This window comes from Periplaneta americana, chromosome 17 (genome assembly GCF_040183065.1).
Source record: "Periplaneta americana isolate PAMFEO1 chromosome 17, P.americana_PAMFEO1_priV1, whole genome shotgun sequence".
NCBI lineage: Eukaryota > Metazoa > Arthropoda > Insecta > Blattodea > Blattidae > Periplaneta > Periplaneta americana.
Window position 1 is genome coordinate 74,298,425 of NC_091133.1, and position 144,179 is coordinate 74,442,603.

General features: G+C 35.9%; 2 protein-coding genes and 1 long non-coding RNA gene across 3 annotated transcripts in view; all 3 read left to right on the forward strand.

The window, feature by feature from the left end:
• The first annotated feature begins 10,666 nt into the window (after positions 1–10,666).
• Positions 10,667–80,854, forward strand: SPARC (secreted protein, acidic, cysteine-rich). The gene is made up of 8 exons (XM_069816188.1): positions 10,667–10,868; positions 62,154–62,239; positions 68,800–69,025; positions 71,027–71,142; positions 73,768–73,914; positions 77,263–77,465; positions 78,337–78,484; positions 80,417–80,854. Exons 2-8 carry the CDS (start codon positions 62,168–62,170, stop codon positions 80,459–80,461), a joined length of 957 nt encoding a protein of 318 aa, XP_069672289.1. The 5' UTR covers positions 10,667–10,868; positions 62,154–62,167; the 3' UTR covers positions 80,462–80,854.
• Positions 80,855–93,488: 12,634 nt separating this feature from the next.
• Positions 93,489–95,974, forward strand: His2Av (Histone H2A variant). Its single transcript, XM_069816336.1, has 5 exons — positions 93,489–93,627; positions 93,772–93,849; positions 94,059–94,172; positions 94,516–94,645; positions 95,321–95,974. Exons 1-5 carry the CDS (start codon positions 93,625–93,627, stop codon positions 95,380–95,382), a joined length of 387 nt encoding a protein of 128 aa, XP_069672437.1. The 5' UTR covers positions 93,489–93,624; the 3' UTR covers positions 95,383–95,974.
• Positions 95,975–142,343: 46,369 nt separating this feature from the next.
• Positions 142,344–144,179, forward strand: part of LOC138693068 (uncharacterized) — an 880,072-nt gene continuing 878,236 nt past the window's right edge. The window contains exon 1 of the long non-coding RNA XR_011330218.1: positions 142,344–142,773. This is a non-coding gene — a long non-coding RNA (uncharacterized lncRNA). The remainder of the gene's footprint in view (positions 142,774–144,179) is intronic.

The window sequence follows — 144,179 nt, forward strand, 5'->3', positions numbered from 1 at the left end:
ATTGCTGTCCAAAAATATCTTCTTAGAAAAATAGAAGACTTACGATATTACGAAAGATCTATGCCTGTGACTGATAGTGCTTCAGAATTTACTGCTAGCAACTGTGGAAGAAACATCAGGCAGTATTTTACCCACCAGAGGGTATCTTCATTACCATCAGTAAGATTTTCAGCATTATACTTAATGCAAAATGGTATTCTCAATACCTGGTGCAAGTGTGTCTGAAGGTGAACCAAATAATGAAAATAAATATTTGAAATCGTTTCTGAGAAGTGATTGACAATTTTTATTGCAGGTTTTCTAGTATCCAATCATTTCATTGCCTCAACTTATTTTATGTTGAAATTACAATTTCTTTTTTCAAGTCATCTTTAGTGTGTACTGAACTGTGACTCGATATACTCACAAATAAAATGGTGTGCAACATTGAGCAAATATCGAAACATATATTCGGTTCATTTCAAGTCTACTAAATAGTGCACTGTTCTTAGTTATTCCTTCCAGACTCGAAAAATAGATAAGAGAATTAGGTAATAGAGACTGCTATATAGTACAATTACAATTTTGTTATTAAACTGTAACTTATTTTCAAAATGTGTAAATACCGTAAAATGGACTAATACCGATCACTTTTAATACTTTTTTTTTTTTTTAAGTTTTTTCTTTAATATGTGCGTAAGAAAGCAATTAACTATCTCGAAATCTTTAGGAACCTGTAGATACATCTATACTAATAATAAATCTGTAGCCGAAATTTTTCTCGTAATTTTCGATTTTCCAAAAATAATTGGTCCTAACATATATAATTAACCGCCCTGAAACCGAAAATAGCTTTTTTGAAATTTTTGTATGTCTGTCTGTCTAGATGTTTGTTACCTTTTCACGCGATAATGGCTGAACCAATTTATATGAAAATTGGAATATAAATTAAGTTCGTTGTAACTTAGAATTTAGGCTATATGGTATTCAAAATATTTCATTTAAAGGGGGGGGGGTTGTAAGGGGGTTTGAATTAAATCGAAATATCTCCCTTATTATTAATTTTCATGGAAAATATTACATAACAAAAGTTCCTTTAAAAATAATTTCTGATAAGTTTTATTCTATGCAAAATTTTGATAGGACTGATATTTAATGAGGTAAATGAGTTTCAAAAGTACAATATCATCTAAGGCGGTGTAATGAAATAAAAAAAAAATGACTTCGTCTATAAGGGCCCTTGGACAACAACAATCGAAAGCTATGAAACATAGCGTACAGAGAATGTTTCTGCATTTGTATGAAGTAGTATCAGAAGCTAAATTAACCAATTTGTATAATTAATTATTAATTCACCATTGGAAAGTGTAGTTTCTCTAGATGGACATAATGCTATAATGTTATTACAGTAACTTCTGAGTGAATCGAGGACAGGTAGGATTAAAATAACTTCTTATGCACAGAAAACTTGATAGGCTATTCTGTACATTCGTTTCCTGTATTTCCTAAAATAATTTTTATGCCCAAATGAGTGGTCTCTGGATCAAAATGATCGCATTTTAATTTTTTTAATTCAATTTAAATTAAGTAACATATTAAACGATTTATCTTGTATCAAACACGAATGTTCCCTGGATCAAATGTCCTATTTTAATTATGTAATTACTTTATATTTATTTTTAACGGGTGCAGCAGAGCGCACGGGTACAGCTAGTTTTTCATAATTTGACTAATTTTAATTATTTTATTTTAAAAAATCAGTGATCAGTGTTACCTCATATGATGGGGTAATACTGATCACCTGTTTAATTTCCCCTATGATCACTATTTATCAAAGCTGTTATACTGATCAGTATCCTAAGTTTTAAAAAATATTTTAAACTTAAGGCTTACAAAGAACAATGTACCAGGCTATATTTCACCAACATACTGATACACAAAAATTATATTTTAATAATTACTCAAGTAATACTTACAAAAAGACATTCTGAAAAATTATAACCTTACAATATAGGATATCACAACACTGAAAAATATAGAAGTGTGTTTACTTTAGGTGTCTGAGATTATATCTGGCGGATGTGCTTGGAAGAGAGAGTTAGGGTCTATGTCAGAGTGTGTTGAGCTTGAATCGGTTTCAGAGTGTTGAACTAGAACCTGAGTCTGACAATGTGGAACCTTTTTCTAATGATTTGTTTTCTGTAACTTGAGTTCTAAAATCCCTGGCAACTATTGCTTTGCCAGGTGCAACATCCAGACGTTTGGATTTGCATACCGAGCCTCCTTAAGATGCTTTTGAAACGAATCTGTCCATGATCTCTCTCTTTCATCAGACTCATTGTCAGTTTGGCTGTCTGGAATTTGTGACAGTACTTTCTCAGGACTACTTTCCTAAAACCTGCTTTAACATCAGTAGCATCTGTAATTCCAATTTTCAAGAATGCATCTTTAGCAATCGTGGAAAATTCGATTTTGATATTATTCCTCTGAATGTTTTCTTCCACTGCTGCAACATATGTCTCCATGCCATCTTTAGTGAATGAAAAAATGCCTCATCAAGTGACTGACATAAGTGAGTTGTATGTATTTGGTGGCAACAACACAAATCTTACATTGTTTTTTTTCACATAGTTTGAGTACATTTACAGACAGATGATTAAGTAAATTATCGCCGATCATTACTTTAGGCCCTTGTAATTTCTTTGCATAGGGAAGGAGATTCTTACAAAACCATTCCTCAAAAGTTTCTAGGTAAAACCAGCCGCTTTTATTGACCAAACCTGCACCATTAATTCCACCTTCTCCCCAGGTATCGTAGAGATTTGTGCTTCTGTACACATCTGCAGCTGCGACCACCATAACACTAATACTTGTTTGTAGAACTGTCCAAAATTTTCACTGGATGTTTCGCACCTCGCATAACTATGACCTTATTCTGTCCCAGGCATCGCAAAAATTTGTTTCGTTGTAGTTGATCACATTAATTATTGAAGGCTGAACTCCATTCAAGGTCTCTTCTAAATTATGAAAGAATTGATTCATTGTGTGTCTCGTTATGGCCCTCAGGATTGCTTTGTGTTTTCCTTGAGAGCTCCTTATTTCTAGTCAGGAATTCATGAAGCCACTCATTTCTAGGACGATTTTCGTAAATCTTCTCTCCACTTTGTTTAAATATTGTAGATATGTACATAATATTTCAGAGAGATGTATTTTACATTTTTCTACTAATAGCGATGTACTTCGAAATATAATCATGTTTTCCACACGATATAAGTATGAATTCCAACTGGCAGTTCGTCAGGAATATTGATAATTGTCTTAAAGCTTCATTGCTGTGAGTGCTTACTTCTGTGTGGGAACTGGTTTGTCGACTGATTACTCTTCATCTCCTTCCCTAACTACAGCATGATTTTTTATATCTACATCGAGAATTTCTGAAGTCACTATCCGATTGCATACTGACAAAATTTGCCTTAAATGAAGTCTCCCAACTTTTCACGTACATCAGCCCAATCCTTATCGTAAATTATATCAGAAATGGAATTCATTTCAGAGACTGAATGACCGGACTCTAGGTATTATAATTCGGAGAATAGAAAGGTATATAATATGCATTAAAAAAAGGTAAAGGTATCCCCGTAACATGCCATGAAGGAACTTGGGGGGGGGGGGCATTGAGGTAGAGATCCGGTACTCAATTTTATAGGAGGCTGAGTGAACCTCGGGGCCGTTCTGGAAGATTGGCAACGAGAAAAAATCTTGTCACCACCTGGGATCGAACCCCGGACCTTCCAGTCCGTAGCCAGCTGCTCTACCAACTGAGCTACCTTGCCGCCATATATCATATATATTAACTTCAATAAAATTATTGAGTTTCTTACTCTATTAAATCCATATATTATTGCTATGTTCCGAAGTACATATTATATTTCCATGCAGGAATTCTGCGTTACCATATGAAGAAGGCTCCGCTCCATCTATCCTTCTTCATAAATATATGATATGCGTAAATAATCACTTAGTGATTTAAGACTGCGTTCATTCTGTCAGATCCCGGCCACTTAGTCACTCGTAATGAGTGCACCTCTGCACATTAGTATGTTGTGCCACTGTCATACATCTGTGACACAGTGCATGAGGGTTAGCCACTAAAGGGAAACTAAGAGGTGGAACTTAAACTGAGAAGATTCAATCCAGCATCGGAATTGGAATCTGATGTGGCTTAGTGGATAGAGCGTCAGCACGTAGAGCTGAAAACCCGGGTTCAAATCCCAGTGCCAGAGAGAATTTTCCTCTGCTCCACCTATCCTCCTCCTATTAAATCCAGTTTTTCTGAAGCAGTTTGCAATGGTGAGACAATGGATTCCTTCCCAAGCAATACTGACATAATTTACAGCATCCAGAAAAATGACACGTTTTGATTCCACACTGTCGATGTCTTGCTGTTAGTGCAGGATTATTTGCTTGAGATAAAAAATAATGCTTGAACATCTTTAATATCCCTTGATCCATAGGCTGAAGCTTGCTAGTTTTACATGGAAGCAAAAGGATAAGCTCCATATTTTTGAGGTCCACATAGGGTGGGTGGGGCAGTTGTCTATAACAGCAGAAACTTTTGTTTAGCTTTCATCATTTTGTTGTCCAAATTCTTTAACTACGTACAAACCAATTGCTGCTTATCCATGTATATGGTTGGCTCTTGTAAACACATGACAAATTCTTTACATGCTTAAAGCACTGAGGTTTAGCTGATCTTCCCACCATGATTAAGACAGTTGTCAAAACAATGAGATATTGCCGTATTGGATGCTGTAACTCCCTTAATTTTTGTCTTTGGTACTTTTCGTCTTATATATAAGATTTGTCTAGCGTAAGCTCAAAGAACAAATAACATTTGTTCTCATTGAAAATATCACAGGGTTTATATCTCGAAATCCGATCTGACAGCACTTCATTTTGGCACTCGCTAAAGTCACTTTCACTGATAGGTTCTGGCTCTCAAGAAATCTGGAATAATAGGGTATCTTATCTTTGCTTAAATCTGTGCAACCAACCATTCAAGATTATTCATGAAGTCAGTCTACCAAAATGTTCACGAAGTTCTCGTGTTTCCCTAATTTCACCTTCTTCCACTTACATTCTCCTGATGTCGCAACTGCAGTGATTGAATCGAGATTTCTTTACTATTTTGAGGCAGCCGAAATTATTTCTGTACTTTAATTGAGTCTAAACACGCTGTCTTACTAATTTATTGTATTTTAAGCGATATGAAATACTTTTTATGAAAAAAAAATATTATTTCTACAATTTCAAGCCATTGCCATTTAATTACACTACCAATAAAAAAAATTGTCATACCTTCGCGATAAAAATAGGTGATTCTTAACGAAAAAGTTGCACTGATTTTGAAAATCGCCATATAAATCTCCTATCACGTCAGGTTAGAAAGATATAAACACATTTAGGATTTCACATACGCGGTTTCAGATAAAATATGTTAGATTAATTCTTATGATGCTATACTATGCTTGCGAGCACGTTTTGTGCACATATCTCACTTGTCACGTGATAGAGTAGATATTTACTCTAGAAAATGACTCGGATACTTTCTCCGAGTACATAACATTCATTTAATTAATTCAGTGTTCTGCCCAAGGGCAGGTCTTTCACTGCAGACCCAGCATTCTCCAATTTTTTCTATTTTCTGACTTCCTCTTCGTCTCCGTATATGATCCAAATATCTTAATGTCGTCTATCACTTGATATCTTCTGTCCCGAACTCTTCTGCCATTCACCATTCCTTCCAATGCAGTTTCTTCTCAGCCAGTGACACAGCCAATTCCTTTTCCTCTTCCTGATTAGTTTCAGCATCATCTTTCTTCAACTACTCTTTCCAACACAGCTTCATTTCTTATTCTGTCTGTCCACTTCACATGTTCCAATCTTCTGCATATCCACATTTGAAATGTTCTAATCGCTTCTTTTCACTTTCTCGTAATGTCCCTGTTTCTGACACCATACAATGCCACACTCCACACAAAGCACTTCACTAGTCTCTTCCTTAGTTCTTTTTCCAGAAATCCGCAGAAGGTGCTCCGTTTTCTATTAAAAACTTATTTTGCCATTGCTTTCCTCCTTTTGACTTCCTGGCTGCAGCTCATGTTACTGCATGATAGTATACCCCAAGTATTTGAAGCTGTCCACTTACTCTACTGCTTCATTTAGAATTCGCAAGTTTACCTTATTTATTTTTCTTCCTATGACCATGGTCTTCGTCTTATTTGCACATTTATCTTCATCCCATACTGCTCACAGCTGTCATTTAGCTTCAGTAGCACATCCCTTAATATCATCTCCTCTTCTGCTAACAACGCCATATCATCAGCAAACCTTATGCACTTTATTCTTCTTCCTCCTACTATCACTCCTCCCATGTTCCGAAAACAGTTCTTCACTAAATCTTCCAAGTAGATGTTGAACAGAGTAGGCGATAAAGGGCATCCTTGACGTACTCCTCTCGCTATTTCACTTTCTTCTGACATCTCTTCTCCTATCCTGACTTTGACTCGTTTCATATAAAGATTACTGAACAGTCTTTTCTCTTTTCAGTCCACACTAATTTTCTTTAGAATCCCCATCAGTTTATTCCAATCCACTCTGTCAAACGCCTTTTCTACGTCCACAAATACTTTATTCTTCTCCAGGTATCTTTCGTCGATTGTTCTTAGCAGTCCATCTCTCGTACCTTTCCCCTTCCTGAAGGCAAATTGCTCTTCTTCCATCTTAGAATATGAATGTCGATTCAGTATTCGCAGGAGAATCTTTGCCGAGAGTGATATTAGGCTAATAGTCCTGAACTCGTTACATTTCTTGGTATTATTTTTCTTCAGTATTAGCAGTAACTCTGTCTCCGTAAAATCTTCAGGTCATTCGCCTCTCTGATATATTCCGTTGCATAAGGTAGAATTTCTTTCTTGTCTTCACTAAGCATTTCACCAAGTCAATGGGGAGTCCATCAAGTCCTGTTGATTTCCCATTAATTTCCTTGAGCGCTAGTTCAACCTTTTTCGTTTTCTGTTATGGCTGCTTCGTCTTCTATAGCTAACTCATCTGGACGATTCCGTTTTATATAACTCTTCTACATATTTCGTCCATGTGTTCAGTATTCCTTCTTTGTTATTTCATTTCCGATTTCGTCCTCAACCATATGGATTTCCTGTTCTTATTTGTGAAGTCCAAACAATTTACTTCTTCGTACGTTAAATCATAGATCCTCTATTTCTTTACGTTTCTCTTACATCCAGTCTTCCTTCGCCTTATCAGTTTCTCTTCTTAGTTCGTTGTCAAGTTTCATGTAGTTTCTTCTACTCGTACCTTCTTCTGTGTTGATGTTTTTCCATTTTCTCCTTTCCTCCATCTTCTCCAACATTTTCCCTGTGACCCAAGGTTTTTTTATTCTCACACCTTATCTGTATCCAATTGTTTCTTCTGCTGTTTTCTGTATACAGCTTTTTAGATGAGTCCAGTACTCATTACTATTCTCACGTGTGGATTCTAATGTAGCAGCTTTTTCTTTAAAATTTGCTTCAAATTATCCTCTTTCCTCTTCGTTCTTGTCGACATCTGTGGAGTAACGGTTAGCGCGTCTGGCCGCGAAACCACGTGGCCCGGGTTCGATTCCCGGTCGGGGCAAGTTACCTGGTTGAGGTTTTTCTCCGGGGTTTTTCACTCAATCCAATATGAGCAAATGTTGGATAACTTTCGGTGCTGGACCCCGGACTAATTTCACTGGCATTATCACCTTCATCTCATTCAGAGGCTAAATAACCTAAGATGTTGATAAAGCGTCGTAAAAACCTACTAAAAAAACTTCGTTCTCAAGTTTTTCCATGTTCCAGTACACGATATTGTTTCTTAATGTAGCATTCCAATAGGCGCGTAGTTTAAGGGGAAGTGTGGGCAAGAGTTCATTAGCAGTTTTCACGCAAGGAAAACAACTTCAGCAACTAAGGTACGAAAACCGGAAAACGTGATACATGAATGAAATTAAAATTTTAATAGATAGACTGACGAAACAACTGTGGTCGATCGTATAGCAAAGAATCGAAGCGCTGGTAATCTAAAAATATGCGTGAATCAGTTTCCTGCACCAGAACAGCTGGAGTAACGTTTTACCCACAGCTCTACAAGATTGCTGTCCCTCTTTCTCATCAGGGCAAGCCGTCCGCCTCTGCTTTCCGCTGTAGCTGCATTCTTCCCACTTCTTTCTCCTATTCCACTCTACCCGAGGCTTCCTTCACACACGTTTGTCTCAACGCCGCATTTTCCATTTTTTAAATGTTGCATAACGGTGTTATATCAACTTCGAAGTTACCTAGTGTCTTGGAAGTTGTGATGGCGAATTGAGGCCGAGGATTCGCTATGGATTATCTGGCACTCTTCTTACTGTTGGTGAAAACCTCGGAGAAACCCAATTAGATAATAATTGGCCCAAACAATAGAGGCTTCCTATAAGGGTTATTTACACGGTGCTAGTTTTGACACTAGTCGCTAGCTTCTTCTGTCGCCACCTCGTCGTTTTACCGGAGCGAATATCTTGCTATAAAATTCGCTAGCTGATAAACGTATTCGCGGTACTGGTAAAAAGTAGGAAGTTAAGTGTCATGGCGTCAGAGGAGGATGTTATTCAAGCCCCTATTACGTTTTGTGCAGGAGTTATTCAACTCCATTTCTATAAGTGGGTCAGTTAGAACTCTCCGAGCTGAGATGTTTGGTATGTATAACCCTAGATCATATATGTAACAGATAGGTCGGCCTTATAGGCTTTGACGTTAACAACTTTCGTCAGGTTTACTACGCTGCCATCTAGTTGTTACATAAGGAGTCACGTCATAATTACCATTTGAATTGCATTAGCGACTATGCTGCCATCTCGTGTTCGTTTACGGCGGACGGGTGGCGATCTGGCGGTTGTTCCCTTCAAAGTGCTGCCGATTTTAACAGCGATGAGTTATCTGTTACATATATGATCTAGGGTATAACTCAATATTAATTTTTCTCACAGCTGCTGCGTTTTTGCTTAGGAGAACAGAAGTGTGCTGGGAATAAAAAACAAAATTGAACTAACTTTAAGAGCTTAGGTTGATTTTTAGTACTGTTGTCCACACTGAAATATCTCGCTCATTTTTCATGAGAGATAACAAAAATAATCAAAATATTCTGTATTCAGGCTGCACAAAGTAACTTGTTAATTATGAGGAAATGTTTTCACGTCGAACATTCTTTTTGTGTTTCGTAGTTGCAACACCTGTTTCTAACACCAAGGTTCATTTTTTTTTAAGACCGAGGCAAATGTACCGGCAACGCAAACCCTGCACTCAGCTTCAAAATCATTCTGTCCGTTTCGAAAAGAACTAAACTTCTTCATTTCGTTCTTAAATTTACATTTCCGTTTTGACATACTTGTGAACTTCGAACCGACTACGGTATAAAAAACTTCCATTCAGAGTAACTCACTCAGTTCAACCCAGAACAGCACGCAGACCAGACTACTCACTTCCATTCCAGACAAAAGACAATCAACAATGTCTCTCAAGTTTACTATAAATCTATATGATCAACATTTTCATGTTGGCACTACCGGAGCAGTGATATTATTATTATTATTATTATTATTATTATTATTATTATTATTATTATTATTATTATTATTATTATTTACAATATATCGGACGAAATACGTCCAGTTTCAAAGAACCCGCCCGGACGGATTTTCTGTAGGCAAAAAAGAGGACGTGTCCGGGGAAAAGAGGACGTATGGTAACCCTGATGATAATTGGTTTGAGCATGGACAAGATGGGATCATGCCTATGTACTGTAACCAAGCACGCTTTTTGTGCACCGCTATGGAATGAGTTGCGTGCCGATTGTTTTGCCCTGCTAAGCCGGCCACACCAACCGTTATACTACCGGTACGCATTCCTCTCCAGCCTTTATGTCCGTGATTTCTGTCGTACCTACCTCACAAATCTACATGAGTCGTTACGTGGATGGAAGAACCTGGGGGCTTCGGTGTCTCTTATACAAATCTATTAGTAATCTATTTTTTTTATTTTTTATTTTAATATATTATTTTACGACGCTTTATCAACATCTAGGTTATTTAGCGTCTGAGTGAAATGAGTCCGGGGTCCAACACCGAAAGTTACTCAGCATTTGTCATATTGGGTTGAGGGAAAACCCCGGAAGAAACCTCAACCAGGTAACTTGCCCCGACCGGGAATCGAGCCCGGGCCACCTGGTTTCGCGGCCAGACGCGCTGACCGTTACTCCACAGGTGTGGACTTAGTCATCTAGAATCTACCACTATCACTATCATACTTCAATCTTTGGACAAACAGCGAGGGACAGCCGCCATGGCGGACAGCTGAATCGGCGTCACGCAAACACAGGAGATGTCCTATTTTACGAAGCGAAAACAATCATGTAAGGCGAGTTGTGAAGAGTGTTGGTGGAATGGGAAAAATGGAAAAATCCGAGGAAAACCTCACAACCTTGGCTTTGTCCACCATAGATACAACTCCGCCATATTCGAGGTTTGAACTCGGATCCGAGGTCGTCTTAACCCAGCGCTGTGTGAACATTCTACAAAGACGGAAATTCTGCATGGTAATGCGGTGTGAACTGGGCCTCGCTCGAGCTCTGTAACCGCGCTGGAGGAGGGGGCCAGCAGATAGCAGCGGGCGGGAGCAACTCCAGGCGGCTCATCACCACAAGATCGCTGGTCGTGGTGCTGCAAGCTCGTGGTCGGCGGTTGGAGCGATTTGGCGAGACTCCTGGAACCGAGGCAGCAGGCAGGTGGTGCGGGCACCACTTCGTGGCGAGCTGACGTACGTAACTCCACATACAGAAGCTGCCCCGTTTGGGGTTTGCGTGTTCTATTTGTTTTTTGTATATTGTATACAAATTGCTCCACTCATGTATTGGACATGAAGCTATCAAGGACGGCTTTGCATGCGTGTTACTTAATATTTGGGAACTTCGTTTAAGATGTCTGTTGCAACGAAGTGTATAGATATTTAGATAGGTTGGCCTACTAATATAGCTGATTTTTTCTTTGAAAGAGACGTATATCTAACGCGTAAGAGTTTCCAAACACAAATTGTATCCAGTGAGAGGAAGACGAAAATAACGCCAACATTACCTTAAACTTTTACCTTTATAGAGTCTAGATTTGTAAGCAAAACGTTCGTTTTGTTTAACTTTGTGGCACAGCAATGAATGCAAGGCGTGGCCGGGGAGGAGATTCCCCTTCAAGAGATTTCAGGTGTATATTTCACTTCGGTGAAATGGTTAAGTTTTTCTGCGAAATGATTTGGTTTTGTAGAAACATACGTTTAGGAGTGGTAGGTTCCCCTTTTCATGTCTTTCCAGAATGAATACATAGCGAAAAAATAGTAGCTTTCACAGATAAGAATCTCTCTACTTCAAAAATTTGTTTATTAACGTAAATTATATTATGCTAACTGCTACTTTGCTTAGGCATTTAACTTTAAAACAAGTCAGAGTCAAAAATTTACATTTCAATTGTTTATACACTGTAGGAAAATAGTGACAGGGGATATGAGGAAATCATTACGTTTGCGTGTAATGTCTACTGCAAGATTTTAGTGTGTCTAATGAACAGAATGAAGTAAGATATGAATATTAGTCAATTTTGCAATGAATAATAATAATAATAATAATAATAATAATAATAATAATAATAATAATAATAATAATAATAATAAAATGGTTGTATTAAAGCTCTGTTTTTACCTACACACAATTATTATTATTATTATTATTATTATTATTATTATTATTATTATTATTATTATTATAATAATTATTATTATTATTATTATTATTATTATTATTATTATTATTATTATTATACTTTTTTACCGGATTATTTTACATCGTCAACATCTCAGGTTCTTTAACGTCTGAACGTAATGGAGGTGATAATGCCGTTAAAATGAGTCCGGGGTCCAGCACCGATAGTTACCCAGCATTTGCTCATATTGGATTGAGGGAAAACTCCGGAAAAAACCTCAGCTATGTAACTTGCCCCAACCGGGATTCGAACTGTTATCTTTATAATCTAGATTTGTATGCAAAACCCGGACCATCTGGTTTCGCGGTCAGACGCGCTAACCGTTACTCCACAGGTGTAGACTAACTGGTATACTGTGTAAGTTATGAGTACATGAGAATGTCCACTAAATTTTATTTATCCATCTGTATATAACTTTCTATAGTTAACGCAAGTAGGCCTATTGTGCATGAGTCTGTATCGCTTCCATGTTAAAGCACAACTGAATAACATTATTTTAAAAATATATTTCCACCTCCAAATGGATTATATTAGGCTTCGTATTCCAACTACTTAAAGACTGAAGTTACAGACACATTGGTAGGCCTATACAGTACGCCTAACACAGGTAATGCAATGGATAAGTACGGTATATGAACAAAAAAGTCGTCGCTGCGTGTTCGCGGAGTACAGTCAACTCTTGCAGTGAATGATAGCGTGCATTCGTAAGTTACAGAACTTGAACATATGCGGATGTCACTTGAAATGATTTTATATTGCAATAAATTCTTTCAGTAACACAAGGCATTATTGGTGAATGTTGTATAGCAGTACAAGATATTCCTATTGTCTGATATTTTTTCGTGTTTCATTAGGGTATTGCATGTTTGTTCATCACTGAAAACCCACTAACTTTCGATGTAGGTTCTTTTTTTTTTTACTTCGTTATTTAACGACGCTGTGTCAAACGAGGTTATTTAGCGTCGATGGGATTGGTGATAGCGAGATGGTGTTTGGCGAGATGAGACCGAGGATTCGCCATAGTTTACCTGACATTTGCCTTACTGTTGGGAAAAAACTCGGAAAAAACCTAACCAGGTAATCAGCCCAAGCGGGAAACGAACCCGCGCCCGAACGCAACTCCGGATCGGCAGGTAAGCGCCTTAGCCGACAGAGCTACGCCTCTGGCTTGTAGGTACTTCCCTAAAAATTCTCTAAAAATGTAGATTATTTAATTTATTAATTGGGATGTTGGCACTGAACATCATGGTAGCCACCGACGTGGCTCAGTCGATTAAGGCGCTTGTCTGCTGGTTTGAAGTTGCGCTTGGGCACGAGTTCGATCCCCGCTTGGGCTGAACATCCTGGTTGGGTTTTTTCCGAGGTTTTCCCCAACCCTAAGGTGAATGCCAGGTAATCTATGGCGAATCCTCGGCCTCATCTCGCCAAGTACCTTCTCGCTATCGCCAATCTTATTGACGCTAAATAACCTAATAGGTGATACAGCGTCGTTAAATAACCAACTTAAAAATAAAAAAAAATTGAAAAACGTCATGATAGGCTACACAAATCCATACTAAGCGTCGAGTTAATATCTTCATAATTTTCAGATTTTGATGGTAGGCTACTATGTAGTTCTTTTGGATTACGTTCAACACAGTTTCTGTGCCTTTTGGTATTGCAGTGTCTTTCAGTGCACTGTTTTTGTCACTTTTACGTTTATTTTACACAATTTATATGTAATGTTGTCTATATTGACAGTGAAAATATTAGTTCAAATATCGTCAGTTATGCCCTGCAATATTACACTCTTGAGCGTCTTACCTAAGGCATTTTACCTTTGCAATGAACCTTCAATCAGCCACAAAGATGTAGTTATTTAAATAATACGACTAGTAAGAGCAGTGATCTATAAGACTACTCACTATGACTGCGTCCCGATTTTGACTTTCTAGAGGAAGAGGGCAGAGGATGCGTAACTATTTTGTATACCTGTACCTGCGCTGTGACGTCACATATACTTAGAATCGGGCAACTTCATTCTAGTTTACAGATAGCTCAAATACGGAGCCTAATTATAATAAACTGTTCCCAAGAAGGTTAAGTACGAACATGCTTATGCTGACTTTCCCTCTTCTCTTGTGTATAGAAATGGACTCGTTCATATTGTTCAGTTTATCGGATATGACGTAAGCATTTTCATGACAACAGAGGTCGAACATCCGTTCCACAAAGTCATTTCATTTTTTTCTAGGAACTATTAATGTAGGTCGAATATTGACGTTACATGTCAAAATAATATATTTCTTGTGACTTAATCATTAACGATGTTAATCCATCGTATTGCAAGCTGTGAACAACTCCATACTAAGTACAGTCTGATCCGTTTGGGTATGGATAATATGAATTTATTATTATACTATTATACCTATAATAGTAGGACAAATTTCTTGCTGGTTATATTATGATTAAAAGATGGGAGTTTCCATTCAACAATGCATAATCTGAAAGGACAAATGAAAATCGTAGATGATTAAAATGGCTACTACAAATCAACAGTGGGCACAATGTGTTCTTTGGTACGCTAAATTTGAGAGTGTTAAAAGAGTTCAAAGGGAATTTAGACGTGAGTATGGTGTGCGTAATGTACCTAAATATGATTCCATAATGTTGTGGTATCGGACATTTGTAGAAACAGGTTCTGTGTTAAAAAAAAACATGTAGGAGGTCGCAGGCGAAACCCAGTACGAGAAGCAGCTATCTCTTGGCTTGGTCCCCAAATTCCTCAGATCTAACCCCTCCTGACTTCTTCGTGTAGGGTTTTGTTAAAGACATTGTCTATTCACAGAAACCCAGGAACATTGATAATCTGAGTAAAAATTACTCAAGCTTTTCAACAAATCACCCCTCTTATGTTACAACGGACATGGGCTGAATTGCATCACCGTTATGAGTTGTGCAGGGTGCGAAATGGGAGTCATGTTGAGCTCTGAAAAATCTCCCATCTTTCAATGTTGTATGCACAAAGTTTCAACAAATAGGGCCGTATTCATAGACATTCTTAGCGCGGGCTTCCGGTGGATGATCAGCGAACTAACGTTTTTCGTATTCATATACCACTGTTAGCGATATATGATATGATATGAATTCCATACAGGTAACCAGTCGATAGCCGGGGCTGGTTTAGCACGCTCGTAGCGCTGGCTAGCGAAATGTCTATGAATAGTACCCTTAAAGTTCAGTGGTAAATGTTTTACGGTGTTTTTATTTTATCCATATCCAAACGGATCACCCTGTACTTTCTTCACGTAAGAAATGGGACATTTTGAGTAGACCCTAATGGTTTTCTTAAAGATGCATCATTCTTCGCAAGCTGATCGGCTCACTTATTTCTTGTTACTTGAGCATTCCTTATAACCGAAAAAAAATGATTGTAACATGTTTAATTCATCTTCGTCTGTGTTTCTCCGACCGAATACCGACTTTTCTCATAAATATTGCTCGATGATTTATTATTCTGAATCTATGAACCACTTCATTCAAGAGCTGTGCAGCTATTATGTGCATGAAATATGACGACTTGATTAAAATAATTACATTATTTGCATTTCTTAGGTCAAATTGTCACAGTAAGATTTTGTCAAAACACTTCTAACGAATTATTCTTGTTTTTCATTGCGTACGTGTGATTCAGTGTCAAATGGAGTAGAATGACATAATGTACCGAAAACCTAATAATAGTAATAATCATTAGTCATTAGCTACATACAATACATCACGCAGCAGCTACAACGTACAGATACCGCACAACAGAGAATTAGAGAGCGATGGGATTCTTATGGCCGCTCTCGTGCAGGGTTTTACCAAGCCAGCATGGAGAAGTGGGTGTTGTTTGAGTAAGGGACACCGTGTTTGTAGTGAGTCAACAAGGGAAGGTAACGCAAGAGCATAATAGTATTATAAAAATACGACAGTGTACGAGTAGAAAGGCGTAGGTTTTTTTCCTGAAGCCTAACTTCAGAAAGAATTTTCTGACCGAAGTTTTCCGTTGGAAACGCGTGCATTAGTGAAACACAGAGGGAAGGAATTAAAGGCTGGTTTTTGCCGCACCTCTGGCTCTAATGCTAGCGTGCTATTCTTCCATCCAGGTCGTGTTGGAGTTTGTGGTGAACAAATCTGACATTAGAGGATTTGTCTCGGGATATTCTCATTTTCCTCGATCATTCCGTGAACACACTCCACATTTCCCTCATTTCATCTACTGCAATAATTAAGAATGCGCTGACAAGCAAACATTCTCATGGAGCAGATAAAAAAGTTTTTTTTTTCTTCCACCATGTTAATAATGACAAAACAAATGTTGGTACAAATTTTGGCCACTTGAATGCAATTACGAGAGCCGTAAAAAAAGTTTTCCTGGGGCCGTTTACAGAAAGAAAACAATTTCACTGAAAAAATTGTTGGAACAGATACAACAACTGTTGAGCTATTTTTCAACATACAGTAGAACCTCTGTTATCCGTGGTAATGAAGGGGGTGGACCGGACGGTTAATCGAAAAAATCGGATAATCCCATAACATATTTTCATGAATTAAGTACATACTACAGTTTTGTAATTTCCTCCGTAATGTTGTCTTTGACATGCTAGATAGTGGACCAGAAGTTTATTAATTTGTTAACGATGGGTTTATAAGGGCCAAGGAAATTTCTTGTGATGTTTTTTTCGCGGAAACGTTGGAATTGTAGAGGTCTCCTGTTGTAAATTTACATACTTTACACGCTTTATCCTTGTTTTTCATTAAATCGCGCACAGAATTAACGCCAATTTCGTATTCTGATGCGAAATGAACCACGATTTCTCTTTTCCCAAAGCTCTCAATTTTTTTAATTTTTATTTCGACATTTAGCAGAATACTTTTGACACCCGTGGAAGATATTTTACATAGAAGATATAAAGTACGGGCACTCGAACAGTAGGGCAAGGACTGAATGCAGAACGGGTTTGCTATAAGTTGTGCGGAAGTGGGACCATTTCTTTGAAAGCAAGTAACTTGGGGACTATTTTACAAGTTGGGAAAAACACCTTCAGGTAACTGTTCTTAATGTGTAAGGATAAAGGCTTTTAATAATACACTCTAGAAAAATAGCTAATAATATAAAGTATAGTACATTTTTCTGCAGCAAAGAAAGAGCGAGAGAAAAGCAGTCGGATAATCTTCCGATCGGTTAATAGGATGCCGGATGATCGGGGTTATACTGCATTCCCCACTGGAACTGAGACATATGTCATACTATGGGATCGACAGAAAGGTGTAGACAGCTGTCACACACTGGCCGCATGGCATTTGCACACAACTAACGAAATAAAATCAACATTATTTAAAAAATAAAATAAAATCAATCGAAACTTTGAGATTGAGGCTTTATTCTTTGAAGATGAACTAGCTCTTGTAGCCTTTATTGAAGATAATTTTCAGTATTCAGTACACAATTTAAAAATTGTTGGTGAAAAATAATATCAATATGGAAATAAGTGCGGAAAAAACAGTTATGACCAGGCTTCGGCCTAGGGACACAGAGTAACCAGGATGAGGTTTAGAATACACGGAGTGTAAATGACGTCATGACGCGTGTGGAGTGACTGCAACAGCACAGGTGGGTCCGTAATTTGCATTACCGTTGGCTGCGGTACATGTAACAGGTTTCGGCGTAAGGACACCTGATTGAAGATTACAACTCACGTTAATACTTTAATGGTAGGGTGAAATATATTTTGTACCGTACTGTGACGGATTGTTTACATGTTGAGACACGAAGTAACGACGCGCTCCATCTCCCAATCCACTCGACCAACACAAAACTATCGTCCGTGCATTCTGAACTTCATGCGTTCCTGTGCCCAGGACCGAAGCTTGTGTATGATATTTTGTGTGAAATATCCTGTTTTAAGCCACCAGTGTAGCTCAGTCGACTGAGGTACTTGCTTGCCGATCCGGAGTTGTGCTCGAGCGTGTGTTCGATTCCCGCTTGGATTTATTTTGTGATTGGATTTTTTCCGAGGTTTTTCTTAATCGTTAGGTGGATGTCAGATAATCTATGGCGAATCCTCGGCCTCATCTCGCCAAATACCATCTCGCTATCACCAATCCCCTCAACGCTAAATGATTCAATAGTTGATAAAGCGTTGTTAAATAAAAAAACTAAAAATCCTATTGTAAATAATATTTTCAGAAAAAGGAAGTTAATCGGGATAAATAATTTTATATATTTCTGATAAATTCTAATGTTTTTTGAATGAGATATTTCTCATAAAATTTGTAAATAGGTACAGTAAAACAGTGGGTATAATTAACATAACATTGAAACCTCATATCAACTTCTGTATTGGCTTATAACAAATCTGGGACAAAATCAGCTGAAGACAAAAGCTTCATTTCTGGAACATCTGGCCACTTTACTGTGCATACACTGGAAGTAGTATGACCGAACCTTTTGAATCATTCTGTATATATGCAGGCGTTACGTCATTTTCTTCTGCTTACACAGCACACACAGCGCTCGAACATCTGGTTTTCTGTACGCAGTCACTGACACTTCTAGGAGGGACTCCGTGTTCCGGTCGCCGTTTGCACGATGCGTGTTTGCGGTGTAGACGATCTGAATACCATCACGGAGCTTGGATATGAACCGAGGAACCCACAACAATGCAGCTAGTGATCCAGGTGTTTGCGTGCGTTCGGTCTTGATGACATCATATGCTCCGGCGCGTGCAGAAGAAAGTAAACTTCTCTAGCTATAGAACCACACAACACAGTTAATTCATTTTCCTGTAGTAATTTAATAAAATATGAAGACTTTAGCGTCACAATAGCTCTCGCGCAGGACTTATTAGAAGGATTCTAAATTTTCAACATTTCTTAATTCAATCGCTTTTGTACTTTTTCAAAGTGTGAGTACAGGAACATCATTTTATTTTTACTAACATTTTTAATATTAACCTGGCTATACCTTTGGATTGACGGTTGAGAACCGGAAACACCGTTTGCTATCCCCTTCCACGACTGGAATTCGATGATACTGGCGTAAAATACAAACAAATCACTATACTAGGTATAGGAGGGAAGAAAAGTAGTTCATCCATTTACGTAAACTAGGAAATATCGTGATTTTGAGTTTGATAATTTTTATTAGGTTGTTTAATCGAAACACAGTACAATATTAACAATAAGTGTTTTTACTCATGAACCGAGTTATCCATGCGAACGTTCCATTATGCGGTGTATATTATACTGTCTGCAGCATATTAGCGTACAATATATAGGAATGAAGTTAAATTGAAAAATAATCATAATATGGATATTTAAACAAATTTTTTAAAATGGTGACCGTTCATTTCGATACAGGCTTCAGTTCTTTTGTGCATATTATCGCACTATAGACTATTGCATCTAATTCCAATTACAAGTTTCGTCCTTCGTACTAGTAACTCATGTTGAAATAATTCTGTACCTACTCTATAAAAGAGCATCTTACGTACTGTAAATTCAATCTTCACTTCTTCCCGACCCGCACAGATAAAATTGCTCAAACATGCTAACTACTGTCCGTCCAAGTGGTTATGTCGCAGGATCGTAGAAAGGGAGGAAATCACGTGACAGTTAATTACTTAACGAGGCCCTTTTATTTAAGTTATTTTAAATAGTTGTATAATATTACGTACGTAATAATTGTATAATATTACTAGTCTTTACAGAGGGGCGAGCAGAAGCAGGTGAGGGAAATCGGGATGGAACGTAGGCAAACGGAAGACAGTACCTGCGCGAAAGTATGATTCAATATTGAAAGCTCTTTCGTCACTGGAAAACGCGAACATTTTTCTGGAGCGTACTATACTCACTAACTCAGTACTGCTTACTATATGCGGCCTTGGTTCTGTGAGGAGAACAGTTGGAACTTCATTAGTAGAAGGGGTGGGAGTGAAGTACATTCAAAAACTCAGGTACAATAAAAATTGAAGTAAAAATAAAATGATGTCCCTGTACTTTCTCAAAGTGTAAATAGAAAGTAGCCTACCTTTTGTAATGCTGCGAGGAAATAAATTTCGTGATTTGTACAGAATTACACGTTTTCAGTGTCCCTGATACTGGAAAAATGGTTTCTTACGAGCAGTCTATCCATACAGCGATTTCTCCTAAACTGTAGAGCGGATTTTCTTCATAAGTTATTTAGTGTCAGGGATTAGCAACCGATAGTTCAGACGGTAGACGCGTTTGCCTGCTGATCCAGAGCTCCGCTCGGCCACAAGTTCTTTTCCCTCCCGCTCGAACGGATTACATGGTTGAGCTTTTTCAGAATTTTCACCAACTGTAAGGCGAATGTCAGGTAATCATATGGCGAGTCCTCGGCATCACTTCGACAAATACCATCTCGCTGTCACCAATTCCATTCACGCTAAATAGCCCAGTACCATAGTTGATAGTGTCTTAAATTACACACTGATAAGAATCAGCGATTCTATTTATCTGGAAATTATGCATGTGAAGTGTAATAATTTCAATGACAAATCATTGAGCCTGTGTTTGAAACGATAAACACAGAAGGGCTATATCGTTTAATATAAAAAAAAAATACGAGAAACGATTTCGATTATTTGTTTGTAAAGTTTTTTCATTCACAGCTTTCTGCTCAAAGGAAGATCTTTCACTGCAAAACCAGCATTCTCCAATCTTTCCTATTTTCCGCCATCTTTTTAGTTTAAATATACATCCGTAAATCTTAATTTTTTCTGTCATCTGATATTTCTTCTGCCCCGAACTTTTCTCCAGTTTACCATTCTTTCCAGTGCATCTTTCAGTACACAGTTTCATCTTAAGGCTGGTTCACTATAAACCGGGAACTGAAATGAGAACGAGAACGGAAATGTTGTTAAGATACATGTTTTTAAATGTGAGCATTCACAATTACTGTAACTATTGTGAATGCTCACATTTAAATACATTATTTTAATATTATTTTCGTTCTCGTTGTCGTTTCCGGTTTATTGTGAACCGGCCTTAAGCCAATGACCCAGTCAATTTATTTTTCTCTTTCTGATAAGTTTCAGCATTATTCCATTAAATGGGAACGGGCCTTTAATTTAAAGTATGTATAGCCTACCATTTAACTGTACCTTACAACACATTATAATCTGAGTACTACGTCATGAAAGGTGATCTCCATTTCTCTGCACACATTTTTCAAGCCTAGATTCTATTTGACATTACATAACGCAACATGTCTACACGAATTTCAAAAACTTCATTGCGAACTCTTTTTTTTTGAGTTCTTCAATGTTTAATGGGGGCGGATCACTGAAAACCTTAATCTTCATTATCCCCACAAGAAAGAAGAAATCGAATGCTTTGGAGGCCATGGAATATCGTCATGTCTATTTTTTTCTAGAGATAATGTGGTCTGGACACAAACGTTTAAATGAATAAATTGATTGTCTAGCCGTGTGACTAGTCGCCCCATTCTGTTGGGGTCACTTATCTGGATTGATTTCAGGTTTCTCCACAGTTTGACGGAGACAAAATTCTTCAATCATTTGGACATGTCGCTTTTTTTTTTTTAATTTATTGAGTATGCCCCAACGAGTAAAAACTCATATGTAGGAACTATACAAGAACAGATAGGTCTACTGTTGTACAATAGGCCTATAATTTAACAAAAAGTCGTTTAACTACAGTCTGTGAAAAACACATAATATGACAAGAATTAAAGAAAGAAAATATATAAGAACAGTAACGTAACATTAGTTCACCGCTGTGGAGTAATAGTTAGCACGTTTGACTGTGAAACGAGCGGGTCCGGGTTCAAATCCTGGTTGAGACAAGTTACCTGGTTTGGGTTTTTCCGAGGTTTTTCCTCAACGAAATGAAACTGAATTGCTGGGTAACTTTCGGCATTGGACCTCGGTCTCATTTCGCCATCATTAATTCACATATAATAATAATAATAATAATAATAATAATAATAATAATAATAATCCTCCATACAATAGCTTGGGTTAAGTTCATGGTGCAGCGTGCTGTACTTTGTAAGTCTGAGAAAAAAGTTTTGCCGCACAGATACTTTGTAAGTCCCAGAAAGGAGGCAGTGTGCATGATCAGCAGGCTTCGAGACTTCGGACCCAATAGAGCAGTTCAGTGTGAAATCCGCATAACGGCGAACTGAGTATAGTGGTAAAGCGCAGTGGGTAGGGGTCCTGTGGAATGAATGCCAACAAATACGCAAAGGAAAACGCTCTGGATTTGAAGTTATGACGAATAATTTGGTTTTCATACAAACCTATTTTCAAACTGTGTCTGAAACTATTACACGGTTAGAAAAGTCAGAGCAAGAGATGCCGGAAGCCTCAAATTAATTTAGAAAATGATGTAGAGAATTAATGAGACATCAAGTACTCCGGTTGCTGAACGTGTAAAATAGAAGTTGAAATCAAGTTTATGTAAAAATAACGGATATGGAACATTGTGTAACATAAACAGCAAATTAGTGGACATAGAGTCACCCGAGAATAAAGGACTGCCTCTTAGAGACTGCAATGATGTTAGGTTTTTTCGTTTTGCTCCTATCACGTCATGCGGTGTAGAGAGCAGCTTTCTACAGTACAAACTTTGGTAGATAACCGAAAAAAAGATTTACGTTTGAGACACTGAGAATGTATCTTGTAGTAGGTACATTGCAATTCGGTACTGTAACTGCACTTCCTAAAGACGACCAATAGGATAAATGAAAAAAATTAAAATTGATACATGCTTATTTCCACCATTAACACTGTGTATAATTAAACACAAATGCTTATAAAAGACAGGAGAATAAATGCTTTTCATATTCTTTTGACATTATCATTGTGTAATGTATATTTACTTTCAGAATGTACATATGTGTGTTTCCCCATACTACCGTACTCTACTCTAAATAGCAACGTTGTTACCTCAACACATCTCTATCTACCTGCAGCGAGTCAACAACCTATAGTGCATGCACAGTAAACTTATTGTATTGGGTCCAAAGTCTCGAAGCCTGATGATCAGACATACAATAAAACAAAACTAATTTTATTACCTCAACTAGTCCCTCTCTTGTGAGCCAGGTCGCTCGTCCTCTGATCATGCGCACTGCCTCCTTTCTGATCTGTGCGACAAAACTTTTTTCTAAGAGTGTACAAGAGCGCGGCCGTTCGGGTACCCAATCTTTCACAGAATAGGAGTGGTAAGCACAATAAGCTTCAGGTTGCAGTGCAAGCCTTCTGGTTCTCCTACAAGAGAAGAAAAAAAAATGTAACATTAAAGTTTCAGGGAGAAAGAAGAAAAGTTTGGAACCATCAAATAAACAAACCAAACGAGAATTAAAATAAATAATCTTCCCAATGACGACAACAGAACTCCCACTATCGCCCTCTAAGCAGGGGCGGCCCGTCCTTATGTGCTACAGTGCTACAGCACAATGATAATTTTTGCTCAAATAATGTATTTGCAATACCATAGTATTTAATGTCATTTGACAATTTCCCGTGGTTATGTTCGTGATGCGTTATAGAGTGTTTAGTCTTTGCTCTTCGATCTTTGGTGCCTCAGGGGGTTCGTTGTGCTACTCAGAATCTACATGAGAATGTAGACAATTAATGCGCATGTCCGAAGCTGAAATCACTGCTCTGATTGGCTATTTTTACGCGGGGAAGTGCTGTAGTCAGCTTCAGCACAACAAAGCTTGGAGATTGCAAAAGTAAAGCGTAACGAAAGAATGCTTGTTTGTGGAAGAACTCGGAACTATGTATAATGTATTTGGTAATTCAAGTGTCCGACTGCTGCTGCCATCTTACCAGTTTTTTTAGGTTCCCCCTGAATCAGTCAGCAAGCGACGGATAATGGGATCCCAGAAAATTGAAGCCAAGGAAGTATGTGACCGTATAATTCAGGAAACTACTAATAGTTTCCAGTCTTTAAGCTGCCTAGACGCAACAAAATTGTTAAACACCGAATTTTTTGACAATTTTCCGCATAATTTTCCTGAATGCGAACTTGAAGTTTCTGTCAACAGCTATACTGTATTGAACAAAAGAATGTTAAAGACACAACTTTGAGTTCTATTCGGAAGACTAGACTTCCGAAATATAGATGGAGCTGTTCAATTGTTACAATACATACCCTCCAATAATTCACAGGATCCATTCTGTGAAGTAACGAAGTTGTTAAATATTTTGGTTACAAAACTAATGACCACTGCTGAGCCAGAAAGATGTTTTTCTTGCTTGAAACGCATAAAAACGTTTGTAAGGAACACTATGTCCCAGGATCGCCTCACTGCTCTTGCAATACTGTCAATAGAAAAGAGTATAATGTCCAAGAGGGAGGGGTTTAACGTTTAACACCAGAGTAATTGACAAGTTCTGCAGTAGGAAGGAACGTCGTATGGACTGCATATTTCGTCATTAGGCGAGTCTAAAATTAAGATAAATACATATAAGTGTATACAGTAGGCCGATATAGAGATTGTAGCACACTCATTATTTTGACCACCAGCCGCTACTGCCTCAAAGTAATAAGGGCCGATGATTGCAAAGGACGCTGTTACACACCATACAGTGACTTGGCTCTGTGGTATGCAGTGGTTCCTGATGCATTTCATGAGCGTTGGTTGCTGCCCCGTACCGGAAATTTTGTTTATTAGCATATCAGACAGAAGGAAGTGTGCTTCATCGCTCATTAACATATTGCGAATAGGTTCTTCGTTAACGTTTATGAGATACAAGACTTGGCGGCAAAAAGACATAAGATTGACTTAATCAGCTTCCTTTATGCTTGCACTTAGGCTGTATGGATGCATGTAAGAGTAAGAAGAATCCTGACACTGCGATCAGAACGTGTTTCCGACCACACCACCTCAATTTAGTGCCGAGGCCACGAAAGCGTGAAATTCTACTTCCATGCTCTCTATCAATCTTTATGATCCTAAAGGGAACACCTTTATCTTATATTAAGTAATGAAAACTCAAGACTATTGATCAGATTTTTTGTATTCGACAGATATTGGATAAAAAATGGGAGTATAAGGGTACAGTACACCAGTTATTCATAGATTTCAAAAATACATATGACTCTATTAAGAGATAATATTTATATAACATTCTTATTGAATTTGGTATTCCCAAGAAACTAGTTCGATTAATTAAAATGTGTCTCCGTGAAACGTACAACAGAGTTAGTATAGGCCAATTTTTGTCTGATGCTTTTCCAATTCACTGCGGGCTAAAGCAAGGAGATGCACCATCACCTTTACTGCTTAACTTTGCTCTAGAATATGCCATTAGGAAAATTCAGGATAACAGAAGGGGTTTAGAATTGAATGGGTTACATCAGCTTTTTGTCTATGCGGATGACGCGAGTAAGTTAGGAGAAAATCCATAAACGATTAGGGAAAACACGGAAATTTTACTTGAAGCAAGTAAAGCGATAGGTTTGGAAGTAAATCCCGAAAAGACAAAGTATGTGATTATGTCTCGTGACCAGAATATTGTAAGAAATGGAAATATAAAAATTGGAGATTTATCCTTCGAAGAGGTAGAAAAATTCAAATATCTTGGAGCAACAGTAACAAATATAAATGATACTCGGGAGGAAATTAAACGCAGAATAAATATGGGAAATACCTGTTATTATTCGGTTGAGAAGCTTTTGTCATCTAGTCTGCTGTCAAAAAATCTGGAAGTTAGAATTTATAAAATAGTTATATTACCGGTTGTTCTGTATGGTTATGAAGCTTGAACTCTCACTTTGAGAGAGGAACAGAGATTAAGGGTGTTTGAGAATAAGGTTCTCAGGAAAATATTTGGGGCTAAGATGGTTGAAGTTACAGGAGAATGGAGAAAGTTACGTAACGCAGAACTGCACACATTGTATTCTTCACCTGACATAATTAGGAACATTAAATCCAGACGTTCGAAATGGGCAGGGCATGTAGCACGTATGAGCGAATCCAGAAATGCATATATAGAGTATTAGTTGGGAGGCTGGAGGAAAAAAGACCTTTGGGGAGGCTGAGACGTAGATGGGAAGATAATATTAAAATGGATTTGAGGGAGGTGGGATATGATGATAGAGACTGGATTAATATTGCACAGGATAGGGACCGATGGCGGGCTTATGTGAGGGCGGCAATGAACCTCCGAGTTCCTTAAAAGCGACTCACCTATTTTGTTCGTTTATAAAAAGCAAAGGTAACAGCAATTAGGGAGCGGTGCGGTGTGGTCGCACCTCTTGTGGAACGGCCTTGACGATGCCCAACATGGTTACTTAAAACGTATTGCATGTTCTAAAAAGCACGAGTCATTGGTTCATAAAACGCTTGATGGAACTTTCACCACACACCCTAGCCATAACAGAAACGATCGACCGCTGCCGATTGTAGTGTTCGAACGTGTGAAGGTACAACCACAGTCAAGTATATACAGCCACGAAGCTCAATATATAGTAAATATGCATTCATATATACAGGGATATCGTTTTATTTTTACCAACATTTTTAATATTAACCTGGCTATACCTTTCTATTAACGATTGAAACAGGAAACACAGTTTGCTACCCCTTCCACGACTGGAGTTCGATGATACTGGCGTAATATACAAATCACTTTACTAGGTATAGGAGGGAAGAAAAGTAGTTCATCTATTTATGTAAACTAGGAAATATTGCAATTTTGAGTTCGATAATTTTCATTAGATTTTTGTTTAATCAAAATACAGTACATTATTAACAATGAGTGTTTTTACTGACGAATTGAGCTATCCATTCGGACGTATTAATTATGCAGTGTATATTGTACTGTTACAGCACATTAGCGTACAATATAGAGAGTGAAGTTAAATTGAAAAATAATCATAATATGGATATTTAAACACATTTTTGAAAATGGTGGCCGTTCATTTCGATACAGGCTTCAGTTCTTTTGTGCATATTATCGCACTATAGACTATTGTACCTAATTCCAATTACGAATTTCGTCCTTCGTACGAGTAACTCATGTTGAAATAATTCTGTACCTACTTTATAAAAGAGTACCTTACTTACTTACTGGCTTTTAAGGAACCCGAAAGTTCATTGCCGCCCTCACATAAGCCCGCCATTGGTCCCTATCCTGAGCAAGATTAATCCAGTCCCTATCATCATATCCCACCTCCCCCAAATCCATTTTAATATTATCTTCCCATCTGCGTCTCGGCCTCCCCAAAGGTCTTTTCCCATCTGACCTCCCAACTAACACTTTACCTTACCTTACCTTACCTTACCTTACGTACTGTAAATTCAATCTTCACTTCTGCCAGATCCGAAAAGATAAAATTACTCAGAAATGCTATCTACTGTCCGTTCAAGTGGTTTTGTCGCAGGGTCTTAGAAAGGGGGGGGGTCACATGACAGTTAATTATTTAACGAGGTCCTTTTATTTAAGTTATTTTAAACAGTTGTATAATATTACGTAGACGTCCAATTCCTAATAGAAATTAATGTTTTCAGAAAAGAGCTAAGACAGCCCAGCTACTAGACTTTACAGAGGGGCGAACAGAAGCAGGTGGGGGAAACCGGGATGCGACGTAGGCAAACGGACGACAGTACCTGTGCGAAAATATGATTCAATATTGAAAGCTCTTTCGTCACTGGAAAACGCGAAAATATTTCTGGAACGTACTGTACTCAATAACTCAGTACTGCATACGCGCCCTCGGCTCTGTGTCGTGAACGGTTGGAAGTTTACTAGTAGAAGGGGTGGGAGTGAAGTACATTCAAAAACTCAGGCACAATAAAAATTGAAGTAAAAATAAAATGATGCCCCTGTAGTTGCTAAGCACTAGGATCGCTACTATCGCTTCATTACAGATAATGCGAAATAGTACCTAACAGTTTATTGTTTCTAGTACCGTCATAAACTCAACCTTCGTGACTGTATATACTAGACTGTGGTACAACTCTAATGCTGTATGGAAGACGAAGTCCTGAGTTCGACGTTCGCTCTAGGCAATGTGTGTTGTCCGTTATATAAACATGGTCATGAGCTGTTAATTTGTTACTTGTCCGTTAACCAGCTCCGGGTGTATTACAACATATTGATAGTCTCTGTTCGAGGAACAATGAACCCTCGTGTACAGTCAACAAAACTAACTTTATTATAAAAGATAAATGACAAACACAGGAATGCAATGACATAGTGACGTAGCGCTTATAAGCACTTAAAGCTCTCATATAACCTAGAACAGACATGTCAATTGATGCCCATAGGAGCAAGCGCGCGCTTTAGAGCTCAGGAGAGCCTGAGCGCTTTACAGCGGAAAGGAAAGATACAGACGAAAGAGGTAGTATATGCCGCTTGGTCGAGCTATATTCAGAGGTAGCCAGCACTGATTCAATAGATTAAGGGAAGAGAACTTATTAAAACTGTGTCCATGTTAATTTTTAGATTTGTCTGAGAAGTATAAGTGCATTATAAGAATGTAAGTTTTAATTTTAATGCTCATTTTTCACAAGTTTGATTTTTTTTATTCAAAAGAAATATTTTCTCAACTTTTCGTATAGAAAAGTGAAATTTTCAGGTATAGGCCTATTTATTTAGTAGCCTTACATAATGTTTTCGTAAATCTAATATACCGTATATACGTATTACTGAAGATAATGTATTGAAAATTTTGAAAATATTCGCATGGAAATTGTTTGTAAGGAAATGAATTAACAAAGCAACTACTGTTACATCATAAACAAAAGATACGTGCCCATGTGTTGTAAAAATGTCAGCTTTATAGCTTCAGCAGATTTCGAGAAAATAATTTAATATTCTGATGATAGGAAGTTGTTCACAAATATCACCTTAAAAGCATAATGTGATAAGAGTTTTGTTATGTAATATTAGTTACACTTAAAACAGATACAGTACCTAGGTAACTTTGCTTTGTACTGTAATATTGTTTTGATTAGTTTATTGATTACTTCTGTAAGGCTAAAGATACCATCAATATAAATTCCAACTTATCATGTCATACTCAATCTCTTTCTTTGGAATATCACTTTCTTTATGAATGATGTGTTTCATCCAATTAATACAGTATAATATTATACTACTATGGAATTTAAGTGAATATTCCTTCTTAACTCTCTATTATGTTATTAAAATTTAAAACACAAGTGTAATATTAAGAAATCAGTGTTAGTACTTTTGTTTTACAGACAATATAGATAATATTAAACAGAAAGAAGCCATATAAAAATAACGACATAAAATTTCACGATCCGTTTGAAGTTTGTGCACCACTGTTTTCTTAATCCAACAGGTTGCTTATTCATATATACAACCCTTCCATACTTAGCGCTTACTGCCCGCGCACGACGTCAAGGTCAGAAAAATGCGCTTGCTTTGACATCACTGACCTAGAAAATGAAAGAGCACATTTAAAAACATGATGTGAGCCCTGTGGTAGCTATAATCCCATCCACCCGTCCGCCCCAAATTGATACCTTCCCAATATACGAATATTTAAGGAAACAGACAGATTCCTATTTCTTTATTACAAAACTTGAGCGCTGTGACGTAAGTTTTCAGCACTACCAACGTATATAGAGGATGTCACAGAAACAGTACGCATGGAATAGCTCCAGTGAGCCACGGTAATGTGTACTCAGTTTAGCGCGAATATCGAGATGAAAATACTCCACTTGAATTATTTTGTTTCATGGTAAAATGCTAATTTTTATTCAATTTGTATTGTATAATGCGTGTTTTACGAAAATACTACCGTGGCTCACTTAAAAGGATAGGTTTTTATGTCTTTAAGATGTGGGCGTTACTGTTTCTTCGATTACGACGAATCCTACCGAGAGATTTTACAACTCATAAGGAAGATGGAAGATTATGAAGCGTTCAAAACGCATAATAATTAGTATGTAATATTTATGTTGTGATGAACATTTAAAATTAAAGAAGGAATTTTCATCTCGCCAAAAAATTGTAGAAAATTGCGAAATTGTAAAAATTGCAAAAAATTTGTAAAAATTGTAATTGTAATCTTGTAAAATTTTTCCGAACGAAATAGAAAATAATTGACCACCTGTTAAAATTGTTCAACAATTCAAGTGACAACACTGTGTATTTTTTTTATTTTATTGGGTTATTTTACGACGCTGTATCAACATCTCAAGTTATTTAGCGTCTGAATGAAATGAAGGTGATAATGCCGGTGAAATGAGTCCAGGGTCCAGCACCGAAAGTTACCCAGCATTTGCTCGTATTGGGTTGAGGGAAAACCGCGGAAAAAAACCTCAACCAGGTAACTTGCCCCGGCCGGGATTCGAACTCGGGCCACCTGGTTTCGCATCCAGACGCGCTGACCGTTACTCCACAGGTGTGGACAACACTGTGTATGTCGTCTTTGTTTTTGTTTGTTTGATTTCTAAGTCTGCTTGTCTATTGTATGAAGTCAAAGTGCGTTAAATAAATAAAAGTAGAAGTGAAACTCGTTTTTTTTTTTTTTTTTTGCTAAATTACCAAAAACGGACCCCGACTCTGTTAACTGCCTAGGGCAGTGGTCGTCAGCACTCGCTGAAATGTGCAAAGGGTACGCGGTGCTGTCCCGTGTGCACTGTCGTGCAACAGGGAGAGATAGAGAGCATACCCGCTAGTAGCTACGGAGTGCACCCTAGTGCACTGCGTTTTCCGCGGGTAAGGAGACTAGCCTCAGCGTGCTCTGTGCTGACGACCCCTGGCCTAGGGACTCTGGGTCTCTATGACCGGGCCTGCTAAAAATGTCCACCTTTGAAAGAAGCCACGTATGTCAAATATCTGGGTATCATTATTGATCAAAATTTAAAATGGCCTCATCACATTACTTATCTTTGTAAGAGGCTTCGTAAAACAATTTATAAATTCGTTAATCTTCGATGCTACTTACCTATTAGAGTTCTACGAAATGTTTATTTGACCATTATTCAGTCCATCATTCAATATGGTATAATTGTTTGAGGTGGAAGTACAAGAAATTAATCTTAGTCCGTTAAATTTACTACAAAAACGAATAATTAAAATTTGTTTGAAGAAACGTTTCGATTATCCAACTAAATTAATTTATTCTGAATTTAATGTATTTAATATTGAACAAATTTATAAGTATACGCTGTTAAAATTTTATCATAAAAATCGTAATAAGTTTGTATTACAGACACACAATTATGACACAAGACGAAATATTAATTCAACATTAGTAGAACCTAAATGTCTCACATCTGCTGGTCTAAAGCATAGCATAAATTTTGGCCCTCGGTTGTACAATGCTTTAACTAAATTACACCCAGAACTTCTAACATGTAACCCACTAACATATAACAAGAAAATTAGAAACGTGTTAATATCTTCAATTTGATTAAATAAATTTATAGCATATGTTATGAATTAATCAACCTATATTATATTTGTATTCTATAATTTTGAAATATATATTAGTCCTACTTTTCACGTGCGATATTATTCTTCTCTAGTGTTAATATTATATTATATAATTCCATTGCCACTGTAATTATATTTTAGTTCCTATTTTATTTTACTTATTTATTTTTATTATTATTATTTTTTATTTTAATATTATATCTGAACTGCGACCGAGCACGGGCGCTGCTCATTCGGTCTCAAATTTTGTTAATACTACTGTATCGTCTTTTTATATTGATTGTATTATTTTATTTCTCTTGTTTGTTTTGTAATTGTATTCTTTATTCTGTATATTTAAATTTAAATAAATAAAAATAAATAATTTATTATCCGAAATGAGATCAGCCCCCTTCATTTCAGTTAACAAAGGTTTTACTGTATAAGTAGATAGCGAGATAGCTGCCGAATTCTAAGAATTTAATTGCTGGTGGGACAAGCACAATACTTACATAATCTACATGTACGCTTGGCCGGTAAATTTTTCATGCAGCTTTCTCATTGGAGGACATGACTATGGTTCTTTTAACTTGCAGTAAATCCACAAACCGGAACCTGCAGCTTTTCTTTTTTCCTTTGTATTTTTCCTCCCCCCCCCCCCCCGAAGGAAGCAATGCTATGAAATTGTACAAGCCTTAAAAATCCATCGCTCTAGACCGGACTTGAACTCGCAAACCTCTGATTCAATGACGAACATATGGTAACCATTAGACCCGTGAGGGCGACAACCTAGGGGATGCATTTGATATGTAGAACGGCTGCGACTCGCACAGTTTGCCGACCCCTCTCTCATGCCTGCTGTTGCACAGTTGCGGTGCATTGCCTTATTAAGGCAAGGCGAGGCTGTCTTCCCGGAAGGGAGAGTGGGCGTTGAACCAAGGAGCACGTGACCCATGATGATAACTAGCGAAACTAGTCCATGAAGAAAAACGAATTGCAGTAAAACAAATAGTTACAAAGTTCCACTCCTCTTGGTCTGAAGTAGGCCTACACGTCACCACCACGAGCATCCGCTGACTTTTTCTTCAGAGGATCAAGGATGTTGCGTAATTTTACTTCATTAAACATGTAAACAGACTTATAATGTGTCTCTTTTTTTTTCCAAGTGCCTTCTTAACATTAGATGCATTTATGCTCAAGTTTGACGCAAAATAATTGTCCGTGGCACACACACATGCTCGCACGCACACACGTCTTGCCCTATGACGTAAGTGGTAATATGGCCGGCTACAAATCTGGCGAACCCGTGCTCGATTTACAGTAAAGAGTTTTATTTACTTATTTTTATTTATTTATCATTTATTATTTATTTATTTTTACTTTAAGTGAAATATCTTGTGCACTCCGAGTCTTGTAGTCTTGTCTTGGCGGTAACCTTGTCGAATATTGTCCACATACTGTTCTCCAACCAGGAGATTAATCGTGAAAGGAATGTGCTTACTATTGCGTCGTCTATTGGAGCGAAGTATATAGATAATATTACCGTTATAACGTCAGTTTAAAATACATGTGCTCTCCTGCATATGTTATTTCCTGTATGGAGGGATTAAAAGACCAGGAGATTAACCGTGATCTAATTTTGTAACTAGAGTAGTATGAGTATGTGTGTATTAATGTTATCGTTTGTGCTTTGAGAGAGCCAATGGAGATGCGTCTACCCACGTGTGTGACCTTATGACATCTTATGACATAAACATTCATTCATAGCATTACCCCGCTGCGTTCTCATTCCCCTGAGACTTTCTCGTGGTTGGAGTACAGTAATAGATGAAGTACATTTGCTATCATAGTGTGCAGTTCGGTGGCTCCTATGAACACCCACTTAACAGATTTACGACTTCCTACACAAACACCTCTGACCATCCCATCCCGTCCCCCATTCCTATGCTCACAGTTTCCACATTTAATAGTATTCTCATGCTAACTGACGGGATTGTTGGAATTCGGAAAAGATGTGGCAACTCTCCCTCCACGTGGATATAAAGGGGAGCCTGTCAATTTTTCTAAACAAGGGTTGTGATTGGTTACTGACAGGCGAAGACAATATTTCCGTCACAGTAAGGAATAGATTTATTTATGACAACTAATTAGTAGGGTGCAGTAGAAGGTTCGTCGGCAAAGTCCTTCCAGTGAAAATGCACTCCATGATATAAAATGAACTTTAGTTCCTAAATTTGCACCCAATGTTCATAATAGCTGCAAAATAGCGCTTACAACCGGTTTAGATTGATCGGTTAGAGATCATCTATCAAGGTCGGCCATTCGACCGAATATTCGATTTTCAACCGGTTACCCCTTATGTTTTGCAGACTAGACAGAACAACAGGCGCATTTCGTCATACATGAAACCAATATTTTCTGAGTACATAAACGGAGTAACGATTGAAGAAAATTTACTTTGTCTTATTAAAAATTTGTTTGCTAGACATAGGTCTACAATGTTATTGATTGGACACTATAATACACGTATAAATATGAAATCTGGTGCGTAAAGAAATGCAATAAAATAAATTGCAATTGCTTACTAAAGAGAAGAGCAAATAAGTACATAAGCCGACATTGTAATATTTAAATTTTAAACTCAAAACGCATACCTCTGAAACAGTATTTGTTAATATATAATGCCTTTTAATTACTCTAAACAGCTTCTTTACTATTTTATTAATAAATCGTTTTTAAGAAGATAGTGTTATTAACAAAAAGAAAAGTACTTGAAACTCAAATGCTTGCTATTTTCACGAAGCATATTGTTGCCCTTGAAGATACCAAACTGTAATACCTGGACAGGATGAATCAATGAATCTATGAATGAATCAAGTAATAAATCAATGAATGAATTAATCAGTCAGTGAATCAATGAATCGATGTATGAATGAATCATTGAGTCAATGGATGGATGAATGGATGATTGGTGGATCGATGGATGATTGATTGATTGGTTGATTGAATGTACTGAGAGAGGAAGAATTAAGTGGTAGACCTGCACGATAATAAACGAGTCCTTGCAAGGGCTCTTGTATCTCCTGCATGACTCAATGTGGTCTGCCTTTGCCGTCACCCCACAAAGAGTGAGAAACAACTCGAATATTCGATAAACCAAACCTGAGACACTCCGCGAGACGAGAGAGCTTTGCATACTGACTATAGCACCGGCCAGGAAATATCTAATGGTGGTGGTGGTGGTGGTGGTGGTGGTGGTGGTGGTGGTGAAGTAGTAGTAGTAGTAGTAGTAGTAGTAGTAGTAGTAGTAGTAGTAGTAGTTATTAGTATTTTATTAACGACCCTGGTCACCGGCGTGGCTCAGTCGGTTAAGACGTTTGCCTACCGGTCTGAAGTTGCGCTCGGGCGCGGGTTCGATCCTCGCTTGGGTTGATTACCTGGTGGGTTTTTTCCGAGGTTTTCCCCAACCGCAAGGTGAATGTCAGGTAATCTATGGCAAATCCTCGGCCTCATCTCGCCAAATACCATCTCACTATCACCAGTCTCATCGACGCTAAATAACCTAGTAGTTGATACAGCGTCGTTAAATAACCAACTGAAAAAATTAACGACCCTTTCGACTGCAGAGCTTGAACGTTTTGTCTGGTGCCCTCTTTGAGGGACAAGGACCTTTCACATACCGTAAATAGACGACATGAGAGGACGACGACATGCTAAGGACTTTATTGCACATCAAAATCAATTGCCCTCGGCCGCATTTGAACCAGCGGACTTCGAATGCAACGCCTGACATGGTGACCACTGTATCACCGAGAAAGGCAAACACGAGACACCGACTATAGAGACAGCCACATTATAATGGAAGTAAATTTTCGACCCGTTTTTATGGCATAGATGTTTTTTTAGGGTAACGTGACATAGTTTTGCCCCTCCTGCTCTTTGACTTCCGACGCGATAACTGGTAGAGGCGTAGGAAATGGCCGCGATAGTATGTGACGTCTCCTCCCACAGCGACATTCTAACAATGTTTCACCGTCCCAATATTAAATGATTGAGCTGAATTTTATTATTATTCAAATTTCCTGGTTCTTAACATTTCAACTGAGTCACCGGCGTGGCTCAGTCGGTTAAGGCGCTTGCCTGCCAGTCTGAAGTTGCGCTCGGGCGCGGGTTCGATCCTCGCTTGGGCTGATTACCTGGTTGGTTTTTTCCGAGGTTTTACCCAACCGTAAGGTGAATTCCAGGTACTCTATGGCGAATCCTCGGTCTCATCTCGCCAAATACCATCTCGCTATTACCACTCTCATCGACGCTAAATAACCTCGTAGTTGATACAGCGTCGTTAAATAACCAACTTAAAAAAACATTTCAACTGTCTTATTTTAATGTCTAAAGGTTGCTGTGTGTGTCCAATACTGACGCACCGAAATTCCTCAAAGCTGGGATCCAAATTCAGTGTCATATTCATATGTCATAGCTTATTCAGTGTCACCTCTGAATTGAATTGAATTTAAGAGGGGGAGGACTTTAACAGCCCTAGCACTGCGACCTAAAAGATCTATTGCGCATCCCCGTCATAATATGCAATCAGCCCAATAGTTTGATGTTCTTAATGAACTGAATCAAACTACGGACTGGGGCAATATTGATAGCTCATCAAGCGTCGGAAAATGTTTTCCAAAGATGGGAGCTCTTTGAAGAGCGAGTGCATTGCATTCGCATAATAGATGCGTTAGAGACTCATCTCCCTGTGAACAACGAGTACAGGCTGGATTGATATTATGTACCATCCTATACAAGTTGTTCTTGAGGGCGCACTGTCCTGTAAGGAATCCAACTGCCCAGAGGAGCTGTTTTTTTTGCTCAGTTTTAACAAGTCATTTGACCCGTTATTATTAAAATCTCTTATGAGGGCCTTTGAGTGTCTACAGCCCTCACTTGAGTTCCAGCGTTGTCACCTCTAGAATATTATGAAAGACTTAGATTCCGGAAAAAGATGTCTAGGAATTTTCATAGATTTAGAAAAGACATTTGATACAGTTAAATTTAAGCAGGGGCGTATTTTGCGGGCTACCGGCGGTAGCCCAAGGAAATTACAAAAGAAAAAGTTTATAATATAACATAATGTAATAATTTTGTATTATTAGTTTTACCATAGTAATTAAAATTAAAGTAATTGTTAGATATATTTTGTGTAATAATAGGGTCAGCGGTAGCCCAAACCCTTTAACCAGTATACGCCTCTGAATTTAAGTAGCTGAACATAAGTTGTTAAAATTGATGATAAATTTAGTGAAATTTAAAAAGTAAATATATACGTTTCTCAAGGCACAGTGCTAGGACCTACTTTATTTTTAATGTACTGTGTCACCACTTTCCTGATGCTTGATATATAAAAAAATAGCAACAATATGTATTCTTGCGCAGTTGATACCGTTGATATTTCTAGTGGAATGAAACTTATTAGTTACAGAGTAAACCATGGTATGCGTCTAATAAAAAGATGGCATGGTTCAAACTCACTCTCTTTAAATACGTATTTCTAAAACAATTATTGTACTCTTTTAACATCATTCAATGCCATACATATAGACCAGCGGTCATCAGCACACTGCACCCTATGTCTAGCATCTCTTACCCGCAGAGAAGAGACTGCACTATGGTATCCGTGGCTGCTGGCGGGTATGCTCTCTACCTCCTCCCGTTCCACGACGGGGCATATCACGTTGCTCCGCTCGCCTTTACCCATTTCAGCGAGTGCTGACGACCACTGATATAGACTATAATCAGTTAGTCACAATATTAGGCCTAATATAAAAAGGTGGCATGATTCAAACTTAGTCTCTTTAAATATTTCTGAACAACGATTCTACTCTTTTCTTCAAACATCATGCTATGCTATACATCTGACAATATTAGCATTAAAAAATATAAAAATCTAATTACATATTTTCTCTAACCATTGTTTAACCAATTCTACTGGAGTCAAATATCTAGAAATACTAATTGACCATACCTTAGATGGTACAAATATATTGTATTATTATGTAATAAATTATGCAAAATTATACAGGATGTTGATGAACTCATGTTACAATGTTTCAGAATAGGAAGGAATATAATTTGCTAATAAACCTGTGTTCGGAAATCTCTTTCTCCGCTGGAGCATGCGAAAGATTGCTCCTAATTGGTAGCCATCCATCATGCGCAACATTCAAAAGATGTCATTTGACGTCACAAGGAGGGTTGACTTTGCGTTAGGCCAATCGTTGCTCCATTTCAGAATGTTCGGAAAGTAAACATTGTCGGCACTGGTAAGTGGGGTTGTGGAGGGAGTACATGTGGATTCATCAGCTCTTACTTGCATGTGGAGTGGACAGTACATCAATCTGCAGTGAAGCTCATAGCATCCGTAATTTTCTCATTGCAATCAAAATGAAATGAAGTGCAAGTTCACTGAATACACGGACATGCTTCTGATTTAATGGGAAGTGGAAGAAATGGGATGGCTGCTTACCGGTTGTGCAAAGAGAAGTAACCTGGTTGATGTATTGCAGCACACATAATGTTCGCTAATGTACATTCCATACAAGGTGACTCCGCATGTAAACAAATGCACTTGACTGAATCCTATCCTACTTATTAGCTCTAGGACAGTGATACGTTCCACGTACCACGTATTCAAAATTAATTCTCAAAACCATATCAAACGCTTCACAGTATATTGGTTCGACTACTGGGTCAGATGTAAAAGGTGATTTGGATTTGACCAAAGTAGCGCATTTGAAGCAAATAAATAAACAGGGCTGAATATTGAACAATGTTATAATTAAATATAAATAAATGAAAGAATACAAATACATAAGTTACTATATAATTAACTGAAGTAAGAACAGATAGTAACAATGACGAAAAATGTAACAATATGAAAGGTATAAAAAGTAATTAAGGATGGCAATTGAAAAGTCTATAATCAGGGAAATACTCTGAATTACATTGACCCGTGGCCAATACAATATTTAAAGTTAACTCGGCTTATTAAAAAGAAATATACACACATCTGTACAATATTGCATAATTTGAAATATAAGGTAGACAGATGAGAGGATAAATGTTTCAAAGAATTTACTAAATACAAAAGCCAATACTTTACCACCAAGCGAATCTCAAAACAATCGTTTATCTGTAATCCGGATCTTTCAGGAATTTTAAGTCGCTCCTACCATGTATCTGCCGCGATCTCGAAACTTCTTTCCCTATCTCGGCGTCAGCAATCTTCCGCATCTCTTGTCTATACTACGCGAGAGCAAGCTTCCAAGTCTCTCGCCCACACCAAGCAGGATCGAATTTCCGAGTGACGATGTATGATCATTCGCCTGTCCAAGAAAACTCCTTTCCTCCTTTCTCGTCTACTCACAATTCCTCGCTGCTATGAATTATGGAGCTCTCGGGAATGCCGAGTGAAAAGATGACGCTGGCGATGGAGAGCAACTTCGTCGATTGAGACGTCGTTCTCGGCTCAACAGAGAAACTTTTTATGACGTCTAGAACGCTATGTTAATTAGTAACCAGTCTGAAAACTGAACTGAACATTCTATAAGACTTAATAGGAAAAGTGTGTCCACACCTGTGGAGTAACGGTCAGTGCGTCTGGCTGCGAAACCAGGTGGCCCGGGTTCGAATCCCGGTCGGGGCAAGTTACCTGGTTGAGGTTTTTTCCGGGGTTTTCCCTCAACCCAATACGAGCAAATGCTGGGTAACTTTCGGTGCTGGACCCCGGACTCATTTCACCGGCATTATCACCTTCATTTCATTGAGACGCTAAATAACCTAGATGTTGATACAGCGTCGTAAAATAACCCAATAAAAAAATAGGAAAAGTGTTGTTGTTTAAACAAGAAAAGGAAATAGCATATATGGAGCAGTTGAGAAACTAATTACAAAAACACTGAAGATCCGCAGTTTCATGTTTGTTTCAGTGTTGAGGCGAGATTCACCCAAAATTGTATTTGCAATACAAGACACAGCCATTGCGGGAGAAGGAGAATTCCCACACGACAGTTTCTAGAGTATGCCAGGACCATTTCTCTGCAAATTTGTGGACTGGGATTGTGGGGGATATGCTCGTTGGCCCTGACATGCTCTCTCCCCGTCTCAGTGATGGAATTTACATCACCTTCCTACAACAAACACTAACTGGACTCGTCGAGGAGGTGCCTCTCAATGTTAGGCGTCAGATGTGGCTCCAGCATGACGGAGCGCCTCCTCACATCACACATGCTGTACGCGATCACCTCACCCAAATATTCCGAAGTCGTTGGATCTGTAGAAGTGGCCTGTGCTTTGGCCACCACGTTCACCTGACGTCAGCTCTCTTCTTCTGAGACTTCTTTCTGTGGACGTAGCCTATATGAAGTCTCTCGTGTAGAGATCCCCCGTGGAGTCCGAGGAAGATCTGATCGTCAAGATTCACGTCGCTATCGTGCCGATGAAAAAAGCTCAAAGCTTTCACAAGGGTTCAAAAACATGTTATTGTCAACCTTACATCGAGGTTGGTGGCCGCCACTTTGAATAACTAATGTAAAAAATGTATTACCCAAGTATAAAATCACATGTAAAAAAGAAACTGTCATGAAAGACCTATAAAATGAAAGAAGGCATAATACCTAAGGCCTAATATTAGGTAAACAATATACGGTATTAGTACCTTTTGTACCCATTGTGATCTTATCTTCTACAAGCATATATTATTTCTCTCATTCTTTTTGCGTTTGTGTTTGTATATTTGTATCTGCAATTTTACTACTATTTCTTATTTCCTTCTTCTCTCTCTATTTATTTCTTGTATATGTCTATTTGTATTCTGGCGGTGTGGTAGAGAAGGTTTGATTGCCTTAACTCCGCCAGAATAAATAAATAAATAAATAAATAATAACTAAATACATAAGTAAATAAATAAAATAAAATAAAATAAATAATACCTGCAAAATAATAACAAATCCATACCAAAAATCAAATAACACATGAAAACAGGGGAGCAACAAGCAAACATCGTGTTATGCGTATTACGTGCACGATGGGTGGTCTATCCATCGGGGGTAATCTTTCGCATGGTCAAGCGCGTGGTGGGAATATATTCCCACCACGGTCAAGCGGTGAAAGAGGAATTTCTGACCACCAGCTTATTAGCAAAATATGTTTTATAGCGCCTACGCCCTATCCTGAAACGTTGCAACATGAGTTCATTTACTCTGTGTATACACGTAATCTGTTATTTTGTATCTTCCCATTAATATTTTAAGATTGATTAATTAATTTATTTATTTAGTTATTTATCCTTGGTTCTATATATATTACGTTGTAGTATTGTCGGTTGAGGCATTGTTTCTGAACCCATAAGAAAAACGCTGAAATCCCTACAAATGAGAATAATAAGAATTTGTCTAAAATTAATTAATTACCTTTCTAAATTTCTTTATTCGGAATTTAATGTGTTCAAGTAATTGCAGATAAACAAATATACATTATTAATTTTCTTTCATAAAAGCAAGAAACGTTTAAACACATATTAGCATAATTATAATACCAGAAAAAAAAACACATTTTTCACCGAGTCGAAAATTTTAACATGGGGTAACCAGACGTCCCGTTTTTAACAGGATTGTCCCTTTTTTCAGCCTCTTGTCCGCTGTCCTGAGAAAAATGCTAACGGGACGCTAAATGTCTCGTTTTTTTTTTTAAATGTCATAACTTTTCCTAATTTTCTTCTAAAAAATATTTGTTTTAAGTTTTCGTAAATCTCGCGATTAGTTCTAAAATTACTTTGAGAAGTATAAAAACTATTGAGAAGTAATGAAGACATTAGTTTTAAGAACATTGTCCAGATTGTGAGTTTTATATTAGCAATCCCTGATACCAACATATATCCTCAGAAAGGGTGTTTTCGATAATGAACTCTCCTTGGACTTTCAGTAAAAACTATAAAGACAATATATTGATTGCAAAATGTCATTTTAAGGATATTTCTTGTATGTAGTTCTACAGTTTTCTCACGTAATTGCCTCAACTTTTAGACGAAATACAGTCTTCACAAAAGTACGGCACTTCTGGTGCAGATAATATTGTCCTGAGCCTGGAATATGTTAAAAAGTATGCAAGCCTGACAGTTTACTATAATTAATTGCTGGCTGGCATGGAAAAGGCCGCGTAGTGAAAGCACCTCGATAAAATGTCCAATAATGCCAGCTTGTAATGAGTGTCTCGTTTTTTATTTTTGAAATAAGGTCACCCTAGTTTAACAGCTACTGGTATGAAAATTTCGGGCTATTTCCCGTGATATGAGCTACTGACTATTGCGATGGCGTACAAAGAATTTTGTCACAATTATTAAAATTGTTTACAATTTATATTAATCGGCATTTTAAATTTTGTGTATTACTGCTGCTATCATCAGCTGAGTTTTCACAGAGGGATGTGAAACTAGTTCTGGGAAAAACGTTCGCGACAACATCGTCACGCTACGGTTGCGAAGAAACATTTGCCAATGTGAAATTTTCACTAACCTCATGAAAATCACTACGCGACGTTTTGCTTGAAAAAAATTGTAAAATTGAGCTTTTGCGGTTGTTTAAACATATCAAAGCAAAATATGAACTGTCAAATGCACATAACGTTAAACGAACGTTTTACAATAAAGTCAGAATTCAAACTAACGAACGGGTGAATGCCGTTCTTAAAATGAGTTTAAAATCGACAATGCACAATATTTAACATCTGCGCTGGAGAACTATCAAAACAACCTTTTCAATATGTTTCACAAGTTAAATTTTCATGTCAGCTTGAAGCTTCATTTTAATACAAGGTCGATACTAGGCGGTAGGTATCTCTGTAATAAAGATAGCATTGTTATAATTCGAACGTTCAGCGGCACCAAGCATAGGGATTGTATTGAAGGAGGGGTTGGAGGACTAAGCTTTATGTCGATAACGGTGAACAATTAGAGAAGAGAAAACGATTATGGATTAAAAATACTCAAATCTAAATATGTAATTTTTTCAAAAAGTTCAAGGGGGGATTCAAAACCCGGTACCCCTCCCCCTTGCGTATACGCCTCTGAGCAGTGTGGTAATGTAATCTTACTCCTGGTACATCTACTAACAAAAAGCTCTGAACCACGGTTGTTTTGTATGGTAGAAGATTTTTCTTAGTAAACGTAAAAGCGAATCCACAAATGCATATAGAGTGCCAGTTGGGAGGCTGGAGGGAAATAGTAATATACGTTACAAGAGCGGTATGTTGTAGTTTCCATGGTCGAGGAAAAGATTGAAAAAGCGAAACGTAGTTGAGCTTTTTTAATTTCCGAGAACATGAAAACAAACATACCGCTCGTGTATCGTACATTATTTTGTGCGAAGATCGTTTATTACATACCTGAAAGACGAATTTCTATTTAGTTGTAATGAAATCTCCATGTTGATTTCTGTTTAATGACGGCAACTTCGGAAAACCAAAATATCTTTCTTCAACATTGTTGCTATAAAATGTTTTCTGTGTTTACTATGCTCCAGCAGGCCGTGATATACGTCTGTCTTTTTTTTTTCCCAGTCTATAAATGCGAACTTAAAACAAACGGAAAGGTTATGTAATGATTTATTTTTCATTTTAATATTTTAACAATATTATTTATATAACATATTGCAGTAATAACATCGGCATCTGGAATCTTGTTGATTTTTTCACGGCTTCCTTAATGTTACTTGTATCAGGAATGCAATAAGTTTCGTGGAGTAGTAGATTTTACTTAATTTTTGCAAATATTTAAAAACAATAATTAACATTGCAATTTAGGTGAAATTGCAGTGGCAAGTTTCCAATTTATAATTATTACTATGTTAAACGTCTCTAAAAATAATATGTTAAAAGCCTAAAGCAGTAAAATGAATGTCGCGCTTAAGCAGTAAGAAGAGGGAAATTATTATGTGTGTTACGTTGGGAATACTGAATGTGGTATTTCACACTTACCGCGTATTGGTTCTGTGCGGAAAACAAGCAAATACGCACGATCTCGCACAAAAGATCTTTGGGGAGGCCGAGACGTAGATGGGATGATAATATTAAAATGGATTTGAGGGAGGTGGAGTATGATAGAGACTGGATTAATCTTGCACAGAATAGGGACCGATGGCAGGCTTATGTGAGGGCGGAAATGAATCTGTGGGTTCCTTAAAAGCCATTTGTAAGTAAGTAAACGTTCTAGTTATTTGTTTACAATTAAGTATTATGTAGAATACAGTGGTCTGACGTGAAATCTTCTGCATTGTGCTTTTTTTTTTGTAAATTATGCTTCATTATGATTTGAAATAACTCTCATAATCAGAGTTATGAAGTACAAGCGTAAGTTGAAGTTATGCGTTATGCTTTTAATGCTTTGTGGTTGTATCATCATCATCATCATCATCATCATCATCATCATCATCATCAATATATTTAATGACGATTCGTTTCTCCACATTTTTCATTGAGGTAGTAAAATCATATTTGCACGCCATTGAGCCAATCTTAATTGAAGCAATTAAGAAGAGCACAGTGATATGCAGATTGTAATGTGTCCTGGCAGTTAGTTCCCGCCCCGTCCATGTCTGGAGCAGTGCAATGTGTTTAAGCAATTACTCTTCTCTCCCATGTCGACGTGGCTGAAAGTGACGTCATTTGCCAGCGTGTCAGCTCTTCCTGTCGCGTGGATTATGAGTCTGCAGTCCTTGCGGGCTCATAAGATTCGCATATGTTTTAATTCATGTGAGGTCAAAAACTTGATGCCTGTGTCTCGATTCTAGCGCAGAGTGTTCAGGTCAGACATGGTTGTCGGACTTTTAATTCGCCTGTGATTGTCTCTCTTTGTACAACAGACTCAATCCAGAGAACAGGGTGCGAATTGAATATTTTCTGGAGAGGGAGTTAATTAAAATTTTAATAATTGTCTATAAAATTTCTGTCCATAATAATTAACAATGTTGCCAGCTCGTATTCTTGTCGCGACCAACTTATATTAAAAGAAGAAAGGAGAATCGTTATTATGAATAAAAAACCAAAACACCAAATAAATGAATAAACACAAAACGAAACAGCATGCTGAGCGCCCAACTTTCACAATGTTGAAATTGCTTCTGAATTCATTGTTGTGATGTTTAGAACAACATACAGCACAAAAATAATGAAATAATGTTAGTTTCGTGTAATATGTCGCAATGATTCGAATATTGTTAGGCCTATTATTTTTATTATTATTAGCATTATTATTATTATTATTATTATTATTATTATTATTATTATTATTATTATTATTGTCAGTCCGGTAATTTCGATGCCTATTATTGCAGTAATAAAATTTGTTTCCATTGTTTTTAGTGTCTTGTTTTTTTAATGTTCTTATTACCCCATTCATTGCCTAAATTTGTTCAATTTTATATTTAAATTTTCTTCAGCACAGTACGACAAATTAAAACCTAGATAATTTGACCTTTATGACATAAAATATTCCGTGCCGGAAAATAGTCGCAGACCTGTGTAATTGTATAAAATATAATATCCATATAAAGTGCTGAACTTGTTTCTTTCATGCCTTCACTGTGAATACAAAACACATTGTGTTTGGAGTGAGAAAAAATATTGTGTTATGTCTAGGGATTCACTGAACCACCCTACAGTATGGCGAGAATAAAAAAGCAAACACTATTTTTTATTAACCATTAATTCATCCCAGCAGGAATTTTTAGTGTGCAGTAATAAAACAAATTTTGTGTAGTAATAAAAAAGTGCATTAGAACAATTGAAAGTAATACTCTAACATCCATGAAAATGTACATTGTTTAAGATACTTCATACAATTACAAAGCAAAAGTAATATACTGTAAATAATTATAGCAGAGTTACGTAGAAGTTATGTGAAAAATTATCTTATATGAGTCATCACTCGTAAATATCTTAGTTAGACTGAATTTTCTTTGTTGTGGCATTACTCATATCCTTCTGCAAACTGTCTTCTTGACATTTCTCTGCACGGCTGAATATGTCACTGAAATACTTTAAAAATTAAGCTATCTATTAATACTGGGTGTTCATTTCAAAGTGTGTCATGACGTCACTGTTGTGAGTCAGCGATTTGAAGCGTTTCAGCTTTTATGTCAGAAAAGTTTCCTATTAATCAAGGCGTTCAATCTGAACTTGAGAACGTGTACGGTATAACTTGAACGTCGTAGCAACAGATGGCGGTCTGTACGGTCTGTGTGCTACCATAACATCTTTCGAACTGTGTTTTGCGCGGGCAAGTCGTCGCAGGGTATTTGTTATCATCGATTGCGTACGGCAACATTCCACAATACAAATCAAATGCTCCGTGTCCATGTTGACCGTCGAAGTTAATGTCAACAAATACGTAAGTAATCGTCTTAACCCTCTCCCCATATCCCGACAGTAAGAAAAAAACTCACCTCAGTACATGTTTCCAAACAGTTCACATTCCTGCCACTACCGGCGTTACCGTACTTATCGGTAAGTACTCTTCAGAATGAACGCCGTACTTGCTAGGCAACTTCTCTGGCATATAGGTAATACGCCTCTGCGGAAGTGTAGGAAGATTGGATTTTCTAGCCTCATCGGCTAGCCACATGACGGCATACAGCGAGCCATGACACATTTTGAACTGAACACCCAGTAGAAACTCACCAAGTTGGCAACCCTGACCATTGTTAATGCGCTCGCTAGCCATTTGATTTTTAAACGTCACATGCAGATCAAATCTACATTATTACTGTTACCGTTATATTTTTTTTCGGAATCTGTTGTTTCATCTAACGAGTCCCATATAATATTTGAAATAATAATAATAATAATAATAATAATAATAATAATAATAATAGTAATAATAATAATAATAATAATAGTAATAATGTCATTCCTGTAACTTCGGTGCTTATTTGTCATGCAGTAATAAAATTTTCTTAAAAAACCTGTGCATTCCAGTGTTCCCTATCAGTTTCAATTTTATTATGTAAATGATTTGAACTGTCATCTACAACAATATCTTTATATTTCAATCGTTAGCAGGATTTACAACCAATTTGCTGATTCTTTTAGCAACATCCAAGAAAATATGGAAAACTTAGTTACCATACCAAGAACTTGAATATTTAACTATAGCATCACAAAATAATTTGAAGAGTCCACTGCAAGAATGATGGATGTCATTTGGAATACATTTTTCAGGAGAAGCAATTGAAAGTTTGAAATGCTTAGCGCTGAAAGCTTAACTGTGATTTTCCGATCATTACTGGACAATGACTATCAGTGTTAATGCCATGTAACTCTCTATGTACATTCTATTTGTCTTAAGCTATAGCCTACATTGACAGTCTTGGTTCATTTTCGACAAGAAAGTGACATCCATCATTCTTGCAGTGGACTCTTAATTTATTGTTCAAAGTTGCAGTGCTATAGTAAAACTATAACTTAGTCAGGCGTTCCCTTGCCGGAAAAAATTCGTTCTGTGCGTTCGGATTTTTATTATACATAGTATCGATCACTTTCCGCATTTCCGAATTAATCATCAAATAGTGTTGTAATTTACCGCTAAAGCGCATTATTTCATTGTAGTGTTCTGAACTGAACCTAGAAATAAAATGAATAGCTCTGTAACTTATACTATGAAAAACATATTTGGTTGATTCAATATTTTCCAAATCCCATCCCATAATTATGTTCTTTTTGCTATAATTCTAATATGATAAATTGTAACGCTCTTTATACTGTTGAGCTAACAAAATAATTTAATTTACATCTTCAATATTACCGCGATTGGAGACCTTGTAATCGATATAATTGACATAACACTCTTTATTTCGATCTTGGACCGTACGGAAATCCGTTTTGAGCGCCTACTTAAAAGTTTTTTTTTTTTTTTTTTTTTTTTTTTACATGTCGTTATTAAAAATCGGAACAAAAAGCGATTTTCTAAAAATGAAATTGGAACAAATATTTGTGTCCTCAAAACAGGACAATACTGATTAATTAATCTGGACGTGTGGTCACCCCACCCGCGGCATAATTCTTGCACTCGATTAATCCGAAAATAGCGTAATTAATATTGTAGTTGTGACTGCATGAAAATTCTTTGCGACTTACAACTGTGCTGTGGTCCCAGTAATTCTAGATCCCACGCATCAGCTCATAGAACTGATTGAGTTGAGCAGACGTTGCTATTGTAACAGTTCAAAGGGCGACGAGTTCTGCCGACGTAAACAAGTGGATCTGTAACAGCAGCACATCGCTACCATTGTGGGCTGACTCGAGAGCCGCGTTCTTACAATATCCTTGAGTGGGAAGTTGTATGTGTAGAGAAATCAGAGCATAAACGCATTATAATACCACAGTCTAGTATATTATACAGTCACGAATCTTGAGTTGTGAGGGTGCTAGGAACATTAGACTGTGCCGGAATTATTTCGCATTGTCTATAATGAGGCGATAGTAGCGATCCTAGTGGTTAGCAACTATCTATGGATGCATATTTACTACGTATTGAGCTTCGTGACTGTATATACTAGACTGTGATAATACTATATATAATCAGTGGCTCCAACTTACTCGTATAAGGTCTAGTGGGGCTCGAGTCCACCCAATAATTTGTCCTACCTCATTCTAGTGCCGAGGTCATGGAAAGCATGGGGCTCTACCTCCATGCCCCCCAAGTGCCTTCATGGCATGTTACGGGGATACCTTTACCTTTACCTTTTATTATTATTATTATTATTATTATTATTATTATTATTATTATTATTATTATTATCAGGGCTGAACTGTAACAGGAAGGTACTGAAAATTTCACGCTATCAGCATTGAAAGCAGAGCTGTGATAACGTAATAAACAGCAGTGGATTACAAATGTATGCCGCGCGAGTACTGGAGGGTTAATATGTTCTGGACAAAAAGGAAGATTTTCATAGAAGACAGATTCGCTATAAATTTTCTACCCGAGGCTGTAGGAATTTTTGATGCTACTTCACTTTCTAGCACATAAAAAGCATGTTTCTGCTCATGCGTTTATTTTATTCCCTTCTCTGGCTTCTGGTACACATTAACTGTTGATGTGCTCCGCTTTGTTTATGTGGTTGTTTTACGATGCTTTTAATAGAGATGGGTAGAAAAAGCTGGAACAGTTTTTTTTACGAAACAGTTTCGCGAAACAACCTGCTCCAACTGTTCCAAAGAGTGTTACACTGCTCCAGTGATGCCATCGACGTTCCACATGGTTCCAAGAACAGTTCAATTTCTAGACAGAGATGGCCGATATTTCACAAACCGATATTTTGTCACAGGTATTTTTTGTCACGGATAAACCTGTGACTGATGACACGAAATATCTGTGACAAAATATCGCTATCGAAATCTGCTCCGTATTCAGTACTCTGTGACTGATATTTTCTCCTCTACATCGTAGATTTGCGCGTATGCATGATACAATAACGGCAATCTGGCGGTAGTTTCTCCATCTTATTATAGATGATGTAGTTATTACACGATTTAAATAATAACACCACTGGTTACGTGCCAGTACTTAATCTTGTGTAAAATCCTGTCTGAACAATTGTTGTAATTATTTTCCAAAGTTTTTCCGAATACTTATGTTTCATTAATTTTTATTCTATGACTCAATATTATAATGTTAATGCATGACTTAAAATAATTTATCCATTATATTATATACAATAAAAAGGATCAATTTTTAAAACGATGAGGATAATCATATAACCTCAATTTCTCCATACCCAACTACATTTAAAAATGATCAACTGGTTCAATATCTATAATATAACCTCTTGGTACATGTTACTGTTCAGTTAGGTAAGTATTTATTTGTTAATGGTACATGTACATTATTTCTTTGTTGGATTTTCCCATATAAATCACTGATGAGTGGCGTGTATAGAGAAATCGTATTCACATTTCACTGCTCTTACATATTTCCTGTTAATTTTTATCGGTGTGACAAAATATCGGTGCAATTCATGCATATTGTGCTTACGTATCGATATAAAATATCGGTGTGACAAAATCACCGATAAAAGTCACAGATATTTAATTGTCACAGTCACAGTTGTCACAGATACTTGAAAATATCGTTTAAGCTCATCTCTATTCTAGTCTGTTTCTCTCCTCTTTGCTCTCTGCAGAGGCCACGTGTAGCGCTATCATCGACCTCCAATCGAAAGTAGATATATCGATTTTTCACATGGCCTTCCCAGAACAGTACGTAGGACCGTGCAATTTAATTGTACGAATCAGTCAATTTCTCTAATAAATCTGATATTAATAAATATATCGAGAAAAAATTATCAGCCAATGAATTTAGACAAAGACATTACCGGCAATATTGTCTATGCTGATGCAGTTAATTCACTGCTTTGGAGTAGTGTTGGAAAGAGTTGACTGCTTTTGTTGTATTTTCATTAATCTTATTACACTATTATATTGTTCCGTATTATAAGTTACTTATATTTTATAGATTATTATGAAGCACTTTATTAAATGTTCAGTACATCTCCACCACTTCGTAACAACTCCATATTGCATTTTTGGTCCAGGGAAAATGCTAGTCTTTTACAAAAATACGAGTGTTTTCGTAAACGACTACTATTTTCCCTGGACAAAAAATATAATAAGCCTACAGCGTTGCTATAAAGTGGCAGGGGTAAGTGTTTTCGTAAGATATGAGTATTTTCCCTGGACCAAAAATACAATATGGCTCTACCACGAAGTAGGGGTGATGTGCTCAACATTTACCAGTTTTAAGTTTTGATGAAGTTCTTTAACATAAAACGAGTGAAAGAGGCAAGAAAACAAAATATGCCCAGTGTGATCTTTTTTCACTGTGGTAAACGATGCAGCAAAATTTGCTTTGCTATTTTATGTGATATTTGTAGGCAGAAAATATGTTATATTTAATGATTATAGAAAGTTTCCATTTTATGTATAACGAATATTAGGCCTATATTAATTCTGATTTTGTTTTACAGGTCTACTCTAGACCTAAATGTATATTCATCATTTAAGAATGTAGGAATTATAGTAATGTTACCGTACCAGTTAGTCTGAAGTGAATAAGTTTCAAGTGTTAATGTAAAGACATTTGATACAATGATAGTGAATAAATTAGGCCTATTTTATTGTCTTGTCCACCAATTGAAGAATGTGCCAATGAAAATTGAGAAATTTCATAGTCTGACATTACTAATTTCAAGAACTAATCTTAGATAGGCCTAGTAATACGTATAACCTTAAATTTATATTTCAATTGTTTTGGATTTGTAGAATGCAAGTTAAAGTGTGTATTTAATTAAACCTCTACTAATTAATTCATGTTATTGGGCACTTCACCTAACAAGAAACAAAATTTGGGCACCTGGATTTTTCAAGTTCCAAATTTTGTTTCTGTGTCTGTACAATCAATTGTAATATTGTACGGTACAAAAAGTAATGTACAGTAAGTCGTAAACTGTGATCCATGGAGGAGAATCGCTGTTTAAAAACGTAAAACCTCAAAACTAAAAAAAAATCCAACTGAATTATAGTGAAGTCCTATATGTAAATCATATTGTAGTAAGCCTACATATTCATAATATATCACTTATAATAATAATAATAATAATAATAATAATAATAATAATAATAAAATATAATTACTGTTATATTAAAGGTACCGTAATAACTATTAAGGTTTAAAAATATTAAAAGAAAGCCTATTTTGATATTAACTACATAACCTAAAAAAGATGGCATTTTATTTTATTAAAGCATTTTATTAAATTTTTAATAATCATAGGCCTACATGTAATGTCTTATCGTTATTAAATGTTCATAGTGTTTTATGCGATATTTTTACTAAAATCAATTCTTCATTTTGAATTGCAGTTGTGTACTATATTTCTTTTCCAAGAAATTGACATTGAATATACAGAACAATTGATTTACAGACGATTCAACGGCTCTTAAAACGTATTTTTGAAACAGGATAGAAGTTGAAACACTTGGCGCTGTCGTTATAAAGATATTCACATGAAATTGTTACTTTGGAACAGTTCCTTTCATGAAACAGTTACAGTTGACCTGTTTCTTAAAAAGAACAGTTTATCTCATCTCTAGCTCTTAATATAAAAACTACAGAATTAGGATAGATAATCGTAGAACGATACAAGTAACTGTTAACTGTTTAATAAATAATTGTTATAGCCATAATAAGTAGCCTAATGTTTGTAATGTTACTTTATCATATTAATAATATGAATTGTACTACATTATTTTATCAATCGATTTTACTAACGCAAAATGTGTACACGACGTTGATGTTCATGTATTTCAATTTTTAATCTTTTGATTGCAATCGTTTGCCAGGCGAACTGTTTTTATAAAATAATGTGAAGCGGTTTGTATTCAGTGACTTTCTCAAGTTAGTAATGTTGGTAGTCCACTGCTGTGATATTGTGCGATGCGATAAGATGCCGTATTAGCTCGAACTGGACGCGAGCTTAACACCATAAAAAGTAACAAGGCCTTGCCCTGTGCATTCTAGTGATGTCATTCAAGGAAGCTGCCTGAAGTCAATTGAGAGAAAGCTGTGCCATTTCGTTTCGCAGCTGCAACCCACAGGGAGCACAAATCTTCATAGATGCCTGCCTCATGTGGCACCTGTTTTTCTTGTTACCCAAACCTTGGACACTGGAAATAATTAACACTTCCTTCAGAAATGAAGTTCAATTCTATACAACTCAGCGCATAGAATTTTTTTAACATATTAAGGTATTAACATATTATTTATAAAAGTAATACATCAATACGGTTATTTACTGACGATTGGAGTAGACTGTACTGACGTTCAAAGATATCTGCCCTTACTAATCGATAGTGATCGATAATTTGTTGATGTAAGTGTGGATTCTTTAGTTATTATCAAGAGGGCTAGAATAGAATAGTGCGTTTGTGTTGTGTAGTGTGAAGTCAAATAGTTTGTGTTCTGAAATTCAGTTGCGTGGGTATGTTTTTGTGTATCTGTATATTTCGTATTTTTCTACAGCAACATAGACAAAGACATGGAAATTCTACATAACCAACCGAAAAACCAGAAACTAAACACACTAGAACATGGGTGTCCAAACGCCTATAGAAACAGGAGATATTGCACATCAAGCATGCTCTGCTATGGTCAATAACTTTCCATACAAAATAGGAAAAACGACCTTAAAGAATATGCGCTGCGGGTTGCTTACGCTAGGGGTTACCTCGTACGAGTTACAATTGGACATCTATGCACTAGAGTAATACGAAATATACAAATTTAATACACCCACAACAAATTCTCAACACACAACTGAATTTTAGAACACACACTATTTGACTCCCACAACACAAACGCACTTCCGCCGGGGGTGAAGACATCAAAAGACGCAATTCTGAGGATGGCTCCGAAGCCGAAACTAGTCAATTGGGTATTTATGAACTTAGTTCAATATTAACGCTGAAAGTAATCACAGAATATTGTATTCCTAACCAACTAGTACTTTCGCCACCAACTAATTTCACCGTTACCACCAACAACCATTTTACCGTCACCAACAGCAATCAATTTTACCACCACCAACTAAATCATCATCACCACCACCACCACCACCACCACCACCACCACAAACAACCACTTGTCACCACTATTGCCACCACAACAATAACTTTTATCACCAGCACCAATCACTTTCGCCACTAACATCATTAATCACTAGCACCATCATCACCATAAGCTGCCCAACCAACTACCACTACCACTATCCGTCATTAATACCATTACCGTCATCGTCAACATCATCAGGACTAACAGTATCACCACCACAGCCATTACTACAGGGCCTGTTACTATCATAGTCGACATCATCATCATCAGCAGCAGACGCGCCATCACCACAAGCTGCCCTTCACCACTACAACTACTACAACACAATTACCGCCATCATTAATTATCATCAGCATCAAGTGCACCACCACAGCTGTCGCCACAATTCTCTTCTTTTCCCTCTCTTCGATCTCCAGGAGAACCAGGAACTCAGTTCCCGTCATCTGGCTGTGATGCACTTCTCACATAGCAACAGACTTTGGTCTTGTTTCTAATTTTATTCCTGCATCATTTCGGCCTACAAAAAGTCCTTAATTGTAACGTGGTTGCAGCGAACACATTCTGACTTATGACGTCACCTGTATTACAATAGTGACGTAATGAGAATATCCAGACTCGTTTCCTTTATGGTGTATTTTAAGAACTCAAGTCAATTGCCTCATGCTCCAGTTTCCCTTTTATGTAAAAAGGCGTTGTGAGAGACTGGGTAGGATGAGGCATAAGTCCAAGTTCCGGATTACAGTCATTACGGAACAAAAATACACTAGCACGCAGTTGTGCCCGCGCTTTCCATGGTTTAATAAATGGCTTACTGTGCTACAGTTTTGTGCGAATTATGCACCTTCACTGCAATTACTACCGTCACCACCGCGACCGCCATCTTCTTCATTATCTTTATAAATATAGTCAGATGCGTGGTCTCTCTTGCAAGTGGGCTTACATTTACAGTATATTTACAGGGACATAATTTTATTTTTACTTCAACTTTTATTGTACCTGAGTTTTTTAATGTACTTCACTCCCACCCCTTCCACTAACGAAGTTCCAACTGTCCTCCACACAGAACCAAGGCAGCAGTACTGAGTTAGTGATTATAGTACGTTTCAGAAATATGGTCGCATTTTCCAATGATGAAAACTTCCAATATTAAATCATATTTTCGCACAGGTACTGTCGTCCGTTTGCCTACGTCGCATCCCGATTTCCCCCACCTGCTTCTGCTCGTTCCTCTGTAAAGACTAGTGACTGGGCTTTCTTAGCTCTTTTCTGAAAACATTAATTTTTGTTAGGAATTAATTGGACGTCTACGTAATATTATGCAACCGTTTAAAATAACTTAAGTAATTAATTATCACGTGATCCCCCCCGTTTCTACGATCCTGCGACATAACCACTTCGACGGACAGTAGATAGAATGTCTGAGTAATTTTATCTATGCGGGTCGGGCAGAAGTGAAGACTGAATTTACAGTACGTAAGGTACTCTTTTATAGAGTAGGTACAGAATTATTTCAACATGAGTTACTAAGTATGAAGGAAGAAACTGGTAATTGGAATTAGATGAAATAGTCTATAGTGCGATAATAGGCACAAAAGAACTGAAGCCTGTATGGAAATCAACGGCCACCATTTTCAAAAATGTGTTTAAATATCCATATTATGATTATTTTTCATTTTAACTTCATTTTCTATATCGTACACTAATGTGCTGTAGACCGTATAATATACACTGCATAATGAATACGTTCGCATGGATAACTCAGTTCGTGAGTAAAAACACTTACTGTTAATACTGTACTGTATTTTGATTAAACAAAACCTAATGAAAATTATCACACTCAAAATCGCGATATTTCCTACTTTACGTAAATGGATGAACTACTTTTCTTCCCTCCTATACCTAGTAAAGTGATCTGTTTGTATATTACGCCAGTATCATCGAACTCCAGTCGTGGAAGGAGGTAGCAAACGGTGTTTCCGGGTCTCAATCATTAATCCAAAGGTATAGCCAGGTTAATATTAAAATGTTAGTAAAAATAAAATGATGTCCCTGTACTTGCCAATATTGGAATACCGGACCGTTGCCTATATAGTAAAGTCCAACAGGCGGACAGGGTGGCATTCGTGAATTCGACGCTGACAGATGTCTGTCCTGCCTCGGCCCTGACAGCCACGTCTCATCCCCAGATGAATAACCTGATTAAGTCTCAGGCCGAGCCCCAAACCCTTCCAATATGAACATCGGAAACATGTACTACTACTCAAGACTTCACTCAAACCAATTTTAAACCATCGCATATGCTATATGATATGAGAGGAAAATGGAGTGTGTTGGTGGAACGACAAAGGGAAACGGGAGTACCCCGAGAAAACTTTATACAAGGTCTGCTTTGTCTGTCATCACGACCTTGTGCCTGAGCCACAGATGCGGCAGGCTGGTGGTTTAGTTAGAGTATTTAGACATATAGATCTTAGTAGTTGCGTTTCTCGTACTGTTAGCGAGCTTTATGCTTTTAACTATCTACGTGTAAGTTACTAAATTTCACTGACGGGCAGCAAGCTAGACATGCCCGTCACTGTGGCTTTCTTTCGTAGTCTTACTGTATCTTTGCAGTTCTTGTTATTGTGCCACATACGCGTTTAAGGCAATGGATCGTTGAAAATAACGATAGAACCATTAAAAAATTGAAATTTTGTTTCTAACTATAAAAAATAAAATAATGTTTCAGTTTTCTATAACTATACTTATTCTTATTTTGGCCCTATGGCAATTTAAAGACCCTCAGAACGAATTTAAAGGGACTAGAGCGATACTTTATATCATATGCTGTACTGTACTTTGACACTCGTTTTCTCGATTTTCCAATTTTCAACATTTTGTAACATTCAGAATGCTCTAATGAATGCAGTTTTTCTCCAATCTTAGTGAAATTTTGCACAGACGTCCACAAAAGCATGTGAAGTAAACTGACACATGTGTTTTCTTCTGCTTTTGAAACTATTCAAATCACTGTGTGTTGAGGATGTGATAAGTTTTAAAAAAATAAAAAAATTAACAACTAAAAGAGTAAATATTTTTTCTCAAAAAGTAATTGGAAGAATATGAAAAGCATGTGTCATATTTCACATACATCTATCAGAAATAGTTGTATTTATAGAGTTGTATTTATTGTTAATACTTCACAAAAGTACATAAACTTAATAATTTAATATTATAGATTTATTAATTTGTCCTATAGAATAATATCTGTAATATTGACAATTAATATTTGAGCAGAAAAATTCGCACCGGCGCCGGGGATCGAACCCGGGTCCTTGGTTCTACGTACCAAGCGCTCCTCAAATTTTTCTCCTCAAATATTAATTGTCAATATTACAGATATTATTCTGTAGGACAAATTAATAAATCTCTAATATTCTCATAGCTGCAGTGCAAATGGCTGTACAGATTACTGTGCACTTAACTGCGGAATCCCGGTCAAACAAGTCACTCAACTGAGTGCGCTCCTAATATAATGACAGTTGATATTGAACATATACGTCAACATATATGCCTAACTTGGAGTCAGGCCACAAAGGGAAACATTGAAGGAGGAGGGTTCGGTCCGGTACTGTGGATTGAATTCGGCGTAGCTCAGTGGTCAGAGCGCTTGGTACGTAGAACCAAGGACCTGGGTTCGATCCCCGGCGCCAGAGCGAATTTTTCTCCTCAAATATTAATTAATAATTTAAAATTTATCTATTATACAAATAGTATTTAACGTAATAAATATACAATTTAATAACTAATTTTTCTATCATATATCTATGTAATTTGTGTTGGTTCAAACTTACACCTACGTCTGGTTTTAGTGCATGTTTAAACCAATCGTGTTTAGTATAAAACCTTAGAACTTGTATATATGGTACTTTTGACAAGTCTCTACAATAAACAGTTGTAAATCAATTTTCCTTCTTACTTTAATCATCTAATTCTATTCTATGAATTTCATATCATCATCATCATTGGCGCTACAGCCCTTGGTGGGCCTGGGCCTCCCTTAGTAATTGTCGCCATCCGTCTCTATCTTGTGTAGCAGCCTTCCAATTCTTGCACCCCAACTTTCTGGCATCATCCTTGTTCGTGAGCCATGTTCATTTGCCATTTTCCGTTGCCATAAGATCCGTCCGGCTTCTTTCACTTTGGGTTTCGTGACGGTGAGATTTTTACTGGGTGGGGTTGTCGACCCCACGCCAAACCCCCAACCTGGAGGGCCGGTTCAGTGTATTTATATCCCCCACTGACAGGGTGGCCCAGTTATACCCCCAGGCACCGGGTGTTCATTCGTTCGCCTTTTACGAACCATATGAAACTCATGGTGGGACTATTCTTGTCCGGTCACCACACGGACATGAATTTCATATAATATGTTTAATTTTAGGTTCACTTATACATGATAACTAATTTATTCTATATCATCATTCATCATACCGCATTCCTATTAGCATTTGTTGACATAGAGCCAGCAGACATCTATCAGGAATAAGTTAAATACAAATTTAAAGAAATATTATGCAAACTTTGAAACTTGGGACAATAATCCAGTATTAAAAAAACAAACAATTAAAAATTAATTATAAGTAAACTAATTCGAATATCAAAGTGAAAATTTCTCTATTGCATATCCACATTGAAAGAAATGTGTGGTAAAAGTTTCAGATTGATTGGTTTAAGATTGTAGAAGTTAGAAACTTCACCGATCCATAGCTTTAAACTCTTACAGAGTGGAATGAAACGTTATGCGCTTATTTAAAGAATTCGTTAAAACTAAGTCATTTATCGAATTCATGAATGTCACCCGAACCACTTGTCAGACTGGCACTGTAATAATAATTGTATATATGGAGGACGATGGGCCAATGTAAGCATAAGTGCACCGATCCGTTCCATCTCCCGCCCTCGAAAAGCCAGTCAACTAACGTTTTTCGTTTAAAATTAGTGTTTACTGCATGTTGTTTCAACGTATAGTAAGGCTGGCCGTCCACTGGAACCGAATTCGGCCGAATAACAACTCGGCCGTTTACGGTCGTACACGGCCGAATGATCCCACAACAAGAGAATGCATTGGCGCGCGTCCATTACACTCGCCCTATTCGGCCGTTTGCGGCCGAAGACAGCCGAATGCCGATTCGATCCAATTCAGATGGGATTTTCCGGTCTCATTCGGCCGAACAGGGCAACACGTGGTGACTGTTTCCATAAATTTCGCCATGAACACCGAAAAATTAATTAGTTCTTGTGTGTGTGTGTGTGTGTGTGTGTGTGTGTTTTTCGTTAAACAAGTGAAATAAAATTTTTAAGGCTTAACAAATTATTATTCATGTACTACTTACCTTAAGATCACTGGCAAATGTTTCTCAGGTGGTACAACTTCTCTGAAATTTGACCATTTTGAAATTGATGGACGAATTACATTTAAAATATAGCTATTGTAATGTATCAACATTCATCCGATAGTAATCGAAAAACATAGCACTATCCTCTAGAAGTTTATTGTGTAGGTGTAGATGATGAAAATTATCCAGGCGACACCTTTCTCTAAGCATCGGATGTACCCTATATTTTCGTCGTTCCTTAAAAGCCATTTGTATGTATGTATGTATGTATGTATGTATGTATGTATGTATGTATGTATGTATGTATGTAATGTTTAGTTGGTTATTTAATGACGCTGTATCAACTACGAGGTTATTTAGCGTCGTTGAGATTGGTGATAGCGAGATGGTATTTGGCGAGATAAGCCGAGGATTCGCCATAGATTACCTGGCATTCAAGTTACGGTTGGGGAAAACCTCGGAAAAGCCCAACCAGGTAATCAGCCCAAGTGAGGATCGAACCGCGCCCGAGCGCAACTTCAGACCGGCAGGCAAGCGCCTTAACCGACTGATTCACGCAGGTGACTTTATGTATGTATGTATGTATGTATGTATGTATGTATGTATGTATGTATGTATGTATGTATGTATGCATGTATTAAGTATAAGCATGTAGCACGAGGACATACAACTGGTAATTGACGGCCGAAGCGTCGGCTTCAGTGGACGATCGATCGGCTCTTCTGCCGGTCGTCCGGTATTCGGCCGTATACGGCCTAACAAATATTCGGCCGTTCACGGTGCCAGTGGACGGCTAGGCTAAAGAGTTATGTACACTGCTTACACGAAGGTCGTTCCGAAAGTAATGCCTCTTATTTATTTTCATGGAAACTATAACAGATACACAGAGTACAACAACATAGTTAAATAGAGCAAGGTTTCAGCTACATACAGTTATTTTTTCACTTAGTCAGCACCATTCGTTATGCATTTTTGCCAGCGAAGAACAAGAGCCTGCATGCCGCGCTCGTAAAAATCTGAACCAGCAGAGGCAAGCCACTTTGTTTCAGCTGCGATGACAGCATCCTTGTTTGAAAATGTTGTTGTTCACGTAAGACGTAGTCCATCTTTCATAGGCTCAAAGGACCATATTCATAGACATTCTTAGCGCGGGCTTCCGGTGGATGATCAGCGAACTAACTTTTTCGTATTCATAAACCAGTGTTAGCGATATGATATGAATCCTGTACAAGTAACCAGTCGATAGCCGGGGTTAGTTTAGCACGCTCGTAGCGCGGGCTAGCGAAATGTCTATGAATAGCACCCAAAGAGATGAAAGTCTGAAGACGCCAAGTCCGGACTATACGGTGGATGTGATGGGACAGTCCAGCCAAATTTTGCAACGTGTTCAGTGGTAGCGAAACTGGTGTGGAGCCTGGACTTATTCGCGTTGCAAGCGAAAGGTTTTCTTCTCTGGTCTGACTCTGGAAATTCAAGCTTTCAGCTTAACCAGAATTGACAGTTTCTGTACGCTCCAGGGCATCCGAAAGAATCACACCCCGCCTATGCCAGAAGATGGTCATTTTCGCCACTGTTGAAACACACTGCTCGCGCTTTACTGACACCCATTGTATGATCTCCGTACGCATTCAGCAAACATCGATGAATTTCAATAGTTGCAATTTGTTCGGCAGTGAGGAATTCAGTAACATCTCTGTGTCAGATGTAATTTTGGTAAATTACTCTGCTGGCACTGTCTAACGCACGACAACCAAACTAACAGGACATTAGCGTGAAGGTTCAACCTTTACTGCAACGCCACTAACATCCGGACCAAACGTTAGAGGTCAACACAAAAAATAGAAGGCATTACTTTCGGAACGACCCTCGTAATATGGCATGGTACGTTGCAATAACTTCAGTCCCTGATGACTAGGTGGCGGATTTTAGGATACTGTATTTGCATGTTTTATTCCTTAGTTGAAAGTCACATGCTACCATTATATAAATGCATTACTCTTCAGAGTCCATTGCAAGAATGATGGATGTCATTTGGAATACATTTTGCAGGAGAAGCAATTGAAAGTTTGAAATGCTTAGCGCTCAAAGCTTAACTGTGATTTTCCGATCATTACTGGACAATGACTATCAGTGTTAATGCCATATAACTCTCTATGCACATTCTATGTCTTAAGCTATGCATTGACAGTCTTGGTTCATTTTCGACAAGAAAGTGACATCCATCATTCTTGCAGTGGACTCTTCATTTGTAAACTAAGATCAAGATTTTATAGTGCATAATGCATATATGCATATTTAAGGGGTTAATGCATATTTCAGCTTTTAGTGCATATAAAATCATATCTCGTTATTTTTTTAGCTATCTGGTGTTTAAACAAAGATTAAGGACACGGAAAATCGGGAAAATGGAATACAGAAGAAACGTAGGCACTGAATATTTAATTTATGGCAATCTGACAACATACAGACAGTGCACTGTTGCTGGCGAATCATTGCGACAATTCCATGACAATCAACAAAGCACTCTATAATTAAATGCATTGTTGACTCTGTGCAAATATATCTTATTAGGGAGTTATGATGGACGGAAGTTGAGATTAAATGAAGAGTTAATCAAAATAATAAGCCGCCTTATATTCTACTTCGCACTTGCATAACATTTTGACCGTTGTTAGGAGATCGCTGCAATATGATCAGCACGGAAGTTGCAGGAAGTGTTGATAGATTTTTTTTGCGTTTGCTAAACTCGAATTTCGCCACCTGTCAAGAAAAAAAATAACATGGGCACGATAAAGCAATTTTCTGTGTCTTGCCTGTCGACGTGATAAATTAGAATATTTCACTTTATTATGGTGACATGTCAAAGAAACTTCGACATTGTGTTAAGAGTGCGTTGCATTTTAGAACAGCTTAGATTATTAATTTTGAAGTAGTTTTATGAACGGTGCCTAACGAAAAATGTGCTACAATGGTAGGCCTACTGATTAAGCAGAGGAGTTGAAGGACACACAACTATAACAACTGATGGTATCTCATTATTCTTATGTATAGCAGAAAAACCATCAATAATAGTAAATTCCTTGAAATAGTCTATTTTTTTAATTTTAATAGTGCATATTTTGTTAATTTTAGTGCATATATCCTGGTTTTTAATTGCATACGTGCATATACATATATTTTGCCATTAGTTAGTGCAAATGAATCCGCTCCCTACTGATCACATATACCATATTACATATATCGAATTATCATGTTATGAAATGGCAACACAAAAAAAGAACAACCGCCAGAGACTTCACTGTCGAAAAGGCATTTTTTTTGGTAACGACTGCTAGATGGAAGTACAGTTGTAAGCTATTACCACAGTCTAGTATATACAGTCACGAAGGTCAGTACGTAGTAAGTATGCATCCATAGATAGTTGCTAACCACTAGGATCGCTACTATCGCCTCATTACAGACAATGTGAATTAGTACCTGCACAATCTATTGTTCCTAGTACCCTCACAACTCAAGCTTCGTTACTGTATATACTAGACTATGCTATTATTCCATGCGATTCCATAAGGGTTATAAGGTGACTTCCTTCACAGTCACTAGATGGTAACATAGTGAAATTGATAAATGTAGGTCGCTGTTTTGAAAATCCATTAGGCTGATCAATTCTGTTGTATGTGATCGTGATGAGGACGTCAGCACATTTACTCTAACTTTAATGTTTACAAAAAAAAAAAACGTAATTTATCGCGATCAGTTTACCTTGCACTATATTTAATTTTATTTTGTTTCAGATAACTAAGTCACAATGAAGCTGCAGTGGCTTCTGTTGGTAGTCCTCCTCTCCGTTCTCGTATGCGAGACCTTCGGAGATAAAACGGTGAGTTCATTGTTTAATAAAACTAGTAGTCTGTGTTATAAAAGTCATGGAAGTTGGGCCTCTAATTGAGAGATCCATAATTCAATATCACGTCACTGGAATACCACTTCATTTGTAGTCCTTTTATTGGGTCATATAACTCAACACAATCGTCCATTCTATATTTAATCCGTTCAAAGGGCAGGGCTGAACCTTATAAATTATGACTATTCCGTACTTACACTGTCACCATCATAGTACCCACTAACGCAGAATTTTGACAAGGGGGGGGGGAATCATTAAAATTGTTTACAATTTACATTATCGGTATTTTAAATTTGTGATGATGATGATGATGATGATTATTATTATTATTATTATTATTATTATTATTATTATTATTATGTTGCGGTATATTAATTAATTCATAGTGTTCTGCCCAATGGCAGGTCTTTCACTGCAAATTCTCTAGTCTTTCCTATTTTCTGCCTTCCTCTTTGTCTCGTGGATTTATCGGACCTCTTATGACATTACTGTAGATAGTTTCACTTTTAAAAATAACAATTTATTAACAGAGTGTTTTATGGCAAAGGCTGCTGGAAGAAGAACACCTTAAACGTGACAGACTTGGCAACCCCACTTTACGTTTCCATAATATGTGGACATTGCATTGTCAACTAGATATTCAAGGACTGGGTAGGCACGTGAGAGAGAGAGAGAGAGAGAGAGAGAGAGAGAGAGAAGTAGTTGTTTTCGCTGACATTTGCTTTATTTGTGGTTCTTGCTGTTTGTCAAATAAAAATTTGTAAGTTGACCTCTTAAAGGTGAACTATGTCGTTGTTATGCACAATATTTATATTGAATAAAAGAGAGCTCTCAAATCTAACATTCTGTTCAACAAAATTTCCTCGAGACTCTCTCTATTTTTCTTCGACACTCCAGCCATGATACTCGACCAAAACATCAGTATACGTTACAATTTTTGCACTTTACAACTAAGGGAATTTTTCCTTAATTTTATTGTTATTGGTAATTATTATCTTCGCATGACTATCAAGTGAATTTTAAGAACTTCGCCATAATACCAGTTCAGTCGACCTGGGTGGTGCAGTCGGTATAGCGCTGGCCTTCTGTGCCCGAGGTCGCGAGTTCGATCCCGGCCCAGGTCGATGGCATTTAAGTGTGCTTAAATGCGACAGGCTTATGTCAGTAGATTTACTGGCATGTAAAAGAATTCCTGCGGAACAAAATTCCGGCACACAGGCGACGCTGATATAATCTCGGCAGTTGCGAGCCTCGTTAAATAAACAGTAATTTAAAAAAAATACCAGTTAATTTTTGGGAATTAAATATTTCGCTCTCAGCTCTGTAGTTAGACTTCAGTGCAGTAAGCAGGAATATTTTTTACGATATTAAAGCATTCTAAATACTGCATTTCTGAGCCTTTGAGGCGAGAATTTTTTTTCGAAAAATAAATTATTTTTCTCACACAGAGGTACTGTGCCCTTATGAAATATTATCATTGTGTTACAATAACTCACGACATCTACTATATCTTTATACATAAGTTACGTTCTCCTCTAAATACTCGCAAATCACTGCTAGGAGTTTTATACAAGCTGGTTCCTGGGTAGAGGAAGAATGAAAGTAACGTACAGTTATTTAAACAATTGAAAAAAAAAAACAAAAGTGATTTGGAAAACAAAATAAAATTAAGTAATTGATTAACTAGTGGACTTACTCGTGTTAATTATGTAAGTCTGTGCGGCTTACAGCTGTTTCGGTGCATCATCACACCATCTTCAGAGCCTACTAGATCTCGGCGTCATCTCGAACTTCTCTGCCTGTTATGTGGGTGCGTTTGATTGTTGAAAGGTGTTGAATAGTGGAGTCAAATAGTGTGTGTGTACTGAAATTGATCTGTGTGTTGAGAATTTGATCAGGATGTGTTTGTATATTTCGTATTGTTCTAGTGTGTTGAGTTTTTGGTTCTTGGAGAATAAAATGGAGAATAAAATTGTTCTTAATTAACATATCTTCAATATGTTTATAAAATAATCTCAAAATATCTGGCGGTAGAATGATTTTGATCATTTAGTGCTCTCGTTTTTAACTATTTTATGTCTATTGTCATTTGTGATTTCGACTATCTCAAAAAATCTGCACAACACTACATTAAATACTGACTTCACAATCATAAAAGCTTTCTAACGTAGACTAAAATAACTTCAGCATTTCATTGTACTAAGCCTACATACAAATAACATTTCAAATTTTAATACACGATTTTACAACACAATTATATTTCTCATTATCTAGTGGGGAAGCCTTGAACACTGTCGTCATCATCGTCAACATCATCATCAAATTAATGATAACGAAAGTTTCAAGGTTTTGCTGCTAGATACCACACTGTCATTCTGCCCTATCTGTACTTCCTCTTTATCACTAAAACCAGCGCGCCTGTTCAGAACTTAAATACAAAGTATGCAGTAGAGTATTATAACGTCTTATGGCGTAAGGAGGGCATTTTTCACTGTATAAATTATTCATTTTCTGCAGACGTAGAAGTTTTTTCAAGAAAAATCGCAGACTAACTTTCATTTAAAAAATGAATGTGTGGCTCAACATGCAGCAGAAGTGAAACTTCTTAAGTCGTAAATGTGTAGTAATATTTTTAAATGTTCGTGTAATGAGAGGCAATAAATCAGAGTTACATTAATACTTTTATATTCAGCATTCTTTAGAATTTAAAATTAAAACAATTTACGATAGCTAAAATGAGGGAATAACTGGATATTACGCACGGTAGAATAACGCCGACTACGCTGGTCACTAGTCACCAGGCCATACCGAGCCATGTGAAACAAAAGACATTCGAAATTGTGGTAGTAAAATTCTCGACAATACTGGTATTTTTAAATAATTGAGTCCACTAGTCAAGTCCAAGGTTTACGGAGTTTACCAACGGTGTTTTGAATACACTAAAAGAAAATGCGAACGTAGTAAGATCTTATGTAGGTTATTACAACGAAATAAAGGAGGGATAAAAGGTATGATTCGGGGAATATCATTGAAACGAACGAAAGTAAATTTGCGGTTAATGTTCTCCAAAGTGTTAACTACGTAATTATGACCGCGTTGCCGTTTTATTTTTGATCTAGAGAAAATACCTCATCATGTAACATTTTTGTATTACATACGAGTACCTAATATGTAAGTAAATGAAATAGTTTGTTTAAAGTTGCAAATTATTTGTTAAGTACAATATGATATAATTTAAATTGGTACATGGATAATGAAATGAAATCACAAAAAACGATCATTGAAACTGCATGTTGATAACGGTCACTTTTACATTACGAAACAAATTTATGAAAAATGTTTAACATGAATAATAATTAATTTCTTAACTGATATTAGGCAAAAATACAGTCAAAACACAGTTAATTGAACTGTTAATTCCGTATTATTTCCGCTTGGTAATACTTGAGAATTAAGACCATTACTATTCGATCGCAATAGTTAAAAAATTTGAACTGGTGAAAAAATGTTGATCATAGACATAGGAGTCACCATATTCCTTCGTGTGTTTCACGTATCTCAAATGCAGGAGGAAAGAAAGGGAGGGGGCATTGTGAGTTCATTGCGGCAGCTGGCTATCACTATGGATCTAAAATACTGATAATCATTTTTGGCTTATGTCCTAGTTCATCTTTGAAACAAATTAATTATTTTTAACAAGAGAAATCTCTCTTCGAATTATTGGGGGAGGGGAGGCGAGATCCCATATTAATTTTATTGGGGGGGGGGGCCTATAAGTTATGGGGGCAGAAAATGCCTTGTCCTCCTTCCTCCCGAAGTTGGCACCTATGAGAGAGACTATTATTTCTCAATCAGGATAGCACAAACAGGACCACATCCCATTCTTTCATAGATTTGTCGATAATTTAAAGTCATTGAAGAGGACAAGTAAGAGACTGGAAGCTTACTTCTTTCACAAGTGGCAAGTCATTCAATAATCTAAAGCCTCGTTCAGTTTCCACGCTGCTAATGGTGATAGAATTCACTTTTTGGCTTTGACTATAGTTAATGGTAAAGGGGCACATTGTCCCTTCCTCTTATCCTTCACGAAATCTCGGAAATCATGATTAGGATGTAGGAAAGTCTTCAGCAAGCATCTCCTAAATTCCTGTATTTTTAATCGATCGCTTTAGCAGGTGTAGAATAGGAGATAGTTGCATTAAAAAGTGCGTTTGTTTTATTGATTTTTTCTCCCGAACTATTTTAACAAAGGGCTCAGAACAAATCGTCGCCTGAATGCAAGAACTAGGTAACTTGATTTTTCATATTTTGTGACATTGCCTATTTACTTATTTATTGCACTAAGGAAAATGTCTCGTCTTCTTGTACCTATTTGTTATATTGGAAAATAGATGTCGCTGGTATCGTTCGATCAGTTACCTAGTTCTTGCATTACATTTTGTGCGATTTTTGCTATGCTATAAAAGAGGTAACTAAAAAACTCAAATTTCGAGTTACCTAGTTCTTGCATTCACGTGACGAAATATAATAAAAATAAAAGAGCTCGCGCGAGCCATTGCGAACCCCATCCAATACATCCCTGACTGTATGACGTCTCAACACTACGCAGAAGACGCACTGTTGGATGGCAGCCCCACTCCCATTAATTTATGTTTTAATTTGTGTAAATTAGTGGAAAACCATAAACATTAACTTTATTTGCGCGATAACATAGCAATACATAATCCCGTAGCAACATCATGCAAAGCTTTCTTAAAATGTCCGTCACAGAGTTTTGTTTTACAGCCTTCGACTCGTATACTGTACTCTAACCACGAGAAAGTCTCTGGGGAGTGAGACGAAGCGGGGTAATGCTGTGAATGAATGTTGATGTCATAAGGTCACACACGTGGGTATTCGTATCTGTATTGGCTAGCTCTCAAGCACAAATAACATTGATACACACATATTGATACTACCCTAGTTACAAAATTATATCACTGTTAATCTCCTGGTCTTTTAATCTCTCCATACAGGAAATAACATATGCAGGAGAGCGCATGGTTTTTAAACTGACGTTATAACGGTAATATTATCTATCTACTTCGTTCCAATAGACGACGCAATAGTAAGCGCATTCCTTTCACGGTTGATCTCCTGGTTGGAGAACAGTAGTGCCTAAAGAAGTTTCACTTGAAAAATTCGTGGCGTGACAACCCATAAAGGGCCAAGGCAGACCAGTCCAAATGTCTCAGCAGAGATGAATGATCATCAATATCGACTTATCGGGACATTTTACAGTTCTAAATAGACATTTAAACTGATTATAAATTTCTAGCTTCTTTACGGTATTAATCTTTAGGATTTATCTTGCTTGACTAGTTTCGAAGTCTTGTGCTTCATTGTTCAAAGCCTAGTCATCCTAAAAATTAACACAGTAAAGAAGTTAGAAATTTAATCAGTGATATATAAGTGTTAAAAGTGTATATAGAAAAATGAAGACATTTAAAATTAAGTATGAGTGAATTTGGTCTTCATCTATTGTCACAAGTTCTTCAGAATGAGGAATATACAGAGTGAACCGTAAATAATGTAATTAATTTCAGGGGGCTTATTCTTTGAGATATTTCAAACAAAGTTTTATACAATTCTGCTCGTTTTCGCTTCCTTTTCGAGATAAAAATTGTTTTATATGAAACATTTTCGGGAAAGCCATTGATTGAATTCCCAATATGCGCAGTCAGCTTAAAAGAGCAGTGTATTATGATAATAAATGGTGAACAGAATTTTAGTTTTATCCTTTAAACGTGCAGAAATTTGATGAGAACAAATTAAGGGTTCAGAACCATAGTTGGTCAAGCGCCATTTATTAAAAACAGAGAAAACAAGGGTTAAATTGAGTGATTACCATAATTTAACGAAACATATAGAAAGTAAGATAAAGTATGCACATTAAAATTAAATGATACGTCAATCTTCATTAAATTTTGGTATTTACTTAACTTTAACCCTTGCTTTGTCTGTTTTTAATAAATGTCGCTTGGCACGCTATGGCTCTAAACCCTTCAAATGTAACATTGAAAAATTCCTTTGTAGAACAAGAAGTTACATGTATTCGGATCAAATTTCTGCACATTTAAAGGACAAATCATTCGTTATCATAATACACTGCTCTCTGAAATTGACTGAGCTTATTGGGAATTCAATCAGCTATAAAATGTCTCATAAAACAATTTTTATCTCGAAAAGGAAGCAAAAACGAGCAAAATTGTAATAAACTTTTTAGTTAGAATATATCTCAAAGAATAACTTCTCGAAATTAATGTCATCATCATCATCATCATCATCAGTTAGCGCTACAACCCGGGGTGGGTTTTGGATACCCCTCCATCCACCTCAGCTTTGATCTACCCTTTCTCCTCCTGTTACATAGTCTCCCTTTAACATTCTAATAGAAGTGCGTGTTTCAGACATCCTGTTTACATGTCCCAGCCATCTCAGTCTTTGAGCTTTTATAAATTTTACAACGTCTTGACCTCTCGTTTCATCTTCACCAGAGGAAATTGAAGAAGTACCACAGACGTCATCGAACGACTACAACTACAACAACAGAATCAGATCCTGACTTGGCAGAAGATTCAAATGAGGAGGCAGACAGTGATAAGGATATGTACTCCATGCTGGAACAGGACGAGGAAGCAGAAGAAGAAAAGAAAGAGGAACAGGAGCCCAAGGATGAGCCAGCCAGAGAGATCATCAAGGACAATGACATTCCCTTGCACGGTATGTAGCCCAGAACTAGGTAATACTCTATATTAAGGCAATTCACAGAATATTATTATGATATATCGAAGTACATATGATCAGGGTGCGAATTAACTGGGGGGGGGGGATGAGGAGGATTCCCCCCCCCCCCTGTTGAAAAGTTATCCCCTCTGATAAATTCATATTAACATTCCTGCCAGGGATAACTTCTATCCCCCCTCACAAAATATAATTGTTTTAATACTAGTATATGTACTTTATAAAGTATAAAACAAGCAAAGAAAATAATATTGATGTATTATCATCACCGGCAAACTGACAACAATCAATAACTTAGGAATTACACATCTTATCTTAAGCTTGCTCATGGATAGAATTATTATTATTATCAAGATGCAAGACAAGCAACTCAGTGTGACCAAGTGTTGAGCCGTATCGAATGAAGATAATAATAATTTTATGCATCTTGATTACACAACTTTTAACACTGTATCACTCTTCTGAAGATGACCCATAAATAGGTCGAAACATGTAAACGAGGTACGTTTGAAATCTAACACAGGAAAGTCTTACCATACATATTCCGAAATAATTTTATGTATGGTATTCTCTATCTAGAATTCTATCCCCCCCTCATCAGAAATTCTCTGCATATGATATTTCCGTGCTGCAATTCTGCATATAATGAAGGATGGGTGGAGTGCAGAAAAATTTGCTCTGGCACCAGACTTGAATCCATTGCTCTACATGCTGATGCTTTATCCACTAAGCCACACTGGATTCCAATTCCGATGCCGGATTGAATCCTCTCAGTTCCCCCCCTTTTTTTTTTTTTTGGATGAGGGTTGGCCACAAAAAGGAAACAATCTGGTGTGGCTTCAGCACATGGAGCTGAAAACCCGGGTTCGAGTCTCGGTGCCGGAGAGAATTTTTCTCCGCTCCACCCATCCTTCAATTCACAGAATATTGAGATGTTTTGTTTTGCATCTCAACTTATCTGATTTTCAAGTCATTCTTCTTGAGTGAACTTGTGATTTTCGAACTTGTAAATACTTGTTTTGTGTTAAACTTGCAGTTCGGTATTAACAGAGCTAATGTTGGTGGGGGGGGGGAACACGGTTAATATGGCATAGTTCTGTACAGGGCCTTTGCTTAGAATTTTTAAAAGGGGGTTTGAAGGGGGAAAAACATAATTTTTGTCATAAAAATTTAATAAACTGTTTACAATATAATATCACGATTTCAAATGTGTGTATACCTCAAGTATTGTATATCACATTGAAATATTTCACTATTTCACTTTATAGCTCTCTGAATTCTTTCCAGATGACGAGGTTTAAACCCCTAACTCCCCTTCTCTTGCGCATGGTCTTGGTTCTGTGTATTTGGTAGACCTATATTTAGACTGGACACTGATCTCAATTTCATAATAAAGGACAGCGTATAATAATACAATATTTTTCGAGTAAGAAGCCCTTTTTTCGTCAAAATTTCTTATAGTACACCATGTAATTTTAAATATGTATTAAATGTTAACTCGGAATGACTTTACTCCACCATTTTACTGTTATTAACATAGTTAAAGTTAGCCATTATCCTAATGTATTCGTGCTCATATAATCTTACAGATGAGATTCTGTGCACATTGGACTCTACTACTGTTGTAGACATGTTTGAACATCTTCCCAGTTGTGAAATATGGTTCATACTCTGCAAAACAAAATGCGCAATGAGTTCCATTTACAAAACAATGAGGAGAATTTGTTATCACAGTCATATTGTGCATACATTTGTGATCATGATACTTTCATATATAATGTACCGTATTTCAGATTTCATATTAAACAGGGAAAGTAACACAATTTGAGACTTCCAAAGTTTAAAAAACGCACCGTATTTGAATTTAAAAGTTTTATTAGAGAAAGGCCTAAACTTACTACCTTAATATCTTGCAGTGGTTTGCACTGTTGATTGTTCTTGTTTAATTCATTGTTAAGACCTTGCTTTGGTATCTTGCAGATCCATGTGCAAAGAAGCATTGTGGAGCCGGTAGAGTGTGTGAAGTATCAGATGATGGTGTAGCAGAATGCGTTTGCATTCAGACATGCCCCGATGAGGTGGACCCCAGAAGGAAGGTATAATCATCGTATATATGTGTACTCACCTGTATATTTACCATCATTTCAGATACGCAAAGAAATAATTTCCATGAACTCTCTGAATATTTCATTGACTTTTTTGTGAAAAGGTCTTTCAAAATCTGTGTTTCTGTTAGCCATTAGGTCAGTTGTGTGTTATTTGTGTATTTCAAGGTTTTGTTTCATCTTCATATGAATAGTTCACTTTAACAGTAATGTTGGTAATTTACATTTAGAATCTCATTATGAATAAACAAATAAATAATACTTTTTAATATAGTACCACTCTTAAATACTAGTAACCTTGTCAGTGAGCTCAGTGAAAAATGATGTCAGCCCTGTTATTTTTTCACCTCCATTAGCACACCAGATGCAGATTTTAGAATCATGACGTGAAACTTCATGGAGAACTTCAGTTTGTCAGAACTCCAGTGTTTAAGTTTCGTCCTATGTATCATACAGTGTGTCTGCAGAAACATTCCGGGGTTATAAACTGCTATAATTCTGTCACTATGTGTTTTACGAAATTCATACCGGTGTCATTAGAAAGAACAGCTCAAAGAATTTTAGGAAATGCGTAATTGATAATTGTTGACCGAAACAACAGATGGCAGCACAAGAAGAAAGAAAAAACGCCGTTTCCGCTATTTCGCTTGTCATTAAGGCATTGTTGGATATAAGAAAATTTAGCTTAGGGGAGTCACATTCAACCTCCAAAATGAAATGTGGATTCTCGCTCCAACAAATCCTAATATTGTGCTTGTTTACTTTTCCATTGACGTGGAACGTTGCCTCGTGACTAAAAATGAATTTGGCTGAAAGGTCTTCATCATCCGTCATTAGTGTCAATAAATTTTCACAGAAAACACAGAATTCACACAGACTTGAAAATTTAATATTCAGATCATTTAACACAATTTACTTATATCCAACAATGCCTTAATGACAAGCGAAATAGCGGAAATGGCGTTTTTTTTCTTTCTTCTTGTGCTGCTTATGTTGTTTCGGTCAACAATTATCAATTACGCATTTCCTGAAATTCTTTGAGCTGTACCGGTAATTATCTGAAAAAAATGCAAAGGCCTGAATGTCAGCATCATAGCCGGATTATGTAAAAAATAATGGAAAGTTATGCAAATTAGGTAACTTATAGTACCACCAGCCATTTTATGTTCCATATACCACTGCAAGGGTGCATAAGTTTTAGATAGAAATTACACACCTTAAAAATAATTAATTGTACAGTAATTGTGTTAAGTGGTTGTTAGTTTAAAAGAGGGCAATCGCGTTATCATTTCTGTGAAGTCAGGTCTGTAATAAAAGGCTCAAGGGTGATGGATTTTAAGAGGCAATATAGGTTCTTAGCAAAACTTTTCCGAATTTTTGTAGATCAATGTTGCTTGAAGTAATCTTTATGTAGCAAGAATAACTGATTAACTTGGGAGCTGTTTTTCACCGCACCAATTTCACTGGGCCAATGTTTCGATTAAGTCAACAGATGTGCCCTTAAGAAAACACTTCAGAATATGCCTCTGGTGAATATAAACCAGACCACAGCTTTTAAGAGATTTAGAAAGAGGACCACCATTATAATTGATTTCAATTCTAATGAATGTTGATGCAAGCATATTACTTAGAAATTAATGGGGTACTGGTATTTTTATTTAAGTAGGTTATTTTACGAGTACGATGCTTTATCAACATCTAGGTTATTTAGCGTCTGAATGAGATGAAGGTGATAATGCCGGTGAAATGAGTCCGGGGTCCAACACCGAAAGTTACCCAGCATTTGCTCATGTTGAGTTGAGGGAAAACCCTGGAAAAAACCTCAACCAGGTAACTTGCCCCAACTGGGAATCGAACCCGGGCCACCTGGTTTCGCGGCCAGACGCGCTAGCCGTTACTCCACAGGTGTGGACTGGGTACTGGTATTACTAAATAATTTTTATGCCATCCTAGCATTATAAACAGGTTGTTACTACATCGAATACCGTTCATAATTGGCTTATTATGGCACATGTGCCAATAATAGCAATGATGTATTCGCTATATGACATAATACCGGAATGCTTGGATCGGGATGTGTGCAACTTATCTGAATATCTTCTACGTGCCGTGTAACAATAAATGAAAGGCAGGACATGAGGTAACATATCATTTATTTCCAATCTTTAACAATTTTGTATCACTTTTGTAATATCGTATAAAACAGTTCTGTGGTTCAGAGAAACTATATTAACAAAACAAAGGAACATTTGTAACATAACCTGCAAGGTCATCCATTTCTCTTTACTCAATGCTAATGCCAGGCGCAACTAATCGATACGAACATATAAAGACAATTTGTCAGCTATGGATCCTGAATTTCTTTCCTACAATTTATAATGCTGAAATGCCATAAAGTGTTGTATCCAACTCGTGGATGATTTTATTATGACACTCGTGAAAATTGTTGCACGAACAATATGCCATAATCATCAAGATTGTCCACTTGTTGCATAAATAACTGTAATAACATGATTATATTAAGCGTAAATGATTTCAAATTTAATTTTCTCACGTATAGATAATGTTCTTTCCTTGTTTAAACAGTATTTATCCCATTGTTTGTCTTTATCCCAGGTGTGTTCTAATCACAACGAGACTTGGGGCTCAGACTGTGAGGTATACCAGATGCGGTGTTGGTGTGATAAAGGCTTTGATGGATGCCGAGGTGAACAGTACAAACATGTTCACATTGAATATTATGGGGTCTGCCGTGATATGCCAGTAAGTAACATTTTACCTCTTGTCTTACAACATTTATAACAGTATGTGAAAGTAATTACAGCACAGCATATGATATATTGATAGCAAGAATAATTATTTTACTCATTTCCAGCCACTCATTCATACGTTTCATTTTATGAAGGTATTTATCCCCTCTGACCTTATGTTAATAGTCTTGGGCTGATTTTATAAGTGAAATAGTAGAAATGTCATACCTAGATGTACTTATTCTTCTGATTAATTTTTTCCTTTTTCATGTTCTCTTCTGTTGTTTTTTCATGTCTTGACCTTGACGGCAAGAACCAAAGAGTTCAGAAAAGTCGCAAGTTCGGATTCTGCTTAATGCAGAACGGAAATTAAAACATTTTTTGTATGAATCCTTATAACTGAAAGAAATGGCAATGATAATTGAAGTCTGTGGCTTACCTCGTGATCATTTTGATATTAACAGAGAAAAACCCGCTTCAGCGCCAAGGATCGGGTCTCCCAGTTCTACGCACGGAGTAAGGCTACTAAGGGAAAAGAATCAAAGGAGAAAGATTCGATCTGGTGCAGTGGGTTGGTGCAGTAGCTCAGTGGTTAGAGCGCCCAGTGCATAGAACTGGGAGATACTGGTTCGATCCTCAGCGCTGGAGCGGATTTTCCTCTGTTAATAACAAAATGGTACTGTAATTCTGTAGGACCAAAAAATTAATCTCTACATAGATTATTCACCTAACAGGGCATATACTGTAGGAGTCCCGGCTGCCAAATCACTCAATTGACTGCGCTCCTTGTGTGATAACTAAGGAGCGGATTCCTATGTAATTAAATATTCTTTTTGCGTGTGATAAAACACAATTAATAAAGTTAAAAATTCTGAACATGAAGTTTCAAGTTTAAAACCCGAATTTTATTTCACATAAAAACATATATCTTCACGAAAAAGTTATGTAAATACATATTTTCAGGAAATCTATTATAAACACATAAATCTTGGAGTTTTTTTACTTAAATAATTTTTTTACAAGAACTTTTAAATATTTTAAAACTAAATCAATTATATCACTCAGAAGTACGTTATCTTTTTTAAGAATTCTTGGTTGCTTCGTGTTTCTAAGCGCTGTGTGGTGTATCCGTGATCCATTTTCATAATAGTATTGCCTCAAGTTTTGAGAACTGCTAGGCAGCATATCAATGTTATTATTAGAGAATAAATTAACATGGACAAGGAGGAGAGATCTTGTAACACAAAATTAGGAATGTTTATTGTTGCTGAAGATGATTTCATTCCACGCTTTGTTTGTGAGACACAACAGATAAGAGCTCGTGTATGAACATTATTTAATTTAAACAAATCTCTCGCCTCTCGCTCATGTCCATCAAGTAAGGCAATATATCTTGTTGTGATTCCCTGTTATCGGGCTTCGTCAATCGATATCCTTCAAGATATACTGAAAGATGGTTGTTTAAAAAAAGTTTGGCTTTCCTATTAGCAAATCTAAGCTTTTTGTGTGACACCATAAAAAACTCGAAACATCCAAAAACCTGTTGTCTGAAACAGGGAGGTGCGTGCCGTGGAAATAAAACTAGACTCGCTACCAGGTTCAGAAGCATAATTACTAAGGGACAAATTCCAGAATGTGTTTGGGAAAAACAGTGGATATAAAAAATGTGTAAAGTTGCTCAAGTATTGGAGGATGTGCCTGTAGGTGAAAATGATGTTATTCAGAGATAATTGGCATGCATTTGTGATGGAGAATTTGGAGATGACCTTTGTTCTTCACTGCAATTCTCGGCCAACTACTAGCACTCAAGTGTGGTTGGTGAGTGCCTAGTACCGGGTAACATTTTTTTTCAAGCTAAGTAAGGTATTTTTGTCATATTTAGAAAAATATTTTTTTATTTTTAGCGAATATTTTCGTACTTTTCAGCACATAAAAAATAAATATATTTAAATTTTTTATCACATAAAAATCCGCTCTGTAGTGATAACTGATGACTGTTGACTTAAAATACATATGTCAACATATTATATTAGTCGAACACGGAGTAAGACCACTAAGGTTTTATCCCATCTCAGCTGAATGCTTGATTATTATCTTCCCTTCTCCCCAATGTTTTCCCCAGTAAAAGACGAATGTCATATAATCCCATAGCGAATTTTTGGACTGTCACGTTAAAATACCAGTACACTGCTCCGTCGATATAGGAGAAAGTCAGTGTTCACCTACTTAGATATAACACGCAGTGCAAGTTCCTGCAATCAACAAGCGGTAGAGCATGAAAGTTGAGGAATATTAACGACAGGAAAACATCGATCACATGGGAATGGTTATTTAAGAGTTGTTAATTCATTATAAAAAGTGAATCTGATACGTTAATACAAATTACCGTAATTTTATTTCCTAGAATATATCTACCTATAAAACACAAAGTGGGCCATAAGTCACGTTACCCTCCCCCCCCCCCCCCCTTAATTTTTTTTATTTCTGAACTAACTTACAACTAACGACACATATACATACACACATAGGCCTACCTTATATATCCAGAAGTTCTGTGTGTGCATCGTTGTTATCATGACATAACTGAATACAACGCCATGTTTGAGAGGTTTTACGAAGAAATCTTCTGTTATATTCCTGAATGCTTCTGCCACAGCAACTCGCAGTTGATCAATTGAAAAATATTAAAATATTACAGAGGCAATGTGACTTATGGCCCTACCTGTACAATAAAAATAAATAAATTAGTAAATAAGTAACTGCATATGTACATACATCAGTAAGTAAATACGTAAATTAGTGTATGTGTGAGTGAGTGAATGAGTTAATGGGTGAATAAATGAATAAATAGATAAATGAATAACTAGGTAAACGAATGAATACATAAATAAATATAAACAGATAAATAAATATTACCTTAATATCTCCAGCAATACCCTTAATATTTGCATTGTTTTCTAAGCATTGAATTATAATTACCTTGTCAAAAATACATTAGACGTGAATTTTTTGTGACATGCTGCCTTACCAGTATGCAGAGGCTTGGATTCTCATCGCAACAACAGACCACATTGTACTGTTTTCTGCTTTCTTTAGACTCAAACGCCAAACCGGCAGAGCAATGTATCATTAAATAACCAATTAAAAAAGCTGCTTTGCTGGTTGCAGAATTCCGGGTCTTATTTGACCATCTGTGGAGACACTGGAAATCAATCACTTACATCATATAAAACTATAAATCTGTGAATTACTGAAATTCTTCACCACGAGGGATTTCTAAATGTGTCTACATTTTGCCCAGCTTCTCAGTAATGCAGTACTGACACATTTTTTTATTTAATTTGAATTGCTGTATGAATAGGAATGCACATCAGAGCAGATGGCAGACTTCCCACGCAGGATGCGAGACTGGTTGTTCAACATAATGCGTGATCTTGCTGACCGCCAAGAACTGACACCACACTATCTCAAGATGGAACGTGAGGCTGAGACCAATCTGACAAGACGCTGGAGCAATGCAGCTGTGTGGAAGTGGTGTGACTTGGATGGCCATCCACATGACAAGTAAGGTTCCTATGTAGTCCACCACTATGGAGTAATGGTTATCGAGTCTGATTATGAATGAGCGGATCTGGGTTGAAATCCTGGTTGGACTTTTTTCGATGTTTTCCCTGAATCAATTGAAGCAGAATTGCTGGGTAACTTTCAGCGTTGGACCTCCTTCATTTCGCCATCATTAATTTATATATCATCATCCATTCCATTGCCTGGGTTAAGTTCACGGTGTGGCATGCTGTACTTGTACAACAGTGCTGCCATTCTGCTACAAGTATCATTCACAGAACAGGAGTGGTAAGCACAATAAGCCTCAGGCTGCAGTATAAGTCTTAGAGTCGTCGTCCTCTTTTTTTTTTTTTCTCAGATCCATGTAATGGTCGCCCTCGGAAGCATAGTTGGTATGGCGCTGGCCTTCTATGCTCGAGGTTGTTGGTTCGATTCCAGCCGAGGTCGATGGCATTTAAGTGTGTTTAAATGTGACAGGCTCATGTCAGTAGATTTACTGGCATGTAAAAGAACTTCTGCGGGACAAAATTCTGGCACACCAGCAACGCTGATAGAACCTCTGCAGTTACGAGCATTGTTAAACAAACCATAATTTTGTTTTTTTCCATGTAATGATAACTTGTGAATGAATAGACTTCAGACACAATACAATAATGAATAAGGAACACTAAAGTAACTTTCTACTCTTCACCGAAATCCATAAATTGGATAATCTCGTATATTTACCGTTTTACTGTAAAACAGTTTAAATATATAGCTTTGCTAACAATATTTTTCAGTGATGGTATTAGGTATAGAACTAAACTTAATAGATCATTACTTTTCCTATGTAAACAAAGTGTGATTGCTTATGTTCACTGTTCTTTTCTAGTTCTGTATCCCGTCACGAGTTGTTCCCCATAAGGGCTCCTTTGATGGCACTAGAGCACTGCATTGCACCTTTCCTTGACTCATGTGATGTGGACGATGATCATCGTATCACCCTCAAAGAGTGGGGGAAATGTCTTGAACTTGATGAGGTAAGAGTTAACAGCAGTGATTTGAATGTTATGATTTATGAACACTACTATGTACAGAGTGTTGGGAGATAAGGTCATTGTTTCCAGAAGTGATAATATTGCAACTCATTGGCGATGCATCAGTAAGAGCAATAGAGCACGTGAACATGGTTTCTGTCAATGCACGACTATTCCTATTATTTAATGTCTTATTGACGTACTGGGAATGTTTAATATCTGAATCGAGTAGTTTAAACTTCCCTCAACTTTCACAGACTTCTTGTACAAATTGGGCAATGTATATTCACATGAAAGCCTTGCTCTTTTAATGGAGGCTACATGACTTGACGCGCATGCATGCCACTAGCTAGCCACTTCTGACTCGTCAAGAGCACAAGGCGTTAAGTGAACATTAAATCTATCCTGTAGATGTCAGGCACCCTTCGGGGTGCGGAAAGGGGTGCTCTGAATTTTTATGGCGTGCTTGCGCACTCTTTCGCATCCCCCTAGCGACGTCCCTGCTCCTAAGTCTTGACTTAATGTCTGCATATGTTTTTTTTCAAACAGATCTAAGAGCGTCAAATTTATTTGATCAGGTTTTGTAATTTTTCTCATAACGTCTTGTCATTTGGACTGACGTCAGTTTGGAATCCACCTGTTCAATTGGAAACTGGTAATAAAATAGGATATCATTTGTTTCATTTCGGACAATTTTAACGAAAGATTAGGACATAGGAAACATGTAAGAAGAATTTGTTTCAGTGTTCCAACACATTTACCCTAGATTGTGTAAAACTTCCTAGCAAAACATAAACTCCAGTAAGTACTCTAGCTTGGCTTATAAGGCTTTCTTTTCACTCGTAAGTAGAATGCAATAATTTTGTAAGAAGGGAAATTTCAAAATGTAGAAACCATGAAACAAAACACGACCAAGCAGCTGATGACTTTAAAGAAATATTTATAAAAAATGCTATTTTAATCATTTCGGACAGTAGAAGGTCATTATAAGTTTATACAGTGAAAATTAATAATAATAATAATAATAATAATAATAATAATAATAATAATAATAATAATAATAATAATAATAATTATTACTATTATTATTATTATTACTATTATTATTATTACTATTATTATTATTATTACTATTATTATTATTATTATTATTACTATTATTACTATTATTACTATTACTACTACTACTATTATTATTATTATTATTATTATTATTATTATTATTATTATTATTATTATTATTATTATTATTCAGTAACCAATATACAAAGCCTGGATATGACATAGTCAGATTAGATAATATACCCACGCACACATACACTCACACATGCACAAACAAATAAACTTAGCACAAATAATCATAGACAAATAAACAAATATAAGCAAATAAACAAACACTGACAAATAAACAGAATATGATGCAGAATAAAACATACAAAGATAAAAAGAAAAATTAAAATATAAAGAGTAACATTCCTAAAATACAGTATTTACATCACACTCCATGAATTCCTTCATTGAGTAGAAAGGTCTATTCAGCAACCATCTATGTACATAGGACTTAAACTTATATTATTGGTACCGTACCTTAATTATAAAGAGAATTAGAGTTTCAACATCGTAAGTCATTTAGTTGCATTTTCGCGACTCTCATTCTGATTCTTTTTTTATCACACTCTATTACCAATAATAATACTGATAACTTTGCCTCCATCAAACACGTATATTGGAGTAAAGTGACCATGCTTGAAACATAAGATCAGTGCCAACAATAATTGTAATTGGTATTTTTACATTGAAGAGGTTACTAAAATAACACTGAAAGTAATGTGCATAAATATAATTTCTGTCTGTTTTATTGAATGTCACAAGTTTACTCCAGAAATGACATTGAAAAATATTGAAATTACTGAAGTCTTTGTTTTTCTCATACAGGATGATCTCGATGAGAAGTGTGACGAGCTGCGATCTGAAGTGTGAAGATTGCAGACAGCATCAAGAATCCTATCTTTACAGACACGAGGGTTCTGTAAAAGATTTGCCAGTACTGTTTAGTACTAATGTGAAATCAGTAATGTGGTGCTAATTTAATCAGGAAATTCCGATATCGTGTCAGAAGAGTAAAATTGATGTATAAAAGCAAAATAATTTCTTCAATAGGCTATATCTTATGTACTACTGAAACTAATTACACTGAAATTTATGTTACTATTTGCAGGGGATAGTATTGCTGATGAAAGGTAATAACTTATTCTTTGTGCTTGCATTCATGCTAGTGCTTCTATGAAATTACAGAGTTCGTATGAAATTTTTAAATTTTGTTCTCCAGTAAAGATTTTGTCTGACAACATAGTATCGTGATTTCATAGTGGTTCATATATTATTCACATCCTGCGATTATGAGTTTGTACGGAAGTAGCTAGGTTAAGTGATAAAATATCTCAATTTCATCTATAGGTGAACTGTACTATTAGGTAAGTAGAGTATTTAATTCAGAAGTAAATAAATTAAATTAGAGTAAAATAAAAAAGACACATTGGAGGTATGTGCCAAAATAGCTAATCGTTATACTATGAACATGATGGGTGATCTTTGGTGAGAAAACCATCATTGTTCATTCCCATTATTACTATTTTTTCTAATGTGTACTTGTCGTGCCTTACAACATGAAGATCAAAATGAATGATAGAACTCTTGAACAAATTTTAGTTGTGAAATTGAAGTCGATATGGACGACAAAATATTTCTTAGTGTTTCGTGTTAATAAACAGTTGATTTAGTAAGATTGCTTTCTTGGAAGGTGGAGCCTAGTTTTCAGATATAACAAAACTGTGAGTCTGGAATATGCGAGTCTCTTTTTGGCACCTTCACAACTAAGATACCAACACTGCCATGTTACTATCATACATTACCAGTTTATATTTTTAATGAAATAACATTTTGGATGTGTATTTTGAAATAAAATTTTCATATGTTGTTCTATTAACATAATGTGTTACACTTTATTCCGAATTTTCCTGACCTCTGGATATTGAAATGTGTATGAATATTCAAGTGTTTGTGTTATTTCTTCTTACTTACTCAGTTTGGTGTTCTTGGCAGTGCATAGAAGCTATTGTCACGGGTTTCTGTTCTAGGTGATGGATATTGATTGTCCATTGTGATTGTGATATCTTATGTTGACTCATGGCGACCATCTCGTTCTTTTTACCCTGCTTACGTGGACTGGTATTGAAGTTTACAAGCAAAGTTCCATACTCTTTACTCACCTGGCATACATAGACAAAGAGTTGCAGCTTTTAGTCCAGGCCCTGTGTGATCCAGGGCCAAAACAGATTTCAACTCCCTCCCCCTTCCTTCCAATGGTTTGATGTGAGAGGTGTTTTATTATTCTATATACAGTAGAACTTGGTTTTAACGACATCCAAGGGACCTTGAAAATTATGATGTTATAAACGAGTGTCATAGTAACCGAGATTCATATTATCAATCTAGTGAGGTGAAAAATTAAAAATAATAAACATAATTAGGCTTATTTTAAATTTATGTATTCACTTTTAAGCTTACCATGAACAATAAAATACATGTACAATTATAAATACAGTATTCTGTATTAAAACGGTTTGTTCATTACTCACCAAACTTATTTACTGAGGAGTGAAGTAATCAGTCATTTTACTCTGTTGTCTCCTACTTTCCCGATATACACTTTCTAAATTAAATTCTAAGTTCATTATTTCAGTTGCAATTTCACTGCTCCTTTTCCTAGCTTGATACTCTTTCCTCTAGCTTCATAGAAATGTTCACAATACTAATGGCTTCTAAAGTGTCACTCACTTCTTTTAGTGGCCATACTGCGTTAAAATGCGTGCACTTAGTGAAAACTTCCTGTCGAAACTGACCGCGTGCAGGTACCATTAATACCACATGAATTCAGATGGGTTACAATGGGATGGGGAATCTGTCTGCATTCCAGAGGTCTATGATAGAAGGTAACAGTAAAAGATTTGCCAGATTTCAGCAAAATATTTCTTAAAATACTTTGGTTCTTAAAAATTGTATTCCAAACTGAGGTTGAAAATGATGTTATATGCGAGGTAGACGCATATACGTTTGTCGTATTAAACAAGGTAGAAAAGCATATGTCTTATGGGGAATTAGTTGGGACCACAGAATATTTGACGTTATAGGCGAGGTGTCTCACAAAAAGTGGTCGCTATAACCAAGTTCTACTGTATATATAAAGTTTATTATAAAACAACCTTCTGAATATACTGGTTGCCAAAATGATAAGGTGGAGCAATATACAATATTGGTGGCAATAAAAGACTAACAATTTAAAGTTAATCTAGGATTATATTTTAGAAAATGCAACAAAATCTATAAACTGTTGTACATACCCCCTAATTACAATGGTAACAATTTTCTTAATTTTGGTAGCAGGTAATCCAAGGTGTTTTCATACTTCTACAAAATTACATGGTATAGTGCCTTGTGCACTCACCACCTATTCAAATACCTCTGTCTCAGTTTTTATTTATTTTTATAAGGTAATGTGTGTTCATAAATGTTTCATTCAGTGTTTACTTCCTCAGACTGACCTTTATGATATTCGAATCGAACAGTAGGTTCAAGGATATACCGTTTAGAACCATTTTTTTTAAAGCTGTTATGTCATTTCTGTGGCAGCTACCATTAAAGGCGAGGCCACGAACTTAGTCGTAAACAGTAAATCTGTTTTCTTTAGTTCCTCTGACAAGGGATGTACTTGACCTCGAACGCTCAGAACCACATAAAAACATGCTTGTGATATAAATCTCTCATCACAAAAACAGTAGTATGAGTTATTTCCATGCAAAACTGCGTGTGTTACGACGAGAGACATTTTAATGATCACCTATTCAAGGTCTAAGAGAAGAACTTTGGTACGGTAATGCAAAAAAGCAAAATATCGATATAATAGGACCAAAAATCACACACACATTTCAATGTCATGACTATATTGCTACATTCCCTTTCAACAGTGTCACAAAACATCTGCTTAAAATAATTACGATACCTAAACAATAAACTTTTTTCTACTGATATGTTAGTTTTGCACAACTATTCAGTCTTCAAAGTGCAGGTGTGGGATTTCAATGAAGTGATCAAAGCAAAATGGAACTGAACAATATGCACATCTGACGAAAGCCACTTTTTCACATTCAACATCACTTCCGCATCAAACAGTTTTAAACTATGTAACTAGCAAAAGACAAGATCGTGCTCACTTCAAGGGAAACAGGCTGTCACAATTAAAATCTTTAAAAGGGTAAGTAATGTCACAATTTGATAGGTCAAGTGCATATACTGGGTGTTCATTTCAAAGTGTGTCATGATGTCACTGTTGTGAGTCAGCGATTTGAAGCGAGTTTCAGCTTTTATGTCAGAGAAGTTGCCTATTATTCGAGGTGTTCAATCTGAACTTGAGAACGAGTATGGTATAACTTGAACGTCGTAACAACAGATGGCGGTCCATATGGTCTGTGTGCTACCATAACCTCTTTCGAACTGTATTTTGCGCTGGCAAATCGTATGCAGGGTATATGTTATCATCAGTAACGACAACATTCCCCAACACAAATCAAATGCTCCGTGTCCATGTTGACCATCGAAGTTAATGTCAACAAATACCTAAGTAATCGTCTTAACCCTTTCCCCATAAAGAAAAAAACTCACCTCAGTACATGTTTCCAAACAGTTCACATTCCTGCCACTACCGGCAATACCATACATATCGGTAAGTACTCTTCAGAATGAACGCCATACTTGCTAGGCAACTTCTCTTGCACATACGTATTGTGCCTTTGCGGAAATGTAGGAAGATTGAATTCTCTAGGCTCATCGGCTAGTCACATGACGGCATACAGCGAGCCATGACACACTTTAAACTGAACATGCAGTAAATCTACAATACACTATTGGCATCTGCAAATGTGGGCACTAGAAGCGTCTAAACTAGTTGGCCTGGACAACTTCACAGTTTCGATTACTTTTATCAACAACCATAAAGCTAAATATAGCTTTTCTTCCAGGCATATTACTACGTTCGTCACATGTAAGGAGATAGACGAAGATCATAGTATTTGTCAGAAGACACGAGCTTTTGTGGAGGAAGTGAACAGATATCTAACAGAGGGGAGTGTGGACGAAGAAAATGTTTGTAGTCGTGACCAAAGTCAATTTAATTAATTCATTGTCAACACTATCTCACAGAGAGAAAACTACAGCTGGTGTGTTGCAGTCTGTGCATAGCTCTACACACAGCTATACAGTTGATGTTGCTTAATCAGTGAGTGGCAGATCAGCTGACAAGTTGTAGACCTGATTTCAAGAGACACACGGCTCTTTTGGCCTAAATGTTTCAAAGAAACTTGAAGCAATATATCCACGAAATATTTATGTGAAAGCAAGAAAAAGTGTAAAAATGACGAAAGAACATATGAAACGTTTTCTAACTTCAGTCCCTAGTGAACATGTAAGTGAGAAGAGCCGATTGCTGTGTGATTCCAGGTCAGGCCATAAAGATCGTATTCTTTTGGATGAAAGTTTTCAAAAGAAAGATGTTACACTCAAAATATTGCTAAACTCTTGATGTGTATTTCTTTAGGAAATATAAGTTCTAATATGGGAAGGATCGTTGATTTTGTAAGACTACAATGTGGAAAACCATAAGTAAAGTTACACAATCGCCATTCATCACCAGATTTCATTCACTCTGTGATACATATTTAACTTTCTGCACCAAAATACAAGTCTATGTTGCAAAATTCATGACAAAATGCAGGTTATGTCATAGACATTTTAATATAGTTTGAAAATGTAATTAGTGTGGCTTTTGATATTGGACTGCTTGAATGTGGAAGTGATGTTGAATGTGAAAAAGTGGCTTTCGTTAGATGCATATTTTATTCAGTTCCACGTTGCTTTGCCCAGTTCATTGAAATTCCATACCTGGACTTTGAAGACTGAATAGCTGTGCAACACTATCAGATGAGTAGGAAAAAGTTTATTGTTTAGGTATCATAATTATTTTAAGCAGAAGCTTTGTGACACTGTTGATGAGAAATGTAACAATATAATCACAACATTGAAATATGTGTTTTTTTGCTCTTATTATATCGATTATTTTGCTTTTCTGCATTACCAAAGTTCTTCTCTTAGACTTGAATAAGTGATCATTGAAATGTCTCCCATGGTAAGACGCATAATTTTTAGTGCTGTTGATCGATAAAAATATTTAATCGATTAATCGAGTTGAAAAAATGTTTTAATATACTGTAATACACAATTATTGTTAAATTTAACTTGTGTTCGGTGATATGCATAAGTATTAAATGTTGTATATCTGTATATATTGTATCGTTATATTACAAAACAACTATTTTAATTATTTACTAACATATTTATTATGAGGCTTATAATTTATTGTGTCAATTTCTCTGGGAATTGTTGAGACAAACATAAGTAACAAAAAGTATGAAGACTCACCTAGTTAATACTGCTTCATTCATGATTTTAAACATATGAGTGCATTAACATGCTCCGAATTAAGTGCCGCTCTACATTTAGTAACAATGTTTCCTGCATCACTAAACACGAAAAAACTTTTTATCTGTCAAGCACTTCTCCACGATCAATCAATTTAAATTCAAACGTTTCACCGAGTTTACCTCTCAAATTCTCATATGACATAATGGAGTTAATACTTTTCACAAACCACAGAAAACTGATTTTTTTTTATTTATCAAACTAAACACACAACCTTCATATACAAACTCAGTACAGAAACTGCAACTGCAAAAGTACAGCGGTCGAAACAGAAGACTGGCCCCTATTGTAATTGAATTGCCAGATTTTAGAAAGAGAAGAAGGTAGTCACGCTCTCACTTGCACACAGTGTAGACATGGCTATTTTATAAGGGATGAGGGCGACTGATCCTAGAAAAGTATGTATTTCTTATGCTAGGAAGATGAGCTGACAAAAAGGTGGAAGCTTTCTTGGAAAACCATAAAACTTAATAAGAGTTTCACATTGTGTTTCACCTTTCAATAGAGCTAGACTAGATCACTGTCCTCATATCTCCATCTCTTTCTGAAGTGTTTATGCAAAGATTTTCCCTACGCTACCTGGTTTACAGTTGGAAAATAACAGTACTATTGTGCTTTTAAGTAAGCAATTTCCGAGAGAGAGATATTATCGGAATTTTTAGTATGAGTTTGTATTAACAAAATAATAATTAACATCAACTATAACCGATTAATTTTAATAGACTCGATTATTCGATTAAATATTTTTGATCAATTAATGTTACAACAGAAATTGATCGATTAATCGATTAAATCCCACAATACTAAATTTTGCATGGAAATGACTCATATCACTATTTTTGTGACTAGTGATTTTTATTATAAGCATGTTTTTGTGCAGTTCTGAACTTTCGAGGTCAAATACATCCCATGTGAGGTAAAGGAGCAAACCCAATGATGGCGCATGTTGCTCAGTAACTCGACATGCAGACAGTTTTCTAGGACATGAGCGAGAGTTGCTCTCTCCCTGTGGCAACACTGACAGAGGCTAGTGTCCAAGGTTGCGGATTCGTTCCCGGCCCAGGTCATGGCATTTAAGTATATTTAAATGCGACAGGCTTATGTCAGTAGATTTACTGGCATGTAAAACAACTCCTGTAGGACAAAATTCCGGTACACCAGCGACGCTGATATAACCTCTGCAATTGCGAGAAATTTAATTTTAATTTTAATTTTCAAAATATAATATGTTACATATATAAAAACAAACTTTGAGCTTATTTACGCCACTGAGGCCCGACCTCACTTGCCTCAGTCAATCAGCCGCCACTGATTGGAGTATGCATATCATTAAAGCAGTGGTCGTCAGCACTCGCTGAAATAGGTAAAGGGCAAGCGGAGCTGTCCTGTGTGCCCCATCGTGCAGCAGGAAGAGATAGAGAGCATACCCGCTAGCAGCTATGAGTGCACCATAGTGCAGCATGTTCTCCACGGGTAAGAAACACTAGCCCCAGGGTGCTCTGTGCTGATAACTGCTGCATTAAAGAATTGTTTCAGTCTAGAAGAAAAGAGTGCTGAATGTATTAATTTTATTGTTTATGATGATGTTCAGAGAATATAAATGAGTTCATACTAGATCTAGATGAAGCTGGAATTTTAAGGGTATAAGAAATACTAAGTTGTTTTCTTCGAATATAAAGAGGCAGTTCGTCTTCTTCTATTTGTAAACTGGCTATTGGACTGGTTCGGAATGCATCCAAAGTGGTTCTAGGTGCTGAGGTTTGTGTTACATTAAGTTTATGTAAAGAGGACAGTTTTGTAGAGTTGTGTACACTACAGCCTTAATTAGTACAGTTTAGAACGAATGATGATTCTATAAGTGCATATTAAGACTTCATAATTGCGCCCCAGTTCCTTGCAGTAAGTGTTTTCAAAAAACTAATTCGTCGAATGCAATCTTCTTTAAGAGGAGTTAAGTGAGGGGCCCATGTCAGCTTCCTGTTAAATAGGATTCCTATAAATAAGAATTTTATTGTGTTTGCTATTGGTAGTTTATTATTCAGATATAATTCAGGCTGGACATGTGATATGTTTTGTTTTGAAAATAACATAGTACAGTCTTAGAAAAAGTTTTGTTGTACAGATACTTCATAAATTCCAGAAAGGAGGCATTGTGCATGATCAGACATACAACGAAACAAAACTAATTTTATTACTCAACTAGCCGTTCTCTTGTGAACCAGGTCGTTCATCCTCTGATCATGTGCATTGTCTCCTTTCTTGGACTTATTAAAAAGTATCTATGCGGGAAAACTTTTTTTCTAAGACCGTACATTTACTTTTATTAGTTGAGAATTTAAAACCAGTTTCTTTGGCCCAATTTGATTTTGAATCAATAAGTATTAGGATATAGGCTACACATACACAAAGGGAATTATTTTTAATATTTTAGGTCTACAAATCACCAAGTAGTCCAGATAATGATTTCTTGTTTCAGTTAGACAGTACAGTACCAGTATGCTAAATAAGTATCACATAAACAATTTGAAAACTAGACTTACAGGAGACTTAAATATAAAATATCTAGCTAAGAGATGCACTCAAAAAAAAAAAAAAAAAAACTTAGCATCATCTCCTATGCAGATGATAGGCCTACAATAGCAAATTTTGGGAAGGGGAGCTTATTTCATCTACTCAACAATATAATTACAGACATAGGCGGAGGGAGAACAGTTTCCTTGGGAGCAAAGCAAAACCATAGAATCCCGATAAACAAGATTATGGGGGACATTATTTACCTTCTCCCTCCATTATACTCGTAGCTTGACTGTGGTACAGTATATCGGAATTTGATAATTTAATAAAGATATTTTCGGGGGCATATTTCTTACAGTTTTACATCCATATATGCGATGTTTCGGACCGATTTGTATAGGGCTTGAACTGTAGGTCTACTACAAATTATAAAAGGGCATAACTTTAAACAATCTCCCTATTTTTCTCTCTCATGCACAAACACATGTATGCAGTAAAATCCCTCGTAATCGGCATCCAAATAACAGGCAATACCAAAACAATGGCACTTTTGGCTGAGCCAAAAAAAAAAAAAAAAAAAAAAAAAAAAAAAAAAAAAGTTTAAATCTGCCACATTGCCACACTCTGGGCCGTCAGTTTTGCCACATTAGGAAGTTCGTATGAACTTTAATTTTCAGTGAATATTCGAACCTAAAATTAGTGTATATTTGTGTGTGTAATGTATTTTAATAACGAAAATTCACACAGTTTTTATGTTTATTTAGTTATGTTTGGGGCTGTCAGTGTTGCTACATTAGGATATTCGCACGAACTTTAATTTTCAGTGAATATTCGAACCTAAAATTAGTGTATTATTTGTGTTGTGTGTTTTAATAAAAAAATCCACACAGTTTTTATGTTTATTCAGCTATGAGCAAGTGATGGAGAAATATGCTTCACATGGTGGCAGTTTCAACATTTGGTACCACGAAATACGAACTTTTTTTTCGTATATACCGGTATTTATTCAATTATCCGGCAAAATCTCGTATCCGGAACTAGCCTGGTTCCTTTGGTGCCAGATAAGAGGGATTATACTGTACATCAATAACACTACGTAACAGTGCTAACAAACTTTTTTATCTGAAGCATATCTTCCTGAAGATAACATATGAAATGTAAATTCTAATTTTATTTTACTTAATCTCTCGTCTTTAAGTTTACACATTATACCGAGATCACTTCTTTTTTCTGCATTGTTCTGCAATATGTTATTCATATTTCTCCAAGCGGCAGCCTAAACATCTGCAGACTTCTAACACATGTGTATGGACTGTTACAAAAGAAACATTACAGTGCTTCCATTCCTCAAATGAGCTATAGAAATTCTTATGCATTCAGAAATTCGAAATAAATATTATAGTCCAGACACATTATCTGATGACATTCATTCGTCAATTTAAGCACAGAAATTTAATCATACACAAAAGCAAGAAAAATCTTTTGAATTCAATATTTTCTAACATTAATAGAAAAAAAAATAGAGTTCAGACAAGTTTGGGGGTGCCCACCCCCAAAACTCTGCCTATGATTACAGAGTTGAGAATAGTGATAATAACAGTAGTAATACATAATCTTATAATAGAATTGTATAATGGAAATTTAAATTTAATCAGCTACAATTTTCAATACTAGTCCACAAATTTAAATAACTTAAATAACAAGAAAATGTAAGATGAAAATCTCGGTAAACAAAACAAAAGAACTAACAATATCAAAGAAAACTTAGAAATACAGTAGATGATAAAACGATAGAAAAAGTTAATGAAATGCGAATAACTAGACATAGACAAATAACACAACACAATAATAATTGATGAGGTGATAGGCCTACGTCATATCAGCACTGCTAACAGAATAATTGGAGGTCGAATTAATATTGATATGAAATAATTTAAGAAAGGAGATGAAAACTGGGATACAGATCAATTGAAGACCTATTTATTAGCAAATAATTATGGATTGTTTCGAAAGCTACAATATGTTATTTTACTTCTCTCAAGAGTATGGTTCTATCCTGGAAGATGTCATTGTTGTTTAGTCAACTGTCCGAAGACAGGTCTGAACTCCTCTTGGTCTGAACCTCACAAGTGCACCACTTATGAGGTAACTAGGCCAGGAGATAATGGGGTAGGGTGGCCATTTCCTTTATATTGCTCAGTTTATTATAGGAGGAATAAATTCTAAGAAGTGGATAGTAGGTACTTATAATATGTCCTTGCATAATTTATATGAAATGTTTTACTTGTCCTACAGTTCTTTCTTGGTACATGTACTGTTTTCTTAGACAGTAGATGACTACCGGTATTTACAGAAGTACCTAGTTAATAAATTCATAGTACGTAACTATTTGTGAAGGATAAACAAAAATTAACATATACGGTATATCTTGACTTTTTTTTTTACTAATTTCGACAACACAGTCTGAGGCTTATTGTGCCTAGACCCACACACTCAGGATTCCCTCGTTTACTGGGTCAGGGTACCCGGGGGCCACTGTGAGACATCACACACACTGGAACAATGGACAGATAACCAGTCCCCGTGAAGAGATTCGAATTAAATCCCCCTAACTTCATGACAGGGAATCGAAGCCGGGCCACCTTGATCAGGAGTCCAGCATGCTACCTCGAGACCAAGGAGACGGACTACATCTTGATTAACAAATAATATACACGACACAAGAAACAAATTTAACTATAGGTCTATCACTTTCAGAGCTTCAATAAAAGATTGCTGATAAAGCTACACATTTATGATTGGAACTTTGCACCATATTAAGTTGATAACACGACTATATAAAGCTATTTACTAGTACAACATTTAGGGGAGAGCTGAAGAATAAGCTAATTAAACAGGACCATGCGCAGGTTTTGTAGATTTATGAAGAGGGGATTTGAAAAGGAAGAAGCATTACCTACCTATTTCTTCATAAAGTACCGGTAGTTTGTAATAAACATTTTAATAAGCTGTGTATTATTTACAATATCACGATTTCAAATAGTGTGTATTGGTCTATTTCCGGTATTGCATAGGTTTACATAATATGTGAAATAATATTTTAGTATTAGTATATTTCATTTTCCAATTCCCTAAATTCTTCCCAAATGGGAAGAAGATTGACGATTTTGTAATTAAAACATGTCTCAGTACTTCCGAAAACTTATAATAATTGATGAGGTGAGAATGATATAGTCCTAAGCCACACAGACAAGATTTTACAGGAGATTGTGTTGAAGGTTTAGAGTCCAATCCTATTATACAGTTGTGGTATCATAATCTCTTCAACATATCTTACGTCATTTGTTGAGTAATTTTTATAATATTTTACTAGCAGCTTCCTCATAAGTGTAAGAAGTGAACTCGCACAAAAAAACATTTTTGTTAAAAGTGTGGTTTTGGACTATTTCATTCTCACCCCTTCAATTAATTGTACCTTCATTCTGAATTTTATAATTTCGTTTTTGTCGCTTGAAATGATTATTGTTGCAATATTAATTAGTAATTCCATTTTTTAAATTTGCAATTTCAAGATTTTGACAATGCCAGAAACTTGCATAGAAGTCTATACTACGATTCCATATAAAGTCGCAAATAAAAATTACCTAGACTGGATGTTAGTTTCCAGACAGCAGACTATCAACACAAAATTATATGAATTATGCTAAGCTAAATTAGCATTGTATCTTGAGAGCTATAATTCAGTAGTTCAATCAATCATTGAATGGCCTCTGATCAAAGAGACCGGGATTCAATTCTTGAGGCGTGAGTATTTCCCTTGTCACTTTCATTCCACAATTGTCTCTGAATTACAGGTACCGGTACTTAAATAAAACTCAAGTTAATGTAAGCTAATTTATTTTAACAATCCAGCTCTCTATGTCTGCATGTGGAATATGTGTCTAGAAGCCAGTAAAATAAGTCGGAAACCCAATACAATATTGGATGACCATGTTCATAATTTGAAATGTGATTCGATTTTTTGTCAAATCTGTATAAATTAAGGAAAACATCGTATGAAATTATCAGAATTTGTTTATGAAAAGTGATGTTGCTACACATTGTTATGACGAAGATAGGAATAAAATGAGAATGACTATGGAGACTGCGAAAAAAGTTCATACGGGTAACGTTCGCGCGATTGTTGCATTGTTACGGTTGAAAATGCAATAAGAAAATAATAATAATAATTTGAGTTGGTGAATTAAATTATTTTGTATTATTACTATAGTGTTACTTTCTTAGGAGTGGGACCAAGCTGTAGGTGTCATCGCATACTTCTGATCAAAAGACCCGGGTTTCGAATTCCTAGCGCATCCCATGGAATTTATAGTTTCCCTCGCCACCTTCATCCCATCATGGCTCTATTATTGTCATATTTTAATTTCATCATTTCTGAATGGTTGGTACTTAATGTGTAGTTTAATAGGAAAATTAAACATGCTTACTAGAGAATTGTTAAAGAAATATTTTGAGTGTGTATAAAATAAACTATTCTTGAATATATTATACTTCAAACTTCTTTAACGATGTTATCTGTAAAGTGCATGTTGCGCCCGACCTTGGTGGGAACTTGATATTCCGAAACGACGAAAGGCAGGAATATACAGTAAATTTATTTTGAAGTAAATAAAACTTCCTCATGTAATGATTTGCGGACATTCATAATTAGACGTAGTTTATGCACATTCAAAATGAAATAATTTTATTTAGTCTCAAAAACGTCATGATGCAATATATTTATAGTATGACGTGTTCTATTTCATAATTTATTTTTCCCTCCCGCCATCTTTTCTTCCCTCCCAAGCCAAGCGAGAGAAGGTAGTCGTAACCCCACATTTGATCGATAGATGGTGCGCTTCCGCGCCATGCATTTTAAATTCCAATTTTCCTATTGGCTCCACTGAACCACGTGACTCCTTTCATACGTTCGCCTCAAGTTTCGTTTGGCGGGTACAGCATAGCGTTGGTTGGAAGTTGTGATAGAAAGACGTTGCATAATGGTATGTATCGAAAAGTTTATATGGTAAATATTAGGCATCGGTTTAAAATTGTTGTATATCCGTATTCCTCACGTGTTGGACTACTCACTGGCGAAATTTTGAGCTCGTAGCTCGAAAATTAACCATATATTTTGGCTTTTCTAGGCTGGTGGAAAAGCGGGGAAGGACTCAGGGAAGGCGAAAGCGAAAGCTGTATCTCGGTCGGCGAGAGCCGGGTTACAGGTAAGATACAACTGCATTAAAAGGTTGAATTTTATTTATTCCTATGGCTTTTTAAATAGCATACCTTACTTGTTTATGGAAATATTTTGAGTTAAAGTACTCTCTTTACGAAAGGAGATTTTTGACGAAAAAGTGAATGCTGACAGTGTCATGTTTTAGGCTATGGTAGTGGAGATACAATTATCAACGTTCGTGACTTTCATTTCCAGTTTCCTGTTGGCAGAATACACAGACATTTAAAGAACAGAACAACGAGTCACGGACGCGTGGGAGCTACGGCAGCAGTGTACAGTGCAGCAATTTTGGAATATTTAACAGCCGAGGTAAGTGTTGGTGCAATCAAGATGGCTGCTAGTATTGTGTGGAATAGTTTTATGAAGAAGACAAACATTTTTAATACGGGTGAAAGGTTTGCGTGTTTGACTGTGAGAGTGATATCATTGTGAAAGTTAACGCTTTCTAGATTCCAACAAAGATTGTTTTACATATGACACTGTATTAGAGCCAAGTTCACTGACAAATAAAAATTATGTTTGTTCATTAGAAGTTTAATTTTGGCGGGAATTTTTTCAAACGTTGGTAGTGTCATGCATTGCGTGTAGGAAAGAATAATAAAATTTTTCGAATTGCAGTAATTCTTATGGTAATATATTATACGGACTTCAGGTTCTTGAGTTGGCCGGTAATGCATCAAAGGATTTAAAAGTGAAGCGTATTACACCCCGCCATCTCCAGTTGGCCATCAGAGGTGACGAGGAACTGGACAGTCTCATCAAGGCAACCATTGCTGGAGGAGGTATGTTCCTGGATTGTTTAGGAAAAAAAATTGGTGTTATTGATTGTATTAATGTATTAGCACAGCATTAATGGAAACAATTTGTTTTTGTTGTACTTAAGTTAAAAGTTTTCTTTAGAAGACAATGCAGGTGTAATTAGAATGGGCATAGTGTGTCACATAGTTGTGGGTAATTATAAATTTAATGCCTAATATTTGATTCTAGTTTTGTGTTAACTAGCCAGGTGCATTCGTGACAGTTCGTGAATAGTGCATGTTACTATTTATAGTGGGAACCCGTATTGTCATGTGTAGTTTAACATTAAAATTTCAGTATACGGATACCTCACTGACAGCTACTTTAAAATACTAAAAAGAGCAGATTTGTCTGTTTGTCGAATGCTCATCATCATGCTTAGTTGCCAGTAATTTATTTTGTGTGCACAAGGTTGAAATTTTGGAATAAGAGGAAAAGGAAGATATCCGTGTTTTGAAATTTATCCGTTCAAGTAAATGAAGCATAGTTGCTGAAGTACTTGGGATGTTTTGGTCCAAAATCACAGAACATTAAACATGAATAGCTGTTTATTGGAAAATGAGTTGTCGGGCATATGGAACTGCATAATTCATACCTTACGTCGCAAACGACTGATAGGTAGAGGAGATTTGATTTTTAAAACTATTTGTATTTTTCAGGTGTCATTCCACATATCCACAAGTCGCTGATTGGGAAGAAAGGATCACAAAAGCCGGCATAATTGCATATTTCTGTTGAAGTGCCGTTCAGTTTTGTGGGGACAGAGAGACACTGCTGCCTGTCTCTAGCCCGAGAGACTAAAAGTGTATGTTGCAACTTTGCAACATGTTTTCTTGAGAGAGAGTTTTTTTTTTTTGTATGCACTGTGTTGGGGATCTGAATGACGAGACAATATGAAGTGCGGTGTGTCATGCATATAGTACCATTATAATTCTTCTTACTCAACAGAAATATTTTGTCTTGCCGTTGATTTTCCTTCCAATTTTACTAGTTAATTGTTTTGGCTTGACGGCACCACTTCGAAAATTGGTGATGTAAATGAAGACAAATGAGTGTGTGCTGAGAGTTTTTAAAATTTGGATAGTGTTACCCATTGAGAGGAGGAAAGTGTCATATTAGTGTGATATTCACACCTATTGTTCCCCGAAGTAAAATATTTGCAAGTTTGTTTGTCATTCCTTTATTCATTAGATTTTGTAGATTCATTCATTACATGAGTTAATGACATTACTGTTAAAATTGTCGAGTATTACATCTGTAGCAGATATATTCATTTCATAATAAAGTGTCATTTTTATTAAATTGTAATGAAATGTCTTGCATTCTTATTGAGCTGATTTCGTAATTCTGCAGGTCATGGTCAGGAAAAGAGACTTGCGGGGTAACATTTCTTCACGTTTGAGAATGAACTTGGAAGCAATTGTTTTTGTTTTTACTCCTGAACCATTGCGTTTTAACATACTGCTGTCAGTGTACATTTTTTTAAGGCGAAGGTTATATATTATATTAAGAAATGTAGCCTACCAGATAAAATAACCAGGCTTGCATTCCTTCATATGTGATAAGTGAAATACCAAAATGAAATTTTTGTAAACTGTGTATTAAATAGTCGTGAAGTCACTGCCCTTCAAATTAATGTGTTCAAAATGTTAAGTTTGTTACAGATATGATTTAACGTTTTCATGAATCGAGAATTTGTGTGTGTGTGTGCATTTTGCTGTAATGTAGAAAATGCAATATTTTGGAGCTAAATATCAGTGAAGGCAAGAAAAGAGGAACATGTGCTTCGTTACAAACGTCTAGTGACCAGGATTGGAGCCTTTTGTTTCACATCTGTGGTATGAGGGAGTGTTTTTCCTTTACACTCCTCTTTTATCACTCTGTGATGTGCATCACACTCCAGCAACACCTTTGCTAACGAGGAAGTGGTTCTAATACTCAAATTTATACATACGGAGTATGACTTACACATGGTACATTGTAATTAATCTGATTGACGGGGCTTTTGCATGGCAGATGCTTTGAACTTTGCCCGAAGTTTATAAGGAATGTAGCTGTGCTTAAGAGTCAATGTTATTGTAATGAATTGATTCTGTAATGTTATTCAAGGATTGCTGGGATTTTTTAAACTCTTATTCTTTTGTCTCTGGAGAAAAAAAAAAGATTCATCTAGGGTGGAATATTTGATTCTTTTCATTGTACGAAATGTAGAGGAATTAATTCTGCAGGAAGAAATCGATTCAGGATTTTAAGAAATGGGCTTACATCCTCTGTCTAAAATATTCTGATTATATTCATTTATGTACAGCATGTTCTCCAAAAAAAGTTCATATTTTGTATTCAGCATTGAAGCACATGAAATCCAGATTTTGCTACAAAAAATATATTAGAATTGTATGGTATGGTTATTTATTTGGAAACTACTACTATTAACATAATTGTATTCAATGACACTATTGGACTGTTATTCCTTAGGATGTTTGGTAATTTTCCAGAAAAGCTACACCAAGGAAGGCAAAATTTTCTTTTGTTTCACCCATACAGGGTGATTCACGAGGATTTACCATCCCTTACGGAACTTATTTCCGAAGACATTCTGAGCAATATATAAATATTTGTTCTAAAATCAATATTTTCAGAATTACACTAATTTGAAGTTTTTTTTTGTAAAATACCATTCTTGAGTTTTAACTGTAAAAGATTAAAGAATGAACTATTCAGGAGTTTCGTTTTAGTTAGCTAAATTCAGAAGCTAGAAATGTGTTGTGAATTTCATGGTTGCTTTGTACAGATTTTTTTTTCTCAGTTTTAACTACAAAATTACATTTTTTTTTCTATGTATTAGCGAATTAAAGAAATTGCACTTCTAAATAGCTTTGTATTATTTTTTTACCCTTAAAAAAAGGTATTTTACTAACAACTTCAAATATTGAGATTAGAACACATGTTTATATGACTTTTTTGCTCAAAGTCTTCGGAAATAAGCTCCGTAAGGGGCGGTAAATCCTCGTGAATCATCCTGTAAAATGATAAACGTGGATTTAGTTTACATCCACACATACTTTCAGCATAAAATTAGTTTCTTACCTGTCTATTCTAATGCACTGTTGTAACCACCCTCCACTTATTATTAATCCATAGACTAATTCTAATTACCAAAGACCAAGGAAAATCCCAGGACAATATCAGGTTCAGTATGTCCGAAGTGTTTCTCTCTCCATGGAGCACGCTTAATCACTGGTATAGTGCGGTGGGGAAAAAAAAAAAATTAGCACTCTCACAAGCTTCTTTTGTAGTGTCATAAAATGTATTGGTTTCCACACAGTAACAACACCATTGTTCTTTTATTAGAATGTTTCTGACCAAGAAAACGATCTCTCAACATCACACGAAGTTACAGGTATATATTTAAAATATTCACTAATATCTATATTATTGGACTGGAACAACATATTAATTCAGACAGTTTTGAATACCCAGGGTTCTTCTTTTAACCCATATCTGCCTAGTGTTGTGTTTTCGCAACATTCTGCATTAACTATTTTTCTGTAAAAATGCAAAGGAATGAATTACAAAATTAACTTTTATTTCTTTGTTGTGTATACTAGAAGAATCAAAGAAGTCTGCAGCACAATAATTAACTTCCATTTCAGTTTTATGTGGAGGTGCGAAAATTATGAAAATATTCAACAAGAAAAAGTTATGGGCAAAAATGGGTTAATTCAAGTTTCACCCTGTCAATAGTTTTACCATCAGGAACTTTGTGAATTGTCTGACGTACTTTGAACAGTATCAAGAGTGTTGCACAGTTGTGCATTAGATGACTACAGGAAGGTAATGATTTTTATTAAGTTACTAAAATTATTTGCAATAAATATCATGCAAAAGTTCGTCTGAAACCAGTGATTTTGCTACTTGAATGGTGGAACTATCCACACTGTTGAATGTATGCAACACATCAACTTTTGTTTTATAATGCTGTGCATAATAGACTTTGCTGTGGTCGTGCCAGAGAATCAGTCCTATTCCGAGGCTTATTATAGGGATATGTAACAAGCTGTTTTTTACGGTGATGGGTTGTTAGCCCTTCACCCAACCCCCAAGCTGGAGGACCACCCCTTATCGGCTGTCCACAACTGCTTATTCAATATATTTGCAGCTACCCTCCATATCTGGAGGCCGTCTCCTCTATCCGCAATAAAATATATTAAATATTAAAATGGATTTGAGGGAGGTGGGGTATGATAATAGAGACTGGATTAATCTTGCACAGGATAGGGACCGCTGGCGGGCTTATGTGAGGGCGGCAATGAACCTTCGGGTTCCTTAAAAGCCATTTGTAAGTGCATAATAGACTGCTGCAGACAGCCGAGTCCCCCGTCTCGTTAATACAGGCTGATGTGGTAGGGGAATGTTCGGGGCTGTTTCTTTGAACTGTTGCACTCTGTATGGAGATTTGGAAAACATGTTTTTTTACATTTGCGATAAAACTGTCAACATCTGGATAGCAAGCCCATACTTCTTCTGCTACTCTGTGAATTGCATGGACTAAGCATGTCAAATACATTATGTTGGGATACATTTCTTTATCAGTCCCCTAACTGCCCATTGTGCAACTCAAACCAAGAAATGGATTCGGAACACCTCAAAATCTGTGCTTCAGTGGCTGACCATGATAATATCTTTGAAAAATATTGGAGTGCAAGAGGTCAAATGCCTGGCATTAGAAAACACTTCTTTCAGTGTCTCTCTTGTCTTTACCATATATGGCGCACAGTCTGTTACGAAAAGCAACACATTTTCTCTTTCAATATGCTCAGACAATAAAAGTGACAAACCATTAAAACAGATTGACAATAGTTACTTTATTTACTTCTTCAGTCCCTTCTCCTGCTAAGTGTCGGGTTTGCCTCTCTCCGTCCATTTCATCCATTTTTCCCGGTCTACACATTCTTTTCATTTCTATCATTGTTTTTCCTTTCTGTCGGCCTATTCTTTCTATTCTATCCTCCCATTTAATCCTTGGTCTTCCTCTTCTCTTTCTTCCATTCTCATTTCCATCACCTGTTTAACCTTCTTTCCTCTCCCATACGATATACATGCCCAAACCACTTCAACTGCCTTTCATTAATCACCTCTGTTAATGCTTTTCTCATTTTAACTTCTTCTCTTATTCTGTCATTTCTTATCCTATCTCTTCTGGTCTTTTCTACAGCTCTTCTAAGATATTTCATTTCCACTGCTGTTAATTTATTTTGATGTTTAAGAGTGGTAAGCTTTCGGTACTGTATTGTATTATATATCTGTATTTTAGTCTTAGTGGTTATTTCTTTTTTCCCCAACTATTGTACATTATTTACTACTTGCAATATTTCAGACTTAAACATACATTTCTTGCTTGGTTCTGTTTGAGGACAGGACTCCTATGACAACATTAATTTGCTACATATCATCCAAGAATGTCTCATCAAGATACCCATATTTTGTTGTTTATAGGTGTTCGAATAGAATTTAGAGTTTTTTCGTAACACTTGGGTTAATAGATCGTACGTGATGTATCAGCATTTGTCTATTAGTACATTTTGTAATAAATTGTTTAAAATGTGGGTTATTCAGTTTGTGCAATGGTATATTCACACATAAGTGTTGCACAAATCAGTATAAAACTATGACTGCTACAAAGTAGTTTCTTCATGTAAATTTGAGGAAGCAGCAAATACCTTTACCTGTGCACTTTTTTTTCTGTTAGTATTTTTTAAGTCATTCTGTACACTTTTAATACCTTGCACATGTTACATGTTATATATTCACCCTCCACACGAAAGTACTGGATACCGAACTCAGCTACAATTAAATGCAGTCTTGAATTATCTTCTGACGTCATTGCACTGTATGCACTAGTCCTTTTTGATTGACAATCACAACTAACTTGCTAGTAAACATGCAATACTCACGCTGCACACGGTTTGAGAAGTATAGCATTGAGTTTTGACATACTCTAATACCAACACACACTACTTCAACTGCTGCAGAGCATACCATTTGTATTCATATCTGACAGTATCTGTAACCGTACATCAAGCTTTACGTCACTGTGGTTTGCACATGGTCTAACTTAATATCTCCATGGCCTGGGACATTCCTCTGTCTTTGCTAATTACCAACATAACACGGGAGAGGTCTAGGATGAATGTTAGAGGTGGGAGCTACAACAATGCATTAGAATATACATGTATCAAACGTTTTTATGTGAAAAGTGTTTGTGGCTGCAAACTAAAACGACATGTTTATCACTATATATATATATATATATATATATATATATATATATATATATATATCTCAAAGAAGCCAGTGAAGCAAAAGAAAATTGTACCTTCTTTTGGTGTATAGCTTCCCTGAAGAAATACCGAATTTTCTGTTTCAGAGAAATTGTAGAATTGTGTCCAGTAAGAACTGACTTGTTAAACATAAGGTTCACGTGAATTTGGACAGTTAATTCAATAGAGCAAGAAGTGGTACAATAAATATTTGCTAAAACACAAAATTATTTTATTTCGAGCTGGCCACTCCACAAGTCCCTGTCTGCTGATCCACTGAACTGGAAACATTTAGTCTATTTCCGAATTGTGCGAACATAATGAGGTGGAATACCATTCTAGTGCCACCATATCGTGTCTGTATTGTTGAAGCGATAGTGGATGAATAGGTCCATTGAGAATTCTTAGATAACTGTTGTGGTCATGTCTGATAAAGATGGTCAATTTACACCTTTTCACACCATGACTGCAGGGCTTTGGTTCACCTCAGTTTTCACGTGCATTTTTGCGGGAGTGCCAATAACACAATTTTGACTGTTCATGCTAACCTGATAACATGGAATTTGCTTTATCAGACAGTCGTAGCACCAGTTCAGAATCTTCAGTCTTCACGAACTGGGTCTTAGGAAAACTGCTTACCACTGTCGAGATCATTCTCATTCACTGCATTGACCAAACAAGGGTGGTATGGTCTCAGAGTTCTTTAATCATTCTCTGCTGACTTGTTCAATAAATGTCCACTTTGGTAAGCACTGTGATTTTTGTCCTTGGCAAGTGAGCTGACTAGGTTAGCCTGCATCTTAGTTATCCTCGGTAAATACACTTAATGGGTCTACCTGCTGTCCACTGCATCAAATTTCTTGTTCATATCCCTTGTTCTCATACTTTAAAGGATATACAGTAAAACCTCTCCTTACGGACACTCCTCATATACGGACAGATTTTTGTCCCAACTGAAATAATATAGAAGTAATGATAAATTTAAATCTCGTTTACGGACACGGACATGGACAGCTGTTTCACAGTCCTAAAGCTTGCTTTACCTCCTGACTGCAGACAGAACTTGGATTTCAAGACCTAATGTGTTACAAAAATGGAAAATTTAACTTTGAGAACTGTACATGAATTCCTTAACATGAAAGAAGACAATAATTGTCTCGTAGGCTACCACTAGCTCAGCCGGCTACCCCTTGTTAGCTGGAAGCGGGTGGATAAACAAAGTCATAAAATTTAACCTGTCTGATGGGTCCAAAGTTTCCGCGATCGTGAAATTGTATTCGACACATGATAGGGTTAGTAGGATTATTCTATTCACTTCTATCAGTTCTGTTTCGAGAGACATGGCACCTGAACGAAAAGGTTAATTTGAAAACTGTAAATTACAGTACTGCATAACTGTAGACCTAGAATAAAATTGCATGGCACAGAACTGTATTTCCCTTTTTCGGTCTTATCTACTGTAGTTCAAAGTTGCAAACAATTTACTGTAGTATACTGTATTTAGAATTAAACTACAGTAATATCTTTCATTTAAAGCGTAAAGGGATATATAATACATATTATAAATTTACTGTTAGATTGGGGAGCCTCCCTCCCAATTAAGGACACCTCCCAGATGCAGATAGATTGTTACGTCCCTTTGATGTCCGTAAATGAGAGGTTTCACTGTACTATGTTTTACCTCTGCATAATTATTAGTGATAAGAGTAACAGCCATACACATTGTATTCTCTCTCGTAAGTTTAACCTCTTCACTGTTATGGATGTAGAATTTACATATCTGACAGTTCACATAATAATATGAATATTATGTATGTATAAATGAGTGCCCAATATATTCATGAATTTTATGTGAAATCTAGGGCATTAGAACTGTAAAAATTAAATATATTGCAATAAGAGCACAAAGCTGTTGCAACTACAGTAAATTGAAACCCTGTCAGCACCCATGCATGTCTTTAACAGATTGATTTACTTGGGCTGTCCTCATCCTTTACCACTGTCTTCAATTGACTGCAGTAGTTGAGATTCGAACCTGTGATCTTCAACATGATATATTGACCAGATAATTTGTGTGCCTCAGACCACATAGCTACTAACCCAACTGGTGGTGACGCATTATACAAGCATTTAAACTGGTTTATTTGTTGAGAACAAAACTGTCACTCTTTGTTATCAGCAAAGAGGTTAATCGATGTGCTTCCATTTTGTGAAACTGTCAAAAATACTGCACAGTGTGTGCAAGAAGAACTTGAGATTTCCCACTCTACTCTATCTTATGGCTATAGAATGGTATTATTGTATGTAAAAATATGTGCCACCCTTAAATTTAAGTTGCTCTTCTTTCCTTCAAGTATTAGACCATATAGCCTGTTACAATGTCACAGTTGAATTTTCAGTCCAGTGCTTCTTCGGATGACTGAGAGATCTCTTCCCGTTTGGACGATAGTGGAGCATGACTTGGGATTCTATCTATGCATGCGATGCAGATGATTTATCCAGTTGTTCCGATAATGTTTTACATGATTAATTACAGGTCTTAAATTTAAATTATGGAAGTCAAATAACACTTACTTTGTATTTTCTTATAGAAATGTTGTATGCATTGACATAAGTATTTTTGCAATATCCTTAAAAGAGTATCAGATTCTTCATTTTTTAAATTCTTACTAATGCAGACTTTTATTTCGTTGTAGAGAAGGATATTTTTTTAAAGATCCTATGAATTTGAACAAGAAGTTCCTACCTGTAAAGAAGTGTCAGCAGTCTTCAAAATTGTAATTAAAACCTATTGTTACTGTTCTCTTAAATTATAGCATATAATAAAGTCTGTGTTGGTAGAAAACTATTGCACATCTCATAAACATAATAACCTATGGAGAATTATCCACTATGAAAGCTTTTGCATAAAAGTTTTTCTGTGTATTTCTAACTGATGTGCTGCAATAAAGTAATTCGGCCCTACCTAATAGTGACTGCTGGAATAATACGCCAAGTGAAAAAATTCTGTGCTGTATCGGATATACCAGCCTGTAGAATACATCCAATTTCAGGAATGAAACTACAGTTGTATTGGTTTAAATGTTTTATTTTTGTTTTGGTTTACAATGGACAGTATGGGTCTATGATGATAGAAGTAATTAATGAGGGAAATGCATTATTTTTTCTCTATAAGTGATGTTTCGAAATGAATCCAAAGTGTATCGTACATGTCATCACTTAATACCGTATTGATTTCAAATCGCTCAAGTGGTCACACAGGTCTGTTGCTGCTCTCAATGCCGAGATATTACTAAGAGGAGCCGTGTGTCAAGCTAATTTTTACTCAACTTTAGTACTCTTATGCCCTTAACAAGGGGAGGTGGTGTTATTGGACATGGCCACACAAGTTACATTGGTTCATGGTTAGTATTTGGCTGTGGCTCATAGTATTACAATAAGCATTTTGTAATTCTGTAATTTTTTGTTTTGCCTTGGATGTGAAATATGTGCTACTGTTGGATATGGTATAGTTTCAGGAATCTTTAAGCAGACTGGGAGATACCATTCTCATGTCCTGGTCTACATTAATTTTCGTGTGGTACATGACCATAAAATCAACTTTGCAAAGATTTCATCAACAGTGACTAGCTAAGTGGTGGGCAAAATTAACGCAACCCACAAGACAGGATTTAAATGACAACTATATACTTTGGGAGAGGTTGCACTCTACAGTGCAGTGACGGATTTACAGACAGTTGCGCCACTACACTCCTACCTACTATACGTAATTAGAAGAGTTCATTCAAGTGATGTTTAATTAATCATTTTTCAAAGCAATTTCTTCGAAATTGGGATTTATATCTGTGCATACTATTTTCAGTTGTGCAGGAAGATAAGCATCGCTTAAGTGACATCTGTGGCTGGACTTTTATCAATTTCATTTTAGAAAACAGCTGTTCACATTGGTAGATTGATGAATACATACTCATTATTTTTGAAGGAAACTGTCTGAGCAGTGGATATGTAGTACTGGACAGCTTTTCAAAAATTTTAACACCCAGGAGATCTTCACATTCTGCAAATCAGTACCTCTAACTGCAATTCTGGGATAACATTTTCAACTTTAACATGAAAATGAGTGGCAAAAATATTGAAATCTTTCTCCATCCTTTGAAAATCACCGACTCGATTTCTTTGAACTCGTATAATAGGTGATCTATTTTAAGGATGTACTTATTTAAGTTCGTGTCTTGAATATTTGTAACTGATCCTAAATATGAGAAATGAAAGAACCGCCTTTCTTCTAAGTGTGATATCCTCTAGATTCATGTGATTCTGTGAAAGACATTGTATCACTAATGAAGCACCGAAGTACAGCAATCCAGTATAATCCACCACATACACACACACAGTATTTTCGTGGGGTGGGGGAAGGAGAAGGTAGGGGGTAAGTTTGATGCTTTGCTGAGGTCTGATGTCACAGGAATGCCCGCCACTGGACTAGCTGAAACATTCACATTGTTGCAGTCTTTAGCTGAAAGATAAAGGAATGATGCCACTAAGAGTCTGTAAATGTTACTGCAGTAGCAGTATATGTATGATATTGAAGCGAAAAATCTATATACTGTATCTGTGTTAATACAAGTATTGGGAAAAAGTTTCAGGACTACTGCTACAAATCGTTTTATTTGCCTCTGGTTTTACACTTTATCAACTTCCAGAAAATTTTATATCGTAATTTTAGGCCTATGTTAAAGAGGAACATACTGAAAGAAACAATCCTGTAGCTTAAGAGCAACGATTTTTTTTATTATAATTATTATTATTTTGAATTACAGAAGAAGGAACTGCACTTCTTTTTGTCGAAGAAAATAGTGCAGTTCAAAAATGAGAGGTTATGAAGGATATTTAAATGCAAAGCAGAGAATTAAAAAAAAAAAAAATTAAACATGATTTCATTTGGTTTAATGTTGTTTGGACTAAAATTCTTAATTCTAAGATTTTACTTTTAGTGCCTTTTAATAAAATTGCTGCTTTCAGTTTCAGGTTGATAATGTAATATATTTCTTTTGATGTTTATAGAACCTATTCCCAGCCTAAAATAGAAGGCAAGAATTCTAAGATATTAAATTAAAATCTTAGAATTAAGAATTTTGATCCAAATTTGGGAAACCTTAAACCTTCCGAAATTTTAAGTTTAAAGGATTTATCCCACTCTCACGTGCACACACACACACACACACACTTGACATTCAACCCCTATCATAACTTCACTTGGAGACCAAAATTCATAGTTATATTTAGCCCATTTTTGAACTGCAATGCTTTGTTTGAAAATGCAATAATTGTGTATTTAAAAAAAATAATGATAGCTCTTGAGCCATTTCAGCAAAATCTTCCACTTTTAATGTAGATTATGATACAATTGTCAGAAAGTTTATATTGATGGCCCAGTCTAATACAGCAACAACTCAAAAAATGCCTATTTGGAGTTATTGTTCACTAGGCATTTGTCGTAAGACAATCTCTCATGTACATGTTAAAAATTAAGTCAAAATTCACAGTATTACGGTTATAAAAGGGTGTAATTCTCTTTATAAATATAACTTTGTTCATTTGAAAGTGATTCAGTACAGCAACGTTTTCGACTTAATTCTATTTAGAGCCTAAACATGCTCATTTTAATTCGATCCAGAAATATTTTCAGTTGTTTCTGTGTGGAATTCTTTGCATAACATTATTAAATACAAAATAAGAGAGAAAAAAAAAATTTTTTTTTTTTTAGTTACTGCTGTATTGAACTGGACTATCATATAGAAAAAAGTATAAGACCTGTAGGCAAATAAAACAATTTGTAAGGGGATCTTAAACTTTTTTTCAACACTGTTCATTTAAACAGAGCTACAAAGGTACACTTATTCATATCCTTTCAGATAGTTAAGCTGACCTTAAAACACTTGCCTCCATCCAATTCGAGTCGAAATTGGTGTGGGAATGTCTTCAAGCCCTGCAGAAACTGTCACAGGATAGCTCTGTGGAGCTGCTTTGAGTATCAGGCTATAGGAGGGTATGAAGAAGTAGACAAACTGGTCAAGAAATGAGTGAAAATCTCCTACTTTGGACTTTAACTAGCCTGCAGTATCAGCAAATTAAATGCAAAAATTTCAGTAAAATTGACTAGGAGAGAACCTCCGAAAAGATGGACAAAATATCCTGGCCAATCTCTTGGTAAAACTCATTTTCAAACTAAGCTTCTTAGAAAGTCTCTCCTGCGTCTGAACATTAGAAAATTTAAAGTGATTAAGTTAATTAGTGGACACGGCCATTTCAGGAAACATCTACAAATTGTGGGGCTGTTTTGAGGGGATCCCACTTATAGACTGAACAGCACGTACACACAGAAAAAAAAAACATACTTCTTGATGTAAGGTCTTAGAGAGGAGGAGACTCCCAACTCTTTGGAACCCAATCATTGAGCAGTATGAATGACCCCAACATAGGAGTGAAGATCCTGAAAGTTAACCAAGAATACTAGAACTCATGATGAGCTAAGGAGTAGCACAAGAGGCTGATATGTTGATTCTATGTTCGATTTCTCTCTCTCATTTCTAGTTTCTTGAATTTTTTCAAACTAGAACAATTTTATGATTCAATTTTATCTAAGCATTGAAATGAATATTATTATTCCTTTATGTTGCTCGATCATGTACCGGGATATTCTGAACAAATGATACTAAATCAGATCATTTTTAAAAGTTATTTTAGCACAGAAATTAAAAGTAAATATTCTTGTCATAAATTAAAGAATTGTTAGCAGTTGCTACCACTGAGATTTTTATTTTTCTCTACATATTCGATACATGTTTTCTCAAACTCTCAGTAAACAATTCAATAAAAGCGAGTGCTTTGAACTATGAATGCGTGCACAGGATAATTTAGATTTCAGAACGACTATTTTTCATGTTCAATTTTCTCTCTTTTCGTCCATCTGTTTCCTCTAATTTTCTAACCATCTTGCTACCACTGAGATTGGATCCTGCGGACGCCCTTGTGTGTGCGGCCATGTTATTTCCTCACTGATATTGTAGACATTTAAGTTGTAAGTTTTGTTACATTTTGCACAATTTTGGGAAATCATCAGCATTTAGAGTTTGTTAATAAATGATTAAAATTGTCTCACTCCACTGTTACATATTTTATGATTCAGACGCTGGTAGTAGTTCTCCTTGTGTTTGGATGTTTATTATATGGTTCCATGGACTTCTGGGAAAATGATACTGTGGCGGAGTTACTCTTTGGTTTCTATGCAGATGATAAGATAATTGTAAATTAGGGAGAAATGGTCGAATGATGGCAGGGAACATTTCATTTATTATATTCCATAGATCTTATATTAGCAGTGAAGCTTTAAGATGTGTAACAAGTCAAAATTTTACAAGATTACAAATACAATTTTTACAATTTTTTTTTTTTTTTTTTTTTTTTTTTTTTTTACAATTTTTTGGCGAGATGTAGTGAGATGAGGTGAGGTGAGGATTCGCCAACCTGCCAAATGCCATCTCCTGTCCACTACAAAATTACAACTTTCATCTGGACTCGCATTTTAACATAGTATGAAAACTGACATTACATTCTTTTTGTAAGTGAATGTATTGCTTACAAAAGTAGGAATTTATAAATGATTCGATTTATTTCACTGAATCATATTTTCTCTCCTACCGTAGCTGACATATACTATTAGTGAAGTTAGAATTAACAATTCCTTAATTTGATGTCCAGTGCCATCAGACTAAGAGATGGCAAATACTTTTGTGTGAGATCGTGTGTATTTGCTTGCTTTCCGCACAAAACCAATACGCGGTAAGTGTGAAATACCACATTCAGTATTCCCAACGTAACAAACATAACAATTTCCCTCTTCTTACCGCTTAAGCGCCACATTCATTTTACTGCTTTAGGCTTTTAACATATTATTTTTAGAGACGTTTAACATAGTAATAATTATAAATTGGAAACTTACCACTGTAATTTCACCTAAATTGCACTGTTAATTATTGTTTTTAAATATTTGCAAAAATTAAGTAAACTCTACTACTCCACAAAAGTTATTGCATTCCTCATGCAAGTAACATTAAGGAAGCCGTGAAAAAATCAACAAGATTCCAGATGCCGATGTTATTACTGCAATATGTTATTGTATAAATAATATTGTTAAAATATTAAAATGAAAAATAAATCATTACATAACTTTACCGTTTGTTTTAAGTTCGCATTTATAGACTGGGGGAAAAAAAGACAGACGTATATCACGGCCTGCTGGAGTATAGTAAACACAGAAAACATTTTATAGCAACAATGTTGAAGATAGATATTTTGGTATTCCAAAGTTGCCGTCATTATACAGAAACCAAGATGGAGATTTCATTGCAACTAATTAGAAATTCGTCTTTCAGGTATGTAATAAACGATCTTCGCACAAAATAATATACGATACACGAGCGGTATGTTTGTTTTCATGTTCTCGGAAATTAAAAAAGCTCAACTACGTTTCGCTTTTTCAATCTTTTCCTCGAACATGAAAACGTCAACATACCGCTCTTGTAACGCATATTACTATTATAGAATGGGATTAAAACAAATGGAAATTTATTGGAGTACAATCCTATCTGTAAAATTTTAAAATCAATTACATTTTTTTTGACTCAAACACTATCAGTGTTACCATATAACAAACCTTCTTAAGGTCAAGTTTGAATAATATGTTTATACCTGTTTTTTTTTTTAAAGATGGGACATGACAGGAGCATTGCGATTGGAAAAACAACTGAATGTCACATAGTGTGGTAGGCCTGTTGCTATGGTAACAACGGTTAAGATGCCAAACTTACCATTCCCACGTGGCGAGTGTTTAATAGCTCTCTTGGTGGGATTTATTGTGCACACAATGTTAGCATTGGTACGTTTCGTCTTTGATTCTCTGTCGATTTCTGTATTATTTTCTTACCTTCGCATCATTGTCAATGAATGTTTTAACGTCAATTGCTAGCTTCCATCAGCTGACAGCGTGGTAGTGCATATTGGCAACATAGCACTGTAGTTCCAAGCTCGGCTGCTTAACTGTCATGTCCCATATTTCAAAGAAACAAGTATAGCAATTCGTATGTTCGAAGTATTTTTGAGGGAAAATTTTCTTGCATTTTAACTGACATTAAAGGAGAATAAAGAGTATAATTTAAGTTTGTGTAAAGGCTGATATAAGTGCTACAGATACTCTAGAAAAATATACCCAGGTAGAATACATGGTGTTTCATATAAGATCCTGCAACAAAATGTTAGAGCCCTAGAAAGTGGATAAAGGTAACATTCACTGAAATTCGATAGGATTACAATTGCAGAAGCCACCGGCGTGGCTCAGTCAGTTAAGGCACTTGCCTGCCAGTCTGAAGTTGCACTTGGGCGCGGGTTCGATCCCCACTTGGGCTGATTATCTGGTTGGGTTTTTTCCGAGGTTTTTCCCAACCATAAGGTGAATACCAGGTAATCTGTGGCAAATTTTCGGCCTCATCTCGCCAAATACCATTTTGCTATCATCAATCTCATCGATGCTAAATAACCTCGTAGTTGATACAACGTCGTTAAATAACCAACATAAAAATACATTTGCAGAAATTCTGTGTGAAAACATTGCTCATCATCTCTTCTATTGGAGAATAAATCTTCTATTAAAACTTTGTTTCTGAATGTCAAAATATTTAGATTTAGGATGTCTCCATGTGCGTCAATCTATCTACTTGTATTGAGTTCCAAAACATTAATACAGCATTCTAAAGAGGCGTTTTAGGATAGTTCCTGAAAAGAATGCATTAAATGTCACAGGCCCTACATGAATCAAATGATTGATTCTTGTTGCATGATATTGCTGCATCTTGAGGCAATTTCTAACGATTACAAATATTACAGAAAGATTAGTGTGCTTCACTTTGTACAGAATTCGCTCTTTCTGACTATTTTCTGTTCCAAAAACTAAAATTTGCCTTTAAAAGTCGATATTTTTAAACATTAAGAATTGATTCATTCTGCAGTTGTATAGAAGAGATATTCTGCGTTTTTTTCAAAGCTTTTAGACCTCATACATACATGTCAGTAAGTAACATTATACTGTATATGTGTTAATTTTCTTAATATGACAGATTCTCATTATTGAGTGAATGCATAGTTTTTGAGATTATGGCAATCTATTGCAGACAATTTGCGGGCTCATGGACTCTCCATGAACCATTCATATTGGTTACAGATATTGTAATGTGATGTAAGTTAGCTGTTTAGATATTTATTTTTATTTTATAATAAACAATATATTTAATCAAAGTTATAGGGCTGATGCTGTTGGATCCATGAAAGTAAAGCGCGAAAATGGCAAGAGCATGGTGAAGTGCAAAATATGCCTTAGAGGAATGTGTTATTATAAATTAGCACATTAAACCACACAAAATTTCATGTATAACTTGTTAGCAAAGTAAATTTCTGTAACTGATAAAGAAAAGATGGATTCAACACGTCTAACTGGGAAACAGCTTTTGTTTTCGTATAGTGTTATGACATGACATTTTCGAGTCACGTGTTATTTTAAAAATTGTATCACGTTTTATCTATTTCTATAAAGAAAAATAATGTTTCTTAAGTTTGTAAATAGGTACCGTACATATAATGAGATTATGTCCCAAGTAATGAGCTAATTTCGACGAAGACTAAAATCCAAGCATGTTCCCCATTGCACAGTTAAGTGAGGAAGTCCAAAAGACTCACCACTAGAAGTGTGTTCTGAAACACACGACTGCATTTCAGAACACATATCCTATTTGACTCCACATTACCAACCACAAAAATGCATCCCCAGCAAAACAATTGAATAAACCAGAAGCAAGGATCTCACTAGTTCTGAAGATGGCTGATACAAAGTCAAAACTAGTTTACCACTTAGAAGAAGTAACTTTTTTATATTATCTGGCAAAAGATTATACCTTCTGCCAGTTAATATTATTTTGTATGATGAAAATCCTTAATGTTGCAAGAAAAGGAGAAATTAAGTGAACAGCAAAATTGATGGTTGAAACCCGTTTAAAACATTAATTTACACGTGTATAAGTAGACTTGGCAACACTGAAAATACTTTCACTGAATTCGAAAAAATAAGCAAAGGCGAAATAGGAGGAATCACTTATTTTGTCTTGGCTTCTCAAATTCATTAATACTACGAAATCAATGACTCTAAAGAGAAATTCGATGTTTTCACTTGCCCTTGGGAATCCCATGATGATATGATATGATATTTGTCAGCCATTCATTTGAATGATGGACCTCACATTATTGAATCCCGTAATGTTGATGGAATGGGTGGCTGGAGTTATTCAAGTGTTTCGTGGTAAACATCTCTATTGTCTCTGTATAATATATTTGTATGAAACATGAAAATATTACGAAAATATTTATTTATTTGTTATACAGATAAATATTGATAACAGTGAAAAGTAATATACAAATCAATTTTCCTTTACAATTTTAAACTAAAAATTAAAACTATCACATCAGATATTCAAATAAAGAAAATTTCATTAAGAGAATTGGAGTCTGGAAAGGTTCCCAAAATGCTGGCTGCGTTTCCACGTTGGATGGCTATTCCTATGCATTGTCGTAGATAATAGTGAGAGTCTCCAGTAATAATCACCAAACTTCTACCAATTTCGGAAACCAGGTCTTTTGCTTCTTTTACACCAGGAGCCTATTGTTTCAACAGCAAAGACGATGAAAATGTAATTGTCTAATAAATGTACGTATTTATGAAATTTACTGTATAGGGCAGATTCTGCTGCAGAGCTTATGATTTTCAGAAGTTGATGGCAAGTGGGATGGAGCTAAAGCTAAGATATCCATGCATGTCGTATCCCATATTAGCGATATTATTATTATTATTAGTATTAAATCTGGTGGAATTAAGGCCATCAGGCCTTCTCTAACACAACACCAGAATTAAGCATGTACAAAAAACAAATGCAGAGGGAAGCAGTAAATAAAAAATAGAAATAAAATTACAAAGTACAAAAAACACAAAAAGGCAAGAATAAAAAAAGAGGGGATTAAAAATACAAGTACAAAGATGAGCACAATCGGCACAAAAAAGTACTAATGCAGTATATTGAATACCGGTACCTAATATAATGGGAGGTTATTACACTGTGGAACGGAGTGCTAATGAAATGCAAGGCAAATGCTGATAAGCTACCAGAGAATGCTGTGGAGCAGAGTCCCACAATACAATAATCTCCCTGTATTTAGTACCGATAATTAAGGAAAATTACTAAAAATAACAATTTCGAAACATTTGCAATAAAGTTAGAATTTTTAGTTTACTGCATTGCACTCTACTCAGCAAGAAGATGCCTACTAAGTTGTTTTTGAATACTGTTAAATTCCGACAGTCTCTGATGTCACTGGACAGGGTATTCCACAAGCACGATAGCGAGATGATGATGATGAATACAATGATGTCATGTGTTGGTAAATGGGAGATGAGAGAGCAGTTGGAGAATGTAGAATATGCAGACGATGTTTGCTTACTGGCCCATAGGTTCTCAGACATAAATGGCAAATTGCAAGATCTAAATAGAGTGTCATCTGAAGCAGGTCTTCAGATAAACAAATCCAAAACTAAGGAAATGAGAATCAATAACAGAACAGATATTAAACTTGAGGTTCAAAATAAAGAAATAGAGGAAGTAAATGAATTTACATACTTAGGAAGTATAATTTCTAAAGAAAGAGGCTCTGATGAAGATGTAAATGCAAGAATTAGGAAAGCAAAGGTTGTCTTCTCACAACTAGCAAATTTCTGGAAATCCAAACAAATCTCTTCAAGAATCAAAATAAGGATTTTTAATACGAATTTAAAATCTATTCTGCTATACGGATGTGAAACTTCGAAAGAAACGTTATACAATTAAAAAGAAATTACAAGTATTCATGAATAGATGTCTGAGGATCATAATGGGAATATGGTGGCCTAAGACCATCTCAAATAAAAATCTCCTTAAAATTACTGATCAGCAAGAAATATGGACAGAGATCAAGTATAGGAAGTGGAGATGGATTGGGCATGTGTTGCAGAGAGAAGAGGGTAATATCGCTAGGACAGGTTTTGAATGGAATCTACATGGGGTGAACAGGAAAGTTGGTAGGCCTAGAGTCACCTGGAGTAACACCGTTAGAAGAGAAGCAGAACAACTTGGATGGCGTTGGAATGAAGTCAAAGCTATGGCTAAAAATAGAGTAAGATGGCGTGTTTTCACAAGGGCCCTATGCTTCCCGGAGGAGTGAAGGGACTTTACTACTACTACTTATGTGTTGGTATGGCTAGCATATGGCTATTTTACGTGCGTGTTTAGAGATTGTGATACAATGATAGGTAACTCAGCACGAGGCAAGGTAAGTAGGTGTAGAGATATGGGCTAGAAAAAGGAGAACAAGAGGATAAAAATTTCTATGTTCATTAAGCCAAAGCCAGTTTAGAGTTTGGAAGGGTAGGGTAATGTGGTCAATGCGATGGACATTGCAGGCAAAGCGAACACAAGAGTTAAGAACACGTAATCTTTGCGGCTGGTTGAAATTGAGGTCAGTCAGCAGAATATCAGAATAATCAAAATGGGGCATTAATAGTATTTCCACTAGTATTTTTTTGAGTAGTAGTAGGAGATATTTTTGAATGCTGTTTAAGGAATGAAGTATGGAAAACACTTTTTTTGATAAAATGAGTTACTCGAATATTTCAATTTAAATATGTATCGAAGTAAACTCCAAGATATTTAACACAGAAAGCAAAAGGGATTATTGTGTCGTTTCATTTGATTGGAAGAATAAGGTAATATTATGAAATATGAGAATTTTTTGGCGTTAATTGCATTCTACACCTTGTGGATAGTGAAAATCCTTGTTCCAAAATTGTTTAGAATATGAGAGTTTATATGTTGCCTGTCTCTAGTTATTGCATTGCTATTTGGATGTGGAAACTGGACTCTTACTGCAGGGCAGTTCTGAAGAAATGAGTCCTCTAAAATGAAATTTCTTACAAGGGAAGTACCCCAGCTCGAACGGCTACAACCGAGTGTAAATGCGTTTAAAATACAGAGCTGTGCTTGTTCTACCACCCATCAAGGTTATTTATCTGTAAAACTCCGCAGTCGTGTACAATCAATGATTGAAGAATAACGAATCTAATGACTAGAGAAGCACAAATCGTTTAAGTAACAACACCGTGTAACAGACAGTAGGCACTTTTCAACCATGTGGCCTCCGCGATCTCCAGATTTCAATCCGGCCGACTTTTGATTGTGGGTTTACCTTAAAGAACGAGTTTTCCCCACACATCCAACAACCCTACTGCAACTGAAAAATGCCATCTCGCAAGAAATTGCCAATATTCCAAGACATCATCTGCATGGTGTAGCAGACAGAATGCTGTACGTTGAATAAGAGAACTGCGGAAATCTTTCCAATGTTTTGTAAACCCCCGTTGTTTGCCCAACACTATGATGTTTTTGTTTTTTCCCTATCTCATATTATAATATTTATAGCGGTTTAATATTTGAACTGACTTTTGAAATACCCTGTACTCATATATTATTTAAAGCAAATGCTGTGTAGCTTCTTGCCACATAATACTTCATTTATGCGTTTTGTGGATCTCCTTGTCATAACTGTCTGTTATGCAGGGTAGTTTCTTCAGCGATTTGCGCTTCTCTAGTCATTAGATTCGTTATTCTTCAATCATTGATTGTACGCGACTGCGGAGTTTTACAGATAAATAACCTTGATGGGTGGTAGAACAAGCACAGCTCTGTATTTTAAACGCATTTACACTCGGTTGTAGCCATTCGAGCTGGGGTACTTCCCTTGTTAGAGCTGTCGCTGGATATAATTTATTTATTTATTCTGGTAGAGTTGAGGCCATGAGGCCTTCTCTTCTACACTGCCAGAAGTGAAATATACAATAAAACAATGACAAAAATAGTAATATTAATAGTCATACTTAAATATAAAAATATTTTCATGCACTGAACCATAAGAAAAACATTATTACCTCTAATCAATTACAATATCTGTCCATAATATCATGAAGAAAACAGGGACTACAAAATAAACGGTTTTTATGTCTTTTTAATCGGGAAGACTTTATCCCATTTTAATAAAAACTAAACAAAAAATAACTGAATTATTCCTTTGAACTACAGTTGGCAACTTGTGTGCACTGAAACTGAATTAGGTAGTTCTATTTAAATACAATATTAGTTAGTATTACTCAAGCTCATTTGGGAGTGGACGAAATTTTCTGCTTGTTAACAATTTGTATATGTTTGGTTCATAAGCTCTTATTGAAAATCTGAGAAGCTAAACTAGATGAAAATCTGTCAGACTTGAACGAATATTACAGGATCCAACAATTCTTCATGAATGTTAAAATAACTCTCCTAATAAATACTTAATTATGCAGTGTTGCTAACATCAGTGCTTTCATCTAATGCAAACGAAAACCACAAAGAAAATTTATATTTAATTTGTGATTGACTTCCAATATCAAACCCCATTTCTTCTAGTCTATTGCTAAAATTTGAGATAAATTTAGTTTCTCAGAGAATATTTTGTTTGCTGTTACAATGTGACAGTTTTAACAAACTCATTGTTCACATAATGGCTTCAGATTTTTTAGAATTTGTTGTGAAATTCGGTAACTAACCTTTACAGTGTTTCCAATATATACGTCGGGAAGTCTAGGTATCCTTTATGTTTGAGCTCTTCTAGTTTCCTTATTCGTATCTTTCCTAAAGAAAATCGTTATGATAATAAAATTGTTATTGTAACATATTCATACAGGCAGCCTAAAATGCTCTCTTACATTTAAATTTGTTACAGATTTTTATGTCATGTCTGGCACTGTGGTGTCCTTTGTGGAAGCAAAAATTATTCTAGTCCTTATACCTTGTGAAAATTAGCACGATCGACTTTTCATGATGAGCCTGCCATACAATCCATCACTTTGCAATGGTTATCTTACTATCTACTCCTATCGGACCAAGACATTACTGACTCAGCCAGGGAAGGTGAAGTGGGAAGTTAAAGGGCAGTCTGAGGCAATAATGCCCAGGGCTGCCATAAACTATTCTTTTCCTAGATATTTCAACACAATTTTAAGATGTTTCTTGATTCTAAATATTGGATAGCCAGCACAAAACAATAATATAGCTGTTTGACAATACATAGGCTGACAGTGGCGTGCCTGAATGTTTGCTGCTTAGCATCCCTCTGACAAAGCTCATAATGTATCAAGATACCGACAGACAGATGAATTGAGACGGGTATTCGCTTGTTTCACCACTCTGTTTACCAAACCTGTCTACATAATATTATGTCCAAGTTCGTGTTACATTACAAGTAATTGTTACAAGTCTTTCGTCACCTTTCATCACTATGACGTTTGAAATTCAGAATAGTTGTAAATATGGCAGTTGTTCAAAGATAGCCGTGACTGCATTATGTAACTTTTACAGTTCTAAATTTATCATTATAAAATTTTATCACATATTTATCGATGACTAAGAAGTGGTAAGACCTCGTATCTATAAATTTGTAGGTAAATAAAAAAAAATGTTAAAAATTAATTGCAATTTTGTGACTATAACAAAAATGTAGTTAAACTAAATTACCATTTCTGCAGATACATGGTATCACGTCTTAGCCATTGTTACGTATTTACTAGTACACATTCTACCAAATTGGGTTTATTGGTTCTCAAGTTATTAAAATTTATTACCTTTCAATTACTAGTCGATATAAAAAGTGCTTTGAGTAACAGTTTGAGCTGAAATTTTGCACAAATACATGTCACTTGTGAATGAACAAAATTTTCTCTGCGTTTTTATAATGTACGTAAGTTATATTTTATTGTTCACAAATTTTCATTATTTTATTATTAATTTTGAATTTCATTGTTGAATTATTACTGTAATTCAGCTTATCAAAATTTATACATAAACCCAGTCGACATAAAAACCCAAAGCAAATTTTAATCCTTGTATCTATTACAATATTCTCAGGAATTTTCAACTGATTCGGATAAGAATCGTGTTGCAAGAAGAATTTTATACACATCAAAATGCTGAAAAATAAAGAACTGAGAAAACAGCAACGAAAAGAAGTAATGGATCTTTAAATGCAATGCGCATCTCTTTTACACATGTAAGCTAGAGTCTTGAAAATGGTGGAACAGGTAAATTGGTACCTTTTTCTGATGGAGGAAGAATATTTACCTTTTTTTAAATTGAATTTTTTTTTCACTCTTCAGATTTCAGTCATGGATGGATACCCGTAATTAAACAATAAAAAGGAAATTATAATAATTTACTCTTAAAATAAATTGTCTTCCACCATGTTTGAAATTGCAACCATGAATAACGTTCTCCCCACAGTCACTTGCGTTATAGAATATTTGTCATAAAATCTTCTATGGAACAATGACATAATGAAGTAGTTTTTCATTACTCTTGGAACTATGAATTATGGAGAGATTACGCAATAACAATGCCGAAAACGAGATTACCTCTATAAAACTGTCCCAACACAGTTTTCATTCAACACAAAATACACTTGATTTCGCCCGGACTTGAACCACTCTCGGTTATATAAAATTTGCTGTTTACCTGATAGGCTAACAATGCACCATAACTAACAAAATACTTATTCCTTGCTACAATCGCAGTTTGTATGCTTTCTAGGTAAAAGGGATTTAAAAATAGTACACAAATGCTACCGGTATCTCATAAGGCTTGCTTACGTAGAAACCAAGGTCATCATAAGGTAAAGACAACCTTGTGAGGCACAACTTATCCATAGTTCTTGCGCGTGTTAAATTTATCCATATATATTTCTCTATCGCCGAAGTGAAGTAGCTGTGTGTTTTACGTAATATAGGTAAAGTTTTCATTAAACTTGTCCAGATAAGCACTGCATTGCATGACTCGCTAGCCAAATAATAATATAATAGACAGCGTGTATTTCATTCAAGATTCATTTGAAGTGTTCCCATGCTCAGATGACAAATTATCTTTCTTCATTTTATGAGAAAAGAAGGGGAAGCAGGGTCAGTAACTGACCTCATGAAGCTTGGCCTTGAGGACATATTGTACGTCCCTTAATAAAGGTTACTTGGAAGAACTCAGTTCAATAAAATTGTTGTTTCCATATATACGATGCCTTAATTTGGTTTGGCTTTTCGAGGGCCAGATCCAGATCAGATCCATGCTCTTAGGCAGTCATTTGAATTGAATTGAATGAGGAGAATTGGGAGGACAAATTTAAAAGGTACGCAAAACGCGTCCTCGCAAGGGGTTCGGGGCTGTAAGAAACTAAATATGTGAGCTCCAAGCACGTTGGCCACTAGTCTCACTCCGGGTTACGCTGCTCCACTGAAGGAGTTCTAGAAAATTTTGAAGGGGAAAAACCGAAAATGGACGTAACCTCTTAGGTACCACATACGCGAGGGGACGGAAATGTGATCAAAGTGATCACAGGACGGGACGAGGAAGAAATGGCTGGTGTAAATCTGCACATTGAAATGAACTGTGTCATATCGCAGTGCAGGAAGAGTCGAGAAGACTCGTTTGTTTGCCGTTAGGATGGCAGATGTTTTCTTGCACATTGAAGGGGGCTTTGCCATTTCGCAGTGCAAGTGGAGTCGTGAAGACTCTGTCATCTGTTGTTCGATGACAAGGCAGGTGAAGGCCGTCAGAAGAAACGCCGTGAATTCTGAATCTGCAATTTGAAAGGTTCCCTGTCCTTTCGCATTGCGACTAAATGAGTGACCTCGCACATTTAATAGGCAATTTATAGGTTCTGAACTAGGGCATTACGTCGTTTGCTAGAAAAGGGGGAATATATGGGGAAGGGGATATAGGTCCGTGGCCCATTTCTTTTAGGGCTCATCCCGACATTTGTCTTACGCCTTAGGAAAACCACGGAATACCTTAGGCAGGATGAGTTGTCTCATATACGAGACTAGCCATTTTGGCTATTAGGTAGGAGGTGATTGATTGTCTTGAGCCTTGTTATTAATTAATTTAGAGTAATTAAAGGGGTCATGGGGATATGAGTGCAGGTCCGTGGCCCATTTCTTTTAGGGCTCATCCCGACATTTGTCTTAGCGCCTTAGGAAAACCACGGAAAAACCTTAGGCAGGATGAGTTGTCTCAATTTCAGAGGCTAGCCAGTTGGCTCTCAGGTAGAATGACTCTATGAATCGATGGATATGTCAACAGTCATTTGCCCATTGTGCACCCTATATATACGATGTGGTGGCCTGGGTGACATTTATCAATTCGATGCTGACAGGCGGGTCATCCTGCCTCGTCCATGATTTTGAATTGGGTTATTTTACGACGCTTTATCAACTGCTATGGTTAGCTAGCGTCTGAGTGAGCTGAAGGTGATAATGCCAGCGAAATGAGTTCAGGGTTCAGTGCCGAAACTCAGTCATGATAACGCCAGAACTCATCTGAGAAGCTTCTGGGACCAAACCCTCAAGTACTTCAAATCCTTTATCATTATCGAGGACCCGTACTACCCCCAAGACTTCATCCCACCCTATTGTTAATTATTACTAGAGCCTGGATGTTTGGAAAAATGCCTTTTTTACTGGGTGGAAGTAAATCATTATTTGCATAGATAGGCCTATAAATGTGATTTGGAGTAAATCAAAGTTATAGGGCCAATTTTTATTTTGCCTTTTTAAGGTGTTTCTTACTAATAAATGCCTTTTTTTGTCATTTTAAAGCAATGTTTATTTGCAATTTTCTAATTGTAATGTAATGTGCAGGGAACGGATTTATATGGACTAAAAATATATGAAATATGTAAATATATATGTAGTTATTTTTACCAAAATATGGAATTAAATATGGATTTTTACCAAAATATGGAATTAAATATGGACTTAAAATTATAAAAAAATGACTATGTACGTTAAATATTGGTACATTTTAATCAAACTAAACAAAAAATATAATGGACGTACCTTATCTTCCAATGTAGTTTCAACAAAACACAATTTTTATTGTCTGTTACCATAACAATAGGTTACAAACATTTCTTTCAAGTGCTGAAAAGTGAATCTTCTTCTATTGTCTCTGAGGATAGATTTATACTGACTAAAAGAGCGTTCGACGTCACAAGAAGTAACTGGTACATAATTCAATTTCACAATGTCTGCTGGGGATAAGTCCAAGTTAATCTTCACTGTTGATTCACCACTCATCACAGCAACAACCTTTTGTAGTTCTTCATATCCAGGGTTTTTTGAAAGTACAGTGTCCACCTTAGCTCTTACTGCATCTGCAACTTTACCTCTACCACGATTCAGTTGTTCCACAGTACTATTTATAATTTCAAAACTTTCAGATAGTGAAAGGTGCCTATTTTGGAGACTTTTGAGCGTTTTTATGATGCATGAAAATGTATGCTGAATGTGAGCTACACTTATGTCACAGGTAACTGTTTTCGCAGTATCAATTGAGACTGCATCTTCAGAGTCCAATGCAAGGAGAACATTGTTAATAGAGTCTATATGTTCGGCATAATATTCAACTGCTTCTAGCCATGTACCCCATCTAGTTAAAATTGGCTTTGGTGGCAATGGAATTTCAGGGTACATTTCTTTCAACACGTTAACTCTACTGGGAGCTTTGAGAAATACTTTTTTCACTGATGAAATCAACAAATCTACTTTAGGGAAATTGTCTCTGACCACTTCTGCCACACGATGAAATGCATGCGCCACACAAGTAAAATGAGTCAATTTAGGATATACAACAGATAATGCTTGTCCAGCTTTGACCATATAAGGGGCAGCATCGCTAATAAAGAATAACACATTATCGTACATAATACCCTTTGGCCACAGGATACCCATAGCTTCGTTGAACAGTTTAACTATAGTTTTGTTATTGCACTTTTCTAGAACATCACAATGTAAAAGAATTCGTTCAGAATATTGTTCACTTAACAAACCGATAACTACATACCCATAGCTTCGTTGAACAGTTTAACTATAGTTTTGTTATTGCACTTTTCTAGAACATCACAATGTAAAAGAATTCGTTCAGAATATTGTTCACTTAACAAACCGATAACTACATTACCAACAAGTCTACCTTCTTTGTCGGGAGTCTCATCAATGGAAACCCAAATTGAACTATCTTTAATTTCATCTCTTATCTTCTGTATTGTCTCATCGTAGATGGATGGAGCATACGTCTTCCTAAGTGTTGACTCATCCGGGATTGTATGTTGAGTATATTTTTCAAGGAATTCCCTGAAGACCTTATTCTTTAGTTTGTAGAGAGGAATATCAGCAGAGATGAGAGAACGGCACAGGTCGATGTTAAACTCAGATCTTACATTCGATGTTGTTGGTTGTGTTAAAAACAATTGTCTCTGCTTGGAATTTAGTTGTTTGTTGGCCTGATGTTTACTAGTTGTAATGTGTTGTTGCACCAGGAACTTTTGTGTAGATGATACTGCACACTGACACAAATTACAAAATAATATTTTATTGTCAGTTGATAAACCATCTTCTTTAAATTCTGAAATGTAACTTGTTAGTTTTGATTTTAAATTGACTGAATGACGTACTTTTGGCATATTTACCGTCTTTATAGTATGATTTACAAAACTGAACCTATGTGTACTCTGACTGGCATTTAACTGTTGAGCTGCACAACTGAAGTCTGTTAAAAATTTTAAATTAAATTAATACAGTTTTGTAACTTACTTTCCCATTGTTGATAGGACTGCTAATTTTCAAATAACTCTGATGTTAAAGGGATTACTGAACATGTGTTTAAATCTCTATTGTTGAAATGTATTTTTAAAAGTTAATGGAATTTTGTTTTGTTTTATTGTTAAACCTAATATAATATGGACTGTTTTATATGAAATATGGAAAATATATGGAAATTAACGAAAATATGTACTAAACTCTAAAATATGGAAAAATATGGAAAATAAAAGTAGGATTTTTCAACCCTACACATTGTGAAACATAAAGATAATGCAAAATATAAATTATATTAGCTTTATAAGTAAATATGTATTTACATATAAATCCTTTCCCTGGTAATGTGTATTAAATTTAAATATTTGAAACAATGACTAACTTTACTAACAATAGTAAATAAAAGTATTTCATTTCAGTGCTTAATCTGCTAATAATCGTGCTTTAACACTATTGGTGTAATATGAATAATGATCGAAAATCTACAGTTACAAATATAATATTGTCATGTCTTCACGACACCAACTATCAGCTTTATAATTTCAAATATTAAGCTCGTTCTCATAGAAGTTGTCACGTAGCATTTCCAATTGTTGAGTGAGGAACAGCCACTGTTATTGTCGGATGACAGAAGGTATAAGAGCGGTTAGCTAGAATGCTTAAATTCAGTCAACTATTGAAAAGTAAACTTCATGCTTACGTTAGTGAATTTGGTGCCCATGTGTTTTCAATCGATGGAACAGTATTGGTACCTATGTAAGATTTGTGGAAATACAGTTAATGACGAAAAAAGTCTTTTATAAGTCAACATGTGTCAACCTACGAAGTAAATATGTGAGTTATGTTGGTATAATTTAAATTTATTGCTAAAATATATTATGGCTTTTTAAAATTTATAATGCCTTTTTAAAGATTATTCTGCCTTTTTTTTTTACATTTTTATTGCCTTTTTTGCCTGGCTATTTTAACTGTTATAAATGCCTAAACATCCGGGCTCTATTCTTATCATAAGCATACGAATGCGTCCTTGCGCATAAAAAGACACAAACATATACGCATACAATGAAAAAATAAACATTCATTATACTGTCTGGAACCTATACTTTGATTAGCTAATACAGCAAAATGTCAGTTATATCCAGTGATGTAACAGAATTTTGTCGAGAGAAGTGGATATTATTAAAACTGTTTACAATTTAGCCTCCATTATCGATATTTAAAATTTTATTATTATTATTATCAGCTGCTGAGTTTTCACAGGGAAATGTGAAACGAGTTCCTGGAAGAACTTTCGCGACATCACGCTGCGGCTGCGAAGAAACATTTTTTTTTTGCAATGTAAAATTTTCACTAACCTCGCGAGAATCACTACGCGACTTTTTGTTTAAAAATTGTAAAAGTGAGCTTTGCAGTCCTTAGACATAATCAAAGAACCCGGAACGATAATGTGAAGTTTATATTAATAATATGAACTGTCAAATGCACAGAACGTTAAACGAACGTTTCACAATAAAGTCAGAACTATACTAACGAAGGAGTAAATTCCGCTTTTAAAATGAGTTTAAAATCAACAATGCACAATATTTAACATCTGCACTGTAGAACTGTCAAAACAACCTTTTCATTATGTTTCATAACAAGTTAAATTTCATATTGTGTCAGCTTCATTTTATTACAAGGTCGGTACTAGGCGCTAGGTCTCTCTATAAGTACCCTGGGAAAACCTAACATATCACACAACGAATTTCACATGGACCCACCGAGATTCGAACCCTGGTTACTGGCGTGTAAAAGTGACACTCTAGCCTTTCAGCTAACGGTGCGCCGCAGAAAACAAAATATAGGCCTAACAAATTAAAACGAACAAAATAATCGGATTGCAGTATATGTGTGCTGGATAGTGGATGGGTCCTCGAAATGTAATTAATATACATGTAAGTTTTGAACTTGTTACTAAGTCTTAATTTTATTTTGAAAATGATTCGAGTGTACTTATACAGAGTGGGCAAAATATAACTGGCCCGTGGAAAATTGATATGAAATATATGAATTTATATGTATAAGACTGACGCATAAATGTCCCTGACAATGCAGGAAACCGTGATTTCGATGCATCTTCTGTGATGTTCATTAACAAAGGTCAGTCTTAAACAGTCTTATAACTATCAATATATATAAATTTAAATATTACAGATTTTCCGTGCCAGTTTTATTTTGCCCACCCTGTAGATAGTTATAGTTCTATTCAAAGAGCAAGCTCCTTCACTATGGGGCTAAGGCAGGGATGGGCACAATGTTACCGCGCGGGTACTGTATACACCACTCCTTCATTTCTCCTTTCACAAATATTCTATCTGTCAGCATGTACGTACTCGTACAGCAAGCAGAGGATGAACTCGATACCACAGCGTTCTAATCAGGAGTGTGTAAAGTAGTGAAATATGGCGAATCAATTTTAAGTTTAGTTTTAATTTCCAAGAAACATGGGAAGAATGCTATTTTATTATTATGAATGCAGGTAAAATTCAATGCCTCAACTGTTCATTTGAGAAAGCATAATATCAGACGACACTTTGACCTTGAACATAAGAAGGATTTTGATGAACATAAACTTATAGATATGAGTTTAAACAGGACTGTTAAAAATGGTTTATACTGTAGTAATAAAATATTTGTTAAATGCGGTAAAGCAATGTGTTATTTTATTGCAATTTCTTATGCAGGTTGAAATAGTGAGAAAGGTTTCAAGAATCTACAAAAATAATTTATTAATGGAGAAGACAACCTATAATCACTGTTAGTTGAAAATACAGTCCGATCAATTTATCGTATTTCAAACATATAGGCGAGAAAAATTAATTATAATGAATGCTAAACCATATGAATGCTTATGTTACATATTTGACTTGATTTGAAATGTTTAATGTGATGACATGCCGCATTAGATTTGTACAGCCCTAAGAGGAAGAGAAGCCAAGTTCATGTGATATAAACACGTCCAAAATACTGAGTGTTCATTTCAAAGTGTGTCATGACGTCACTGTTGTTGGGTAACCGATTTGAAGCGAGTTTCAGCTTATATGTTAGAGAAGTTGCCTATTATTTAAGGCGTTCTTCAATCTGAACTTGAGAACGTGTACGGTATAACTTGAACGTCGTAGCAACAGATGGCGGTCTGTACGGTCTGTGTGCTACCATAACCTCTTTCGAACTGTGTTTTGCGCCGGCAAGTCGTACGCAGGGCATTTGTTATCATCGGTTGCGTACGGTAACATTCCACAACACAAATCAAATGCTCCGTGTCCATGTTGACCGTCGAAGTTAATGTCAACAAATACGTAAATAATCGTCTTAACCCTCTCCACATATCCCGACAGTACGTATTTGCAAACAGTTCACATTCCTGCCACTACCGGCGTTACCGTACATATCGGTAGGTACTCTTCAGAATGAACGCCGTACTTGCTAGGCAACTTCTCTACCTCATAGGTTATACACCTCTGCGGAAGTGTAGGAAGATTGAATTCTCTAGGCTCATCGGCTAGCCACATGACGGCATACAGCGAGCCATGACACACTTTGAACTGAACACCCAGTGTTATGGAAGGTGTGAACTGGATCACATTTACCTCACATTTACATTTTACATAACGGAGGTTATGTCCATTCCTGGATGAAAGTTTGAGGCCACGTTAATTTTACCGAAAAGTTTAGAACTCAAATGATGCCGGACAGAGGCCATATTTCATAATTACGGCTTGTTTGTCTTTCTCTTTATTTAGTTTCTCATTAGACGAAGTACAAAGAAAAAATAGAATATTGTGACGCAAAAAATTTCAATTTCGAGGGATTTTCGAGAAAATACACGTTTTCAGCACCTCTGATACCGGAAAGGTGGGTGGTCGTCTTGGGCATGTCATCTGCCTGTCAGTTATAGTTGCGATTTCACTCTAAGTTCTTACCGTCCGTCATAAAATGTTACGCAGTGGCAAATAGCGAAAAGAGTTCCTCTTTCTTGAAGACTTAATTTATTCTTCTTTGTTATGCGTAAGTGAATTTACCCAGAAGTAATTATCACGATCTGAATTATATAAGGCGAGCCAAAGAAACGGAGGATTTTAATTTTGTTGTTGGAAATATATGGTTAATTTCAGTAAGCTTAGATTCATTATCATTGTTTAGCCTGATTGTCACACTTTATTAAAAATGAAGCATTGGATTGGTGAGCAACGAGGATTTGCTGTAAAATCTTATTATCTAAATGGTCAATGCGCAGAAGCTGTTATGCACAGGAAAACCCACGGCAGCTTCATGAAAAAGCCCCTGCATTCACAGAAGGTAACCGTTTGGAGTCTCTTCCAAAGGAATTATTGTGTCTAATTTCCTTGAGGATGCCATTAATCCGTGCGCAATCTGTTAATGCATCTCGTTATGTGATAATGATTCAAAATTTTTAAGTGGTCAATTGAGAAGAAGACATTTTCGCATCAACAGCTCAACTTGGTTTCAGTAAGACGGTGCAACAGCATATACTGCAGCCATCTCTATGACGGAAATGCGAAATTTGTTTTGGAATTATGTCATATTGAGAAATGGAGACACTCCCTAGCCTGCACGATCCCCAGATTTAGGTGCATGTGATTTCTTTTTATGGGGGTAACTAAAAAGTAAGGTATACGCAAACAACCGCGAAACATTGATCAGTTGGAACTGAAGACAACAATTTGTGAAGATATTTCAAACATCTTAGTCAAATGTTACAAAGTGTAATGAGAAACTTCAAAGAGTGATTACAAGAAAGAATGCACGTTGGTGGAGGACATTTCAAGGATATAATTTTCAAGAAGTAGTGGTTACATGCAAATGGCCAGGGGCGAGTGCTAGTCACGAAAGTTAGGCTTGCTCTTTTATTCATAGGGGAAGATGGAAGGATATAATAATTCATGATTAATAAAAATAATCAGACCCACATAAATAATTTATTTTATAATTATGAAATCGTTATGAGTCATGGATCATATTCGCTTATCAGATGTAGAAGTTCGATATAATATAACAAACATGGCCAATAAAACAGTTTATTTAGTTTGTTCGACCCTGCCAACCAATGCATATTGTTGTATTGAGCTGCACTGAACGAACGCACATAGGCTATTCTCTATAACGTCTGTCTTCTCTTGAATAGCCTTTCGGGAAAATGGATTTAATATTAAGGTTTCAATAACACACAATTCCGAACTCATTGCAATACTTCAAATTAGTGTTTAAGAATTAATAATACATGCAGCAGCTAACACATGCATTCCGCTCATACAATTACATTGCACTCGCAAATCACAGCACATTCCCGCTGTCAATACTGCTCTGTGTAACGTTAAATAGTCGTTGTTGTAGCTCTCGGACCAGAGCTTCAAACAACACATAACACAAGCATGTGCGCCTAGGACGGACCAGGGAGGAAGGCACTTGCGCGCGCATCATATTCTCGCTATTTCTACGTCTTTCCTGTAGCTCCGAGAAACAAGCAAGTGTTGCGATACTTGCGGTATGCAACCTGCGGATGGTATTACGCATATACAGTATTCCAAAAATCAAAATAAATTTTAATGTACGTAACGCCATTTTGAGAAATACACATTCTACGAAAATATTGGGCTTGCGCAGCAAGCATAGCATGCCCTGAGAAATCGCCCCTGCAAATGGCGTACTATATTCTATATTTTCATGTAATAAAAGTTAATTTAATACACTATCTAAAGTTTCATTTCACTATTTAAAAATCTCCCGTTTTTTTTACCTACATTTTAATAGGCCTACTGGTAGTTATTATTGTTTGAATTGGTTATTTAATGACGCTAATCAACCCAAACGGGATTCGCATTCACTTCCTAGCGCAGATTCGCATTAGGGCTTTTCCGCTTCTGCACGAGCTCCATCGGTGGCCTGTAGTTACTTGGGAAGAAAGAAATATGCTTAGAATTTCATCATAAACCACAAATATGCTTTAACACATATAATTTTAAACACAGATTCAATACTTGATACTTTTCAGTGAAGTCATACATACTCGCTTCCAAGAATCTGTAAACATTCGAAATCATATTCCATATCCATTAAGAGTCAGCTCTTCGAGATTCCGCTCTGATGCCAGCGATAGGGAGTGGTTGCGGTGTCCGCCGTCGCAGCAACGTCATCGAATACTATTAAGGGGACACTCACTAAAAATGACATCATTTTACCCTAATCATTTTTTCACCCAAATTTTAAGAGCATGTTTACTATGTAAAGAACTAACAAAATCCTAATTTTGAACTCTCAAATATATATTTTTTTTATGTATTTTTATAAATATTTCCAAACCCAAGTTTTTAGTAGAACATCTCAATTTGTGAGAAACATTTCTATGCATTCATTTTATGAAATATCTCACTTATTCACTTTCAATTTCTTTTTAATTTCGAAAATGTTATTTTTTCTATAACGCATGAAAAAATTATTAATAAAATAAACTAGCAGCATTTGTTACAAAAAGATGCATAAGAACATGCGGCTACCTCATAAATACTTGCTGAAAAAAATTCATCCAGATTGATTAATATTTGGCATAAAAAGTTGGTGTTGAATCAAGAAAAATAAACTTACGGAAACATGTGGAGTAACGGTTAGCGCGTCTGGCCGCGAAACCAGGTGGCCCGGGTTCGATTCCTAGTCGGGGCAAGTTACCTGACTGAGGTTTTTTCCGGGGTTTTCCCTCAACCCAATATATGTTGTGTAACTTTCGATGCTGGACCCATGACTCATTTCACCGGCATTATCACTTTCATCTCATTCAGACGCTAAATAACATAAGATGTTGATAAAGCGTCGTAAAATAACCTACTAAAAAACCATAGATTTGAAAGTAAAATAAATATTTATGTAACACATACCTATTAAAATCCTCCTCTGCTATCTAGTAACTTCAGGGAGCCAACTTTATAACAAAAAGTTATTAGAAATTATTCGTAAAAAATAATTATTTGATGAAAAAAATAATTTTAACAGCTCTTTAAATGCCACGCCACCTTACAACCTCAATTTAAAAAATAAACATATTTGTAATTGGAATTGAACTAAAACCATTCTAAAGAAGTGAAATAACTAATAGAAATTCTTGGAAAATTTTCATGATTTTCAGTGGAGTCTCTCCTTAAACAAGCAATTCTTGTACAGGGACATCATTTTATTTTTACTAACATTTTTAATATTAATCTGGCTATACCTTTCTATTAACGATTGAAACAGGAAACACCGTTTGCTACCCCTTCCACGACTGGAGTTCGATGATACTGGCGTAAAATACAAATCACTTTACTAGGTATAGGAGGGAAGAAAAGTAGTTCATCCATTTATGTAAACTAGGAACTATCGCAATTTTGAGTTTGATAATTTTCATTAGGTTTTTGTTTAATCAAAATACAGTACTGTATTAACACTTAGTGTTTTTATTCTTTAGTGTTTTTATTCACGAATTGAGCTATCCATTCGGACGTATTAATTATGCAATGTATATTGTACTGTCTACAGCACATTAGCGTACAATATAGAGAATGAAGTTAAATTGAAAAATAATCATAATATGGATATTTAAACACATTTTTGAAAATGGTGGCCGTTCATTTCGATACAGGCTTCAGTTCTTTTGTGCATATTATCACATCATAGACTATTGTACCTAATTCCAATTACCAGTTTCGTCCTTCGTACGAGTAACTCATGTTGAAATAATTCTGTACCTACTCTATAAAAGAGTACCTTACGTACTGTAAATTCAATATTCACTTCTACCCGATCCGAAAAGATAAAATTACACAGACATGCTATCTACTGTCCGTTCAAGTGGTTTTGTCGCAGTGTCGTAGAAAGGGGGGGGGAATCACGTGACAGTTAATTACTTAACGAGGCTCTTTTATTTAAGTTATTTTAAACACTTGTATAATATTAAGTAGACGTCCAATTCCTAACAGAAATTAATGTTTTCAGAAAATAGCTAAGACAGCCCAGCTACTAGACTTTACAGAGGGGCAAACAGAAGCAGGTGGGGGAAACCGGGATGCGACGTAGGCAAACAGACGACAGTACCTGTGCGAAAATATGATTCAATATTGAAAGCTCTTTCGTCACTGGAAAACGCGAACATATTTCTGGAACGTACTATACTCACTAACTCAGTACTGCTTACGCGTCCTCGGCTCTGAGTCGTGAACGGTTGGAAGTTTACTAGTGGAAGGGGTGGGAGTGAAGTACATTCAAAAACTCAGGTACAATAAAAGTTGAAGTAAAAATAAAATGATGTCCCTGTATATTCATACATCTAACATAAACACATAGGAGACAACCCAAAACTGAACGTCTGGTGTGGTATGATGGACAGGATTGTCGGGCCTGTGAAGCAATAGTATGCGTAGACTTAATTTACACTGTTTACCTTGAAATACTTGAACAGTTCGTATATAGGCCTAAACCTATCTGAGTAGCAGATCTTTCAACAGAATAGGGTTACTCACATTGGATTCCTCAGGTTAGAGAGTCTTTCAATCGTATATTTCAACTTGTCTGGATCGGATGCAACCGATCCATTTCGTGGCCACCACGTCCACCCTATATAAATCCACTGTATTTCCTTTTGTATGACTAAGTAAAGACCGGACACATACGACAAAACCGCCTTACCTCCCAACTTTACGAACCCGCATCTGTGACATGTGGAAAGAATATGACAAAAATTGATTTTAGATTTGCATATTTTCAATATCATTAATGGGTCATATACTCATATCTAGGCTCCGTATTTCAGGTACCTATAAACTTGAATGAAGTTGTCTGATTCGAAGTGTATGTACGCCACAGCGCTGGTACAAGTATACAAAATAGTTACGCATCCTGTTGCCCTCTTCCTCTAGAAATTCAAAATAGGGACGCAGTCATAGTGAGTAGTCTTATCGATCACTGCTCTTACCAGTCGTTTTATTTAAATAACTGCATCTTTGTGGCTGATTGAAGGTTCATTGCAGAGGTAAAATTCCTTAGGTAAGACGCTCAAGAGTGTAATATTGCAGGTCATTATTGAGAATATTTGAACAAATATTTTCACTGTCAATATAGACAACATTACATATAAATTGTGTAAAATAAACGTAAAAGTGACAAAAACAGTGCACTGAAAGACACCGCAGTACCAAAAGGCACAGAAAGTGTGTTGAACGTAATCTAAAAAAACCAGTACCATCAAAATCTGAAAATTATGAAGATATTAACTCGACGTTTAGCATGGATTTGTGTAGCCTACTATGATGTTCAGTGCCAACATCTCAATTAATAAATTGAATTATCTACATTTTAGGGAATTTCTAGAGAAGTACCTACATAGAAAATTAGTGGGTTTTCAGTGATGAGCGACATGCAATATCCACGAAAAAATATCAGGCATTATGAATATCTTGTACTACATCATGCACCAATAACGTCATGTGCTACTGAAAGAACTTCTTGTAATATAAAATCATTTCAAGTGACATCCGCATATGTTCAAGTTCCGTAACTTACGAATGCACGTTATTATTCACTGCAAAGATCACGCCGAAAATGAACATCACGGCTCGAGCATGTGTTTACTAGTATAGCTTCAGAATGTCGGGAGTTGATTGTACTCCACGAACACGCATGACGACGCGTTTGTTTATATCCTTACCCGTTGCATTAGGCCTACCTGTGTTCGGCGTATTATATACCCAATGTGTCTTTAACTTCAGTCTTTAGTTAGCTGGAATACGAAGCCTACTGATATCATTACAGACCCTAGAAGGAGGTTGGAGTTCATTGCTGTGGAGTAACGATTAGCATGTCTGATTCTGAATCGAGCGGGCTCGGGGTTCAAATACTGGTTGGGACAAGTTACCTGGTTGAGGGGTTTTCGCTCAACCAATTGAGAGCAAATGCTGGGTAACTTTCGGCGCTGGACCCTGGACTCATTTCGCTGGTATTATCACCTTGTTATTTTGTATAATGATGATTATATGGATGGGGATATAAATATTAATCGATTTATTTTATTGGTTCTTATGTTTGTAATGTCTATAATATGTTTAATTATTAGACCAATATAATTAGGATTTTATTAGGTTGGGATGGTTTCACTCGGACGCTAGATAACCATCGCACTTGATAAAGCGTTGTAAAATAACCAATTAAAAATAAAAAAATAGATTGGAGGGAAGGAGCTCAAGACAGGGAAAAATGGAGGCCAAGGCCCAGAAGGGGTTGTAGTGCCATGATAGATGGAATTGGTCATATTTAGAGATTTACTAACGATAATTAATTTTTTTTAATTACTTTAGCATTTCATGGAGTTTCATTTCTCCAACTTTTCTACTGTATACTTAGCCTATACTTTATGATATGTTAAAATGTGGGAGATTTTAACGGGACACTGTGTAGTAGAGATGGAAAGTCTGATTCATTTGGAAGAATCGATTCAGTTGTAATGATTCACTAAAATTATTCGTTCATTTGATGATCCGATACCGATATGAACAAGCAAGCTAATAATATTCATTTCTATTCAGCGGTATCGTTCGTTCGTTGCTATATTTACTTCACGTTCACTTTTTGCTCACTAGATGGTAGCATATTGCAGTTGACTGAATTAGTAAAAAATTGATGCGGTAAGCCATTCTTTATGGATGCCTTTCTCTTCTGTAGGAACGCCAGCATTTATAACTATGATATTGCACCATCTATCCTTAAGTACTAAATACGATAATCTGTCACTGATAAATTCGACTATTTTTTACTAAGAATTCTGTTCCTAATTGGTGATTATTGTTTTCTTCCGCACAGTACAACAGTCTTCTGTTGGTGATATGCCATACCCATCTAACCTAACCTCATGTACTCCCACAAAGTCTATTCTATATCCACATATTCTTTTGCTACTGATGTTACCAAATACTCTACAATGATAATACCGGAAAGTTCACGGTAAATGTGGCGAATGACTCGCCAGTGCAATCTAGCGGCAGGGATTGTAGGCAGCGAGGATGACATGACGAATAGGGCGTTGAAATGTGATATGAGCTTTGTTCTTCAACAAACACATGATGTCCTATGGATTATTCTCATTATAGTAGTATCCTACACAATGTCAGTTAAATATGGAAATGTTTGTTCTATGTTTTGAAAAAACTATACCTAGCAAAATATGCTAGATCTTTCTTCAGATTTCCAAAAGATAGAGATTGGGAGTAGTCATGTAAACACCAGTAGAATATCACTTTTCTGCTACAAGATGATGATTATATTTTACTATTACTACTGCTTCTACTACGGGTACTACAGTTATTTGCTTTTGTCTTTTAAGTGTGGCATGCTTATATAGTCAAATAAACGCAGACAGACGTTAGTTACTGAGGTTTAATAGGGCGCGTCAGCTACTATCGCTATTTGCGTCCTTATCTAAACTCCTTTAAAAACAAAACACAAAAAATATCATAAGCAAAATGCGAGCACTAATTAAAAACAGTTCTAGACGAAACGTTTAAAATTAGAGGGATGGAATGTATTATGTAAAAAATCACAAAATATATTCAGATCACTTTTGATTATCGGACTTCAATAACTATAATTTGAAACACTAGAAGTAAGTAAAAATAGAGCGTAATAAATTGGAAAATTATACCGAAGTTTCAAATCAATCGTAGGACTGTTAATTTTTAATATCCTGTTTTTCATAACAGACTGAAGATAATAATTATTCCTTCACTGAATTTAATAGCTTCTTCCGAAAATATGAGTCAAAATCAAAGCACAATGAAAGAATCGCGAAGGTCCCAAATAAACATATTAGATCTTGCATCGAGGAAGCTGCGGATTTTCTGATATTAGACAGAAACGACAGGCCATATTCCTCCATCGTGTAATTAGATAGTGCATTACCAATGACATATTCTCTGTGTTAACTGAAACAGTTACTAAACTGCATAAATCTACTTTACATTGTTCATAAAAAAACACAGTTTCTTTACTGCCTGGTTTCTCCGTATAAAAAATTGAAAGTCTTTACTTTTTTATCCAAATATTGTGTCTTGGGATGCGTAACATAAAAATGTGAATTGTTGATTTTGTGAAGAACATGGACTCATGCTTTTTCATAACAAGTGACTCAGGTAAGTTATTCGGACAAATAATTTGCCTAGACCTATATTTTAAAGGCATTATTAATATTTCACTAAATTAAGATCTGTTTTTTACGATGCAAGAAATTCTAAAAGATAAAAACTGGCTCAAGGGGAAATAACAGCTCTAAACAAGCAAGTGTAAATGCCGATTTAATTAAAATTGTTTAAGACGATGAATTCATTAGTCACAAGTGTGCTTTAAAAATAAGAAAATGGGAAAACGATATTCCAGTTATGATAATAGTTTTGCCGCAACATTCCATTAATGTTCACCTCAAGACGAAAGATTTCTAAGAAGAAAATTATGTTTACCAACAGTTAGATCTCTCAAAAATTGACTTCATGAATTTGGTATGGGCCCGGTATAAATTGTACCATTCTACAATTAATTATTAAAAATAAAATCCGATATTGTACAATTGAATGAAAAAGTTGTAACTATTGTTGTTGAAGAAGGAAAACATGACTTATAATGCTAAAACAAACACTTTGAGGGATTAATTGAATTAGGTATAGATAAGCCTAATCAACAAACTTCAACTGACGTAAAAATTTATTCGAGGAATGTGCAAAATTTTAAAGCAACTACATATAAGTTATTTTCTATCAAAAGATACAATATCTGCAGACATTTTAAAATCACATCTGCTTCATGTGAAAGATAAAATACAAGATATAGACGTTATCCCTAAAGCAGTGACTGTGCCAGTATCTTCACTGACAAATATTTCAATGTGCTAATAAATTGTTAGGCCTACATAAAAAATAAAATGGATAACCATTAGCCATGGAACGAAATACACGATGTATGAAAGTTTCTAAAGTCATGCACAATTAAATTATAATTACATTTGAAAATATGGGACTTGTTTCATTTCATTTCATTTCTATTCCAATAACTTTGTAACTTCTTATTAATTTAAAATGTTGTGAACCTTGTGACTCTAAATAATACTATTGATTTACATTTTTTATTGATATCAAATGAACACTTCTCAGTTTTTCCTCATGTAACCCAGCACGCCGCAAGGTGTGTATAAACAATCCAAGCCGCTAGGTAGCAGCACAGTCACTTTTCGCCGCCGCTTGCAATGCTAAACAGGCAAGCTTTCCAGTATTATTGTTATAGAGTATTTGATGTTACCCCTCCTGTTCTATAAAGACTCGTGGCATGACGTTTCAAGTAACAAATCTCATAACCTTATTTCTTTGCTGTGGTCGCTCCAAAGAATTAGTCGCATTCCGAGGCTTATGTTGGGGTTTCGTAACGAGATCCCCCCCCCCCCCCCCCGGTGAAGGGTATTAGCGTTTCGCCCAACCCTTAGGCTGGAGGACCATCCTTATCGGCTGTCCGCGACTGCTTATTCAATATACTCACAGCTACCCTTCATCTACCAACTTCAGTTCACAGCATAGTTCGGAAGAGTTCAATTTAAGAATCAACGCAGGCGAGGTGCGAGGCCGCGGCGCTGCATACAGTCATTTGGGGTAACTTTCTACTACTTCTATCATATTTGTATACTTACCTAAAATAGTGTGTATTTAAATTGTTGTTACAAGTAAATTATTTAAGAAAATTACTTATTTTATGGGTTGAGACATAAACATCAAAAATTATATTTTAGATAGGTGAAATTTGACATTTAATTGTGGTACAAAGTAAAACAGCTAATTGGAGAAACAAACTTTTTACCACATATGTGTTTTCCTATTAAATTCAATTCTTTATATTCCCCTTCAAATTCAAGGTAACTTTTGACCATCCTATAACAACATATATGACATTTATTTCATTAGAAGTCAGAGAAAAAAGTTTATTGAAAATGTAGAACATTTACTATAGCAATAAATTAATATACTAGCACTACAAAAGAAAATATAAACACAATTTTTATTTATTACCTACATAATGTATGATACAAGTTATTTTCAATTCGCTAATAAAATTCTTCAGTCTTAACATAATGGGTTAATACGTGCCCTTTTTATTTATCAACTTATTAACTGGTCAGGCCACGTCTAATGTATTCCCTTCTTGACCTTACAACTGACTTTGTACCTGGAGATAGGACCATGTAGTTCAATGTCATGCGCACCTCGTGAGTGAAGCCTTATTGATGTTAGCTACTTATTAGAGATGAACAACGATCGAGAAAGCAAGACTAACAGCGCCCGCAAAGCCGAAAACCCGCACGACAATGTTCTATACGTCGCATCGTTGACGTAAAGACTGCTTGTGAGTGTTTCGAGACGTCGAGATTGATCACTCCCGAAGTCCCGAACGTCAAGTAGCCTTGAATCGCCATAGTTATTTATACTTGACTGAACTTTTATCTACTTTGGCAACTGTTATATATATATATATATATATATATATATATATATATATATATATATATATATTAGGGTGGCCCTTATTTTTCAACTTTCTAAAAGTTTAGCTCCCACCCCTCTACCTTGTTCCAATCAACAAAAAAACGATCTGTGCAAATTTTCAGCTCAATCAGACAACTGCAAGGCGACCCTCATCGACCATGAAGTTTTGAAATTTTAGCCCGTAAAATAGTTTTTCTAATATTATTAGATAAACTATATCATTATTATTATTATTATTGTTTTATTCATTTATTTTTATAACTAAACATGATCTTGATGATGAATAATTTTTCAGTTATTGATTCAGAACTGTCTGTGCTCACCTGCTAACTGCTTGTGTAAAGTGACTTTCAAGACTTTTTTCCTAGAATTGTAAAATGGCATCAACCTCTTCACGTAGTTCGTCACATAAGTTAAGACAATACTTTTGTCTCTCCAATCAAATCATCGGAGCCAAATTACCTTCAAACTGGCAAGTTTTAAGCGTTTTCTTCTACAATGTTCAAGTTGTAAATCTGACAACAAAGGAAAGTGTAGCATTGGTGATTCAAGAAGTTTTAATTTTTTGGCAAAAAGCACGAATCCGTACTAGAAAAGTGACCACTGTGTTCATAAGTTATTCAAACTCTATGATGATTGGAAAGGTTTATAGAAATATTTGAGTAGAACTGCAGGTAAGAGAAAAGAAAAAAAGATATATTTTTTTTTGGAAATTATGGACGATCTCTTTGACATAGTTCATTCAGAGCTTCGGGACAGATGATAAATGAAGAGGATAAGAATTTTTAACGATGATTTTTCTTAGCAGCATTGCAAAGAACGGGATATCGTTTCATATACTAGGAGCGGGAAGTCATGCTAGGTGAATGGCAAAAGCAATTTTTGCATACAAGATATACTTGTTTCAAGATCAATTTCAGGTATCTCATAAGGAAAAGAACTCTTTAAGGAGATTAATTATGTATTTTTCTTGCTCGAGTATAGGCTGTGTTCGAGCCTGGTTTCTGTCATCAGAAGTAATTAAAGCACCTTATCATGATTTCCTATTCATGCGTGAACTGATAAATTATCAGGATAATGATCCAGAAATCAGGCTGCTGCAAATAAGTATTCCAACCATCTCTGGTACTTCGTTCCCGAAACTGTGGTTCTATCCTTATTTGATGTCTGTTCCAACAGCGGTTAAAGCAAATATGGCTCAAGTTATACTGGAAGAAGAAAAAGAAGAAATCAACTGAGGAGCTACATTCTGTAACAGAATGATTTTTCTTCCTTTACAAATATTGCGTTTTCGTCTTTTATAACTCCTGGTACTAAACTTTTCTTCACGAGATTTTCTATCAGCACCGATTTCCTCAACAAAGACTCTTCAACTTGGAAGGATGTTCCTGTTTACAAATGTGGAATTGAAAAACTTTAGAAGATAGTTGTTGTGAAGGACGTTGCAGAAAGAGAAGTCAAACTCATTCAGGATTACAATAATATTCTCACAAAAGATGAAACTGAGAAACAATTTGTTTTAAAAATTGTTACCAGAGACTGTAATAAATATCCAACTGCTACTAAATCCTCCCTTAGGAAAAAAATAATGTTCAATGTTCGTTCATTTACATAGTGTTTTGATTCTATACAAATTATTGTTGTAAATAAAAATGTTTCTCTCTTATAGAAGTTGTGTGCGTTACTAAAATAAACCTTATATTTCTTAAATTTTTCATTTTATTTTCAGGAATTTTTCGAATTAACTTTTGGGAAATTTCGTTCAGAATATTTTAAACAATTGCTGGGGTCGCCAGAATGTCACATAAATTTCTCTAAGAAGAAAAAAAGAAATGGTCGAGATAGGGAAGAGTATACCGTTTTTGTATGGAATTAATCGTTGCGTATACTATGTTCCAACTTCAAAGCATTTGAGGGTCGTCAAGCAGTTGTCCGATTGAGCTGTAAATTGGCACAGATCATTTTTTGTCGATTGGAACAAGATAAGGGGGTGGGAGCAGCACAATTTTAACTTTCGGAAAATCACCTATAGCTAAGGGCCACCCTAATATATATATATATATATATATATATATATATATATATATATATATATATATATAAACAATCAAGTAGCTTATTTGAAACGTCATCTCTACCTTTCAGTGTACAATAATCCATTCCCCAGTCTTTATTCATTTACTAGGTCCTTATTAAAAGGCTAGGAATTTTCTTTTCATTTGTTTGAGATCAAGTGTGCAATCTCAAGTAAAAAATATTAACGTTATGTTTTATGTTTCTTAGAAATGCAAATTTATTTGAGAATTGCTTTTTTCTATTGATATAACTATAGGTAATATATAATAGAACCAGAACATTTTTATAACTAAGATACTGTTCTGTTTTGTCTTTTTGTCTCATTTAAACATTTATAATGTTATTTATTTCAATGCTGTATGTTATTCAAAGTTACGAAATTTTTCCACGCCGACCAAATGCTATTTCGAAAATGATGAGCGAGACTCGAAAGACAAATGCAACGAGTACAGCGAGCGAGAGCGGCAGTTAATTTTGTTCATCTCTACTACTTATGATATTCCAACCTGTCTTCGGACAGTGACCAAATAACAAGATCCTGTGTTAAAAATAAACGTCGATGACATGTCGTACTTACGCAGAAAGATCTTTGCATTGCAAGTATGACGAACTTGGTTTTATTTCCACAAAATTTGAAAATAAAAGCTGCGCAAAATATAGGCTACATGTTATGACTCGATAATTAAGAATATAGCAACATAGCACCTTCAAGCACAGGGAAGAGTATGTAACTTATTAGTTTACGTTCATGAAACTAATTTGTTATGCCACATAGAAAATGGTGTAAAATATTAGTTTTCATACGCGACGTAACGTGTAGTTTACGTAAAATATGTCATGTAATTTACGGGGCTAACCTTGATTACAAAGAATGAAAGATCGAGAGGTGCTTATGATATGTCAAATAAATAATAATAATAATTACTATTATTATAAATTATAACTTATATTATTAAACCAAATGAAACTCTTACTGCAATGCGCTACTGAAAATAGTCGGATTTTGACAAATTTTATCATTTTTTTATTTTAGCGCTAAAAATGTACGGTTTCATGAAAATTTTATCTGAATACCTTAATTACAAGTATAATTTTATATAATTCGTAGAAGTTGTCTGAATGTACGAGTTATGTGTAACCAAAACTTTAAATTTAATTATTTCAGAAAATAAATTTTCTACGTTTTCAACCATAGGTATTCATTTTATTTCTCAGTGGTTAAAGCTAGAGTGATGAAACTTGACAAATTTATTCATTAATACTCTGTTGTGAAATGGAGCATTTAATTAGCTGCATACATATTTTTATTTATAGAGAATTATACGTAAACTGTATTAATTTTTTTATTAATGTTTAAACATTGAAGAAATTATACATTTTTTTTACAAATGAACAAATTACAGTAGGACATTACTAATGTCCATTGCACAATATGCAGTGTTACCTTCAAGAAGAAATTAGATTAAAAAATAATAATTCTTTTAGAAATAGGATTTTCACTAAGAAAATTAAAAAGAAAATTAAAAGTTTAATATTCTAAAAAGTGTTTACGAGAAAAGATTAAAATTGACAACTTGTGATTGTGATATTGATATGCATATCTTATTCAGTAAAGATTTGAACTTTTTAGCTTAAAAATTGTGGACTTTAGAAAATGTACTTTTACTATTTTTTTAATATTTAGAGCATATGTCGACTGTTTTATTGCATAGTTGCATACATTTTTTCAGGTTTTTTTAGTACATAAAGTTCTGTAGTCTGCTTATAAGCTATAAAATCTCTCTGTCCTGACAAACAACTTTCCAGTTATCATTATGTTCTAAAAATTTTTAGGTGTTCCTTCAGATTGTCCAAATATCTAAGCCTAAGTATTTTCAGTGGTCTTTTCTGTAAATCGAATAAATCCATAATACAACGCCAACGGCTTAAGTTGTGTTTACACAACGTAGAACTGCACGCATTGTATTCTTCACTTGACATAATTAGGAATATTAAATCCAGACGTTTGAGATGAGCAGAGCATGTAGCACGTATGGACGAATCCAGAAATGCATATAGAGTGTTATAAGGGAGGCCGGAGGGAAAACGACCTTTGGGAAGGCCGAGATGTAGATGGGAGGATAATATTAAAATGGATTTGAGGAAGGTGGGACATGATGGTAGAGACTAGATTAATCTTGCTCAAGGTAGGGGCCAATGGAGGGCTTATGTGAGGGCGGCAATGAACCTTCAAGTTCCTTAAAAGCCATTTGTAAGTAAGTACAACGCCAACAGTGCTACTCAAAAACCGGTCTATGCATAATTTTTTATTTTATTGGGCTATTTTACGACGCTGTATCAACATCTCAGGTTATTTAGCGACTGAATGATATGAAGGTGATAATGCCTGTGAAATGAGTCCGGTGTCCAGCACCGATAGTTACCCAGCATTTGCTCATATTGGGTTGAGGGAAAACCCCGGAAAAAACCTCAACCAGGTAACTTGCCCCGACCAGGGTTCGAACCCGAGCCAGACGCGCTGACGGTTACTCCACAGGTATGGACTAAGCATCATTATATTGTAACTTGTATTAAAATGAGTGCTTCAAGATTTTACTGGTACCACGTGTTAGATAAATAGGAGGTGTGGTAATTAATGTTGATGGTATTTTAATTTTAAAAAGTTGCGTATTTTATTGTGTCGAGAATCTTGTGTTTAACTGTAGTACTTTTCAGAAGACTAAAAATGGCGTCTGTTGTTGGTATCTGTGGATTGTATTTCACTATTGCCATCTCCCGGACTGCTTTAGAACTACGTAGTATCCTCGTATTAGTTCACTTCTTCCAGCGCTCTTGCTTATAACGCTTGGTCCGCTTGGACTACCGGCGACGTAATGGAACTAACTATTCCGCGTTGAAACTCGAATTAGAGAAGACGTGTATGCGAAGTTCTTGGAATAAGACCCGCGTAAACAAAGTCAGCTGTTGAATTCGTGTTTTTTTGTGTTGGTTCTGTTGTGTGTTGATCACATTTATGTTTCGTGTGTATTTTTTGGTGTGACTAGATTTAGTGTCGTGTTATCAGTGTTTCGTGTTTTGTTCTATTTTTTTTCTTGGTGTGTGCATTTGACCGGTGACAGAACACCTGTTCCAAATGTTTTCATCTCTGTTTTGCATTCCTCGTAGTGGCATATTTTTAACGATGCATTTTGGAAGGCTGTAATTTTTAGACGCGCTCTGCTGAGTCTTCGGAGACCAAAGAAGACTGGAATGGTCAGCTTTTGTGATTCAAGGTAAACTTTATTTCATAAAATCATTTCTTAAAGTTCGATTAAGTTTACTACATTTTGTATTAACGCACAACGATTTGTAAAGAAAGCTACGTGCTACGACTGAAGGCCGTGTTACCATGAGTAAAACATGTGGTCTGTTACTAACCTGCGCTTTCACTCGTCTTGGGATAATGCTTCACCTATTGTCTGTTTCACGGATCTGAGATCATGCTGTAGAGGTGCGGTTGCTTTACCATGAAGTATGAGCGTAGACTGCAGGAATTTTCACCCTTAGGCGGTTTGCCTGTTGATGTATTAACTATTTTAAAAACATTGCATCCTAATGTAATTTCACGTTTTTTAGTTATTTTTTTTAGTAAAAGCGTCTTTAAACACTATTAATGTCTAACAGCTGTTTCTCTCAAACTATTGAGTGGGTTTTATTCATACTCAATGTGTTTACGAGTAAGTATCGTTATAGTATGTAATTCATGAAATTATAGGGCCAGGTTTAATGTGAATAAGCAAAATGAGTATACCTGTATGCTTGAATATTGAATAATAGTTTCAAAGTGTCAAATGACATTTATGAACAAAACATTAAGGCGTGGGAAATAACTGACGTTTACCTTAGAGCACAAACGTAAAAGTAAGTCCAAGTAGGGACTTAAACTGCTACCAGAGGTCCATGTATATGGTATGTAAATATTTTTAATAAATCTGCTACATTCAATATGTTTTCATGCACGTCACGTGATCCAAGATGAGAAAAGGAGCGAGAGAGAGTCTAAGTAAAGAGAGAGAATAAGAGAGAGGCTAGATAGCGGTTCCTCCTCACAAACCAGTCCCAGCAAGCCCATTGAAAACGAAACTATGTACAGTCGAAACGAAAACATTTGTGACATTTCTTGTTACTGTTGTTTCCTGTTATTTGTGAAAGAGAACGATGTCCTTTATTTCTTGACATAGGAAGTTCGGAATATTTTTGTATTTCGTTTGCCTTGAATTAATATTTATATTCACATTGAAAAGTAATGAACTAATGACACTCCAAAGCATTGAACAAATATACTTGCCGAAAAAAAAAACACAACTTTTTTCAGTTACTTTCATTAAGGTACGATTACGATTACCTATATTAGGCCCTAAACACGATTACGATTACCTGCCCTAAACACCAAAATCTACATCTTTTATCATTAACATAAACAACTGTGTAAAGATAATCTGAAAAAATTACAATGTTCAAATTGTGTCAGCTGTCAGTAACAGTACCGTAAGCTTTAAAACAAAATACTGTCATGTTTCCTGATAGCACATATTAATGAGCCAACGGCGTAGCTCAGGCGGTAGAGCATTTGCCTGCTGATCCGGAGTTGCACTCGGGCGTGGGTTCGACTACTGCTTAGGGGGCCTATTACATGGTA

What these genes read in the sequence shown, in the direction of transcription:
- SPARC (XM_069816188.1), top strand. Translation starts at nt 62,168, where the DNA reads ATGAAGCTGCAGTGGCTTCTGTTGGTAGTCCTCCTCTCCGTTCTCGTA. An exon ending in AGGTGGACCCCAGAAGGAAG is followed by an intron (nt 71,143 to 73,767) that starts GTATAATCATCG and finishes TCTTTATCCCAG; the next exon opens with GTGTGTTCTAATCACAACGA. An exon ending in AATGTCTTGAACTTGATGAG is followed by an intron (nt 78,485 to 80,416) that starts GTAAGAGTTAAC and finishes TTTCTCATACAG; the next exon opens with GATGATCTCGATGAGAAGTG.
- His2Av (XM_069816336.1), top strand. An exon ending in TGGAATATTTAACAGCCGAG is followed by an intron (nt 94,173 to 94,515) that starts GTAAGTGTTGGT and finishes TACGGACTTCAG; the next exon opens with GTTCTTGAGTTGGCCGGTAA. An exon ending in GGCAACCATTGCTGGAGGAG is followed by an intron (nt 94,646 to 95,320) that starts GTATGTTCCTGG and finishes TGTATTTTTCAG; the next exon opens with GTGTCATTCCACATATCCAC.